At 41.7% G+C, this 101767-nt stretch overlaps 4 protein-coding genes across 10 annotated transcripts; 2 read left to right on the top strand and 2 right to left on the bottom strand.

Moving 5' to 3' along the window:
* The first annotated feature begins 10135 nt into the window (after positions 1 to 10135).
* Positions 10136 to 24876, top strand: bsk146 (brain specific kinase 146). The gene is made up of 5 exons (XM_085283721.1): positions 10136 to 10354; positions 18279 to 18529; positions 19202 to 19404; positions 19528 to 19719; positions 19801 to 24876. Exons 2-5 carry the CDS (start codon positions 18358 to 18360, stop codon positions 20572 to 20574), a joined length of 1341 nt encoding a protein of 446 aa, XP_085139847.1. The 5' UTR covers positions 10136 to 10354; positions 18279 to 18357; the 3' UTR covers positions 20575 to 24876.
* A 2822-nt stretch (positions 24877 to 27698) lies between these two features.
* LOC146567979 (uncharacterized) lies at positions 27699 to 38574 on the bottom strand. Of its 4 annotated transcripts, XM_085283720.1 has the most exons (7): positions 38393 to 38574; positions 36707 to 37302; positions 34598 to 36673; positions 32805 to 32898; positions 31600 to 31649; positions 31412 to 31475; positions 27699 to 29988 (listed from the first exon to the last, which is right to left on the bottom strand). In XM_085283720.1, exons 2-6 carry the CDS (start codon positions 37295 to 37297, stop codon positions 31413 to 31415), a joined length of 2874 nt encoding a protein of 957 aa, XP_085139846.1. In that variant the 5' UTR covers positions 37298 to 37302; positions 38393 to 38574; the 3' UTR covers positions 27699 to 29988; position 31412. The 4 variants fall into 4 exon arrangements, with proteins under 4 accessions (XP_085139846.1, XP_085139843.1, XP_085139845.1 ...); XM_085283717.1 differs by having other exon boundaries at positions 34598 to 37302; XM_085283719.1 differs by having other exon boundaries at positions 27699 to 29985; positions 34598 to 37302.
* Positions 38575 to 41123: 2549 nt separating this feature from the next.
* Positions 41124 to 86516, bottom strand: mpripb (myosin phosphatase Rho interacting protein b). Of its 3 annotated transcripts, none has more exons than XM_085283713.1 (24): positions 85478 to 86516; positions 78744 to 78821; positions 78492 to 78557; positions 68685 to 68836; positions 68492 to 68576; positions 68225 to 68396; positions 67477 to 67921; positions 64301 to 64427; positions 63095 to 63199; positions 58736 to 58792; positions 58297 to 58365; positions 58124 to 58213; positions 56929 to 57038; positions 56209 to 56764; positions 55147 to 55284; positions 51042 to 53618; positions 48086 to 48233; positions 47845 to 47962; positions 46118 to 46277; positions 45880 to 45993; positions 45637 to 45723; positions 45382 to 45544; positions 45204 to 45289; positions 41124 to 42085 (listed from the first exon to the last, which is right to left on the bottom strand). In XM_085283713.1, exons 1-24 carry the CDS (start codon positions 85598 to 85600, stop codon positions 42014 to 42016), a joined length of 5898 nt encoding a protein of 1965 aa, XP_085139839.1. In that variant the 5' UTR covers positions 85601 to 86516; the 3' UTR covers positions 41124 to 42013. The 3 variants fall into 3 exon arrangements, with proteins under 3 accessions (XP_085139839.1, XP_085139840.1, XP_085139841.1); XM_085283714.1 differs by having other exon boundaries at positions 53559 to 53618; positions 85478 to 86507; XM_085283715.1 differs by lacking the exon at positions 51042 to 53618 and having other exon boundaries at positions 85478 to 86506.
* Positions 86517 to 86879: 363 nt separating this feature from the next.
* dhrs7cb (dehydrogenase/reductase (SDR family) member 7Cb) lies at positions 86880 to 93435 on the top strand. 2 transcript variants are annotated; one of them, XM_085283712.1, is made up of 7 exons: positions 86880 to 87115; positions 89127 to 89283; positions 89368 to 89480; positions 90249 to 90459; positions 90550 to 90642; positions 90971 to 91132; positions 91252 to 93434. In XM_085283712.1, exons 2-7 carry the CDS (start codon positions 89130 to 89132, stop codon positions 91458 to 91460), a joined length of 942 nt encoding a protein of 313 aa, XP_085139838.1. In that variant the 5' UTR covers positions 86880 to 87115; positions 89127 to 89129; the 3' UTR covers positions 91461 to 93434. The 2 variants fall into 2 exon arrangements, with proteins under 2 accessions (XP_085139838.1, XP_085139837.1); XM_085283711.1 differs by lacking the exon at positions 86880 to 87115 and adding an exon at positions 87635 to 89035 and having other exon boundaries at positions 91252 to 93435.
* Positions 93436 to 101767: the final 8332 nt, after the last annotated feature.

Below are 101767 nucleotides of genomic sequence, written 5' to 3'. Positions count from 1 at the left end.
TAAAGTAATATGGCTGCCTCTACCTAAGCCAGTTCTGGTTTTGAGCTCACCTCTCAAATTCATTCTGATATAGTTAGAAGTCTGACTAAGCCCTGATATTCTGTCTAGTTCAACCATTACTGCAAAGGGAAGCTAATGAAATCCCCGCCTGCTAAGGTGGTCTTTGGACCCCCTCTTTGACAACCACACCCTGTGTAGCTTCTGTAGGACAGTAATATCTCCAAAGCAGGACACTTATTAGGCATGTGAGGAGTGCTAGTGGAGAGATCAGAAACAGCCTGGGGAAACGGCACCTCCCTATTTTCATCTCATGATGCAACCTTATGGTAACCAGAGGGCTGTTTCCTGCAAAGAATCAGTCACGGGGAGCACTGAGGCACAAAATGTACAAAATAAATCAATAGCAGGGGGTTATTCCTGTAAAGGAGCAAAGGGGTCCTGAAATGATTTGTCTACAATCCTTTGCAGCATTTTACATTCTGTTGGAGGGCCAATAAAGTATTTTGAGTGTTGTCATTATATCGTGCAGCACAGAGCTGAATATTGTGCTGATGTTTTGTGATATGAGGCCACAGGCATGAGTCAAAAAGGAGATGACTAGCAGGTGATGTTTGTTTTCGTAAACAACACATTGATATTAGAAGTGGGACTCTTCTTGCACTGCATAGCTGCCCCCCTCTGTACTGGACTCATGCTGCATTCATGTGTAGCTTGTAAACTCAACATTCAGTTGTTTTTATGGTTGCTGTTGTAAGCTAAAGCATGGGGCATACTGCCACTTGGATCTCAGCAAAATACCATTTAGATCTGTATCAGACTCCAGACTTGTTTTTAAAGATAGAATCCATAAGACAAATAATACTGTCACGGTTTAAGTTATATTCTTTGATTTATTGTTTTTCATGGGTTTGGTTTTCTTTATTGTTTTCTACTTGTGTTACTTTTATAGTTTCTAGTTCACTGTATCTTCCCTCTGTTCCACGTTTACTTACTCTCGTCTCCGTGTGTTACAGGAAAAATGATTCTATGTTTCTTTACCTTCTTTTAAATGTGCAAGCATGCCCTTTTGTCTATGGTTAGATTAGTTTAGAATTATCTTTTTAGACTTTCTCAGCAAAGACATACTGTTTTGGGACATATTGTTTTAGATTGTTTTATCTCTCACAGCTTTCTCCCAGCTCTCTGCTGACGAGACTAGCGCCACATATGGAGTTGTTTATTTTATCTGTTTTGTATTTTTCTTATCCTGTTCTCACTGTCTTTCCTATAAAAAGTGCCCAGCCTCTGTACACGTGTGAGTTGTTCTTAGCAGCTCACCCGTGTACACGTTTGATAAAGAAAGTAACTTTGTCTCATTGTGTCTTTATTTCTCCTGGGTCTTTTACAGAGTTTTCCCCCAACACCGTGTTTCATGTTCCCTTTGTTCCCCTTATCAGTCACGTCTCCACTTCACAGTGTCTAGTCTGCGTCTTTGTGAAGGTTTCATGTTTCCTGTTTTATTTTGATAGTTCCTTGTCCTGTATTCAGTGCATTCAGGTTTGTTTCCTCCCTGTCTTGTTATGTCAGATTAGACCTAGCTGTGTTTCCCTCCTGTTTCCCATTCCCTCGTTACTCCCTTGTGTGTTTAAGCCCTGTGTTGTCCTCTGTCCGTTGTTGCATTGTACCATCCCATGTGCTGTAAGTTTCGCTGTGCTTCTGGTTTCTATCATTCTTAGTTCTGTGCGCCTTATTTTCTAGTGATTCTAGTTTCCATGTTCAGGGTTTTGGTTTGTTTTTTGTAAAGTTACTTTATGGAGGATTTTTCTCAGCGAGTAAAGCTGCTGCTTTAAGTTTACGTTCCGTGTACGAGTCCTGCATTTGGGTCCATCCTGCCTGCCACACATGACAAATACTAAGCGGAGTTTTCTTTTATAATTTGCTGTCCACATGATGAAATTAGTCTTGGAATGAAATGCTACACATGGATAGCCACCACCATAGTAATAGCAACATATGGACCTTGGAAATTGATCACTCGAGAACAAAACAAGTATTTGCAGAATCACTAAAAGCTGAAGCTGCAATGGCCAGAACTAGATAGCATTATGAATTTGGTAATAAGACTGGCAAACTACAGCAGATATTTAGAAAACCCAAAAGATATAAATCTGGAATTTAAAAACTAATATCAAGCCTTATATGAGACCGACTATGATAGTGACAGTACTGAAATAAAACAATTTCTAAGTGAATTACCTCTGCCAAAGATTAGCACAACAGATAAACACATATTGGAGAAAGAAACATCAGAGGACGAGTTTCTTCTCGCTGTTAAATTGTTACAAAACAAAAAAGCCCCAGGCCCTGATAGATTTCCGACTGAATACTTCAAGACTTAACAAAAATCTACTAACCCCTCTCACAAACACGATCAAGAATACTTTTCAAAAGGCGGCACTCCCTCGGTCTTTAGTGCCTGCAACAATAATATGACTTCCCAAACCTGGGAAGGATTAACAGAGGTAATTTTAGGCCCCTCAACCTCCTCGAGTCAGACTATAAGGTATTGCCTAATTTTTATAGCATTTCAAATAGAAAAAGTTATTTCTAAAATTATTCAAGCAGACCAAACAGATTTTGTTAAAAACAGGCAAGCAGCTGATAATGTTCGGAGGCTGTTTCATATAATTGAAACTTCTAAAATGAGAGCTTCCCTTGGTGATATTATCCATGGATGCTGAGCAGGCGTTCGACAGAACTGAACCTAGCTCTCTTTTTGAGACTAAGGGTCATGAATTTTGGGGACTCCTTTATTAGATCTGTTAAAAAGCTTTTCAATGGTCCCAGATCCTGGATTTTGACTAATGGAGTTCTGTCGGACGCCTTCACATTGTCCCGTGGTTGTAGGCACGGATGTCCAAGCTCGCCTGCCTTGTTTTACATAGTTACAGAGCCATTAAAGGTGGGATTTATTTTCATCTTTAAGGCTAATATCTTATAATTAGCATCACATAACTGTGTTTTATACTTTATTGCACACAGTTAAACATTGTAGAGTAGTATTAGAAGTAGGTGGCTATACTATAGTTTAGTATAGTAGTACAGTAGAGGAGCCCCCTTCTCTAAGGAATTTGAGGAGTGAAGGCACCAGAAGGTAAACATAGTCGTAACTGTCTGCCTTTCTCTTAATGCAGGTCTGACAGGAGGGTAAGAGGTGGTTGCCATGGTGATGGTTAAAGAGGCATCTCCAAATAAGGAGATGCCAAGAAAGTTGCGGAAGAAGAAACGTGAGCCAACATCAGACCTAAGCCCACCCTAAACTGTTTTGACCAATCACCTTAGTATCCTGTTTATCACACAAAATGAAAAGTGTTTACTTCCTAGGCGTGGCAGCCTTTGTCTCTGAGCCAGAGAGAGGAGGTCCATGGTGCCATGTAAAACTAGTTTGAAATTCTAACCGTTTTGTTTATAAATTGGGAAAACTTATAATAGGAGCATATTTGTCTTCTCTCTCATAAAAAACCCTACATTAGTCATTGCTATTTGTTCAAAATTCTCCATTACAGGCTTAAAAATAGGCACGAGGAGCATAAACTGGACTTTATGCAGATGATCTATTAGTATTTATAGCTCAACTGAACAATTCCTTTCCATTTTTTTCTTGCACGCCTCAAATCATACAGTGCAGTTTCGGGCTCTAAAATTAATTACACTAAGAGTGAAGCATTTCCAATTAACATGACAGAACAGATCAGATACTGCCTGGGTAGTTTCAAATACCTCGGTATAACTGCTTGTTCCTCACTTGACAGAATCTACCAAGAGAATTATATGTCATTAATTCATAAATCTAAAGCAGAGCTGCAGAGGTGGCTGGATTTTCTTCTCTCCTTAATTGGTAGAGTTAACACAATTAAAATGAGTCTTTTACCTAAATGTATCCACATGTACTTTCACTGTATTCCCTTAAAGGTACCAGCCTAATTTTTTAAAGAATTAAAAAGGGCAATATTTTTATTCTTATGGCGAAAAAGGTATGTGACCAGACTTCCCCTGTGGTGTGATTATTTACATCTTTGTTTTAGACTGAAAATAATTCCACGGGGAAGCTTTCAGTTAGAAAAATGTAATAAGAAAGCAATGCTTTAAGTCCCTACAAATATTGATCAGAACAGCTCACAACCCGGGGCTCTGATCTAAGAACTGGGTTAAGGGTTTCACTAGTCAGCTGCTAAGTTCCATTCATTTTCTTCCGCTTATGTGGGGCCGGGTCGCGGGGGCAGCAGCCCAAGCAGAGAAGCCCAGACCTCCCTCTCCCCAGCCATCTCCTCCAGCTTGTCCGGGGGAATACCAAAGCGTTCCCAGGATATAATCTCTCCAGCGTTCCTGGGTCTGTCCCGGGGCCTCCTCCCCGTGGGGCATGCCCGGAAATGTCACCCAGGAGGCGCCCAGGGGGCATCCTTGTCAGGTGCCTGAACCACCTCAGCTGGCTCCTTTCGATGTGGAGGACCAGCTGCTCTACTCTGAGCCCCTCCCGAATGGCTGAACTTCTCACCCTATCTCTAAGAGAGAGGCCAGCCACACTTTTCTGAAGCCCATTTCCGCTGCTTGTATCAGCGATCTCGTTCTTTCGGTCACTACCCACAGCTCGTGGCCATAGTTGAGAACAGGGAGGTAGATCAACCAGTAAACTGAGAGCTTCGCTTTTACACTCAGCTCTCTCTTCACCACAACACTCGCTCCCTTCTCCCGTCACTCGTGAACAAGACCCAGAGATACTTAAACTCCTCCACTCGGGGCAGGAACTCGTCCCCAACCCAGAGTGGGCACTCCACCCTTTTCCAACTGAGGACCATGGCCTCAGATTTGGAGGTGCTAATTCTCATTCCCACCGCTTCACACTAGGCTGTGAAACGTTCCAAGGCGAGCTGGAGGCCATCACCCGAAGAAGCCAACAGAACCACATCATCTGCAAAAAGCAGAGATGAAATCCTGAGACCACCGCTCACCACTAGGTTCGACTAACGGACGAACACTCCTCTCCAGCACCCTGGCATAGACTTTCCTAGGGAGGCTGAGGAGTGTGATTCCCCTGTAGTTGGAAAACACCCTTTCTTAAAGATGGGGAACACCACCCCGGCCTGCCAGTCCAGGGTTACTGCCCCTGATCTCCACGCAACATTGTAGAGACGTGTCAACCAAGACGGCCCTACAACATCCAGAGCCTTCAGGAACTCGGGGTGGACCTCGTCCTCCCCAGGGGCTCTGCCACCAAGGGGTTGTTTAACTGCCTCGGTGACCTCGCCCCCAGAGATTGGTGGGTCATCCCCTTCGTCCCCAGACTCTGCTTCCACCACGGAAGACGTGCCAGTAGCTGCTAAGTTAAATGATAAAAAGTTGTTAACACTTTACTTTTGGACACACAGAAGTCGCCTTTTAAGTCTCACAATGGAAACAAGCCTTTCTGTTTTTCTATCTGGGCAGTATCCTTTGAAGGCATTTCATACATTTTCACTGCTATGCAGATGATGCCCAGCTATATCCATGAAGCCAGATAACACAATTAATTAAACTGCAGGAATGAGACACTAAAGACCTGGATGACCTATAATTTCCTGGATCTACACTACCAGTCAAAAGTTGCACACACCTTCTCATTTAAGTTTTTCTTTATTTTCATGACTATTTACATTGTATATTTTCACTAAAGGCATCAAAACCACGAACGAACACATATGGAATAATGCAGAATTTTATATTTTAGACTCTTGAAAATAGCTGCTCTTTGCTTTGATTACTGCTTTGCACACCTTTGACATTCTCTCAATGAGCTTCATGAGGTCGTCACCTAAAATGGTTTTCCATTAGTCCTGAAGGAGTTCCCAGAGATGCTGAGGACTTGTTGGCCCTTTTGCCTTCTCTCTTCACCCCAAACCATCTCGACTGGGTTTAGGTCAGGTGACTCTGGAGGCCAGGCCATCTTGCACACCACAGTTGTGAATAAATCCCCAACAGCGTCACCACCAAAGCACCCCCACACCATCACACCTCCTCCTCCATGCTTCACAGTGGGAACCATGGATGTAGAGACCACCCGGTCACCTTTTCTGTGTCGCACAAAGACACGGCGAGTGGAACCGATGATCTCAAATTTGGATTCATCAGACCAAAGCACAGATTTCCACTGGTCTAATCTCCATTCCTTATGTTTCTTGGCCCAAACAAATCTGTTCGCTTGTTGCTTTTCCTTAGCAACAAGCAGTAGTGGTTTCTTAGCAGCTATATGACCATAAAGATCTGATTCATGCAGTCTCCTCTGAACAGTTGATGTAAAGATGTGTCTGCTACTGGAACTCTGTGTGGCATTTATCTGGTCGCTGACTTGCAATTTCTGAGGTTGGTGACTCGGATGAGTCGGATCAACAGCAGAGGTGACTCGTGGTCTTCCTTTCCTGGGGATGTCTTTATGTGAGCCAGTTTTTTGTGCACTAAAATCCCCCACAGTCCCGCGATGCATTGTCCTACAAAGCCAAGGCGAATGTTCCTCGTGTTTGAAAACAGCTGAGCAATTTCACTTCAGAGCAGGGACCACGGCAACCTGGTCCCAGGAGGACAAGAAGAAGCCTCCCATCTCCGTCTCGTCCCTCCACCAGGCTCGTCCATTCACAGCTCAGCTTGTGCTCCACCCTCGAGCTGTGCACCTCTGCCCTGCTGTCGATCACATGCGTTATTTCCCACTGTCGCCATTTCTGCTGTCAGGACTGGGTCGGCATCCTCACACGAGCCGTCTCACCTGACAATCGGGCGACAGGTCCTTCCTTCACACGCTTGGCTTCCACGCAGTCCTTCCTTTTCATATCTGGGCCTACCCTCTTCTTTATCATCAGGAAAGCTAAGGCTGCCTATAGGAGGAGGATTGAAGATCACTTTGCTGACAACGACCCCAAAAAAATGTGGCAGGGGATCAATCACATTACCAACTACAGAAGCAATAACCAGGCAACATCTGATGCCTCACTGGCTGAGGATCTAAACCGTTTCTTCGCCCGCTTTGAGACGACCAAGCCCTCAGCTGCCACACCACTTCCACCCGCCCCCAGCACTGGCACACTAACACTTAGGGAGCACCAAGTGAGGTGTGTTCTAAGGTCAGTGAATCCCAGGAAGGCGGCAGGTCCTGATGGAATACATGGAAAGGTTCTCAGAGCATGTGCTGACGAACTGACCGGAGTCTTCACTAAAATCTTCAACCTTTCCTTGTCATCAAACACCGTCCCGCCCTGCCTCAAAACCTCCACCATCATCCCCATCGCCAAGAAGACAGCTGTGGCCAGCCCAAATGACTACAGGCCTGTTGCACTTACGCCTGTAGTGATGAAGTGCTTTGAGAGACTGGTCTGTCAGCACATCAGGGCCGGTCTGCCTCCCACTCTGGACCCCCACCAATTTGCCTACAGGACAAATCGTTCCACCGAGGACGCCATCACCATAGCGCTCCACACTGCGCTGAGTCACCTGGAGCACCGAGGAAGCTATGTGAGAATGCTCTTTCTGGACTTCAGCTCAGCATTCAATCATATCATCCCGGAGATCCTGGTCCAGAAACTGTCTCACCTGGGACTCTCCACCCCCATCTGCCTCTGGATCAAGGACTTCCTGACAAATAGACCACAGTCTGTCAGACTCGGCCCCCACCGGTCCAGCACCATCACACTCAGCACCGGGTCTCCACAAGGATGTGTTTTGAGTCCCCTCCTGTTTACGCTCTACACATCCGACTGCTCCCCTACCCATCTCTCAAACACCATCATAAAGTTCGCGGATGACACCACAGTGGACTCATCTCAAGGGGGGATGAGTCGGACTACAGAGATGAGGTCAACAGACTGACTGAGTGGTGTTCAGTTAACAACCTCCAACTGAACACCACGAAAACTAAAGAACTTATCTTGGACTTCAGGAAGGGCAGAGCAGACCCGGCCCCACTTTACATTCACGGGAGCTGTGTGGAGAGGGTACACTCCATGAGGTTTCTGGGCGTGCAGATATCTGATGACCTCTCCTGGACTGCAAATACTACGGCGGTGGTTAAAAAGGCCCAGCAGCGTCTCCACTTTCTGAGAGTGCTCAGGAGGAACAACCTGGAGGAGAGGCTGCTGGTGACATTTTACAGAGCCACCATAGAGAGCATCCTAACGTACGGCATAACAACATGGTATGCAGGTTGCTCAGCTGCGGACAGGAAAGTACTGCAGAGGGTCATCAACACAGCCCAGAAGATCACTGGCTGCTCTCTGCCCAGCCTGGAGGTCACTGCAAACTCTCGGTACCTCAGCAGAGCTGGCAATATCATCAAGGACCACTCTCACCCCAGCAACCAACTGTTTGAACTATTACCGTCAGGCCGACGGTACAGGTCACATAAAACCAGGACAAACAGATTCAGGGATAGCTTCTTTCCCAGAGCTATCACCGTAGTAAATAAGCACAAAAACAATTGAACCTATTCCATACCGTCACTGTCATTATATTATGCTGCTATTCATACTGTCATTATATTAATGCTGCTATCCTGTATATATTGTACATACTATTGTTTGAGTACTTACGATTGTTGTTTTTTTTTTGTACTTTTTATATTTTACATTTATATTTATTATTGAAACTTGCACCAAGGGAGTGGCACTCCAATTTCGTTGTACTCTGTACAATGACAATAAAGGCTATTCTATTCTATTCTATTCTATTCTATTCTATCAAGTCCATTTGACAGCTAGTAGGCCGCAGTGGATTAAAAAAAATATCATACAAAACACTAAAAATGTCCAATATAATCCAAAAAAGATCTACGCTCACAAATAATACCAGTTATAAAAGACAAATACAAATTTCCATTGTGTGATACACACTATCTCTAAAATTAGAAACATTCTGTCTCCAAGTGATTTAAATGTAACAATTTTACAATCTTTCTCCTCACATACAAAGTCTTGAATAACCAGGCCCATCTTTACCTCACAGTAACATATCACCCCAGAAGAGCAATTCACTCTCAGACTGCTCCCTTACCTTTGGTTCCTAGGGTATTTAAAAGTAGAATGGGAGGCAGAGCCTTCTGCTCTCAGGCCCCACTTCTGTGAAACCAGCTCCCAGTTTGGATTCAGGAGACAGGAACCCTCTCACCCTCGCCCTACTTTTAAGATTAGGCTTAAATTTTCCATTTTGATAAAGCTTACAGTTATGGATGGATCAGGTGACCTTGAATCCTCCCTTAGTTACACATCAATAGCTCTATGCTGCTGGAGGTTTCTCATGACACACTGAATGTTTCTTTTTCACCCTTTTTACACTCGCTATGTGTTTATACATCACGCTATATTTAATTGTTAGTTTTTATTAATCTCTAGCTCTCTTGTGTCTTTTGTCCTTTCTTCTTCCTTCCACCAGAACCAGGTCGTCCCGCCCTGAGCCTGGTTCTGGTGGAGGTTGCTTCCTGTTAAAAGTGAGTTTTTCCTTCCCATTGTCACCAAGTGCTTATTCATAGGGGGTTGTGTGGGGCCACTCTCGGTACACCAGCTTCCGCTCACAGTCCAAAGACACATATGGGTTTGGGATAAAGTGTGAATTGTTGTCTGTCTTTATTTGTGGGTGCACCCTGCCTCTCGGCCGTGATAGCTGGGACAGACCACTCCATTGATTTATGTGTTTATTCTTGGCACAAAAGCCTTAATATATCTTTGTACTAACCAACACTGCCTCAAATGACATTGCCTAAAGACATTTTATAAAAACATACACAGCAAAGTCTGTTTACATAAACGTTTACGAGTCAGAATCAGAATGCTTTATTAATCCCAGAGAAAATTATGTAAAAGCAAATATAATAATAATATAACAATAATGTTTTTTTTTAGCTATTATTAAAAATAGCCAATATCCAGTTCAAGCTATCTGTTGGTAACATATTTATTTATTTGACTGTATTTGGAAGAATGTGGATTTCCCATCATCCCTGAATGTACCATAGTCTGTATGGAGACAGCGAGCAGCGGCGGCTCCCAGCGGAGCAGCGCTGCGATTGGCCGGGCCAGCGAGGAGGGGGAGGGCTTTGTCTCTCCTCCCCTGCCTCTGCTCTCCTCCCATCCTAGAGGACAGAGCGATGCGGAGACAATAGGACGCAGAGCCGGAGGAGGCTGCAGGATGCTCGACACCACATCCACCGACGCTGCTCGGAGGCTTCTCGCTGGACACCGATATCAGACGTTTCTCTGGGCTCACCTGGTCTTAGTATGTGCTCTCATACTGTGTGTTTACCAGTAGCAGCCTGGGCCGACAGGGCGGACTTCACAGTCTCCATATGGGTATCAACTGAAAGGTGAGTAGCGAATTAAACCCGGGCTGACCGTTTATCCTCACCTGCACCCTGACCGACCAGGCTCCGTTACTGTGTGTGCCGCTATGATGTGTGCATGCAGTGCATCATTAGGCCAATGCCATACAGCAGCGTTCACACTGAAAACAAAACTGTGATTTCTTCTCTATGTTGTATGTACATTTTCTAATGTCATTGATCTCTAGCAAGCAACAATATCATTGATTGTAAGCATTTTAGGTTGTTTACAGTATCGGATTGTGTAGTGGAATTTGTATTATTGATCACAACACAACATCTAAAAGCCCTCCCTCACCCCCACTATGCATCCCGTGTTTTTGCAGGAGGAGGAAGGGGTGGAGGAGGGGGGTTGGCAGTCAGGTATCTGCAGGAGCTAATGCATGTCTGTTCCTTTCCGCTATCTAAGCTCTGTTACACTAAAGTGACAGTGGTTGTCCCTTCAGTGAGTGCTGTCTGAGCACACACACTGCAGGTGACGATGCAGACCTGCTGAAAGCTGAAGCCTTTAGTGATTGGAGGATGATACAAGACCAGAATGTTTACATTCTGACTGGTCTACCTGCTGTCTATGTTTGCTGGATTATACTGGGCAATTTTGGGGACTTGCTTAGAAAAATGAAGGGTTACGCCCTATAGCCAATCTATACAAGCCGATCTAAGCCATTATTTTGGATAAATCATGTAATCAATGCCTCAATGCTCATCCACAGTGCCTATATATTGTGTTGATGAGATGCCAGCTGAACTTGAACTAGGGGCCGGGTGGAGAGCTGAGTGAGCACATACCTTTAAGTAGACCGAATAACCCAGATGAGGAGGTGATGGGAAGGAGTTTAAATAATGATTCTAAAGAACAGGGACTGGGTTGACTGGCTTGAAGATGCGGGTAGGACGACTGATGGATAAGACTGGTGAATTTGAATTAGTTGAAGATGGAAAATAACCAGTATTACCATAAGGATTTTGAGAGGATAGATCTTCCTTATTCAATTTTGATTAAAAAATCCAATTACCAAGTTAAATTTTGTTTGCTAAATATGAAGATGAAGCCCTGAATATAGCCTAGTTAGCATAAATACTAATTAAGCTAGTTGTTGCTGCCGTCTGTTTTACGCACCAATGATATTGGTGAGGTTTTTCAGTCAAATTCATCGCATCTGCTCTGTTAAGAGTTTTCAGTGATCTCCTGTTTATTGTTGATGCTAGTTAATGCTGTACGTATATTACTGGATCTTACCACTGTGTTTGATACAGTGGACTACAACATCTTGAACACTCATTGTGTTGTTATTTGTGGGATGGCTTTGAACTGTTTTAAGTCTTATTTGAGTTGTAGGTGGTTTTCCATTAGCATTGGCAGTTATTCTTCTAAAACTACCCCCTTAACCAGTGGTGTACCTCAAGGTTCCACTTCAGTTGTACACACACCTTTTGGGTTTATTTTTTTTTTAAAAACCCATCATGTTTCTTACTACTTTTTTGCAGATGAAACCCAGATTTACCTCCCTCTTAAACCCGTCTCTCAACCCTGTGATGGTAAAACTGAAATTTTAGTGATTCCTGTGGCGAATAAGCAGCCAGTTACATTTTTCACTATCCCTTTAGATCTTGAGACTCATTTCTTAAACCTCAGGTTTAAAGTCTGAGTGTTATCTTTGATTCATCTCCTTAATTAGACAGATCACAGCAGTTGTTATAGCCAGCTTTCTCAAATTAAGATATTAAATATAGTTAAAAACTTCTTTCTTTTCATGATCTAGATTGGATTACTACAAGTTATTATATGTTGGGTTGAGCAAAACACTTAAAACATGTCTGCAGCTGGTTCAGACTGCAGCTGCTAGACTCCTGAAAGATACACGGAAGCTTCACCCGTTCTTAAACTATTACACTGGTTTCCTCGGAAGTACAGGATTCATTTTAAAATATTGTTGCTTGCGTGTAAGTGTTTACACGGGCTCGCCTACGTTAACTATCAAATCCTTTAGTTGTCCTATGCCTCTCACTTAGGTCTGTCGATCAGCACCTTCTAGTAATTCAGAATTCCCAACTGGCTCGTACAGGCGACAGAGCTTTCTTGTCCCCCAAACTCCAAAAATAACCAGCAACATATATTTTTTTAAATTTCTCCAAGTGCATCTCTTTTACTTTTAGTATTTCAATTTGTATTATTTACTGTTCTTTTTGATCCCTTTTAAAAATATTATTATTATTTATTTATTTTATTAGTAAAATTTGCTTGATTTTGATTTCAGGCCTTTAAAACGTTCTAAATAAAATCTGTAAAATCAAACTAAGGTGTAAATATCTACTGCTGAGGAGCTGTAATATAAGTAGGTACTAGAGATTTTGGCAACCACATTCTGTTTTTGTTCACTTTCCACACACACACACACACACACACACACACACACACACACACACACACACACACACACACACACACACACACACACACTGACTGGTGTTTTGCTGCTGGCCTCCCTCTGCTCCCTGCCAGTGCACATTTACACACAGTCACTTTGATTATGTGCGTGTGCAGCAGTCAGCAGCTTTTTTTCAATAAATAGAAGACAAATCAAACGTGTCCAGAACATTTAAAGGCTAAATATTTTTGTTGCTGCAGTTTCTCACGTGGAAGGCAGGAATGTGTTTCTTTGCAGCACATCTATCAGGAGAATAGAAACAGTCACTGAAATGCAAAAAAATTAAGCTGTTATTGTTGGAGGGCAGCGCGGCTGCATCAGTGGGGGTGGACGTGGCTGTGATCGTTGCCTTGGCTCGTCGAATGTGCTCCGGCTCGGCCCGCTGGTTGCATAAGCAGTCTGGGATTTAGTCAGCTGCGGCCCCTGGTCGCTGCTCTGTTTCCACAGAGTGTTAAACCTGGTGGCACAGAGGGTCAGTGTTGAGCGAGTGGGGAGGGCTGGGGGGATGTGGTCAGCTGAAAGGAACATGCTGTATTTTGTGTCTGTTCCCAGAACGTTGAATTTTGCAGGCTGTCGGAGAGAACAGTCTGCAGGAAAGGAGGACTAACACAAGCATCAATCTGTCAACTGACTTTTTAGGTTTAGCATAAAACTGTCCCAAACTAGAGACCAGACAATCTGAATTTACCATGACTCAGGTTAGCATCTTCACATTGTATAAAAAGAACCAGAAATATTCCTTTCACAATAATACACTGGACTCAGCGTGTGGTTCTTATTTGTGCTTGTCGAATAATTTATTAAATATTAAACAATTATAGCAATTGTTGACGATTAATTCGCTTTGAGATGAATAGATCAATGATATGCTTTGGGGAAAATGAACAATGTGTATAATAATGTGTAGTGGAGCGAATGTTGAAGATGATTACAACAAATAATTAATATGTGAAAGGCTTATTTCAACCTTAGATAACTTTGTATAAACTTACAGTATGTGGTATGCAGTTGCCCCTAACTTAATACATCTGTTTATGTATTTATACTCCTAAACACCAAAAAGTACAACAACAGTGGTGTGAGACAGAGGCTGCCATTCTCCTTCACCTCATCCTGAAAAGTTTCCCAGCATTATTTGAACGTGAGCTGCAGGGAAAATACCAAATTTGAACCCTTTTGATCATCTCATTTTACCCATCCAGCTGCTCTGCAGTTGTTCCTACCAGCGATGCAAAGCACTTGCGACACGCAGCTGCTTTTGCATCGAGTTGTTTCTATTGTTAAAGGTGAGCCTATGTGATGCACTCACGCAGTGGGACTGCAGACTTCCCCTCCACACGGAGAGCCGACATTTATCCTGGCCTGATGACTCACTGAGCTACACGAGTCTTACTGCTTCTATAAAAATACAGATGCAGTTTTAGCTGTGGTAAACGAAAGCACACGCATACAGCAGCAGGCCAAAAAACACACAGGTCTATAGAAGCTGGAAAAGGAAAAAAAGACCTGAAAACAGTGTGTTAGATAAAGGCAGAGTGTGATGAATGCTGGGATTGTCTGGTCTACACACACACGCACACACCATCTTGATGTGAATATTAAATATATAAAGATGCAGAATCTTCTGAACTTTGAGACTGTAGCTTGACCTACATCACAGACTTTTTTTTGCACATACTAGCTGGAAAAACTTAAGCTCTAGATCTGCTAATAAGAGCTGTGGGAACAGTTTGAAGATCACTGCTGCAACTAACCACACAAGCTGCTGTACCTTGTCAAAATTTTCCTTTTACTTTGATTTTATGAAACCAGTTTATTCTCAAAGCTGAAATTCGCTCCGTGCTCTCTCCTGGTTGTGTACACCTAATGAAATCGGGCTGGAAGTTTGGCTCCATTAAACGAATTGGTCGAGCACAGTGGAAGTGCGTTAATCCGGTTATGCTTAAAATGATTAGGGACTCAATCTAGTCAAGATCATCAGACCTAAGGCAGAAATCAATTCAGTATTAATATTGCTTTCCAGGGCGTCCTGAGTAAAGAGGTACGAAATAAGTTAAATCACATTAGCCAGTCGTTAAAGGTCTGCAGACTGTGCTGGACAACTGAACCAGTACAATGGCATTAATAGATACGGGTTCAGGAGATGATTACTGGGCCTTTTTGTCAGCCTGGGTCATATGTGCTATCTTCACAGCCACTGTAATTCCCATTTTTCTGAAGATACACTTGGTGCCAAATAGTGTGCATGTTTCCTCCTTTTTTGCAACATGTTTACTGCGTCCACAACTTTAGTTTTTTATCCATTTAGATAAAAATTTGATTCACCCATTAACTCACCATGCATGTCTGTGGGGGGAAACCAAAAAGCTCCAGAAAAGTCCAAGCTGCCCCGTGGAGTTGAACCCAGAAACGTCTTGCTGTGACGCGATGGTACAAACCACCACAGCACGTCTTTTTGCATGTTTAAATCTAGTTTGGTTTTATTCAAACAGTGGCACTTTATATTATAAAGGATAGAACTACAACAATGTGAGAAATACAATCCCTTTCCATCTTTGTGGTAGCTGTTAGCATCTTTAGGACTCATTAGCGCTTGCTAACTGGTGCTAATTAGCTCTAAGCATTGCAGAGTGTCAATATCTGTGGCTTATCTGGGTTCCTCATCTACAGAGAGATAACACTGTTAGCAACACTTAAATCACTATATCACTATTTACTCATAACTGTAATTCTTGTTGTAAAATAATTAATTAGTTATTGGAAAATCAGTTTAAACTGTTTATTCAGTTATTTAGCGCTTTTTGATGGAGCTAAATGGAAAAAAAATGGAAAAGTTCAAATTTACTGCCCCAGTTTTCACTCAAAACAGCTAGCTTGGTTGAATTTGCAGCTTTAAGTAGTTATTATTGACTGAATATACATTGTACGTTTATGAATGTTATCGTGATAACATACCAGAGCCAAACGCACACTCAGAAAAAGAACGAGGCACAATCCTGCAGTGCTACAGTAAGCACTTCTGATCCCCGGCAGAAACAAACGGTCTCTTCTGTTTACAACTCCCTCCTGTGCATGTGTGTTTTTATCACATGCACCCAAGAGCTTTTATTTAGAGGAGAGAGAGAGATACAGTACATCCTCTCTGCACTGCCATTTATCACCCAAACTGACTCATCTCTCCTCACCTGCTGCCGTCAGCCTCTCTTCCTGTCCGCTTCACACGCAAAAAAGATTACACTCCCACAGAGAACGCAGAGGTCTGTGGAGGGGCGACGGGGTACTTACAGTTTTTTCTGATTGCTTAAGCACATTTATTGTAACTATTGGCTAATTTTGCAAAACTCTTCACACAAATAAGAAAACCTGTCACCCAATAATCAAAACATTGTAGTTCTCTTGCAAAAGCAAACACAGCTAGATTAACTCTTCACACCTTCGTAAAAATGGTGTTTCCGTATCAAACAGTACACACAAGCCATCATCTACTAAGCACACAATGCGCCAACTGCACACTGATGGTATGAATACAAAACACATCTGGCTTTTGCTTCCTCTGTGCACAAGGTAGGCTATGTCAGTTTGAGCTCATACTTCTGTCATAGATCCATAAGCATAGAGGAATCCAAACTTCAAGTACTGGTGTTTATTCACACACATCAAAACAAACACAAGTGTTTATTTCCAAGTATAGGATTATTTGCAATCGCCATAATGACTATATGGGTTACTTGGTCTGCAGTGAACATGCTTCCTCTGCCCCAGCATCTGGTCATCTAGCAATTCTGTAAAGTAACAATTTCCGTATTTTTACATCAATGGTATTGGTGTGTTTCTCATTGGCATATGGCAGTGCTACAAATCTTTGTGCGAAGTGACTATACTAACCGATTCTCATTTCAAGATGTCCTTATGGTACTTGCTACAGTGTAGCGGCTCGAGTTAGGCTGGACCCGTTGGCCAGCTACCCTCAGGGTCATTCCACGGTTGATTACATGGTCCACTATTGTAGCTCTGATGTCATCAGCAATTCTATTTCTTACTCTTCCTACCCTTCCTCTCCCCCCTCCTCATCTTCCTCTCCCCCCTCCTCGTCAACCTCTTGCTCCTCCTTGTCCTTGTCGTCCTCTTCATCCTACTTCTTCACCTCCACGTCCTCTTCCTCGGCCTCCTCTACTTCTCACTCTTTCTGCTCCCTCCATTGTACTCCGCACACAGCTTACCTGTATTATAGTGCTTAGGCTGATTGCAAAGTGAACGAATTATCTAAGAAAGTTTTCACATGTGAAAGTGTGCCAGACAGTTGGCAAATTAGTGTTAATGATAGCCATACATGTGTATACTTTTGCTAGGAGTGTGTTGGAAATTTGGTAATTGAGTGTTGTGCAGTGAATTGTGCCTACAGTTTTGCAAAGTGTGTGTTACAAAATTGCAAACTGAGTGCAAAGCAGTTTTTGTGCTTTTAGTTTTGCAAACTCAGTGAGTGGTTTTGCTATAAGTCTGAATAGTTTTAGAGATTGTGCTACAGGAATCACAGTTAGGGTTTAAGCATTCAGAAAAAACTGTAAAGTAGCACATTGCTGCGTGTGTGTGTGTTTGATCACATAGTTGGCAACTTAACGTTGTGATGCATACAACTGAATGTTACTTTCTGCATCTAAAACCAGACTGTGCAATGAAATGTTATCCATCTGTGGATGTGTGCGGAGAATATGAGATATGTGAAGTACATGGAATGGCAGGCGAGTGTGTTGATGATGAGGAGGCTGCTGTAGATATAAAGCCAATCCAAGTGTCTGCTCATATAGAGTGGCTGCTTTCCAGCACCTCGGGTTGTGTAACGAGTGTGTGTGTGTGTGTGTGTGTGTGTGTGTGTGTGTGTGTGTGTGTGTGTGTGTGTGTGTGTGTGTGCGCGCGCTCCTATAGTTCCTCCACATTCGCCTGGATCAGTGAGGGTCAGTGCTTGGCAGGTCCAGCCGCTCAGGAAGAGAAAAAAGGGAAGCAATCACTAAGAATAATCACACTGCAGCAGGAATTGGATTTGCTAGAAAGGACTGTTATTGGCTGCCTGTGTGTGTGTGTGTGTGTGTGTGTGTGTGTGTGTGTGTGTGTGTGTGTGTGTGTGTGTGTGTGTGTGTGACTCAGCTCACAGCTCAGCTCTGGTATCCCCCTTGGCGAGTAGCATTTAGAATTACTTAAGCCTTCACTGCAGATAATTAGCATTTTCAGCGGCTATCACACTGCAGATCAGAGCAGCACGCTGTGAGCTCCGGTGTCGACAGCGTGCTGTGCATTGCCGACCTTGGAATGCAACACAAACATCACATATCACATGCTCCTGTTTTGGTCCCACAAGAGGACGAGAGCCTGTTTTTCTCTTCGTGTGCCCGTCCTATCACAGCCAACTTGTTGTACTTGAAATGAGGAAGAGTAGAAGGATGAAGCAGTTTTCAAAATGTTTCTCCTCTCTTCTTTCTGTACAGTGACACCAGCTGTTAGCTGCTATTGCTGCTCCTGTCCTACCCGAGTCAGTTTTTTTTGCACCCTGAAGCAGTCTGCACCATGACCTCCTCTCCGCTGGTTTCTCGAGCCAACATGGACATCCTGGATGAGCTGCAGCTGATTGCTGCCCAAAATTTGGAGAGACTAGAGGTCAACAAGTACTACGAGGTGATCAGAGAGCTGGGCAAGGGAACCTATGGCAAGGTGGATCTGGTCATTCACAAGATCAGAGGTAAGGGACCACCACAGAGTACATGACGTCTTAAGTGATTGCGCTGTCACCTTTTTGTTTTGGTCTCTGCACCTTAAGTGTAATTTTGCTTTTGGCTCCTAATGAGATGTCCCTTTGTTTAGACAGAAGTGTTAATAGTTAGATTAGTGGATGGAATGCTAAATTGCAAGCTTGGTTAAATAACTGCATTCATAAATGTACAGACAGAAACCTCCTTAGTGAAAAGTTACAGACTAATAATTAAAATAGCAGAAATCTCAAGCACGGTCTTCTTGGATAGACGACAACACCCCCAACTGGTCATGGCAGATGGCTGCGCCTCCCTGAGCCTAATTCTGCTGGAGGTTTCTTCCTGTTAAAAGGGAGTTTTTCCTTTCCACTGTCACCAATTGCTTGCTTGAAGGGGGTCATCTGATTTCGGGGGTTTTCTCTGTCTTTACCTAACAATATAAAGCGTCTTAAGGCCCCTGTTGCTGTGATTTAGTGACATAAATAACGCTGAATTGAATTCAAAGAGTTTCAGTTCACTCCAATCAGCACAGGGGTTTAACTTTAAGCCTCAACAAAATCTAAATAAGTGAGTAATTTAAAATAATACCTCAGTAAAGTCGTGATGCAAAAACTGGGTTTTTTGTGCATCTGTAAAAAAAACATCTGTATTTTTCCCAAAAGGTACAAAAATGGCACTGAAGTTCCTGAAGAAGAAGACAACCAAGCTGAAGTCTTTTCTACGGGAGTACAGCATCTCCCTGTACCTGTCTCCGTGCCCCTTCATCATCAACATGTTTGGCATCGCCTTCGAGACCGACGAGTACTACGTGTTTGCACAGGAGTACGCCGTGGCGGGAGACCTCTTCGATATAATTCCTCCACAGGTGCTGATTCGCAGATAACGATAGTAATACAGATGATTACTGATCCACAGTCAGAAGAAAGTTGGCTTAAAACTGTAAAATCCCCTGAATAAAATAGTGCTTTTCCTTTCTTTGGCCCTCAAGGTCGGTCTTCCTGAAACAGTAGCAAAGCGCTGTGTACACCAGGTAGCCATCGCTCTGGACTACCTGCACTGTAAGAAGCTGGTCCATCGGGACATTAAGCCTGAAAACATCCTCATCTTTGACCGAGAGTGCCGCAAGGTCAAGCTCTCTGACTTCGGAATGACTCGCCGGGCTGGCTCACCAGTGAAAAGAGTGAGTAGTGTTTGAGTTTTGTACGCTTTTATATTCGCACGTTTCCTCCAGTGACTGTAACCTGTTGGGTTTTCCCTCCAGGTGAGCGGCACCATCCCCTACACAGCTCCGGAGCTCTGCGATGTGTCCCGCCACGAGGGCTTCTGCGTGGACTACAGCACTGACGTCTGGGCCTTCGGTGTGCTGCTGTTCTGCATGCTGACTGGTAACTTCCCTTGGGAGAAGGCTCTGCCCTCTGACTCTTTCTACCAGGAGTTCATCCGTTGGCAGAGGAGGAGGACGAACACGGTGCCGTCGCAGTGGAGGCGCTTCACCGAGCAGGCCCTTCGCATGTTCCGCCGCCTGCTATCGGTGGAGCAGGACCGCCGCTGCTCCGTCAAAGAAGTGTTCGGGTACTTCAGCCACTCCTGGATGTTAGACGCGGAGAACGATAACAACAACGGCAACATGGTTGCTGGAGGTGGCGGCGAAAGAGTTAGTGGCGGAGGCGGCGGAGGCGGCGGCGGCGGAGGAGGTGGAGGAGGAGTCCGTGGGGAGGTGGACGGCACAATCTCGTCATCATCGTCCGGGGAAGAAGACGAGGAGCATCTCGTGGAGAGGATGAAGCAGCAGACTCTGTCACCTCGCTCCCCAGTGTCGCCCCTCTCTCCCATGTTGCCAGTGGCGGTGAAGAGGGGGAGCGGAGGCAGCGGGGCCAAAGGAGGGATGATGGAACCCGGCGGGGGCCACCATTTCGTGTCCGTCTCCACCAACAGCTCCGTGTCATCCACCAACAGCTACGATCGAATGCCCCGAGAAAACGGCTCACCTGGCGGCCGCATGCTAGTGCCGACACCCATAGAAATCTGCGTCTGAGCATGTCAGGGCTCACCGGCACACACTTTTATACCTCTCATCCAACCACGTAGATGTTCATGCATGGGAAAAGAAACAAAGCGATAACAAAGCACTAACACGTCTCCTGTTTTAAACATTGTGGGAAAGGAAGAGCGCAGACACACACGCGCCGGAGGACTTCCGAGGACGTCTTTGTAGAACGCACACATTCCTCATGATTGGTCGAATGTCCTGTTTTAACACTTGGAATTCAAGGACACGTTCAAAATGCAAGTGTAGAAAAATGAAGAAAAAAACGCTACATTAGAGATTTCACCACTAAATCGATCTGACAAGAAGACCAAAATATATTCCTTAAAGCAATACTTGCAGCAAAAAAAATGAATTAAAATAACATAAAAAGATAAAAAAGTCAGCAGGAGTTGGGCAGAACTCCTCGTGATCTCTTCAACACTGATAAGAAGTTTTTTTTAAGAAGCCAAGGGACAAAAGATTCGTGTTTTTGACCGAAACAGAGCTCAAGCTAACACCTTACAAGATAAAAAGACTGACTGAGCCGTGGTTTCAGTGTTTTACTTGTAACAAGAATATGAAAGTGTGAATGTGTCCGTGTGCGTCGCCGTGCGTTTGAATCTAAAACAAGTAGTTTAATATTTCTTTGAGAATTTTATTATTTATTTGAATCTTTAAAAAAAGAAGAAAAAAAAAAGACTACACAATCTATTTTTTCTATTTTTTTGTAAGGTAGCTCTCTTTGTTTCCCATTCGACTCAGCATTGTGATATGGTGTTGAGGTATAGCTGTGTAACAGGTGTGGTATGCTGCTGTACATACTGAATACTTGCGCATTATGTGAGATGATCTACAGCTTTCCTTCATCTCAGACTAGATGGAGCGAATGCGTGCGATGTCTCTGCTCTTCACCATGAACATATCTACTTCACAGTTGGAAGACTTTTTTCTACTCACTCCTGAAATTCCGTTTGTATGATGTTCCTTTGAAGCGTTTTTTCCAAAAGAGAACAAGAAAAAGATCTGTCTGCTTTGCTCACGTTTTCATCCAGACCTTCACTTAAAAATGTGTTTTCTTTTAAACTTTGTCTGAAAAAGAAAAATGATCTGTTCCAATTAAGTGCAGGGGGAAAAAAGCAAACACTCAAGAGTCACTTTTTATAAACTGCATGACGAGTAATTCAAACTTCGAATCTGAACTGGCTTTAGGAGGGAAAAAAAAGGTAAAATGTTGTGATGTGATTTTTTTTTGCAGTAGCACAATTTCTTGCATCATGTCCCAGAGTGAATATTGCTGTTATGACCTCTTGAGACATCCTAGGGCTAAAAGAAAAAAAATCTGAATATACTTACTTAGTTTCTATCCAGTGTGATGTATTTGTAATGCTATTAATGTTGTGTGCTCATCTCACCACCTTCAGGAACTAAAAAAAAGCTAAGCATGAAGACAGAGCGAGAGATTTGAATTTGAATCAAATGTAGGGACTTAAATGTTTTGCTTTTGGATTTAAAAAACAACAACAAAACTAATCCATTCCTTTTTGACTTCATGAATATCAATTGAATTATTTTTCTTTGGGGGGGTGGATCATGCGTAGTGTGTGAATGGATGTTCTCTGTGTTGCTTTTCAGACATAAACTGCATGAAACTGTATGTGCTAAAGCCCTCTTGTGAAAAACTGCTCAGTGTTTATCCCGTCACAGGCTGTAGCACTCTATAGTTGTAGTTAGTGTACCGGTGACAAACAACACGTCAGTAGCCTCAGCTCGGATCTGACAGAGGACCAGCTCAGCCCCTCCGCATGATGCGTTGGATCAGCGAGAGAGTAAATAACTGCATCTTGTGACAATCTCTGACCTCATCGGCAGCCTCCTGATTCAGAACAAAGGACGATCCTGATGCGGACACTGCTCCCCATCTGTCAACTTCAAGCAGCGCTGTGCTGTGCGGAGTAAACCGTGCGAGCCCAAGCACATCCCACACTGGCATGACCGTATGAAGCCACATTACCTCATCGCGTCATTGTTCCTTTGCAGCGTTCACTCCGAAACCATCTTTCAACATTCGCGCTCTTCCCAAATAAACGTGACGTGCTTGAAGCACCCATGGCAACGTGCAACGATAAGCAACGTGAGGATTCTTGTAAATAGAGACACGTGGGAGGTTTTATTGACAATTCTTGTTACGTAAAAAAGAGCCGACACCAAACCAGTCTCCCAGTAGTGTAGACATTATTATTGATTGGTTTGTGAATTTGTGTTTTCAGCGTCACCACTTTGCTCTTGCTTGGAAAGCAGATGTGTCAAGCCAGAGGTGGATCTGACTATGAAGCCATGTTATGCGTTTTGTCAGTCACAAGTCACTGGCCAATGAGCATGGCCTCCATAATTCGCTTTTCTGACAAAAATTTGCAAAGTGAAACGAATGATGTTTTTTTCCATTTACCACACATGGCTGGAATTCCTATTTTAGCCACAGGGATCATCGCCTGGTGGTCAGTATAAACAGTTTGGGTTTAAAGCACCTCTTTAATGGTTTCACTTTTCAGACATGGACACCATGGCCACCTTTAATACTATTTCTGTAAAAGGGCCAGTACGTAGGGCTCGGTGATATTAAATGATAAGACTGCAGATTGCCAGCAGCTCAATACAACTTCTGGTGGCTTTCACCTCATTTCAAACACAAAAAATGGCCCTAATAGAGCCTTTGTTTCTTTGGCACATTCTGGGCTACACAGGCTCTCGTGCTGCTCTACAATATTTCATTTTCCTTTAAGCTAAGTTTAGATTTGCTATAACTAAAGGGGACCTATTCTGCTCCTTTCAAAGTAATTTTTATTTATTTTAAACTGAAACGAGCTACTTTAGCTCCTCCCCTCTAAGACAACTTTCTTCTGATTGGCTGCCGATTGTAAACAGAAGGTTTGAATAGCAGACAGGTGGGATGACAGTGTCTGCAGCTAAAGCTATGTTCCTGGGATGACTGTATTGAGTATATCACCTCCCTCTCGTGACATCATATTGATCCAAGGGTAGCTATCAGAACCTGAGTGTTTAAAACAAGTTTTAAGGTAGTTTTCAGCTCACAGGCATTATACATCCAAAGACCTCACTATCTAAGCATCATTAATATGAGTATCTAACACTGTAACAGTATGTTTATGACAAAGACATGAAAATGAATAAAAGGTTCCCTTTACTTTTATGCTATGTAGGCAGTTGAGTTTTGAAAATTGTGTTTAGCAAACAGGATCCGGGATTTTTTTCATCTGTGTCAAACAACCCCTGAATTCAGTGTTTTTAAGCTGTCTTAGTTTGGTGTCATTCAGCTTGATTTTTCTGAATTATTCTCTTGCATTAGTAAAGAGATCAACATTAGCTTATCATACCCCTAATGTAAGAATAGCCTGATGTTGCTTTTTACACAAGTAAAATTTTAATTATGTCGCGTATTTTGAAATTGAAATATTCAATTTTCTTCTTTAGCCTTGCTTCTTTTTTCCAAGCATGGAACCATCCGTAGCTAAATTAGCTAGCTAACATTTTGATAGTGGAGACAGAGCTATTGGTAAAGTCAGATGTTTTAGCATCGTCTTGCCAACATTCTTTAAAACAGAAAATTTGACTTTTTATCACGTTGTCTTATAAAACATTATACCCAAACCTCCAGTCTAACCTAACAATCCAAAGTAACTGCTGTTGTTAGTTATAGACAATTAGCCAACAGGATGTTATTTCTAATGAATGAATGATGATCAGTTGCAGTCCCTGTTTTATGAGTTAGCAAGCAAAACACAGAATATCAAAATACCAAAAAGTAAATCTTTATTTTGAAAGACACGCCCCGTACTGCTGTAGTTTCCTATCAGAATAATTTTAAGATAGTAAATGATTCACTAGAACTTGTGGTACAAGCACTGTGCTCAGATGAAATACCAGTGCAGTATACAGTACGCTGCAGACGAGGACACATCCGTTCACAAGCTGGGAGAGAAGATGAGTGACACAAAACTAGAAAGTGAGATGTGCATTTGTCATACGCCACCTTCCCCTTGATCCCTCCCAGCGTCTGAGTCAGCCACCGCTGCCTCCTCATCCTATTCATATTGTGACGTGCTGTAATGGCGTTCCAGTGTCTTTCTGTCCGGTGACATAGCTGTATTTCAAAGCATCATGGTTTTTGTGGAGTTTTAGTGAGTAGATGACCACAGCACTAGAACTTGTACCCGGTTCTGTCTTTGCAATACAACTGTCTTCCTGTAAGCTGAGATTTAGTCAATAAAATAAGAATTCTTGTTCGAGTGATATTTGCATTTTTCTTGTTTTTCCCCTCCCAAGAGTTCTTTGTTATGCAATTGAATTTCATACAGGTGAAATTATGTAATCGCATTTACACAAGGGAATCTTTAGGGGCACATAATACCGTAAAGAATGTGGACAAATTTTATAACCAAGAAGAAATAAGTAACTTCAACACTCCATGGTAACCTGTGAATAGGCACTTGGTGATGGTGGGGGAAAAGAACTTCCTTTTAGCAGGAAGAGACCTCTGGCAGGAAAGGTTTAATTTTAAATTTTAATATGGGGGCTCAGGTTAATGATGTTCATATAGTGCACTGAAATTTATAAATGAATAAAACAAGAATAGTAGATAAATTACTTCTAGTATTGTATGAGTTGAAACCACAAAATATTTTGAATAAAGGTATATGCTGCTAGTAAAGTATTTTGGATATATGTTACAATGTTTCCATAGAAACGTAAATGCTGAGTACAGTGTCCAAGTATAATTCAGAAGAATAATTTCAGATTTTAGTTAATGCACCAGTTTTAAGGCGAACCCTTTAATTATCAACCGCGAGGCAAAGGTTCAATCATGTTTACCAGGATTTTTCAAAGTAAGTTAAAAAAAAATTATTTGCACCAAAGCAGATAAGAGGAGAATCATGCACAGAATTGTTTCTGCCATTTAATATGACGATCGTTAAGACATGATGGTGAATTATGCCTCTGTATATCAGGAGGAGGACTTTAAATTCAATTCTGGATTCAGGGAGCTGACACAGTAACTAACTTCTAATATTTAAGCCTAACGAGGCCATAGACGCCTGATAGTATGCAGCTAATGATGAATTAGCTTGTGACCTTCAATTTTTTACTAAAAATCACAGTAAAGAGCGTTTGTTTTATAGTTTAGCAAAAAGTTGCTTTAACCTGTCGTACCCCAGTGCAGTCGAAGAACACTTGTTGTATATAAATGACTTTTTTGCATTTTTCCTGTACATACAGCAAACATTTAAACTGATACAACATAAAGAAAATTAGCAGGCCCTTTACTTCTTATTCACTAAGTGGAAATGAACATAATGACGTTGGAAAAGAACAGCTGTGTAACCACAGTGGGTGACAGCTGAATTTAGTTGCCTCAGTTTCACAGTTGTGCATGCTGGGGCACTGCCGTGGGTTACTCAGACACTAACCGTGTACTTTATTTTCATTTTTGATAATTGTTGTTCTTTTCCCGCCCCTCTAGGACATTGTAACTAATCAATTTTCTTGAAAATATCAAACCACTCTGATCCCAGCAAATACTTGGAATCAGACTGATACTGATACACCATTCTTTATTCAGTTATTAGTTGTTATTAATATCTGGCTCTCTTCCACAGCGTGCTTTTGCCCTGTCTTCCTTTCTCCCCCCAGCCGGTCAACCGCAGATGGCCGCCCCTCTCTGAGCCTGGTGCTGCCGGAGGTTTCTTCCTGTTAAAAAGGAGTTTTTCCTTCTCACTGGTGCCAAAGTTCTTGCTCATAGAGGGTCATATGATTGTTGGGGTTTTCTCTGTTTTCTTTGTATTACTGAAGCCTTAAAATATAAAGCACCTTGAGGCGACTGTTGTTGTGATTTGGCACTGTATAAATAAAATTGAATTGAAACTGAATAGAATGGACTTCAAAGGAAAAATGAAATAAAAAGTCAAAAGGCAGTCAAACAAGAAAACAGAGTTAAGAGAATGGCAAACTGCATTGTAGCCCTTCTTTTACACTTTGTTTTATAATAATAATGGATTGCATTTATATAGCGCTTTTACAATTCCACTATTCATTCACTCTCACATCCACACACTGGTGGAGGCTACAGTTGTAGTCACAGGGGCAGACTGACAGAAGCGAGGCTGCCATATCGCACCGTCGGCCCCTCTGGCCATCACCAGTAGGTGAAGTGTCTCGCCCAAAGACACAACGACGAGACTGTCCAAGCCGGGGCTCGAACCGGCAACCTTCCGATTACAAGACGAACTGCCAACTCTTGAGCCACGATCGCGCTTTTAAATAGTAGATTTACTCATGCATGAGTTCCACCTGTCTTTGTGTTTTTGCTAAGTGTTTGTGAGCTGTTACATTCTCATAAAGACAAAGCAGGTGAAATATGGTTATGAATTAAACAGCAAATGCATTGCTAACTAGATATTTCACATAACAGCTGTTAATGTCAAACTTAATATCATGAATTAATAAGGGAGCTTTTCTGTTGCATGAACTTTGGCGCCCTCTGCATCCCAGTAAAATTACTGGTTATTACCAGTAAGGCTTTCAGTAGTTTTGGATCAGTGTGATTTTATAAAATGTCCTTTTGAACAACCAAGACAAAGTGGATTAAGTAAGGGCCCTGTCAAAGCTGGATAATTGTTATTCAGATTACATCTTTTAAACGACTGCGCCCAGAGCAGCATCTACGGTTTTATCCAGTTACTGGAGGTGTCCCAGGTTTAAATGCTTTCATCCCTTCCTTCTCTTTTAGGGGTGTGTGGTTGTTTTATGTATTGCATTCAACAAAAATCTGTAGATGGCTGCAGGTTTATGCTGCTGTCCCTTGTCTGCTTTCTTCCCAACCATATAAATAAAAAGACAAAAATGTCTCAACTTTGGAAAAACTGAGCCAAACTGGACATCACCTCAGTATGCAGGATGAAGGGATAAATGCTATAACTATATATCAATTTCACATTTATTTTTATCATAATATATAATTTCATATTAGTCATTCTGATGCTTTGCAGTATTCTAATATGTCTATATTATGAGATAAAAACTTTACTCAAGATAAAGATAAAAAATTCTTTCAGAAAAACAGTGAACAAAATATTTATTCTTAAACAATTACATGACCTCTGGTGCTCCAACAAATGGACAAGACAATACAAAAAAAGTTACCATAAAAATAAGACGATGACAAAAGTGTGACAGTGAAGCAGTCCATGTCCTAAAACAAAACACCGCATCACTGACGGACACATGGAGGCGGCGTTGGAATGTGACGAGTAGTGTGTAACCAGGACAGAAAAAAGGCGTTACATCTGAGGAGATGAGCACTTCCTGCTACATGTGTCATTGCTCCAGTCAATGTGGGGTTGACACAACAGAAGAAAACAAACATAAAAACCCATTCGAATATCTGAGATTCAGCCCTGAGATTAACACACATACAACATAGTTTTAAAAAATCCAAGCATTTTGCAAGACTGTAATAATAAAACATTCTCCAAAATCTCTATTTGGTACAAGTGCTTGAAACTGGAAAACGAAAAACAAAGAACTACAGGCTCAGTGACACACCTGCTTACTTAAAAATGGTTGATTAAAACATTTATTATTTCACTGCAACAAAATATAAAAACGGCAAAACAGAAAGATGGCACAAATGGAACAGACATGGTGTTTTCAGGGTAGGGAGATGTGTGTGTTTGTATCCTGCTGCTGCTGGTGAGACACTAAGCAGACGAAGCCTTCAGCTGCCTCTGTGTGGATGTCTGTTGACATCGAGTAATGGCTTAATGGGCCTCACACAGCACAGCGCTGCTCCTAATGGCGCTAAGGAGAAGTACACAGACTTTAACACCAAAACTGATCACAAAGACTTTTTCTTCTAAAACAAAAAACAGAGTCTGACGTCCTCAACAGGTACGCTGGGTTTGAGCCAGTCCCACAGAGTAGGTGAGCACCTGTGCAGTCAGAGGGTTTTACTAGGAGGCGGCCCAGCACGTATCTGGTATTACTAACAACAGAGTCTGCTGCATAAAAGTGCATGCAAGCTGCCCTCAGGAACACCGTGTGCAGTACATCCACGGATTTGTTGTTGGACCACAAGCTAGTGAAGGAACACTGAGTCCATGTAGCGCTGGTAAGTCAGATAAGGCTTCTTCAAAAGCAGCATGTAGGCCCAAGTAAAGACATCAGGAACCTTAATACTAGCGCGGCCATTCCTATTCAATTTAAGACTGATGGAACACCAGAGTAACTGTTGCCCCTCCTTGTTGGGTCTGAAGTCAAGTGAGCAGCTGAGTGGTCCTGTAGTCTAAGGGGGCTGGTTTGTTGAGATGATGAAAGGGAAATCTAACACAGGATTCCCTTTCCTTAAGGAGTGGAAGAAAATTAATTGTTTAATAATTTATAAACCCCTAACACAGCTCCTAACAATTCAGACTGAAGTTTGTAAAGATCCAAACTGATTTAAAGATCGTACAGGCAGAAATTCTCTCAGGCCGAGGTGGGAGGCAGGCAGTTGGATCTGACTATTTTAAGTTGACAAGGTGACCAATGAGCCTCAAAAGCCAGATATAAGAGCCTGAAGCCAACAACGTTTGGAGGCAGTGGTCAGCTGAAGACAGTAATACTGCAGCTGGAGCAGAGGGCCAAAGTGCTTCCTGTGAAAATACATTCAAATACATGCACGCTTTGCGGCTCGCTCAGTAACACCTGCTGGGTGAATCTGCACGGGAAACAGAAACCATAATGATCCAACAAGGTGTTGCATTAAATCTGGAACCCTGTTGTGTTGACGATAATCAGGTACCTTTACTCTGGGAGGGTACTACCTTGAACCACCAGCCCCTTCTTTCTGTCTCCATGACTGGCTGTTTAATTCAACATCAAAACTGCTTTAGCAATAACTTAAAAAAAACAAAACACAACACTCAATCCAACCTCTTTGACAATTGCTAAAGAAACCAATACAAGAATAAATAACCCAAATATAATCAAATACTTAGAAAATCTTTAAAAAAAATTAAATATCTTTGATTGTTATTCATATTTAATTCAGAAGAAGAAGAAAAAAGAAACCAAAACATCCCATATAAATAACTACACAAATAACAAATTCAGCATGTTACTTCAAGAACGGTTCTCGTCAGTCCGCGGGTGGTGTTGGCTGATAAGTACTGTCAGACTGGACTGAGGGAGGTGACCGGGGTCCTCCAGTCCCAGTGCCTGGTGGGGGTTAACAGTGCAGTTGAAGGACAGAGGGTGAAGTTAAGGTTTGCGGGTGCTAGCTGTCAGTCAGAACAACCCTGGTCCAGTGTCGCCATGGTTACCAGCGAGGTGGTGGGAAGGCCTGCGAAAATGCTGCAGGTGAATCTTCTAACAGGAGAAAAACAAAAACAAAAAAACCCCTCTCAATGCATTTCATAGAGAGCAAAAAAAGTAGCAGCAGCTGCCACTACATGAGTCATCACACCAGGGTTCGGGATCCTAACCACCAGTAGCTCGAGTGATAAGAGCAGGTCGATTTGTCTCAATGTTTCTCATTTGTTTCCCATTTCCCTTAGTAAAAACTTAACCGTGCTTTGTTAAAGTAAACCCTCCGATCTAATAAAACTAGCTTATATGTTTTTAACAAATACACTATATTGCCTAAAGTAATCACTCATCTGCCTTCACATGCATATAAACTTGAGCGAACACTATTCTTAATCCATAGTGACTAATATGATGCAGGCCCACCCTTTGTAGCTGTAATAGCTTCTGTTCTTCTGGGAAGGCTTTCCACAAGTTTTAGGAGTGTTTATGGGAATTTTTGACCAGTCTTCCAGAAACACATTTGTGAGGTCAGACACTGATGTTGGATGAGAAGGCCTAGCTAGCTCAGTCTCTGCTCCAATTTATCTCAAAGGTGCTCTGTCGGGCTGAGGCAGGATTCTGTGCAAGCCAGTCAAGTTATCCACACCAAACTCTCTCGTCCATGTCGTTATGGGCTTTTCTTTATGTACTGGTGCACAGTCATGTTAAAATTGGAGCGGGTCATCTCCAAACTGTTGGGACCATGAAAGTGGCCAAAATGTTCCTTTTACTGGAACTAAGGGGCCGAGTCCAACTCATACCTCACACCATAATGCCCCCTCTACCAGACTTTACACTTAGCACAGTGTAGTCACACAAGTACCATTCTCCTGGCAACCACCAAACCCAGACTCGTCCATCGAATTGCTCAACGGAGAAGTGTGATTCGCTGCTCCAGAGAACATGTCTCCACTGCTCTGGAGTCCAGTGTCAACATGCTTTACACCCATGCATCCAACACTTTGCATTGTGGTTGATGATGTAGCTGCTCAGCCATGGAAACCCTTTCCATTAAGTTCTGTACACACTGTTCTTGAGCTAACCTGAGTTGCTGTCTTTCCCATTCACTTCCAGATTGTTATAATATCATGAACAGTTAATGGAAACAGTTAAATGAAATCACTCATTTCTGGCTGCATTTCGATGTTCTAGAGGTAACAGCACGTCTACATATGATTTGATTGTGGCTGAGGTTAAACTAAAACCATGCTCAATACTGTTTTTCAGGAAGTTGATGCCTCGTGCAAATCGGTACTGTGGGTTTAGAAAACGAGCTAAATTAAAATTAGCTTGTGTACTTTTGCCGCTCAGCAGATACTCCAAACCAAGATAACCACTATACTGGCTCACAGCTTTAAAAATACAAAAAACGCTCTCTTGTTGCCCGATATATTTCAACTGTCAGTGGTTTGATCAGCAGAAAGCAGAAAAAGTATTTACTGACCTCACGAGGTTTCTGTCCCCTTTCGTCCCATCTGCTCCCTGGAGGGGCCTTTGAATGTCTTGTTCTAAGAAGACATCACAAATCCAGAGGTTACGTTTTTAAATGATCACAAGCCAAATCTTCAATAAGAGCAAACATACATTTTAAAAGCGCACACAAATACAGTTTTAAAGAGCACTGCTGCTCACCTTGTGCTTCTTACACTTCATGGAGAAGTTTTCTTCAATGAGTACACAGTCTGCAGAACAAGAACAGAACAGGAGTTGGCAACGATGCACTGATTCATCTGCAAGGCTCAAACGCCCCCACGTGCAAGTTCAGCCTGAGCGGAAGTGATAAGAGCCAACAGCCCTTCACAAAGGAGCTATTTTCAGAACAGTGCACATGCGTGCACGCACACACTGAGCACAAAGCAACAGTCGTGGGTGTATGTGTTCAACTTTAACTTTGTACCTGTTAAAGTTTAATTTGAGACTTCAGATGTGGAGCAAAAAAAGTAAATAAGAAAGAGTAAAAACAGTAGTCAGAGGGGCAGATGGCATACATAAATCTAAAGTTACTCCATCAAAGTGTGGGTGGTGGCAAAAATTCCAATCACCAGAGGAAAACCTGCAGGGCTGCGTGCTACTGTAAGTAAATTCAACACTCAAGATAAGCCTGAAAAAATAGACTGTATATAAAAGATGAACCTGGCCACCAAGCCCTAAAACATACTTTGCTTTTTTGACTATTAGAGAAAAAAATGCTGTATTTAAGAAAACTTGGAACTACCAGTTAAGACTATAAAACACTCCGTAAAAGGTTTACGGATGTCACCTAGAGCCAGGGCCGTTTTCCCGCGGACTTCTACACAACTGAAAGCATTTTTCCCCAAACACAGGCGCCAGCAGAAAGAATCCAAGTTTGAGGCACTTCTGCATTGGCCAGAGTCAAATATGCACAAGGAGATTACTTCAGATTGTATCACTTCCCCTGCATTATCTCATTTTTATTTTGTGACAAAAGTCAAAGGAGCCTGGCTGATTGGGACCCACACCCATTTTCACACCTTGGCTCAGGTGATTAGAGGATCATCAGGGGGTCCTTTTGTCCCTCTGTGTGGGGGGGGGGGGGGGGGGGGGGGGGGGGGAGATACTCCCACTGGGTTTAAATCTGGGACTCTCCGCCATTTGACCTTAGAACTGAAGAAGCTTCTCGGATGAGAGGTGAAACGTCTTCAAGCAACTTAAAGGAGTCCAGACGCTTTTCTTTGCAAGCTCCTTTGACTACGATGACCTGGATGACTGAGAACCTTCACAGAGAACCTTTACATGCAGTCTACAACTTAAGCATGCATGCAAATTTTAAAATTGCACAAGACTGGCATGATAAGAGTTTTTGCTCTGCTGCGTACCTGACTCCAGAGCACACCTGTAGTGGTACTTGTTGGGGCAGCCTTTGAAGAAACAGCCCAGCGTAGCACCTGGGTCATTGCACGCTGAACACGTCTGAAAAAACAGCAGATGAGGTTAAGAGAAGACATCGTGCACACTTCTGCAAGCTGTGATTTCCATTTTTACTACATGGGACAGGATATATAGCACTAAGGTAATTACTATATAGTTTTAATTAAAACACTGCCTTCAGCAGCAGTCGTCATAATGTACAATGGCTGATGTAAACAGTGAGGCTCTTTAACAGTCTTTCAAAATAAAGCGAAACCGAAAGGCTGCATTTACCACCAATCTGACATCGGTCTGACTCATGATGGTTTAAGATGGTTAACACCTTATCACCTTGGGAGAAATTGAAAGAACGCTGCCTTGGTGTACCCTTCATACAGGAGACACTTTGACTTTAAGATGCCAATGTTGATCTTCAGTCGTATCAGGCATCAAACTAAAAGTCCCCGAGGCATGCTCAAGCTAAAATATACTATCACCTCTATTAATTTCTATGCATAACTCCTACTCCGGTGGCTGCAGGGACATGCTGGCACTAGCTGCTCCTCCAGCTGCAGTGTCTCAAGTGTATGTGTAGAACAATGGATGAACACAAGCTAGCTCAGGTTATCTTGAGCTGTATGACCTCAACCAACAGTCAAAAGTTTGCCGTGACACATTTTGCAGGGACTGTTTTATGAAACACACATTTGATATCATCATATAAATATCGAAGGCCTTAAGTTATGCAAGATTTCTACTAATGACTTAAAAAGAGATCAATGTTTAATTTAATGATCTTATCTTAAAAAGAGGCAAATGAAACATTGGGGGAATTCTGGACTAGGTCATCTGAACTACATGCTGAATAAGGATAGTTTCAGAAACTAGAACCTTTAAATCAACTTTCGGTCATTTTCGCCTTTTCTCACAAGGTTTCTAACTGGTTATATCAAATAGGTTATAAAGAGCTAAATTAGAACCTAACTCTGACTGCACAGTGCTTGTAATTATATGGTTGTAAAGCCACTGGCACCATTTTTCTCCTTAAGAATAACGGCCTTGGAGGACCCATGTTGGAACCGGGAGTGGCGTCACTCTCGAGGTTACCAAGTCTTGGTAGCAAAGTTGGAAAATCCGGATTTCATTTGCTCCTCAGCAAGGGGGAGCGTATATATTTATTACTAATACATCACTAACAACACTCCCTATGCTTGGATTTCAGTACTTAAAAACACTGCTGCAGCACGTTCACAGACAGAACCGGGTCAGTGCATATGACTATTTTAGCCAGTAGAAAATATACAACAGTAGCTACACAGACTACAGTTAGTGAGACTGCTCCAGGTTTCCGAGTTGGAAGCCTGAGTTCAGGGAGGTGTTCCAGGTGAGAAATCCTGACTGGCTATTTGCAAATTTTGACTTTTGGCCTCAAAAGAGAATGCACTGTACCCATCTTACTGTGTAGATGGTTAAAACTTTGCCAAAAAGTAAAGAGATCTCCCCAAAAATAGTGTCTCACTGTCGTTTTCCCTGCACCAATAATTTCCAGTGTTTTTCTAACTGAGCTAATAAGCTAATTATTCACATTTCCTCTTGCAGTGATTTGAAAGCATTTAAAATATATAACTCTCTTACAGGCACAGAAAACAAGCCACCTGCAGTACATTAACATCACAATGCTGCTTTCATTTCCAGCTTCATTATATCAGCTATGAGTCCATGTGCTATTGTGCAACACTCCAAATTTAAAGTGCAGATTTACCGTCTCCTGGCCTACTTTGACAGCCTCCTCCAGGCCGTACACTTTGCCCTTCACAAGGAACACGCCTGCAGACCAGATGCCGCAGTCTTCATGAAGCCAGTATTCACAAGGTTGGAGAAGCAACATAGGGGGGCTATACCAGTCCTCCACATTCGCAGAGCTAGCATCTGACCGCACTCGTTTAGCTGCAGGGCTGCCTGTGCTGATGGTGCTGATGTTCCATCGGTGGTTCTCTATTAGGCCCCTCTTCTTCAGCTGAGCTCCAGGCCTCAGGGCCCGCACAGCGGGCACAGCGGCACACTTCCTCCCCCTTCCTCTCATGCTGCAAGATGAAGAGTCCGAATCACTGTAGTCATCCTCTTTGAGGCCTAAAGTGCTGGCTGGTTTTTTGGTGCTCGGCTGGTAACCTTCAGGGAAGTAAGGGCCGTGAAGGTCCCCCAAGTCCATGGCGTTGGCTGACTGCCCACACAGGCAGCAGATAAGAGGGCGCTGATCCTGACCGTGAGTGGACACCCGGCCCAGCTGCAGACAGGAAGTGCTGGGTACGACTGCAGAAATGAAGCCGCTGGTATTAGCCTGCTGCTGCGAGCCCTTCTTGTGCTGCGCCCTTACCTCCTCTGGGTAATTGACGACAGTACACAGCGACGGAGAGGACTGCTGACGCTCCACGTGGATAAACGGAGAGAAACTGTCTGGCCTCATATCCCTTTTATCCTCCTTGTAGTTGACATACTTGAGCTTGATCTCAGGCTCTTTTGGGGAAAACATGGACGAAGACTGACCCGCTTTATGTTTCTTTCGCCTTCTTTTGGGAGTGCGAGCAGCCTTCGTCTTGGCAGTGGGCGACGCTTTGCTAGCAGGAGATCTGCTGTTGGCTTTGCCTTGGTTTTTCTTTGGAGATTTTGATGGTGGTGAAAATCTTGCCACCTGGATTTCCACTGAGGGGTCTGGCTGAGGAAGCAGTTCAGGCTCCTCCTTTGAGTTATTATGTAGAGCAAACTGAGGACTTGACTGTGGGGAGGTTTTCCTCTTTGACTTCACAGGGCTAGTTTCGGGTGGGTGCACAGGTTGGGAAACATTCACCGGTTCAGTCTTTGAACTCTCTCTCCGCGCAGCAGACCGGGGGCTTTTTGGAGGTGCGCTGCGCCGCGACTTTTTAGAATTACCGATCATTTCTGAATCAGAGGTAGAGTCTTTGCAGCTGTCAGTATTCAGGTTATTTGATTTGCCTCTTTTCAGAGGAGTTACTGCTTTCTGTTTCACTGGTTTCGCTGAGGCAGACACTTTTACTCGGCTTCTCCTTTTACCTGCTAACACAGAGTCTTTCTTCTTAGAAATAGATATAGTGGAATCGCTAGATGTTGACTGGGAAGCATTAACTTTGTTACTAGTGCGTATGCATCCTGATACTTTATACCTGCTTGAATTTATATTCATAACTATGGCCTCTAGCCGTGTCCCTCTGCTGGAACGTATTGGCAGCTTCTTTTCTTTCAAACTTCTCTCTAGTGCCTTTGCATTCCCGTTCATGTGAGGAATAACAGTCTTGTGATTGTTTTCAGGAACTTCCGCTGCACAAACATCATCTGTCAAGTCGATCAAAGGCTCCAGCGCAGCCTTTCGTCTACTGCCCGGCTGTTTATTTTCATCACTTGAATCCAACCTTGTGGTGCCATCGCTGATGCCAGAGCTTGGCTGAATGGCCCCTTCTGTATTCAAGCTATCACACGAGACCCCCTCAGTTGTCTCAAGATAAGAGTTGTCGCCGCTGGGTGAGCTCGAGGCCTGAGGCAGCACAAATACATCTTCCACATCGTCCAGTGAGGTAGCAGAGGGGGAAACAGGGTCCTCCAGAGGACTTATATACTCCCTGCTCAGTGAACAAAGGTCTCTGGCACCCGCACTGTCTGAGGCAACCACCTGCTCTGGTGTCTTAGACATGAGAAAGAGCACCTCAGCGCCTGCTTTCTCCTCGTCCTTCTCTGTGACAGGGGTGACAGTCTCTGGAGAGGATTCGGCACATGCTCCTGAACAGTTATCCAGATGTGGGCTGTCATCACCAGCAAGGCTGTGATTCTCTGTGCCTTGCAGCGGCTTTTCAACATCCACGTCACCGAAAGTGACTCCACTGTTACACTCATGAGAGTCCTGTGTTCTGTCCACATTGTTCTCCAGTCCCCCTTGAGCCTGAGACAATGACTGAAAAAGTTCCGTCTGTGTGGCGAGGTCCTCGGGCCCCTCAACCTGCGCCAAGTAATGCTGGTTCACTGCATAGCCGGTCTCCCCGAGCCCTTTATCTGTGTCACAAGGAGGGTGGAGGGAGAACTTGCTGATAGGCGACACACTGTACAGAGGCGAGTGTTGAGATAGGGTGTCTTGAAAAGACAAGACGTGAGACCGGCTCACGTATGAAAGGGTGACTGTAGTGCGCGAGAAGGCATTGTCTGGCTGAATTTGATCCCCTGATTGGTGTGCGATGTCTGAGGAGCTGGTCTCTGAGAATCCCTGTAATCCAGGGTTGCTGTTCCCAGAGTTTGGGAACCAGCCGGGGCTCTTGACCATCGACAAGCCATCAAAAGCCGTCGTGGAGTTGAGGACACATTCTTCCCCTTTCCTGGCCAGGTCGATCACAGTGGGGATGCAGGAAGTAGAGAGCTCTTGAGGCTGTAGATCATCTATGCTCCCTGGTGGCTGCTCCATAACAACTGCAGTAGAAAAATGAAGAAGATATTCATGTTAGCTTATAAATGGTGGTATACAGAGATCAGTTTCTGGGTTTATTTCACCACTACACAGGATAACCAGAGTGGCTTTCCTAAGACCAAATACTCTTTCCCCCCAAAAGCTCCAAATCACAGTTTTACTTTTTACCATTACATTGAGTTGACACTTTGTTACACTGTTATTCAACACACTCAAAAGTAAGCTTATTTCATTTGAAGCAAAGAACTGAACCACAACCCCGTACAAATGAAGTCATGCTATTAAAATTAGCTTGGAAACTGACGTGTGCTTGATTTTCATTAACGCTGGAGAATATGGCAAGGGTTAACTGACAATTTACGCTTTGGCTTATTTCCAAATTGTCTTAATAGTATTAAATGTTCTGAATAAAAAGTTGTTACGTTTACCCAATAATCTCTGTCCGAACGCTGGACTGACTTTTTAACTACTAGAACTAACAGGTCGAGCTTGCTAACCACACTTAGCTTAGCCACAGCTAACGCTAGCTAGGCCCGGCTCCGGTAACATTCTCTAACTGCATTAAAGATTTGAGAACTTTAAGGGCTTTTTAGTTGAAGACTGGAAACCGTATCATACAAAACGTGATTTATCAACTTCTACTTATCGACAACAGCCACTGTTCATTTCGGCGAGGTCCACTGCCCGCAAAGTGTGATTATTCCGATAAATTGACAACTTTTATAGCTCAGTGACAGACACCGTGGGTTACATCCTACTGCGGCTCTTACTAACTTTAGTGCGAAAACAGCAGCCAATGAGATTTAAAGATGTTTTATTTTGTTTAAAATTGTGGCCTTTGCTTTATTAAATGAGTTCCGAATTGAAGAGTAGATCTTAAAGATTTAGAGAAAGACATCCTGTTCGCTAGTAGAGGTCCAAACAACACGTAAACCAAGGTATTATCAAATTACGGGTTACTTTTCATGGAGTTTGGCGAGACGTTCTCTCAATTAAAGAGAACAGCAAGCATCGGGGCAAGGCCCGGCTGGATGAAACAAAGACAGAGCGGAGGTAATGCGCTGTGCTGTTCTGCTGCTGATCAAAACTTACCCGGACGGGAGAAATCGCAGCTTTTTTAAACGTCCAGTTAAGAATCCCTCCCGCCCCACATCTCCTTCAGCAACACATCTATTCTAATGAACCCCAGTAAAAATTACAAAGTGAGAAAGCCCTAATTTAAATAAAGATCCACACACTTTCCAGGAACACACTACTCTGATAGCAGCACTGTCAAGTTGTACATAATCTAAGGCTTCCGGGCACTCCTTTCACAATAAAGTAATTACCAGTAGGTTTAGTGCTATAAAATTTTAACATGTCAATAAAAAGCAAAGTCCAAATACAAAAAAGGTTTCGCGAAATGAAACTCAGTATCTATTCCAGATAAATTAATTTGCCAGTTATCCAGCGGTTGCCTGCAAGCTGTCAAAGCTTCAGAACTTGACCTTGAAGTAGGCTAGCCTACTTCAAGGTCAAGTTCTGCTGCTAGTCACTGATGATGAAAAGTTTTTTGTGTTTTCTTTTTATTCAGCATTGCCGTCATCTGATATCGGGTGCCCTGACAAGTCAAACCGAGCAATGAAACAGTTGTCACTTGGCTAAGGAACAGAAAGGCATTATGGGAGACGAGTGGTGTGATCTAATAGAAAGTACTAATCAGTGCCTTACTTTTGAGTGTTTTATGATCTTTCGTTGCTACTGATAGCAGTATTAAAGAAAGGCCAACAACAACAACTACTACTAATAATAATAGTTCAGTTTCATTATATTAGCATCAAGTCACTACACTTGAGGTGCTTCATATTGTGAGGTACTACTAATAATAACAATAACACAGAGAAAATCCCAATAATCACACGACCCCATATGAGCAAGCACTTGGCGAAGGTGGGAAGGAAAAACTCCCGTTTAACAGGAAGTAACCTCTGACAGAAGAGGCTCAGGGAGGGGACCCATGCCACACCGTGAGCCATTGGAAGTGAGGTGAGGGAGACAGGACAAAACACAAGTTGTGGAAGAGAGCCAGAGATGAATAATAAATAATGATGAAATCCAAAGTGGTAACACACTTTAGGTTCAATAGCACAGTGGTAAGACTGAGATAAGGAAGTATTCCATCAATTAGTATACCACTAACATACACATAATGCATACTGTACAACAAAAGTTACATTAAAATCACTTGGTGATGTGAATAACAGTTGTTACAATGTAATGTGTGACCGTCCAGCAAGACGGTCATGGGAGTCTGTGTGGAGTTTGCATGTTCTCTCTGGGTTCCTCCTACAGTTCAAAGACATGCATGAGGTTAGGTTACTTGGTGATCCTAAGTGGCAGTAGGTATGACTGGTTGTTGCCTTCACAAAGTATGTACTGTACTATGCAGTATGCAAAACATATGCAGTATGGCATGTACTACTTCATCATAACATCACACTTTAAACTTTGAACCTGTTTCTGTACAGGTTTTCTATAGTTGAAAATAGCTTAGCGTGCCTTAGATCTGAGTTATTTTTAATGGCCTCAAAGCAACCTGTTAATGCAGCAGAGAAATGAAAACCACAGGACTGTTCATAGGCAAGTAACAAAATTAGTTCATATACTACTGTCTAATGAATTGTTTTGCTAAAGCACAATAAACAGCTGATGACCATTATGAAGAAGGTCGTAAACAATGGCAAGAAAATAGTTTTTCAGAAATTTAAAACAGGCCTTTGTAAACATGTTCCCGGGTTTATTCAATTCCATTTTAATTATATAAGGCCAGATCACAACAGTCACCTCAACACATCTAATTATAAGTCTCATTTTGGGTTATACTAAATAAATTACTACGTCCATTTGTTAAACCATGGTCAGTAATAGAATATGCTCATTGTCACCAAAACCTTTTCACTCCAGCCTCAAAGGAATGTCACAGCAATTACTGCGTATGACTATAGCCAGACCCTTTGACACCAAGGGACAACCTTTGGAGCTGAGAAATGAAGCCAGTGTGGAAGTACAAAAAAATAGTTCTTCTACTGTAATTTTTTTGCACTTCCACTCGTTCACATAGGGTCATGTTCAATTTGGTCAACTTTGCAGAATGAAATATGTTTAGAGTTTGGTACAAAAAAAAGGGGGGTTTTGGTTTCTGTGAATAGTTTTTAAGATGAATAATGATACTGAAAATGTTAGCAGACACTTTTATTCCAAAAAATAGATTCCCTAATATTTGTTATGTGTGGAGTTGTTTATTTTCTCATTTACATTCTGCTCAAATCAACTGGTTGTTGTGTTTGTTTCATTCAAAACATGTTACAGGGGACGTTGCAGCATGCCTTCTCATGGAAAAACTATGCGTCATTAGCACTAATTAAATGGTTGTAGTGTTTCTCACGTTTTTCATGTGTCTGGAGTCATACATACAAATCAGCAAATAGCTAATATTAGGAGAGAAATCCGTATCCAAATCTGGGATGTGGTGTCTTGCTGAAAGGTGAACTTCAGTCCTTCGTCGTGACTCATTTTTGCTGTAGAGAAGCGACTTCTTACCATGATCCTACCACCACTGCGATTGTAGTAGTCAGAAGATATGTACAGCTTTGTATTTACCAGATATTCTTAATGGGGGTGGGTGTCAGTTTTAAAGTTTTATTTGATTGTGCTTTGCCCGACCCTCTTTGACTTTAAGCGTTACAATAAAATAAGTTGTGTTCAGTGTTTGTTGAGAATATTTATCCCCATAAAAAACACACCCCGAGTTCAAATGTGGTTCAAAACTTCAAAACACACAGAAAAGGGTGCAAAAATATTTATTGCTAATAAACCTGTAGTCAGTTGGTGTATATTTGCTTTATATTTACAATAATAGAGTACAGAGGAATGGGAATGTGAAAGAAAAATCCCAACCACTTAAATAAATACAAAGGGACTGCCACTGAACAAGACTACAAACATAAACCAACTCCAGCAACTCCTATACAGTTGGACCAATGATTGCAGTGAGAGAAAAAAAAATCTATATAAACTTTCATATATATTTAAATTATAGTCAGTGAATCTTGTCCTGATGCATTCAGCTGTCGCGCACTGATTTTATCTGCTTTTTTTCCCCAAGACTGCAGAAACATCTTTGATGTTAATTTCAAAGTAACCCAAAGCAGCAACATGGGTGAGCACTTTTTTTCTAATGCAGACAAGCACTTTTGTTCTATAGCTTGTTTACTGAGCAACACTTCCATCTGTGCTGGAATGATAACGGAGAGGAGGAGCGTTAACGTGCAGACTGAACGCCAGACTCATTCCTACGGTTTTGTTATGCAAGTATTACTCGTCATTATGTAGTTGTAGTTTAGCCATTTAACATCACATTTATGCTTTTGGCTAGCAACAGTCTAGAGAGTTAAAACAGTAGCTTACACAGTCATAGTTCTAGTGTATGCATGAAAAATGCTCATTTAAAAACAGTATTTACAGTAAGGAAAAAAAATACAAAAAAGTCACAGTTAACTGAAGTGCATGGAATGCAAACTAAACATGAAATTCAAACTTCATAGCATGTTTTTAATAATAAATGATCTGTGTTTGGTGACCAGTGTGTAGTTGTTACTAAATAAGTCATTACAGAGCTAAAATATAGTGGGCTTCTAAACATGCAGCAAGGTAGGGGGACGTGACGTGTCACTGTCAGAACTCCTTAGTGTCTTTATTTTCAAACAGGTGGAGTCTCTGCTCCGCTGTCAGCCCTTCCTTCAGACTCTGGTGGGATGAAGAGAGAAAAAGCAGATGCTAAATAAGTTTATGATGAACCCAACTCTGGACACGTGTGCTGTTTCTGAGCAAGCAGTGTTTCTCCCAGTGTAAACCTGATGTCACCCAGTGAGTTATCCCTCTCAAATAGTGTTAACACACCACACTACAACTGATAGCAAACCCTTCTTTAGCATGTGTGCTATGGAGTCCCAAAACTGATAAAAGGTTGCATAAAATGGGTTTAACTCAACTGTTTTACGTCAACACTTTTCCTTCACCTCGAAGTTTCTCCATTATAACTTATACATATTAGAGATGGCACGATACCACTTTTTTATGTCCGATACCGATACCGATATCATAAATTTGGATATCTGCCGATACCGATATGAATCCGATATAGTGTTTTTTAATCAACAAAACTGTTTTTTAAAATATCTTGCTGCATTTTGCAAGTCTGCAAGTTCATACTCAAGTTTAAAACAACAACTACACTAAAGCTATTCTGTTATACCTGTATACAAAAAAAATATTTCATAGTTCAGCAATACTGATCAATCTAATAAACTTAGACCTACACCATCCTCCCTATTCTGGTATTTTAAAGAGTACTTAGCGTAAATATTAAGCAACCTAACTAATAGGGTTCCAACTCCCAGCAACAACAAAAAGAAATAAATAAAAAATAGGGAACCACCCCTCACGCTCCACCTCATGATGCTTAATCGACGTAATCAACCTTAATTTGATGCAGTGTGAAAAAAAATGCACAGAAATCAATTATTTTTCAAGAAATATTAAATAGATTCAACATCTTTCTTCAACAAAATTGCAGACTGCACAGATGGTACCTTCCCAAAGTAAAAAGTACTATAGCTTACTAGGGTATATATTAGACTTAATAGTCACTATATACAGTAATTGACTTCTATTCATTTTACATCAAATTAAAACTTTGGGTGTCAGATAATTATTTATTAAAAGCTCGACATTTTAAATGAGAATAAGAAAGAAAAGTATGTCTTTGTGCCCCCTTTTCCCTGTTCATGCCCTATCGGCCCCCCTGGCTAAACTTTGCTAGATCCGCCCCTGCACAGTTACCAGCGTCAGCTACGTAGAAAAAGATCCTGGTGTAGAAAGAAATATTAAATAAATTCTAACAACAGCTGATCAAGCTTAAACGTTCTGCTGTTGTTCAGCCGCTGGTTTCCTCTTTCTGGTGCAAAGTGGGCCAAAAACAAACAAGAGACACGGACTCGCTACAGAAAAGCCGATCAGCTGATCATTTAAGCAGTTTCACGATTGAAGTAGCAGCCGGAGAGCGAGAGGCAGTCGCTTGTTAAGCTTAACGTGGGAATGCTTTACAAACATTCAGAGATGGACTTACACACTTGCTTTACTTCTCTCGGGGATAACTTTGTCTGAGATGAAATGCCAGGTTGCTAGCGAAGCTCCACATGCTATCCAGACCACCGACAGGTCCGGCATGCCACAGCTGCTCTATCACGTGATGCATACTGCTCCGACTGCTAACGTTCTGAGGTGAGTTACGGCGTGTTGCAAGTTTTGCCAGGTGCTTTCGTGATATTTAATGGATCGGATTACATTTTTTATTTTTCTCCGATATCCGATCCAGTAATTTAGGTCAGTATCGGACCGATACCGATACGTAATATCGGATCGGTCCATCTCTAATACATATAAGTTCTTTTAATGTTCAGCTAATTGCACATATTCAAAAGCAGACTCCAAACCTCTTTGTTCTCACTGTTAACTTGCATTTTATTTTGCTCTTTTCACTGTAAATCATATGTTGCTTTTTAAGCTTTTACTTTGTGCACATTGAATTAAAAGTATAACAAAATGTGCAATAAATAAAATGACCATTGTGATTGAAGTTCATATCTTGGCCAACATTTTATATTTGATTTTACATTTACCTTTGTCATAAAGTCACTCAAACTGAAAAAGCATTTTCCAAGCTACGCAGCTTCACATCAAAGCACTGTGGCAGTTAGCAAGGCTGTGACCTCTTTACTTCCTCCCTTATTCATTCACAACTTCCCTTCATAGAGATCGTGCTGGTTAGTCGCCAACCGCATCTTTGAACTGGGAACTGATGCATTGGTGCATTAATAAAATGTGTTTAACCAACAAGAACAACAAAATATTGAGTCGACTAGATGCAGACACTTCTAGTATTATTTTACTGTGAACATTAAACTATTACTAAGACAAAAACTCTCATGTTAACAAGTCTATTTAAAGATATTCAAGCAAAATTACTTTTTGATTTTATTGAGAAAGTGAAGATGAAGGAAAAGTTTTTCCACGTTGTTCTTGTCATTTTAATCATTCACCTGCCTAACAGTGCTGATTAATTAAGAGTTCAGGTGCATCTTGACTTGTCTGACAAACAGCTTTTTATTAGGTTTGGGACTTCATTGTTTAGCACTGTGTAAGTAACCCCCTCATACAATACAGTTCATGGCTGATAAAGTGAAAGGACCCACATATTAGTAATCAAGCCCAGTGATAAGTCACATACACAGTCACTCTACCAAACCTGACATTCATTCTTCACCACCATGCAAGTGTGGAGTATTTGTGCATACTAATGTGCAGAATCTGATCTTTTGAGTGGCTTGAGAGGTGGAGGACAGGAGGGTGTGCTTATCCACCCATGGGTGCGTCTGGTTTGGTTTACCTAAAGGAGAAGGGGGAGGAAGCTTACACGTCGTCAGCAGCCCTAACTGTCCCAGGGCATGTCTCGACTCACAGACTGAAGACAGAAGGGGGAAAACACACAGGCAAGTGTGTGTAAGACTACTGCGGTGTTTCATTTGCAATACAATGCCTACAATGCAGTTCTGATGGGAGTCACGACATGGATCAGGAAATTGCAGCCGGTTTGCATGCAATGCTGCATGCAACTTAGCAGGTGACCTGTAGGTGGCAGCAAGTCACTGGAAACAACTTCTCAGGCTTTTGAAGGCTGGAGTTAACCACTTTCAATATCTGCTGTTGCTTGAGCAATGATACAATGGGTGATAGAGTTCAATGAGAAAACCTGAATTAACACATCTGATAAAACTCTTTGCATGCCCCTTCACAGGACACTCACCTTTGACCTCATGGTGCGCTCTGAGCGTTTCGCTGCAGCAGCTGCCATCTTGAGGATGTCAGGGTTGCTTTTGGACTTCATGATATCTGGAGGAAAAAATGTGTCGGTCACAATAAGATAAGAGTCTGGGTGCGAGTCGATTCCAACATGAGGTGTGTTTTGCGGCGCGTTTTTGTACCATAGCCCCCTCGTTCCACCTCCTCCAGCGCCGGCTCCCCGAGCGCCTCATGAGCCAGCTGCAGCTGGTCTCTGAGCCGGCCCAGATCCCGCTCTGCTTTGGCCTTGACAATGCTCAGCTCTGTGTAAATGTCCTTGTACTTATCTGTTGCATATTTCTTATCCTGAAAGCACATTGTTTGGCAGTTCAGAGAAAGGATTTATCTTTAGATCTGTGATGAATTTATGAGGGGGAAAGAAAAAAACTGAAATGTACTCTTTGGGCTGCTTGCAGTTCATCTTTGAGGGAGTTGATTTCCTGCTTCAGGTACTGGACTTCAGACTCCTTCACTCGCAGCATAACCTGGAAAACAAGACGAGGAAAAAATTATGCTAAAAATATGAGCCAAGTCACCTTGAGGGTGGAAACATTTCCTGAGGAGAGGCTATTAAAACCTTACTAGCAGAGACTCGTTTTCATACGTTTCACATCCAGGAACTTATGCGACTTGAACCTTACTTCTAACTCGTAGAGCTCCTTCCCCTGTATTGTGGTATTTGTGTCTCCCACTCCATCCTCAGAGGTCATGGAGCGCATCTTAGTGATTTCTGCTGCCAGTCGATTGTTCAGCTCCTGAAAACATCCCACAGAAGCAAATCAGAAGACTCAGAATGACAGTGCACTTTCATGCCCACTGGGGCAGTTATAACACAGTTATTTGTGCGCTCAGGTGAGCAGTGTGCGTTTCTGTCGGCACCTGGTTGTGCGCGTTGAGCTCCTGGTTCTCTCTCTGACACTGCCTGAGGGCCTGTCGCTCTGCCTCCAGTGCCTGGGCCAGGTGGGCGTTTTCCAGGCACTTCTGGGAATACTGTTCCGACAACACCTCAATCTCCCGCTGGAAGGAACACAACTCCTCCCTGAAATACAATTCAACACCGTGCTGAGAGGAAAAAAATACTTCAGGAGTGAAAAAAACCTGAAGGTCAGGCAGTTCTTTAGCATCTGTTAGTTTGGGGTTAATGCTGAGTACTTTTATTTCAGAGCAAATAAACAGCAGCAAACTGTTCCCTGCAATAAAAAAAAAAAAAAAAAGAGCTTCTCCTTTTATCCGGCATCAGAGTGAAAATAGAGAATGTAAAAAAATCTAAGCCAGTTTAAATGCAGTGTGATTTATAGTCAACACCTGCACTTCCACACATGTTCCTGTGTGAAGCATCACAGGGTGTCAAGCTGCTGAACACAGTGCATGCATGCATGTCCCAACAAGTCAGCAGTGACACCTGCACAGTCAGCAGAAACCTATTAGTACAATTATCTTACACTCAGAGTCGAGCTACACGAACCATTACTTTTTTCAGTCAACTCTTAAATACATGTGGAACATTTGTACAGACAATTTTAACCTTGGGCTCAATTCCAACAGTTTTCTCCTTTTTAAGTCATCTTGCGGATTAATCTGAATTTTTCCTCCTGTCCAGTGGACTACTTAGTCAACAGGAATATTCTTTTATGTATCCATGACGAGCATGATTGTTGGGATTTTCTCTACATTAATGAATTATTAAGGTCTGTGCCTAACAATATAAAATGAACTGAATTTTATTTCTTCTACAAAAAAGCAGTCTAATGCTTTGATAGCTAGCAATAGGTGTTCAGCTCAGCTGAGATTTGAGTTGAGGACAGCTGTGGCCAGAACATAACTCACATAATATTCATCCTATAACCATTTGCATGGAAGGCTGCTTTCCTTCAATGTCAGGGACATAGACTCAAACCGTGCCAGCCAAAATCCACCACTGCATAACAGACTTCCACACCGTACGGAGTAATGGTTCAGTTTTTACCTAAAATTGTCTTTATAAGATATTTTAAGTATACAGCGGTCCCTCGTTTATCGCGGGAGTTAAGTTCTAAAAATAACCCGCGATAAGTGAAATCTGCGAAGTAGCCTACTTTATTTTTTACAGTTATTACAGATGTTTTAAGGCTGTAAAACCCCTCATTACACACTTTGTTCAGACAGGAATGAACATTTTTACACTTTTCTCTCTTGTTTAAACTCTCAAAGTTCAAACCTGCTAGAAAAATAAGACCAGTATTATAGAATGAAACCAAAGGCACCTGCAGGTGACGACGTTTCATCGACATTGTTGTGTTTGTTGGGGAGAAAACTTACAAACACGGTGCAGCACTTCAGAGTCACGCTGGTAGTGATCAAAGATTTATGTAAATTTGACAAGCTGAACGCGTTCTGTACTGTACAGGAGACACGGCACGAGATTGATTGACAGTGGTCTACAGCCAATCAGGACACAGAATACAATGCACTGTATCTTGTCAAACAACTACTTCACAGCATTTTTGACATGTCCCACCAGGCATGATCACTGGTTCAGCCAGCCTGATAGTTTGTCAGCCCTCATCAGCTGAGATGAGAGAGGGGTTACAAACACTTTGGTGCTTATGGGTATGAGAAGAACTCACTCATGCTGTCTGCGGATCTCCTCGATGTCTGCATTCTCCGTATTGCTGTTGGTTTTGCGAGCCTTTTCCAGCTCCTTCTCCAGCTCTGTACGGTGGGCGTTTTTCATTGCTTCAATAGCTGAGATAACAAACAAAAAGTTTCTTTTTAATCAAAACTTACTGTAACGCATTGTAAGCAAGTTATGATGAGCTAAAGATATAGTAGGAAAAAGATACAGTTGGTACGACTTTTTCTATTTACCTGCGATGGTGGCTGCCGTCTCCTCGGCCAGCAGCCTCTCCTTCTCCTCCTTCAGGTTCTCCAGCTCTCTCTGGTGTTTCTTCTGCAGCTCGTCGATCACTTTCTGGTGAGACTCCTCCATTGCAGCGAAACCTCTCTCACAGGTGGCCTGTGGCAAAAAGCGAGCACACTGCAGCTGTGAGTTTACAGGTCACCTGAACGTGGGACCAAAAGGTTCTCCTGATCAGGAGCTGAGCAGGAGGGAAAACCTCCTGGACCTTTATATATAATTATATGTCAGCAAAGATCATCAATTTAGTTATAGCAATTCACTTGCAAGCTTGAGCTTGTCAGCCATGAGCAAGTTGAGCCTGTGTGAGTACAAAAAGGATTAAAAGGAATGACAGGATACACAACGCACGTAAGAAAAGGGCAAAGACAATGAGAGAGATGTAAGAGAAAAAAAAGCTGCCATCTCCTGTCCACAGCACAATATCCGAGCTTCTGGAAATCCGGACTCCAAACAGCACTTGTATCCTACAGCTAACACACAAATCCTAATCTGCCTGGAGGCCAAATCTTTGGTGGAATGTGTGGTTAAGCTGACAATTATATAACTGGGTGTCTCAAACATTACATGTGTCATAGGACATCCCAATCAGCTTGCAAAACTGCCACTTCTGGATGGTGAGAATAAAGTGAGGGAGAATAATAATCCTCAATAAGAAGAGATTTCAATAGTCTTTGCACTTGCCCAACCTAAAACCTTGCCCTACTTCCGTCCTGCATTCGCTGCCACTAATCTGGGTGTTTGGTTGGTGGCTGTGCCCCGATCCAGGTCCTTCGGTTTGCCTGAAGTCAAAGAGACTATATGAGGAGCCAACACAAGTAAAACTCACTGGTGTGCTACAAAGCTGTGTGAATGATGAATTAAAATGTCATCTTCATAATGCAATCTTGCTACTATACTAGTCTGTATTGCTCTATCCAAACATACCTATTGTCATTGGGGCCGAGCAGCTCAGTTTTACTCTTGTCTGACCATATACAATGTTCTCCAGAGGCCATTTGGCTTCCAAATTTATAGCTGCAAATTTGAGTGGCGGTTGACGGCTTTGATTTTTGAACAGGGGCTTCTTTCTTTGTTAACTCCCTCCTAGTCCGTGGCCACATAAAGCTGGCTTCACTCTGGACAGTGACAGTTAGCGGTTTCCAGCTCATGGCAGACTTGAGCCTTGCTGGTTCCTGGGCTGGTCCTCAACTTTCTGGCCAATTTCGTATCACGTGATGGTGATTCTAGGTGTTACTGGTCAATCCAAAAAATACTGGCAAAGAGAAATTACCAGCTGCAGTCAATCATGATCGCTAATAAATAACTAACAGTAATAAGCCTTGGTGTTGTCAAGTTAAAAGATATATTAGAACCTTTGTGACCACTTCTTAAAGGTTTTAATGAATATATGTTTATATTTGAGCCTTTCAGAGAAAATCCAAAATGAATTTGAAATTGTTCACCCAATTCTTGTTTATAAAGTGAATAAAGATGTATGCTATACAATCATTCCAAAAGAATTCATTATTAATAACAACACTCATATCCACGATGAGTGTAAATAAACTTTTGACCAAAGCCGTATGTCCATTCCCTCTTTTAGACATACAAAATTATAACTAGGTCCCGTTTGCCCTGTTAAAGTTGAATTGTGTTTTTCTGCAACATCTACTGAATTCATGGTGTCACAGATTTCATTATCACAGAACGTACTGTAGCTGTGATCGACAATTACTACCTCAAAACTGAAACTTAGCAGACACAACCCCAAACACTCATTCATGTAAGCATATCAAATTAAACATCCCTGCATTAAGTGCTCAGAAACTGTGTTTAATAAACAGGTATGGCTGATTGTGTTAATGTATTTGTTTGTGCCTCTGATAGCAGGATGATTTATGGGGGATGGTTTTATTTACTTTTAGCTCTGGTAGTTTATAAATGGCAATGTGAGGCCTAACATAGGAACAAATAACCATTGGAAGCCTATCCTATCTGGATTCAGGAGTTTTTGGAAGCATACCTTTGCAAATTAGGGTATAATAATGGAATTTGTATTAAACCTTCTCCAATACAAATCCTACTGAAAAACTAGGAGCTGTTGTCCTTTATGTTCAAGAAAATATCAAATAATTTCAGATCAAGATATTTATTCAGTGACGTCTTGTCACTGAGGGCATTTTCCCCATTGCAGAGGTGTGCAGTTTTGGGCAGCTCTTGGAGCCGAATGGGAAACCCGCCCCCAACCCTGTATATGAGGACAAGCCTTTATTATCTTAGGAATGGCATTTAATTTTTCTGCTTGAGAAAATATTGGGTTTCATCACAAGTGCTGCCAATTAGCTGCTGACAAGTTCAAGAAAAAAAAGCTAGTACTCAGTCACAGTATGGAATAAACAGTAGAAACGGCAAAAGGAAAAGAATTAAAGTTAATATTAATCTGAAAACAGAAATGGTCTTTTTAAAATTCTTAACTCTAAAAGACTTCAAGGTGCTGCAAAGGATCAGTTATTTGCTTTGTAACTAAAACTGCCGAGATTAGATCAGTAAGCACACTCAACTACCAATAGAGGAACTCATTTCACAGAACAGTCGGGCACTGACAGATTTCTGAAGCCCAAATTCGAGAGAAGCCATCAGCTTCAAACTCCAAGTCAGAGTTTGAGGCTTCAGTCTTGTATTCATTAAGGTAACTTTGACGAAACATCAACAAAATGGGTTCCTCAATAAACAACTAAAGCAGCATCAGTGATAACATAAACCTGCAGCAGGTTAGTTTTCATGCAACACAAAAGAAAATTGGTTTACGGAACAAAGAGCGAGAGAAGGGAGTAGATGTTGGGGAAGGGAGGGGGATCTGGGAATGCCACAAAGGAAAACAAGGCATCACAGATGGAGGATGGCAAGGACAAGGAGCACTTCCACCTTCAGGTTTTCCAGGTCTTTCTCGTATTTCAGCCGCAGAATGGTTACGTCGCCCTGCTCTTCGCGCCGTCTCATCTCTTCGGTCATGACTGAGACTTGGGTCACCAGCTCTTGGATGCGCTCTTTCAGGGTCAAGGCGTGATCCAAAGGTACGTTGTCATCTGCTTCATTCCTGCCTGCAGTTGCTAGATTCATCATGCTTCGCAGCTCTTCCATTTCCCGGTCAAACCTCTCCAGGAGACGACTCATCTCCCTCTCGTGCTGCTCCTTCAAGTTCTCCATACAGTTCGTCAGCGAGTCAATCTCTTTTACATTCTCTTCTGAACGGAGACGAAGTGTCTCGTTGGCTTTTGCTATTTCCTGCCTCAACTTATCAACTTCCTGCTCGTAGCCATCTTTGACTTCTCGTAGCTCTTTCCTGTGCTCGGCTATCATATCATGAAGCTCAATGGTTTTATCAACTGAATCAATGGATTCTCCTTCAATCTGAATCAGAGTTTGAGACCCTGGGGCAGCTTTCAAATACGCCTCAGATAGTTGACTTTGAAGATCTGCCAATTTGGACTGAAGCCCACTGGCAACTTCTCTTAATTTTGGACAATTTGGACAATTTACGCCAGGCATCTTTACTTCTTCCTCTTTTTTCTTTAGCCCTTTCTCATACTGGACATTGAGCCTAATAATCAAGTAAGATATGTATGCTTCTTTGAGAGATTCACGCAGATGTTCGGAAGATTGTGTTTGTTGGCCAAAGCTTGCTAATGCCAAAGAATGGAGTTTGTCATCTTTATCAAGCTTCAAACTGGAGGCAATCTGCTTAAATCTCTGCGACTTTTCCTCCAGAATTTCTTTTAACTGTTTAAGAATCAGAGCATTTGTTTCATTATCAAGCCAGCTATACATCGATCCCAAATCTGTCACTCTGTCACTTCCAACGTCTGCCTGCGAACAAATCCTCCTAATCAAGAGCATTAAGCTCTTCTCTGCCATCATCTGTTCTTCTACCCCTCTGTCACGGCTCTGTCCGTCTTCCTTTGATTTTGCTACAGTGGTGCCCAACAGTTGGCTCCAGAACTCTCCCTTTAACACGAATGACGCATCTTTTCCACTCGGGTAAAATGTCTCTTCCTCTGAAGAGGAAAATAAAGTGCTTTTTAATTCACCAAGCATACTCTCAACATCAACATCTACCTGTTCTAACATTTCCACAACCTGATTCATCGATGCAGACCTCATCTCAAACTCTTGTACTACTTTCATTAAAAGTCCTTTATCATCCACATGCTTCTCTTCTGCCTCAACAGATTCAGCATCCTTTTCATCTGTACTCATGCTCATTACCAACTTCTCTCTTAGCACCCTTATTTCATTTTCTGCTTCTTCTAGCTTCTCTCTGCTGACCTTCTCAATTTTCTGATTTAGTTCAACTAGTTGACTGTTCCTAGTTTCTAGTTCCATACAGCGCTGCTCTGTAGTCTGAAGGCTTGACTTGGTCTCAAATAACTTTGCTTCTGAGGCTTCAAGCAGCTCTTGGAGTTGCTCTTTCTCTGGGTTTAATTCGTCATCTTCATAATCTCCCTGGAAGCCCAGACCTTTCAGTGTGGCCTCTCTTAACTGTAGCTTCTTTTCAGTGTCTTTAAGGATGCTGCCAAGCTCCTCCAATGTAACGAGCGCTTCATGGAGCCTCAAGGACTTCTCATTCAACTCCCTCTCGTAATACTCCCTGTCTATGGCATTGGCTTGGTTTTCAGCCAGTTCAGCTTTTAGTCTTTTCAGCTCCTCCAAGACAAGGTGATGCTGTTTGCCACCTTGCTGGCTGATGAGTTCAGCTTTCAGTCTGTCTATCTCTCTGTCAGCCTCAGTCAGTTGATTTATTATCTCCTGACATCGCTGTTTCAATGCTCCATTTTCACTAGTTAAAAGTTCAATCCTCTGAGACAGCATCCCAATAGTTTCATCACTCGACTCTGAGTAGTTCTCAGTTTTGGACAGAAGACTGTAGGAGCCCTTTGGGCTTTCAAAACTTTGCTTGTGAACTTTCCCCACCATGTCCTCCATGGTTAGAAGACGAGCTTCATATTTGCGGATGCTCTCTCCAGCTCTAGCTAAACTCTTTTTTATGGTTTCATTTTCTAACTCCTGCTGGTGCTTCCAGGTCTCCAGCAGCTTCTGAAGTTGATGCTTCTCTGCTGTGTCTTGATTACAGCTATGTAATTTCAACACTTTCGCCAGCTCCTTTAGAGTCAGAGGATTGTCATGCGTTAAGTCCTCTAGTTCTTGAATAGCCTCTGTGGTGTCCTGGATTAAAAAGCTAACTGGTTTTTGGACAAGTTCAGGGGGAGGGCCTTCCAGGATGGATGTTTTGTGGGATTCAGAAAAGTAAGGGTCCTTGATGGGAAGGTGAGAAAGCGAGAGGCCAAGCTGTGCCTGCATATTGCGCTTTTTCAGCTCTTGCAGCTTCAGGAGCTCTTTGGTCTCCTGGTACTTCTTTGTTAAACTCTGCGCTTGAGAACTAACCAGTTCGGGCCTCTTCATCTGGGGCGTCACATCAGCCTCCAGACCCAAAGGTTGCTCCAGCTTGGAAAAGGGGACCAGACAGTTGGTTAACACACAGCAGGGGAGACACAAAGCTTGCTTATAATTTCCAGCGCTAACTACTAATTATTTCTCTTTAAATTATTATTATTAAATTAAAAAGTGACATTACATTAAGCATTCCCACATAACAATACCAAATTATGCAAATGAACAGATTCAAAACAAATCCAAAAATTTCTTTTGGTTTAAAGGTGTAAATTAAAAGCAACTGAAAGATTTAAATAGCTGGGGTTAGTTAATACCAATAGCATGCACATTTAATGGTTAAAGGTTACTTTAAGTGGTAAGTAATGCAATATTAGTTTCAGCTGAGTGGTTTATTCAAGGATAGAAAGGCATACCAGGTCCTACAAACACACATTTCACAGGTTTCACGTCCAAGTCTGAGAGGAGATAATGAAATGCATTATGCAGCTCAAATCTAATGCTTCAAACACCCTCCCAACTTTCTCAAAATAATTCACTGTCTAGAGTAAGAGCACTATACTTGAAATCTGCCAAAAACAAAATTATATATAATTTACATATATATGTATTTAAAACATCATTCAGCCTCACTCTGTAAGAACCCATCCATACATCAAAACACAGGCAAAGAAATCGACATCATACATTTATGTCAGTACACTTCTACATATAAAATTTGTTAAAAGAATAACAAATGGATGTCTTTATAGCAGTTAATAGAAGAATCTGATGTCCATGCAAATGAGTAGAATACAGGCCAAGAGGTTATTATTCCATGTCAAGACAAACATTTCAACAAGTGAAGCAATCGTGCCAGAGACTATGCAGGAAAATGTCACTCTAAACTCAAAGACAAAATTCTCTTCATGAATTCGGCAACAAACAACTGAAAAATGAATCAAAAAGAAAACAAGTTCTACTCAAGTTTCGCTTTTTCCATTTTCTATTGCTATAAATTGAATGATGAAGTCGAAATGCAAAAGAGAAAATTACAAGGAGAAAAAAAAAATGCCATCATTTCACTTCCGCTTTTCTAATTTTGATTTCATGTTCATCTTTTTGTATTGATTCTATGAGAAAAAACTCAAATACGGTAAATGTTTAAACACACTTCAACATTATTCTTATATTTGTGTCTGTTTATCACTTTTCACATGTAATTAACACTTACAGTGAAATAACACCTCTCCAGAAACTGCAAAACTACAGTCCTTTGGTCCAAAATCAAGAAAATTACTCAAATAACTCCTTGCATGAGTCCTGATAAAGTAAAAATCTACAACACAAAGCGAGCAGATTAACTAGTATAAGCCAATTTAGTAATGAAATCTTATCGTTTTCCACATGCAATGAAGTCATGCAAAGGCGTTTATCTGTAGCCACGTTGTAGCTTCGTCAGTTTGGTTGCGATTTTCTCTCGATAAAATACAACATGCAGAAAATGTTACGAAATGAAGTAGAAACCACTGCTCAGTTAAGAATGTACTGATCGAGTTTACAACAGGACTTCCCATAAGAGCAGAATAAAGGGACAACTCACCGGAGAGATGTAACCAGATCGGTCATCCTGCTCTCTCTCCAGAGCCATTCTCAGCTGGATCTCCAGCTCCTGTTTGTGCTTATTTGAGTCCAGGAGCTGCTTGTGACAGCTCTTCAACTGTGCCTTCAGGTCCTCAATCTGTAAAAACGGCAGGAAGAATATTAGAATATAAAATAAATATATATATATATATATATATATATCCTCTTCTGCTTATCCAATTCAGGGTCACAGGGGGGCTGGAGCCAATCCCAGCTGCCATAGAGTGAGAGGCAATTTTGAATCACCAATTATCATAACCTCACTAACTGCAGCAAACGCCCAGTTATTGGTGCTGTGGGAGAAGGCAGAGTACCCAGAGAGGAGGGAGGAGACCATGCCACCCCCCACAGAAAGGCCCTGACCATATGGTTATTTGAATAGGAGACTTAAAAACAACCTGAATAAATGCAAACACGCATTTTTACAATGATGACTTCATTTATTAAAGAAAAAGCTACGCAAATTTACTTGGCCCTATGTAGGAAAAGTGAATTCCCCCTAAACCTAATAACTGGTTGTGCTACCTGGGGCACCAAAAACTGCAACCAAGCATTTGCAAAAACTGCAATCAGTCTTTCACATCACTGGGGAAGAAATTTTGCCCACTCTCCTTCTTGTTTGAGGTCTTGCAAAAGCATCTCAATAGGATTTCAGTCTTTTTTGTTTTTGTTTTTAGAGCCCCACACCATCACACTACCACCACCGTGTTTGACTGTTGGTAAGATGCTGGCTTCATTGGATTCATCTTTCACTTGTTAAGCAAATACCTAAACTGTTACACTACAGAGTTATTATTCATGACTATGTTATACTGTATGCAGCAATCAATTCAATGGCAAGTTTAAATTTACTGAAGCTCTTAAACCGATTAAAACTAACCAAATAAAATCTAAAATGCATTTTCCCCCTGAAGCTTAAATACAGGCTTAGCTCTGTACTTGCTGACTGGATTCTTCACTTTGTATATTTGAATTTCACTCAAAACAACAGCAACAATCTAAATCAAACAAGGAAACATACCCCTTGCTTATAACTCTCCAGTAGCTGCTCCAGCTCTACAGTCTCTCTAGGTTGCACTGCGGTGGGAAGCGGCACCCTCCTTTCCTCCCGCATGGGCGTCTTCTCTACCTGTCGCCAGTGTTCTTCGATCACCTCCTCCACCATCTGCTGCCTCTCCAGAGATACGGGACCTAGCGAACCCGGAGGTTCGTCTCCCCTCTCATCGTCGGTCCTCCCTCCTTCTTTAACCGATGCAGGGTCTGAGCTTGTCACGTTCTCGTACCTCTTCCGTCTCTCCTCTCTTCTCCGACTGCGCTCGAGCTCCCCCATGTCTGCCTGGAGACTCTCGGCTTCCTGCGCCCGCTGTTGAGCCAGAGCCTGGGCTATGGGCCTGAACTCTGCCCAGTCAAATGTCTTAGAGCGGCCTTCTCGCCTGCGCTCGCGAGCTCGGCTCTTAATGACTCCAGAAGTGGCTTCTTTGTCTACAGATGAGGCCTCAGAAGAAGGAGAGTCCTGAGTGACATCTGGTCTGACGAGACCCTCTAAAGGAGAGAATGAGCCATGATCCTCGGTCGAGCTAAACGGCGAAAGAAAGCAAAGTAAGTTTCTGCTTTCCTGTTCTTTTTTCATCTCTAAACTTTGAAATCTATCTTTTAATGTATTAATATACATGAATATTACACGAAAGCATTGAGTTTCTTGATAACTGAGAAGCATGTTATAACTGTGACTTGTACCCACCTTGCCACATCAGGGGCAGTGGAGGGTCTGACATTCTTCATGACTGCCTGGATCCAGTTCCTACGTATGCCTGCTGTCATGGCAGACAGAGTGTGCACTCCTTCCTGCGTCTAAACATCAAAAAGCACAGTGAAGAACACACAGAGTGATGAGAAAGAGCGATATAGAGAAGAGATGTAGCAGCCAAAAAAATCCTGAATAGAAATCTCTCTTTATCGTAGCAGATTCATTAGCGCTTCTCTAGTAGCAAACCTGGAAAAGTAAGAAACCCCAAATAATCCCGCATCACTACAAATACAGTGATTTCTGTTTTTGTGCCTACAAACACAGCTGCAGCACGTTCATAGATGTCCAATGAACAACAGCAGTTCAGACTAAGTTATACACTTTCATTGTTTCGTTTTTACGTGCGCTGCTGCCATCGTTGATTGTTAAGTCAGAGTTGATGGAGCTGCCCCAACTTTCCAAGTTGGAAGCCTGACTTGAGGGGGCGTTCCAGTTAAAAAAAAATTCCAACCAGGAAGTTGGAAATTCTGACTTAAAGTTGAACGCACCACGTGGAGACATCAGCTCATGGAGCTGTGTGGTTGCGTATAAGGAGTACTAGCAAAAGTGCCTGCAGCACTTTCCAAAGCCTTCATTCAGTATTTAGTGGCGACTCAAGGAAAATTAATATAAAACAGAGAGATGTTAGTAATGTGCGTGTGAGACAATATTCAGGGAAAGTTTCTTGCAGATTGGAGGGTACATACACACTCTCTTACATTCTGAGTCACCAAGCAGTTTTTAAATTGGATCGGTGATTTTATGACTGCATTTATAGAATAAAGCAAACAGACAGCCTCACATTACTGTTCACACATAAGGGCTTAAGATGACCACTTGGTGGCCACTTTTTTTCAATGCCTTTGAAATAAAATAAAATGCATGAAATGAAAATGTTCTTCTTGTTTAAACTAAATACTGAGTGACAAAAAACACCCAGATGATGAGACAATATGACATTTTACTGTGGATATCGAGTGGAAAATCTGGCATTTACCCCAGAAGACGAGCAAAATTACATGTTAAGTATTGCTAATGGTTAAGTGCAACAAAATCTAGAATCAAACACACGAACTGTTACAATGTCATCACACTGAAAGATTTTTCCTTGAGCAGAAAGGTTTGAGACAAAACAAGCAAAGCCTCTTACATGAATCTGAAAGCCATAGTTTCGTTGAGCCTGGTATTCAGTTACATTGTAGCAGGTGGACAGGTCAATCTCACCATCCAGGTCAGAGGCCTGAGTTACACAGAAACAAAGACGCATTTTAAAGGTAGAAGGAAATAAAAACACAAGGTGTGAAAGAGAACAAATAAGCCCACCTCCTCTGCAATTGAATCCTTGTAGTATCTCAGGCTGTGATCAGTCAGCACAAACCAGTACTTCTTCCACTTGAGAAAAAAATTTACAGTTTAAAAACAGAGCTGTGTAATACAGCAAGGTAGCATAGCAAGTCACATATCGAGTGTCCACACAGTCCTATGTGTCAGTGTAGAGTTTGTCTCTTTATATATCTTATAAACAGTATTTTAAAGCTTCCTAGCACCACCCTCGTCTTTCAAGTCCATTGAAGATGGAACATCAAAGTGTGGCCACAGGTGTGTAAAGGCCATCGAACGCTACAGACAGACAGTGACTCAGGTTTTTGAACTCTTGATTTTTTTGAAGACTCCAGCAATCATTTTCATTTAGCTTTCAATGGTTAATACCATTTCCAGTTTCCTCTTTACGTTTCTCCTAATTAGCTAATAAAAATGGTACCTGGCCTTGCTCGTCAAGTTTCACCATCCAGCCTTTCTTGAAGTTCAGCAAGTCCGGCTAAAAAATACAGAAATAAATCGATAAAGAGAGGATACAGATTCTAAGAAAACGTCACAAAGCAACATGTTTTTCATTCATTGTTCTTTATTAATGTGTTGCAGCAGCAAACTACCATCACCCATCTTCATTTTAAAAGAAAGCATCAATAAGGACTTCAACTTTTCTCACAAACAGCGCCTAAATAAAACGAGACGTAATGCAGTGGCAGTGTGTCAAATTCAAGTTCAATACCTCACTGCTAGCATTCAAAAATCAGCAGCAGCTAAAACACATGCTCACTCAGTCGGCTGCAGGGAGAAGTTGACCCTGCCAGCGGATCAGACAAGGATGAGGATGTAAATGTGGACCGCTGACTGGGGCCAACTTCTGCCACATGTGTTGCAGGGCTGTGCTGCCCACAGAACCCAAGTGCTCAGCCTGACACACACACACACACAGACACGCACAGACACGCACACGTGAACAGTGACCACAGGAAGCAGTAGGAAGTTGTGACGGGCTCATACACACTCAGACATAGTCTCTTTTTTCCATCTTAGATCTAGCAGAATGAATTCACGCAGCATAACAAATTGCACACAGAGAGAGCAGGATGAGAAGAATAACCTGGAGAGCAGGGGGAGAGCAGGGGGCTGCGCCGCGCCCTGCAGCACGGGGGTTACAGCACCCTTGCACCACCACAACAAGGAACATTAGGAAAGAAATCACACATTGATAAAGTTTGTCAGAGGTCACAGTTGGTTTGTATCAGATATTCCATTTAAAGTCAATCTTATTTCCATCAGACTATGGCTGATGATCAATATAAAGTCAACAGAACTTGTTCCAACCTTATTTTACCAGAAAAAGGCCGATGATAATGGATTTAGCGCTACGTCGTGAGCAGCAGCACATGTGCTAATGTTGGGCCTGCTGTAGTTTTACAAACCAACACATTAGGAGCATGAGTGAAATAAACAACAACATGACAAAACCAAATGCTAACGCTCCCATCAAAGCAGCCCTCGGCTCAAAAGACGACAGTGTTGAAAAAAAGGTAAGTGGAATTCAGTAATGTGGAGAGATTTTACATATTTAAAGTCAGAAGAAGGATCTGAAACAGTGCTGTCCTTGCACAGTTGCCCGTTTACCTGCACAATAAACTGCAAGGACAGTTACTTTCTCCTGTAAAATGCTGCAGAAGGTTTTACAGGAGAAAGGTTGGATCTGAACAGCTGACTGAAGTCAGAGAAAGTTGATTCTGTTCATCTGAACGTACCATTATCTACTGGAGAAACATTTCACCACTCATCCAAGTGACTTCTTCAGTCTTCTGAAGAAACTTTATAGAAATTGTGATTTTAATCATAGACAGAAAGCAAAAAATTATTACATATTATGTTATATATTGATAGAATGAAAAAATATAAATAAAAAATCCGAACTGTGTATTAGACTGAGCCATACAGAAGAGGATTAGAGCCATTGGAAGAGGAGGGGGGGAGACCAAAATACAAATTGAGGACTTCTTTTGGACTTTTTTGAAATCTGACAATAATCTCAGAATTGTGGTTAAAAAAATAATAATAAAAAAATACTGGCCCTAATCCTCTCCCATAGTTCCAAGAGGCAAACTCTAGGGCTGAAAAATAAGTCTGCTTAAAAAATAAAAATAAAACTGCCAGTTCCTTTAAAGGTCACTTAAGATTTGCTCCAAAAACAGGTCAGTCCCCATAGACTCTCATTACATACACCATTTAGTTGGACTTTTGGGGTATTAAAAAAAAAAAAAAGATATTTTTATTTGGTAAGATTTAAAATTAGGGGCAGGGCTAGTTTGACTACTAGTGATGCTAGTACAGCAAGCGGACAGCTATGGGCTAAGCCTCATATGTTGCTTGGTATTAACTAGCTATGTCTATGTGTTGAACATCTGCAGTTTAGCTAAAAAAGACTGCTAGCTGACAACTGAGCGTGTCATGCTCTCATTGAACACTCATCCAAATAGGATACCCAAGATAAGTGTAGCCAAATGCTGACATTTAACCTCCAATGTGGGATCTAGAAACCAGCGGGTATCTTTACGGTGGCTTTGTGCTTCTTTTATTTACAGTGTACTCTAAATGCTCAGTTTCTGACATTTCCCCCCACTTAGATCTAAATGATGCCAAAGAAAGGGAGCATCCTTCATACGGTCACTTCAGGCATACAGTGCTGGTTGTGTGCTCCATCAACCTGTTATTCAAACCTACTGTTTGTGAAGGAATGAGCAGAAAGTTTTAGATAGTGGCTGGAACTGAGGGGCTTCACAAGACCCAGTAATAAAAATCAAAGAACTATTTTGAGCTGTGAGACTACTTGTAGTGCAAAAAGAGTAATATCAAGGTGGAAAAGAACAACAAACCCGTAACGCTCCACTTGCACCATCAGTGTTAATACCCCCACTAAATCTGTCTATAGAATGTTTTCTGTGGCATACTGTTGAGTGATGTCTGCTGAGAGTTTGCTCAATGTTTAATTCTCCTAACTGTGTTACCTAAGCGAATCACGCCTCTTAGGCTCGAACAACAACAAGCCAGCGATCTCTCTCTGCTCGGCTGAAGCCCTGGCACTGCGGCTGACCTCTGATCCTCCGGCTTAACAGAACAAGAGCAGCTTTGTTTACGAGGCCACAGACAGAACGCACTGACCTTTCAGTCCTGGAGCGTTCAGGTCTGAAAATTATTAGGACAAACTTTGAACCTGCTCCTTTATTCATCACCCTATTGAACCATATTCATTACTGGTTCACCGCGGCTTTTAGCAGCAGAATGGTGTGGCTTTAGCAGAGATTACAAAACAGTGAAATAAGACACTTTACTATTTATGGATTAAATATTAATATTAATATTCAACTCCCACTTCAGCCAAACAGTCCTGATAAACTTACTGTTTGCTACCTGCACAAGCGTCAAGCAAGCTTAAAACTACCTTTGCTAAGTTGTTGAAGACAAAACAAGAGTCAAAGTAATAAACTGGATTTAGACGCGATGTGTGGAAATGTGAAACTTCATGCGTACTCTTAGTTACTGTATATGACAGTTTTCATGTTGTTCTCCAGCTTAACTATATTTTAAGTAAATTAATAAATATCTTAACATATTTATTAATATCTAATCTTTATTTAGATATTGAATAATATCTTTAATATTAAAGTTGATTCATTTTTAGGCAAAGGTTTTCCCTAAAAATAATTCAAGATTAAAGAGGACTTATTGCTACCATTTCCTGCTCCATATTTTGTATTCATGGATTTGTAGCGTTTTATGATTCACAGTGTAAAACATAGATAAAGATTCATTTAATGAGCCTTGGTTCTTCCCCTCAGTTCACACTGACTGAAACAAGTAGTGCTTTTCCAGCAGTACCTACTCGGCAGGGGGTTCCAAGCAATCTGAGGTGATCCGAGAATGTGACGTTGTCAGACTGCTGACTGAACGGCTAGTCAGCAGCTTCATTCGATGAGTCATGAGAGCATCCCCTTCACGAAAATCTAAAACTGTCATTTTTGAAACCAGCAACTCGGAAAATGGAAGAAAAACAAACAACAACACGGGTGTCCCCGAGTCTGACAAAAAGCCACAGACCGAGCAACACATATACCATCGCATACAAATGACGTCGTGTGATGTTTGACCGGGTTGCTATAACTACTCCACTTAGTTAAGTGTTACTTGATGTAATGAAAAACAAGCTGTAATGAGTTGTGATGCGTCAGCTTGCGTTAAGCCAATCTGAAAAGGTACTCACAGGGTTTACTTGCGCTGACATGGTTAAGCTGTACATACTCTGATTTTACCATGTTTAACATGAGCATCCACCCACTGTCAAAGTATACGAGGAGGGAAAGTGTTTGTTTTTTTAAAGGAAACCTACCAGAGTCCCTATAAACGGGGCTCTTTTAGCCCAGTGAAACGTCCCTATGAGTGGCTTTAAATGTAAAGCCAACATTGTTCAATGAATATAAACAAATTTTTCAATCATCTTATTTATTCATTAAAAATCACAAACAGTTTTTTAGGTAACTAATGTGTGAGACAAGCGTATAACACAACAAACGAATAATGATGTAACGCGGGATGACGAACTAACAATTCCCATCAACATGCTGAGCAAACAACAGCAGCTGACTTCTTATCATCTCCGCTGCTGCAGTGACTCTTGCCAATTAGTGAGTAAGGCTGGAAAACAAACTGCTCACTTTGAGAGGTCAATTCTCCGACAGGAACACTTGGAGTTTTAGCATGATCGCAGACTTTACAAAAACAAGAGAACACTCACCGTCATGACTGACTCAGTGGTCCTCCGGTCCAACGACTTGGCTCTTCTCAGAGGGGGCAGGGTAGAGGGAAAGTCCAGACCCTGACCCACGTCTTGCCTCTGTTCCTAAACAACACACGCATATAAACACCCTTAAAGAAGCTCTCAGCAACTTCCAAGAAACTACTGTCACTACTGACACCCACAGCCATTTAGTGAACTACAGTCAGCATTCCCATGCTCAACATCAACAATACAAGTGATGAGTAATTTATAACACTTTGCACTGCATCCTTCACATAGAAAACAGTCCATAGTACAGACGAAAAAAGGAAGCATAGATGCATGTTTGAGTTTTCTGTGAGATTTGTGTAAATTGGCTCTACCAGAATGTTTGCATAATAGTGCAAGTAATAAGTAGCGGGCAAATGTTTTTATAGAAAACACACAGAACAGGCAAGAATCACTGACCCATTCTTTTGTAATCAGGTCTGTTTGAGTGGGTATTAATGAGCTGTGGAGAAATCTCATGACAAACACTACTTTGTTGAGCCCATGTGTTTTATGAGGCCGAATTCGGCACTGAATCAAAGAGGCTGAAAACAAAAATACACACTGTTAGCATGAGGCTAAATGCGTCAGCTGGAAATGTGTGCATTGTTTCAACGCAACAATAAGGAGAACAGAGCGTTTGTGTGCAGTAAGAGACACACAAGCAGTCTTGGCTGCTTTATTTGCGTACGTGTACGCAATATTTTTATGGTGAAACAGATCCAGGGCCAAGTGGTGTCCGAGTGGGGACTCTGTGTCGGGTCACTGTCTTGCTAAACTCAGGCCCGAGTTGCTCAAACTTAGCGCAAGGGGCTAGGGTGGGAAAGGAAAATGTAATCACCAGGGGAATCCCACCACAGAGTGGAAACTGGAAATGAATACAGCAACCCCTGCTGACCTCTGACCTACAAGCAAAACAAAGACAGGACAGAGAGAGGGAGAGGACGGAGGGAAGAGGGTGAGGATAAGGGAAAAGAAAGAGGAGGAGCGGTGGGATAGCAGCGGGGCAGAGGGGGAACCAAAACTTGTCCTGGTAGGGCCACTGCTGAGAACACATCTGGCTTTCCATGTGATGTTGTTGAAAATCACTGTTTACACATATTACCATATCTATTGTGAACTGCAGCACAATATTGGCACTGTTGGACTGAACACACCCACACTCACACACGTTACCTCTCTCTGGAAGCGTCTGTGTTCACTTCGGCCTTGTCTGACTCTGCTTCTCCCCGACTCCTCCACCTCCATTTTTTCTGGATTCTCCAACTCCAAGGCCTCCAACTTCTCGATAACACCGGAGCGACTGCAAACAAATGCACACTTTGGTTAAACATGTAAGGCATTCAGTTTCTATAAATCATCATGAATGGTAATGACACTGAAAGGCTCTCAACTGGCATGTTGACCTAACTTGTACTGTGTTAAAAAAAAAAACTGTTCAAGACGCTGGAATTGGGAATGAGTTAACTGGAAGAAAATTAGAGATTTTCTTCTACAGCAGCCTGACAAACATTTAGTCACTAATCAGATCAGTTGTCCTAGCTCTGGGATCATCTGCTTGTTTCTGTTCTTACAGTCTTGATGATCACAATGGACTTGTGCTGTTAAGACTGGTTGATTTACAGTACTGACTAACTCATAATAGAGTATAAATCTACAGGTCTGCTTAAAGCAACCTGTAGCATTATAGTACAAATGGATTCCTAATTCAAAAGTGCTGGGCCTCTCTGTGTGGAGACCACATGTTTGCAAAATTACCCCCCAAAAAAGCGTCATTCTCCAAATACTTAAAACCCTGGGAACTTTTTCCCTTTGGCACTGATCATCGGTGCCAGATACTGGAAGCAGAAACTTGCTTATATTTCTGACCCTGCAGTCAAACAGCAGGTAAAGTTGTTGATGCGTTTAGAAAGCTTTTGCTGCTGCAGGATTAAAGTCATTATGGGTTAATCTTCAGGTCTGTGACACTGTAGCAGCAGGTTTTTAAGTCACGCCTCCTAAGGGGAAATGAAAGCTTGCTCTGCCAGTGCTGTCAAGAAATGTTTCTTTGGGCGAAGGAAAAAAAAAATGCAAATACTTCAAATGTAAATGTAAAGAGTTGAGATGTTCCCAGTAAATAGTCATGGGTCTTTGATGTAGTGGACAGGCTGATCATCTGCAACAGATTACGCTAAAGAAACTCATTCACAGAACGATCTCTCAAGGGTAAAATGAGTGCTGGATCACAGATCTGAGAACAGCCTACGCTCGCTCAAGTCCATCTGCAACCTTCCTCAGTCTGTGACACACAACACCGCCTGCTCTGACACATTCCCACACAGGCCTTTTGTTCAATAACAGAAATCTGCATTACAGAGAGGAAGAGGGCAAGAAGCAGTGGGAAATATTATATTACTCTTTTGCTTAAATGCTGCCCTTATTTGGGGACACTTCTGCTACAGTCGCTGCCCTTAAAAGGGAATAAAGCAGAGGGGAGGAGGATGAGGACAGTGTGGAGGCCACCGTTTGCCCCAGTCAGGCTCACATGAAGTTGTCAGAAATACACATCAGATGAGGAACAGACAAGGACCAGGAGTGCACATGCACTTTCTGGCTAAGTGCTGTTGCTTCTGTTACTTCATTTCAGTTAGGAAAAAGAAAAGCACCACTTGGCACGTGCTGTCTTTTTAAAGGGAATTTCCTTGAACTTTAAAATATTATTCAAATTAAAACCAAATGACTGAATGTGAAACGGGGCGAAATGACAAAGGTTCATCTGTTAGACAGGCAGGCCTGGACCATGTAAGCCCATCATGCAAGGACAAAAGCTCGTGCCTTTTGATAAACCTGCACGAGGTAGCCAGTGTGAATGATGGAGACTCAAAACTAGCAGAAAACTAACACAGTAGTGCCATGCTGCCAACACTGGGCCATGCAGTCAGCTGTAGAAAACCCTTTATGATCCTTCCACAAGTTTACCTTGTTGCGACATCTACTTCTAGATGGATCTTGCTGACCAGAGGCTTTGCTTCGATCATCTCATCCTGAGCTGAACTAACAAACTCGGCAGTGAATAAGTATGAACTTTCAGGAAAGGGATTTCAGTCGTAACGGGATTTAATGACATTTCTCAGTCAGGGACCACATCTTCGAGTTGTTGTGTCTATTTTCCATCCTTGGCCCAACACTGCAATGTCAAAAAATATAAAGCTGGCTGCTGTTGCTATGCAGATGCCTGCTGTGTTAATGTGCCATTTACATAATGGCACATTAACATTGGTAAGTGTTGGAAAGCGGCTCCTAGGCTGCTCCCCTGGTTGCTGTACAGACAGATGTGTGTTCACTTGAACATGAACTGGTTCAGGACACTAATAATGTTCAAGGGCCACTTTCCTCCACCTCCTTTTCCCTTTGGGCCTGGCAGGCATGGAGCTATCTGAATGGCACAGGAAGCTGGCTCTGGGAGGAAAAAGATGACCCCGCTACCCCTGTAACAACCTCACCTACTAGGTTTGTTTGAAGTGTTGCCCTCACTGGTGTCTGTGTGTGCGAGAGAGACCTTTCACAAACATAACCAGTCGTGGAGAGTCAGATTGCTGAACGGAAAGTACAAAACCTGCACTGTGTGCTTTTTTAAAAGGAGGAAAAAGTTGAAAGGCAGGGGTGATTGTTAAGGAACACATTTTCCCATAAAAACACGGGTAAAAAACTGATGCTATCCAATATAACGCAGAGAGCTGAGATTCTAAGAAAGCATTCCACTGACCTGGTTCATCAGGTTTAATCAGATGCTGATTAAACTGCTAGTTCGCAGCAGGATCTTATCACCTTTGCTTATCAACATGCTACCTGCATGCTCACATGTAGTACTTTTTTCAATCAAGTCCATCTGAGCACAAAAAATACAACTAAGACAGAGCTAGAGTTCATAGTTTGTGTATTATATTTAAATGTCTGTGGACAAATGACAACGCTGTGTGACTTAACCTAATCGTGATCAACTCCCAGAGAGCTTTATTGACAGTCAGGGTGGCTATCGACCGTAGCTACAACCTAGAAGAGGTAGTGTAATTTATTTTCTGAGATATTGGGAAGATGAGACAAGATGGATCCAAAAGACGGCACAATAACTGTACAAGGCTGCACAATTCACCATTTCCACTGATCAGTCTGACTGAATTTGTGACAAAATCAGTCAGATTGCATTAACAGCTGTTTGCATACAAAGAGAGACGTCTTGCGAATATCTGTGAAATCAGATTATCATTAATGTAAAATGAAAACAGCTCAGCTTCCAAATGCTTCACTTGTTGCTGTTTTGCTGGATGATTTGTATAACATAAGAGAAAGTTTAGAAGTCAGTGAACACTGACCTCCTCTCGGGGCTGAAGACGGCCTCTCTCTCCTGCCTGTCTGGGCTCCTGAACCGGCTCCTCTTCTCAGCCTTTCTAGCCTCAGCCTCCAACCGCCGAGACCGCGGCGTGTCGTGGTGGCTGTAGGAGTGACCGCTCCTCTGGGTGGCCGGGTGGCTGTCTGTGCTCGTCACCGTGCTGCCGCTGGCATCCGAGTCGAGAGAGCTGACTGAGCCGCTGATGTGAGAGCCGTTGGAGAGCAGGGAGCTGCCGGAGGGGAAGGGGTCGCTGGGAGCTGGTGAGAGGCAGCGCGGAATGCCTCCCAGGCTGGAGCAGGAGCCGGTCGGGGACAGCAGGTCGCTGGGAGGCTGGGGGGTGGAGCCGTGCAACGGCAGGCCGCCCCGGTCCACTTCATCACCGTTCACTGAGCCTGCATCAGAAGCCTGGGCCGCAGATGCAGAGTCCCCTACAGATGAGGAACAGAAGATGCCATGATGCCATATATTTATTTAAAATAAGATTAATTGAATACATTTGACTTAAAAAAACAAAAACCCATTTGATTAGACTCTCTACCTTGGAAACATGTATTTTTATGTCATTTTAAATTGCTTTAATTTCTTCTTCAATAATAAACAACCCATTATCTAGAAAACAACTGGCTGGGTAAAGCCTAATGAAAAACTTAAATGTGGTGTCTTTTTCACTTGGTTACATCCTTTTTGAATATCACCTTTGACCTTATTTATAATGTGTTATTTCTCCTTACCTGTAGGGGGCAGTGGTGATCCTGAAGGTAGCTCAGCAGCAGTCCAGACTGCTGCCCCTTCAGCCTCCCTCTGGTTCAGTTCTTCCTGCCAGATGATGGAGCTTGAATCTGGAACTTTTTCCGCTTCTGGGATACCAGACCCAGTTACTGCTACCTTGGCTGGACCCGGCTCCTGGATGTGAACGCACAATGAAGTCAAAAATGACGGCCTAAAGAAGGTGGCGCATGATCCTGACCTTTGAACGTTTGTGTTGTGAGGAGGATTACCTGGGAGGTGGCAGGCTCAACTTTGCGTTTCTTCTTCTGGTTCTGTTTGTTGGTTCGGGGGTAGACAATCAGCTGTTCACTCCACCTGCAGGTGTGTGCGTGCACAAACACACATGCCCAAAGATTTCTGAATATCAGACATCAGCATCCAACCCTGTGACAACCCATCAGTAATCATATCTGGACAAATTACCCATTGATGATCTCCTTATTCTCTCCTCTGATGTAGTACTCCTGGTCAGGTGTGATGATGCACAGTGAGTTCTTCTGGCCCGTCTTGGGCTCTGCATCAATGACGTCTGTACACAGGTTCATGTTGACTGTGCCCTGAGGGAGCGTGCTTGGCTAGAAAAGACACAATATGAAAAAATGAGCAGAGACGTATCCAAATATTTGGATATTTATACACTGTGTAGGTAATCCAGTTTTCACTTTGGAGATATGGGTAACTGTTTTACTTTTTTTTTTTTTTTTTTGCATGTGACATGTGAAAGATCTCTACTATCTCCCTCATGGCCAATCATTATGTTTAACATGCATGTATGGTACTCAGCACAGACCTACAAATTAGCCTCCATATTTGCTTGTGCTTGTGCGTCACATAGCTAAGCGGAGGGAAGTGTTAGGTTAGAGACCTAAGACCTGTTCATTTTAAAAACAGAGCGAGAACAAATGTGTGGTATGCTCGCCCAGCTAAATACTCATATCACGTTCCAAAGGAAAACATGCTTCAGATCTCTCTGTCATACTGTACGAACCCTCGGCTGCTATCGCCACGTCACTATGGTAACGAGTTGAGTCCTCTGTTATAGCACACTGAGTGAAAAGTGAAGGTAACAGCATGCTCAGTGAAGAACAGAGCTGTTTGTAGCATGGAGACTGATAGCTTTCAGCGTCATGGTTGATCCACAAAGCACAAACCACAGTCAAAGCTCTGACTAGGGCCATATTATACTGTTCACAGTAATACCGGTATAACGTTTGTGTTGTTTGTGTTGTCGGGCAACGATAAGAAAATGAAATATCGCGATAGAATATGGGTAAAACGCGCATGCGCAGTGCCTTTGTTTACATACGCACATGGCGGCGACGCAGAACGAGAAGGGCGAAAGCGGATCGTTGAATGAAACAGATGAATCAGAATTGGTTTGTAAAAATGCTGCAACTTCAGTGGTGTGGAACTGGTTTGGCTTTCGTCCATCAGATACACAACAAAGCACTATTTTTGGTAGAGCATGCTAGCGGGCCGTCGTTATTACCGTGTTGTTTGGAAAATACGGCACACTTAAAATCAATCCTTTGATTTTTCTGAAAGTCGACAGTGCCCCTTATAATCCTGTGTGCCTTATGTATGAATTCTGGTTGTGTTTACCGACCTCGAAACGATTTTATGTACACGGCGCTCGAAACTCTGTCAAATGTTTTTGCTAAGCTACGAACCCGCACCGCTTGATGGATTGTCGGAGCATTATGGCTATCGTAGGCAGGAGCCTGGCGGAGCGATACGTAATGTGCTTCAACATAATATTACCGTATCGTGTGTGTATAACCTCTTTTTAAGTTTTGTGGATATTATACATGGTTATGCTGAGGATATGTCGGCCAATTTCCACTGGAAATGCCTTTTGGTTAAACTGTCAGCGAGGAATTTGCATTTGCACAGTTAAATTTTTATATAACTTTAATTCACATTAAACAGCTGCTTGTTTAAGTGAAAATACATTGATGGGTTTTTGGTTTTTTTGCATTAATAAAGTTGTGGAGTTGTAAAGTATTTTGTCTAGTGTCAATTATATTGTCAGTTATATTGTTATTGCAAATTTTCAAATGTATATCGTGATAAATATTTTTGGTCATATCGCCCTGCCCTAGCTCTGACGTCACTTCCCTGTATGTTTTGTGTGGTCCGACTGCCATTTGAACCTGTACAGTCTCGTTAATGTCGAGAAAACCCTCCAAACTTCCTCTCCGACCTTCTCAGAATCCTGCCGCTCTGTTATCAGCCTTTGCTGCACTGTGCCTGCTACAGATGTAAAACAGGTGCTGGGTCTTTTTCCAGCTCCTTTTAAGGCCACTGAACACAGATCCAGCTTTATTAAGATCTATCTGTAAAGCCCTAGGGCCTGCCAAATATGGCAATTACATGGCGTCGTACCTCAGAACTGAGACGCTGTGGAAGAATTTCCTCTAGTAGAAAGAAAAATGATCATGTGTGAAAATAAGGACCAAATGGCTGACAACTATGTGCAAGCCCACAGGGTTGCAAGACTAATGCCACATTAATAAATCGAACGATATTTGCTGTGATCAGAGAAGCTGAAGCCCAGCAGCGCTTTAAGAAGTGGAAAACAATTCTGAGTCGGTGTACTCTAGTAATCTCTTCTCAGCATCAGTACTTTCTGACTCAACTTTTCTACGAAACAAACAACTAAGCTCAGGAAACCTATCCCAGCTGTCTTAGGGCGAGAGGCAGGGTACACCCTGGACAGGCCAGTCTGTCACAGGGCTAACACAGAGAGACAACCATTCACGCCCACATTCGTACCTATGAGCAATTTTGTGTTTCCAATTAACCTATCACCACTAACTGCATGCCTTTGGACTGTGGGAGGAAGCCGAAGTACCCGGGGAACCCACGCAAACACGGGAAGAACATGCAAACTCTGCACAGAAAGACCCAGAAACGCCAGATTCTCAGATTAAAGCTCACAAAACCATTTCAACAACAACCAAACAGCAAATGAGAGCAGGTACACGGATAGTTTTAAGAATGAATGTTTTATCTCTGCTTTAAGGCTGAGGAACAGAAATATTGTCCCTTTAATGGGTGGAGACTTATGGGTCTGCACCAAAAAGAACACGGTCTTTCTGGTGCAGCACAAGACACGAAACACATAAATGTAATGTTGCTCAGTTTGAACATTTTTACTCATTCAGCATGCAATTATTGACATTTATGGCCTTTATACTGCCAGGTCACTGAGTTTCATACTCGTCCTATACACCTGTGGCCATTAAAGTGATTCAAACACCTGATTTTAATGATCTGAATGAAGGAATGAAACATAAAAAAAATGCTCCACCCACACACCCAATAGTAACTAGGCCACAACCTAGTAGCTGAGGCCTAGCAGACTCTGATCAGCTCTAGCAGCCTGCATCTCTGCTATATTTTAATGTTATAAAATTTGGGAGTTTAGCATGGAAAACTCCTGGATTTTACCCTCTGTTGGATCCAGCCTCAATCAGCGCTATTTTATGCAATGAAATCATCTCTCTTTGCCCAAACACATCCAAACTGTTTACTACATACGTAAGTGCACCACACCGCAAACATAACTACGCTTCTTGCCGAAGCATGACTAGGAATCATCAGCAGCATGTCTGCAGGAAAAAAATGTTTGATGGGTGCGACGGAGTACTTCATATTAGAAGTTAGTGATTTGTTGGTGTGATACGCATGTAGTAACCTGTTATGCAGGAAACTTTGTGTTGTGTTGGGAAAAAAGAGAACATTTTATAAAATAGCGCTGATTGCATCATGCGAAGATCTGCTTTGCACGACTCGCTACACCCGGCCTGGTGAGGTAAAGCTGGAGTGTGAACTCCAGCTTGTCGGTCTGGTGACTCAAACAGGGTCTCCTCTATACAGATCTCATTCATAAAGTGCTTTACAAACCCGAACATTACAGATAACAGCTGGATTTTCCCGTTTGAGTGCAGCTAGCCAAAATCCGTAGAGCCACTTACGTCTAAAGAGACAGTGAAAGTGGACAGTATATCCTCAGCTTTAACATAAAACTCATTGCTGCAGCCTGGGGCAGCACAAAAGTGATCCATTTAAACTGATTTTTAGTTATAGTCTCCTTATCTTCCTCTGAGTTATCAATTCTTTCACTGGTTAGCTAACATAAGCTAATGTCTATTTGCTGCAACCAACTAAACCACATGACAACATCAGTTCAGTACTGACAGCAGATGGCACTAAACATGCTTTTGAAACTTTAACATTAAGCACTTATTTCTTAAATCCAGCTTCACAGACAGAGTTGATGATGATGTAAATTAGCCTTTGTGTTAGCCCTGCGACAGACTGGCGATCTGTCCAGGGTGTACCCCGCCTCTCGCCCTTTGACAGCTGGGGTAGGCTCCAGCACCCCCCGCGACCATGAAAAGGATAAGCAGAAGCGAATGGATGGATGGATGTTTAGTGCTTCATGTCCTCCTTAAGAGGCTCAAAATTAGACGATGACTCCTGAAGGTTTTCCTGCCTGCTAGAAAATCCCTTGAAAATTCTGAAATACAGTGGCCTTACTGTTTTCCTATGCAAATACTGACTGTAAAATATTTTATTGAACAAAGTCCTCAGCAGCCTTACTATTTTTAATGTGTTCAGCATGTGGACTTTTAGGAAAAGCAAACTTGTTAAAACTGGATTTCTTGTAATATATTTACTGGTGTTTGATCCAGTAAGTAAGATTGATTTCGCTGTTCACTGTGCCCGAAGGTGGCTTTACTGTATTTTGTTGCTGCTAGGTGGAGCATGAACTACTGCAGTCCAGCTGATGCTGACAGCATAAAGGCAACTTGTTGCTTAGAAACTGCCCTCGGCTACTGGCACCAAAACAAAGGAGATGTATCTGCCAAGGCTACTATTCAAAAACAAATGAATTGTCCTGGGTTTGATTTTTACAAAACCAGGCCAATTCCATATCCTCCAATTGTGTCCGTCTTCCATGTGGTGACTAATTTTAGCTTGGCTATGGGGTATTATTAAAAGAAACGACTTTCTCATACAGTCCTCTCGAGATCTCTGACTGACACGACACAAGAAACAACAACACAGAGAAAACGGCACTCAAACAATACAACCCACACGAGACTGACAATTAAAATGCTTCATGCTAAGAAAATGGACTTTTAGGTAAAATCTGTATTTAAAAAAAAACATTTTATGTTACAGCCCCAGCCCAACAGTAAACTTTCCAGAAAACTGTTAAAACGGCATGAAAAAATAAGTGGGCCAGCTGTAGAATTGAGTGGAGTACACCCACTCCATAAATGATAAATCCTCCAGGAGGCTTTTTACAGGCAGAGCCAAAGGCAAATCCGCCACAGCAGGCTCTGGAGAGAGACTGCTGTTTTATGTGCTGCTTGTTCCTCGATACAGTTCCCCATCATCAAAACCTTTAACACAGAGAAGCCTAAATGTTAAAACAACCATGAACTGATTGAGATGTGCTAGAGTGGGTTATTCTAGCAGCACTGGTGACAGAAATCCCAGTTTCCCTTTCTAAAACATGATGTAAAACAGAAGCAGCTCTGGATTAAAGCGGTCACCTCCTGACCTCTTCTTCAGCGTGTTCTCATGGTCATTGACCTTTTAACCTAAAAGCTTTCAGGGTGGTCCCACTCTGTGTTAGATCTTCATGAAAAATGTCTCCCTTTCCATTCATTTACTTGTTTAAGAGTGACGTTCAAGTATGGGAAGCATTATGATGGGCCAGCATCAGCGGAGCAGGGTGCTTACTGTGGCAGGCTGTGTGTGAGGAATGTCTGGGTCTGGGGCATATCTGACGTTTCCTCTGTGGGTTTTTTTTCCCTTTTTTTTTTTTTTTTTTTAGGGGCTAGTGCTCCTTTTCTCTTTCTCTGTATGGTCCCGGAGCTGCAAGTACACTGCAGTTCACCAAATAAGGGCATTAAAGGAGGAATGCTGCATTAGACAGAAAAGCATCTTTCCCTCTTTTCATGGAGAAAATAGTTCAGCATTAAGGGTGTACTGCTTCAGATAGACCGCTGCCTAGATGGCGAAAAATATCAGACGACGTCATTGCTCCAAGTTAAACGATCTTGGGATTCAAGGAAACCCATCATTTTCCCTCTTCCTTTATCTTATGTACAGTATATACACTGTTCCAGTGGCAGACGCTCATATTAAACGCAGCCAAAGAGTTAAGTCCAATTAATCCTTTTAATCCCTGAGATTTCAGTGAAAGGGGATACTCTTAGTGGCCGTCTCCAACACGCAGTTCTGGCAGTGAGCACAGAAACCTGCCTGTGTTACCTGTTGTTTGTGTGGAGAAGCCAATCAGAACAAAGCTTGCTTATATGTGGGTGTCTGTAAAGCAAGAGGAACTAAACAGTCGAGCAGAGCATGATTTCTGAATATTAAAATAGCCAGAACATTAAAAAAAACTATATATTTTGTTACTAATTCTTGTCTAAAATATTAATTAACATTAGTTATTATTATTCTGCCCTTGAAGGGAAGGAGTGTGTAATCGATTCTGTCTGTTTGCTAGCAGTCTAGTGTCCGCAGTTTTCTAGATATCATTTTCATATTTTGTGTGACGGTAGATACCAATAAGAGCTAGTCCTGATTTTATCAGTGTGAACAGTGGGTCAAGGTCACGCCGAACGTGAAAAATCAGCAGAACCTTAAGAGATAATATACTAGGCCTGGGAGGACATGAATACCTAGGTTGGCTTAGTATTTGACCTTGACCTTCATTGTCAGCGCCCAAAGTTCACCTTGAAAAAATTTCAAGAAACCATATTGAGTAATATATCATACGAAAGGGCACGGAGAGCACACTTTACGCTCTACGACATCATAATGACAGCATAACGACAGCATAACAGGATGTCATCATATTGTACTAAAAACAAAACATGAAAGGTTAGTCTATCCTTTGCCCTTTGGGGTGAGTTTCACTCTGCGTGGTCTTGTTTTTTGTTCTTTTTTTTTAATTTTACCGGCGTGTGGTAGGATTTTAGTCAGGTTTCCAGTCACTCCAAATGTTTACTTGTCCTTCCCAACTAAACAGCTTGTTTCAGACATTGGAGGAACTGTGGCAATTCCAAGGATTTTTTTCTAGTCATACTGCTGAGCTCTACAGTGACGGAGAGAGACAGCGCTGTATTCTATAGTCTTTACGCACATGTTCAGCACTTTGGCTAGTGGCTGCTGTTTGAAGTGCTTTATAAATACATTTGGCTTGGCTTTGCAAGTGTGTGTGTCAAAAATCTGTCTTGTCTGTTTAGCAGAGAAGCAGCAACAAGGAAGAATAAAGAAGAGGAAGGGTTAGCATTCTGCATTCTGCTGCTCAAATGCAACAAGTGGTCTACAGTTTAGAAAGTATTATTTATAGTCGAGAATGCCATATAGTACCCTGTGACTACACAGTGCAAATTATTGGTCAATAGTTTTACAAAATGTAAAACCTTACACAGCATCTCCACCTGACTGAATGAGTGTGAAGCATAATTATAATCAAAACTATTGTTTTAGTCTTAGTCAGTAAAAAGAAACAAACACTGAACCCTTCTGAAGCATCTTGATAGCAAAGCTATAAAATAAGGTTCCAAATGTGTCGTTTTCCCTTCATGCGACAATAAAAGTGTAGAGAATGCCATCAAAACAGTTAAAGACAAAGAGCGAGTAGGAGTGGCTCATCTAAATCTCTGATACAACAAGGCCAGAGAAAGTCAGAGAAACAGGAATAAATGTCAACCTCAATCACATCATTTCAACCCTCCATTGGTGGCTTGAGCTACTCTGTAAACAACCATGAGCCTGATGAGTTTGAAAACAGTAACGGTTGTCATAAGCTCCGAGGGCTTGGAGAGTTCCTATCTTCAGGGGTCTAGAGCACAAAGCGGCCACTTCCCTGACCCACTTTTCCTGCCTTGTGGAGCAGATGAAAAGACCAAAAGACAATGAGGCAGACAGTTTTGGAATCCCTGTTACAATGAGAGGAAAACAACTGCACACCAGCCTGGGTGTCGCTGGAAACACATTACACAGTGGAAACGTGCACACGCACGCTCACAAGCACCACATTTCCTCCCATTGTCATCACTGGCAACAGAAAAGAGATTCACCATGTGCTGATGTAAAGTCAGCTCATCTCCCTCCCCCTCACTGTCCTGCTCACTCACAAAAAGAAAGATGAAAGGCAAAGGTAAACACTCGTGTGACCTATGATTTCTACAGGATACATGAGAAAGTCACTCTCTGTGTTTCCGGCAGGCTGGTTGGTAGTGTGCGGCCCCCAGTGTTTACTCACAAGCAGCCTAATCTCCAGCCTGATCGGCTGGTATGGGTTTGGTCACCCGTGTCGCATTCCCCTGGCGCTACACTAGCACAAGGCGCAGGCTCAGAGCGGGCAGGAGACACTTCCCAGCCTTTTACTCTCTATAGCTTGGAAAAAAGCTATAGAGAGTAAATGTTTAACTCAAAGTCTCCACAACATTAAACATGCACCTTTACTTATTTCAATGAAATGATTCAGTTCTATTCGCTCCTCTGTGAACTAGTGAGGAAAGTTTCTAATGCGGTTTGAGATTTTCAGCACTGCTAAGTGTTTTTAATCAACCTTCAGTATCAAGACCACATTCCCAGACAGAACTGAGAACACGCTACAAACAATAAAACACTAAATGTTTCTGCTGCACAGCAGAAGCAAGCGAAGCAAGCAAACTTCCTAGGAGAACGTCTAAAATTGGAAATGTGGGAGTCAGAAATCATTAAGCCACATCACATGATTTTAGTAGCTGCATTACTTTTGACTACGCAGCAACAAACCATATGAAGTGCTTACTAACTGCATGCTTTATCCACAACATGCATCAGAGTCATTATACACACACAAGCAAGCATGGGGTCTAAACTGAGCACAATTTATTGGATGAAGTGAAAAACCATCCATACAAATATTGACTGATTGATTTAAGAATCTTTTAGAGTTTTCCATTGTTCCTGTAAATGATTAGAACTCTTTCTGCTTGCATTTAAATGTTTCACGCTTTAACATTTCTCAACTGCTAACCAATAACAAGTTGCCTTTGCAGCTGTGTTAAAATCAGCTGGTCTGTGGGTAGCTTATGTTTGTTGTATGCACTGCTGTTGCTTTTTGCTTCGTGGTGCAATTATAATATATAATTCCTCCAAGTTTCTAAGTAAAAAACAAAGTTGTTTTTTTTAGCTTGGTGAGGGGAAACAGTTTTAAAAACGTTCCCCTACAGCCACCATCTGTGCTTTTATGCTGCTTCCCCCCCACCTGTTTCCTCATCAACGTGAGCTCCACTCTTACTCTCCATCCTGTTCAAGCCAACTTTTCACCTTACTGTTATCCCGGTCAGGTTGCATACCCCAAAATCTTTTACGCTGTGCAGCCAAATACCCAGGTAAACTGACAAACACAATACCAAATTTGGCTCAAGTGCCTTTATTTTAGCCAGTCTTGTAGCTTAGTAGAGGAGAAGCACAGTTTTTCATTTTCTGTGGCATCAAACACTGTGCACAACATCTGAATAACTGTTATACTGAATCTCGGGTCTGTCTAGACAGTTTATGGTTGATTTCAGTAACATAATCACTGTTGCCAGCCGCAGCTTCCCACACAGTTGCAGCAGAGACAGTGTCATCCACAAATGCCAACAAAGTCATCTTCTAGCTAGCACATCACCTTCACATCTGCACCACTTTCTACATAGCTCACGTCGGTCTTTATAAACTTTTTTATGTCCTGACATATAATCAGGTTAAATGTCACATGTCTCTTAAGTATACTGATATAGGAGGGTTGTTTTTAACCATATTGCAAAGCCTTAATGAGCAGTTTCCAAAACATCTGTATAGACATCACACAAGAGTATAATCAAGTAAGATCAACAGTTATTGTAGGAAATGCTCCTCTAAAGAAAGAGAGTGACAGTGTTAGTGAAAGCCCTGATGGGTCGAGTGAAACTCAGTGAAAACTGATTCAGCAGCAAAGCCTCAGTCACAGCAAGCTGACTTTTTCAGTGTCTTTTGAAGTAGGAATCACACATACCAAGAAATTGCACTACCCCTAAACTGTACAACTACAACACGCAGACATGGACACCTGCTATGCCCTGAACTTTAAGATCTAAAACAATTTTGATTTTCACCTTCACAGCCTGGCTTCCACGCCCATACAGAACGGAATGCAGAAAAAAAACATCCTTTACTCACCGATTCGTCCAGGGCAAAGCGCAGACAGCCATGTTCGTACAGCACAAAAAATCTCCGTTGCCATTTCTGTGAGAAGAAATTAGGTATTAGTGGCTAGCCTCAATTGTATCGACTTAGAGGCATCATACTCAGTACTCCTCTTTCAGGGCATTTCTGGTAACTGGAAGTAGATATGCAAGCATTAATGTCCATACAGTACATTGTACGAACATTTTATAGAGCAACATGCAGGACTACAACAAATGCCCTTACCCGAGATCTCTGCATAGGATTGTCAAAGTCAGTTCCTTCAGGAGCCAAGCACAGCCATCCACCATAAATAGGTTTGGCCTGTAAAAAGAAAGAGGAAGAAAAAAAACAAAACAGCAATTAAGGTAATCATTAAAACTGGAAAAGAGTGGGAAATAAAGGCGATGGGAAGGAGAAGGAGAAGGTTTTTTGGGGTTTTTTGGATGTTGCCTCTCTTCATGCATTGCATTTTATACACAAAACCGCTTTGCGTGTCTTTTAATGTAATCAGCTCAATATGATGACATGCTTCAGTGCCTCTTTAAACCCATGTGACCACAGTAGATGAGATTCATATGACAAACTGACTGATGGCGTGTTTGACTGAAAAGTACCTCAATGAAAAAGATGGACAGAACTTCCATATAAACACCAAATGTGATCGCAGTTTTTTGTCTGCTAGTAGCAACAACTAAACTGAGATGAAGCTGGATGTGAAGCCAGCTTTATCACCTGTCGTTTTATGCATTTGAATACTGAAAAAAATTATTTGTGTATCGTGTATGTAAAGCCCAACTAAGGATAAGGGTTGGGAATTCGCATCAGCTACAATCTGATGAAACACCTGGCGACGCATAGCGGTTTTTTTAAAAGCCGAGAAATGCGCCGTATTTGATAGCTTGCTGCGAGACCTCACACTGTGCACATCTACTGCGGGTGTGGTGCCTGTTATCGGACCCGGAGTTTGCAACATCCCCTAAAAACCCGAAGAGGAGAGTCCTGGCCCCTAGCCCTGCCGGTGTAGCAGAAATGATGACGGATGATGACGGCAGCAGCAGCCGTTCTTCTCTGTGTGAGTAGCTTCATGTTGTTCGTGTGTAATTTACGTTGAGTAGGCTAACCACGTTATTACATTAATGCATGTAAGGTGAACTAGCAAACATCATCATAGCTACATGCGGCTGTCTTCTTGTTTGATGGCAGATACTCCCTTCACCCTGGCCAAAAAGGCTAAAATGACCAAAGAAAAAGTGGAAAACAATTAAACATGAGAGGTTTTTGGACAAAGTTTGTGTTTTTTCCAGTGTTTAAGCACTGCTTCCAGCCAAGAATGATACCATATATGCCCCATAGCTGCAGAAAAGACTAACATTGTTATCTTTTTACCAAAAAACAAAACAAAACAGCTGAACATGAGTTTTTGGCCCAATTTTGTGTTCTCCATTCTTTAAGCACCGGTTTGAGCACCGTTTAAGCACCGGCACCGTTTCAAAAGTACCGGTTTGGCACCGGTATCGGATAAAACCTAAACGATACCCATCCCTACTTGTGTATATTGGGTGCAACCAACAAGTTGTGGAACAACATTAAACTTATTATCAACGACACCACTAGCTGCATTCCTCAGAATTTCATCATCAGAAGAATTTGGTTCATTCTAGTTGGCTCGGAGTCTGCCACTATGATTTCAGTACAAAAAATTTAAATGATTTAATATGCTGCAACTATTAGCTTTCTACGTGTAATACTATTTTCATGTTGACTAAAAAGGCATGGAGCGTGAACTGTAGCAGATTTAGTTCACCCAGAGAAAAGGTGCGGCTCTTACACCCCTCCATCCTGCATTGGCTGAAGAGCAGATCAAGACCATCTCTGGTTCGCCACACTCCGGGCCAAAAGTGACATCATAAATGCTGGCTCAAGCGCAGCAATGACAAGCATAAACTCTGTGTCACACGGTCTCTGTGCTTTACACGTTATTCATTAACAAGCGTCTCGCATACAAGCACTCACTCTCCCACCTCCTCAAAAGAACCCAACCTAAAAAGATTTTTCTGGAAAGTAAATGCATCCAACTGCTAGTGTGTTATTCCAATTCTCCTCCATGTCACTGCATGCCTACCATAAATCCATACGTGCCTCGTTCAACTTGCCTTGGCATGCCACTTAGTGGAGTTTTGGTGGGCTGAACCCAGTATAAAGGATATTTAGCATGGGTAGGTGTGATACAGGTCAAATCTGGGGTCAAGAGCTCAGATCTTCATACAGTTAGACACTCCTAATGTGGTTCTATTCATTCACGTGACCAGCGTTGATTTGTTTGCACATACAGACATGTACACAAGGAGATCGCAAAATTCTTGTCATGCAACAACACGGATGTGGAAAGTGTAAACATTGCATTCGTAGCAGTGCATTGAGGGTTTAAGGCACAGCTATGGTCACGAAGCATGCCTCCCATGGAGTACTTGTCACTACCCCCTTAGACTGCAGTGGTTGTCCAGATACTACATGAGGATAGGAACTTCAGTTTATCTTTGGACTGGTGACAACACAGGGAATCCAGCTCTCACCTACAGAATAAAACCCACGTGGTAGCCGTCTGCAGCTGTAAATCCAGCTTAACTTAGGCTTTAGTCTCTGTGATCACTTACTTTTAACACACAACAGAGGTGCTGACATCTTTTCCTGCTGTGCAACTATTCATTCTGTTCTCTGCTCAGAACTGCTGTCTAACAGGACCTAAAAGTACTTCCTGGACAAACCTTTAATCATTTCTATAATTGTGCCACCGCTTGGCAGCATAAACATAATTATATCACTGACTGCACAGTGTTGTGTGATGAGTTTCACTGACATGCAAAATGAGCAATCACTGACACAGATGACAGAATGTTGGCTTCACCATCACTGTTGCACAAAGGTACATGGGTTATCGTTAAAAAGCTCTCTAAATGTTTCTTCGAGCACTGCTTCCCCACAGAAGACACCATATATATATATATATATATATATATATATACATGTTATATTTTAACAAAGCAAAAAGGCTTCGACTGCATATCACAGTACTGATTTGATTTTTTCTGATTAGGGTGTTGAGAAAAATAAATAAAAAAAACATAAGAGAGATGCATTGGTGGTTGCCAACTAGTTTTAGTTCGTTTATTTTAGTCTAAAGCTAGACAAACAGACTCCAAACTCCACAAAGTCTGACGACAGGGATTAAAAAAAATGGATGAGAGGAAAACATATCATTGCCATTTGAGCGTCCTTTTTAGGTTATTGAGACAGCTAACAGCTAACAGTAGTTTACATTTACTTAAAGCTTGTAACTTTCAGGGCTCAACATATTGCATTGGTCCAATGGCCTGGAGCAAGTTAAATAAAACAAAAAGAAAAAAGTCAATTCACTTTATTTTATTATTATTTTTGCTTCATTCTTAACACAGCAACAGCATAATTTAAAGACGAGGAAAAGTAAAAATTTACAAAGCAGTAACCATTGTTAAAAAATGAAAACTTTTTCCTGGTGCTGATACCGGGCACAGGTCAACTTAAGCCTGGCCTGACAAACAGGTGGAAATCATGGTTTATCCACCAAAAGACCCAGGAACTGTCATTTTACAGTAACTGTTATTCAGGAAGTACCCCACTTTCCCAGTTCGTCGAACAGAATCAAGATTAAGCAAACACACCCTCCACATGCCATCCTTTGCAATACAGGACAATTGGACTTTGTCAGTCATCGCTCAGAAAATCTCGTGGTCTGCTCCGACGTAATTTCGAGAAATGTTTGCAGCGGCTGGTTTTGAGGAATGCCAAGTAACAGAAGCTACCAAAATGCATATCATACTCTAATGATCGGCACATCCTGTTCTCTAAAAGCTGCTGCAGCTTTAGAGAACACTAAGCATCTTGCTGAATTTGAACTGAGGCAGTGTGTCCTCCAACTGAAATGCAGATAGAGGAATCGAGTGGTAGTTCTAACTGATACTCTGAGAAGTACGTTTATTGCTGTTTTCACTGTCCCAGCTTGTTGGTGACAAAAACAAATGCAGCTGGGTGCGACACCAGGGGACCCATGTGAAAGCCATCCCACTATCACAGCAGTGATCCTCCACACAAAAGACTGGAACAGAACTGACAGGCACAGAGCCGTGGATATGATCTCTAGCCCGTTGGGTGTGTAGTGCAGCCTGCAGTCAGTAACTGCGTTGGAACATTTGGTACATGTTAAACCTATAGGCTGGCTCATAAGCTCAAATAGTGGGATGTTGAGCAGCTGCCAGTGGGGAGCTCTACTCTATTTCCCAACCCCGCACTTCCTTTCTCTCCCTGTGACTCCTGCTCCCACTCCTCAAGTCCCAACACATCCCAGCTCGTCTTTCTCCGGGTCTCCCACGTGTGTGTAAACCTTCGCCTGACTGCATGCTCCATCACTGTCTTGCCTCCCACCAACTCTCCCTGAAAACACGATCAGTTTTCTCCAATGGGAAGAGACCGCCAGCTCCAGTCTGCGAGCACAAAGTCACAGATTGAATGCTGTGACAAAAGACGGGGACCTTGTCGGGGCACACAAACTCCTTTGGTGCATGCCGACTGTAACAAAAGAATTTGAGGCAAACTCCTCCCCCAACCCACCTTTTATTCCAACAGCGCTGAACCGAGTGATTGTTTATACTGGACACTATCCTTCAGACATTCGGCTCTCATCTCTTTGCATAACTTTTCAATGCGGGCTGCGTGTTTCAAAGCTGAATCTGCAATCTTCAGCTGCTTTTGAGCTCTGAATAACTTTATTTAATTTAGGACTGAAATTCACTTAGCCAAATCAGCTGGTCACGGTGTTTTAACAGCATCACGCAGCTTTAGTGGAGCCTCCTTTTCTCTGGGTTGTTGAGTTCATCCCCTCAGTCTCTGCCTGGATCAGTGTCTCAACACTGGGAACAATTTTATAACTCCTAACCCTCATCTTGGACCTGCTGAACAAGACTCAGAAGTTTAACACTGATTAAATGGTGTTACATAACACAGCTTTAGGCCAGTAATGACCTGGTGTCTGGTGCGGAGGGCTAACTGGTTGTAAGACTGTCCAGAAAGCATCCTCACAAACCTTACTAATGCAACTGAGCTCTCTGTAAACTGTTTGAATAGCTGAGACATTGTCCCAGTCGCTTATGGGCGACTGGGACAACAGAGATGAGCAAAGACTGATTTCTAGAATGCCAGAGAAGTAAGACTCTCTGGTTCCTGTGGGAGAGAGTGCGGGCCAGGTCACAGGGAGATTAAAGGAAGTGATGTAACCATTACTCAAACCATCCAGACTTGGGGGTGTAAGAGTTAACATCCAAAAAACTCTTTTAAAAAAAAGAAAACAAGTGCATGCCCCCCACACACTCGCACAGAAGATGCTGACGTTGCTGTTACAGCTCTTAAGCCACGTTCACGGGCCCATCTGGGCCTCATCATCTGGGATCAATTACAGGATACAACAGAGACTAAACTGATCTGAGCGCGAGGGACTGAAAAAACTCGCTCATGACATGATCTCAACTGAATGCAGCCTCACTTCACAATCCCATTCAATGATACCCATGTGGGGCTGTGAAGCTGTAATGTTTAAGTATCGTACAAGCAACAAGTGAATATAGGAGTTGTTTTTTGTTGTTGTTGATTTTTTGGCATTTCTGTAGTTTTATTCCACTGTGGTGTGAACTGTATCATTGTTTCCACAGGACGTTAATCTAGGTAGTGGGTTCACCACAGTGGACCCAAAGAGAAGAGAGAGAAAAAAATAAATGTAAAATGCTTCTGTTCACTTCTGTCCACTATGATTCTCTTCTTGTGAAAATTAAGAGCTTGTTTTAACTAAACCTAACAATCAGTCCTCAAACACATCCTGGTCCTGGAACGTGACAAATGCAGAACTTGCACTTCACTAAGGCTGAGCCATCGGTCAAATGCTTGGTTAACCTGAGATTTCGACTTCCAAAGATGATAAATCTGCGTAATCAGGACAGAACTACATTTTTGGGGCTTTTATGATTTTCAAGAGGCATGCAGCCAAGGCTTGGTGAGACTGGCTAAATTGGCAAATACACCAATTATTTTCTTAACTTACTTCCTTTTCATTTGAATTGGGCTGTACTTGAAGTTTAAGGTCATCGCAGTTGAATAAATGCTTTACTAATGTTTACCACAAAGGCGGTAAATGTTAAAAGTACAATCACTGACCAAAATAATTGTGATTATGGTTTTTGAAATAACTGAGCAACACTACTGCTCACAACCACCGTGGAAAAGAGGTGTTAGTCCCAGTGTAGGCACCGATTCTCCAAGTCTCTGGTCAAACACAATTTTTCCAATACACATTCCTTCAAATAGTCTTTTAATAAAGGTCATGGCTGTCTAACACTTTTTTTCCCTAATTTTTTCATTTCAGAGATGTACTCGAGATAGCACAAATGAAGCATTTTCATACTCATACTATTCTTGTAACAGTGAAAATAAAAATCTATTCAGTGACTCCTGGCGCCCCTCGGATAGGTGACCGTTAAAAAAAATCTTTTTTTCCCCTTTAGATTTTCACCTGTCTGTATATTAAGGAAGTAAAGAAATCCTAAGAGTTCTTATGATTCAGCCAAAATAAACCTCCTTGACTTTCTCTACGCAGACACTGCAATGCTGTCTCGCAAGTCTTTCGGAGACTGGTTGCATCACAAGCCAAGAAAACTGTTTCTTTATTGACGTGATCGTTAATCAGCTCGACTCATCAAGAGGGCTGTGCCAACCTTTTGTCGTTTAAATAACACATAACAGCTTTATAGCAACAAGCCTGTCACCGCCAACCTCAATTCTTCAAAGCTTGATTAGCGACCAGTAAAATCTCTCTTTTAAAAATTTTTTTTTAGTTATTTTAACACTTTGACAGAAAAAGCTTTTAAATCATTAAGCCTTCTGATCTTTTTTCTTACCTGGGTCAAATCCTGGTCTGTCAGTAGGTGCAGCTCCCGGGGTTTGAAGCAGTTCTGACATTTACTTTTGTTGAAGAAGTTTGCTTGGAATTTCCTACAGGGATTTTCTTTAGCGGTAGACATTATATTTCACCTCTTAATAATTATAATATTTTAAAAAATGAATAATTTCCGTGGGGAAACGCAGAAGGTGGAATCTCGCTGTTTTCTTGTGCGTCTCTTCTTATCCTAACTTGAAAAAAGCCCCAGCACACCGATGCATTGTCAAGCTAAAAAAAAAGAAAGACCAAACCAAGAGTTTAACAGTTCTGGGACGACGTTCAAAGCTTCTTTTATCGCTTTAGCTGTATCCAATTGCTGCCTCCCAATAAATAATTAGCTGCCATCAAGCCAGCCTTCTCATCCTTCAGTGATGAATGCCTTTCAGTCCATGGCCTGCAACCACAAAGCGTAGCGGCAAGAAGGTGGCTAATATCCTGTTAGCTTTCCAATGGGTATCCAGATCAATAACGTGATGGTGTGAGCCGCAAAAGCAACATTTGTACACAGTTATGGCCTTCGAGCTCCGGGAAAACAGTGTCATTTAAGTAACAACGCACTCCCATATGAAAGACTCAATCCAAAAGGCGGCTCACAGTCAGGAGGCTACTATCCCGTTCGCAGCACTCAGTCCATGCGAAGTTCATCCAGTGCTCCTTGCTAAGCTAGCCCAGTTAGCTCGCACACAGATAGGCTAGCTAATGAAATCCTTCCCTTGCTGGCGTATTCAACTTTTTAAAGAAAAAGACTCGATCAAAAAAATCAAAAAGCTTCATGTGCTTTCCTCCCAGGTGGGAACACAGTATGCAGGGCGAGCACCTCTTGGGCAGTCACAGATGCCAAAACGAGTACTTAGGGCTTGGTTCCATAACTAGCCTGGTTAGCAGCACTGGGTTTATTTTCTTCTTTCCCAACGGAGCAAGGGGGGAGAAGACAGAAGAGAGAGCGCAAATACACACAAGCGCCTGGAATTCTACGTGCTCTCGCGATAACTGCTCACTGCCGCCACCCACCGAAAGAAGACAGTAAATGAAACGTTTTAGTTATACTTGGGGGCGCAGGCATAGTCAAAATAGAATTAATACCACTATTAATACCACTTTAAAACAAATGAGAAAACCCCGTTTTCTTTTCTTGATTTGTGTAAATTGTGTACAAATTTTGCCAGCTCAACACAACAACAACACACAGTTCAAAATATGTATTGATAGATGTTTTTGTTTTCCCCTATTTGAAAAAATTGACAACAGAATAATATATAATTTGGGAAAATGTGTTTCCTCGAAACAGCAGTACAATGCAAACTCTCTGAAGACCAAGTGCAAGTCACACTCACTTATCGTCCATCCCCTCAGGCTGGCAACAAGGAAACATGCCTTAGATGCTGCGCGCCACATATGTGTGTATTAATGGCTGACTCAAGCAGAGGCTATTATAAGCAGTAGGTTCCAGTGGACAGCAGCAAGTCAGACACACAGAGAACAGAGCTGTGTGAATGGACAAGGGACACTGAGGGAGGAGAAAGGCCTCGGTTACCTAACTAAACCCTGAAAACATCAACGGCCAGTCTTGCTGAAGGATTAGCTCCTGGTCAGCGCTGTAAGTGAACCAATAATAACACAGATTATAGGTTTGTGCATGCCTGTTGTGTGGTTGCTATAGATATGCACTTCACAAGCTGACTTAACCTCCAATTGTGTGTCAGTCCAAACATGGGGCTAAGCTGGGAATTGGATCTCTGGATCATCAGTTTTAATATGGCTTAGGGGTTTCCTTAATGTGTTTTCCTCAAGTAAAGCAGGAAAAGTAAGGTTATTTAATTTATTTATAAATTATATTACATTATAAATGTGAGGCTCCCTGGCTGCCCCCCTTAGGGTATCCTATGACACTATCCTGGAGGTGACATAGTGCAAGAAAATTCTGTGGCGGCATCATGGCCAGAATATATTTAGCTGTTCTCCATAAACTCACTTTACATGGCAAGTGTGTAGCAAGGCCTCCAAATGCAATCTGTTACCCCAGGACAGTTAACACAGTTATAACAGAAGAACACATTCAAAGCAAATGTGCCTACTATATTGGTCTCAAAGTGTCTTTCAATATAGGGAAGGTACAAGTCAAGTCAAGTCAAGTTTATTTATAGAGCACATTTAAAAACAACCAAGGCTGACCAAAGTGCTGTACAGTAAATACAGATAAAAATACAATAGAACACAATTTCGTAATAACACCTCGCTGATAAAAATAAAATAAAAATATATAAAACAAATAAATTAAACCTTTCTAAAAGCCAATGAAAAGAGGTGAGTTTTAAGAGCGGTTTTAAAAGTTTCTAGGCTTTTGGAGAGTCTGACGTGAGGAGGTAAACTGTTCCACAGTCTGGGTGCAGCCACAGCAAACGCCCTCTCTCCCTTTGTCTTTAATTTATACCTGGGAACATCTAAAAGCATCAGGTCGGCTGACCTCAAAGATCTCCTGGGGCGATAAGTACTAAGGAGTTCTGACAGGTAAGAAGGTGCAGTGCCATTTAAAACCTTAAAAGCCAGCAATAAGATTTTAAAATCAATCCTAAAGGCAACTGGGAGCCAGTGGAGAGAGCAGAGAACCGGAGTGATGTGGTCTCTTTTTTTTGAACCGGTCAACAGGCGAGCGGCAGCGTTCTGCACCAGTTGAAGGCGATGTAGACAGGAACGATCTAGGCCAGCATAGAGGGAATTGCAGTAGTCTAGCCGTGAAGTAATAAAAGCATGGACCACTCTTTCTAGATCGTTCCTGCAAAGGTAAGACTTGACTTTGGCTAAAATCCGCAAATGATAAAAAGATCCCTTAACTACAGAGCTAATTTGTTTATCAAGTTTAAAAGCATTGTCAAAAATAACACCAAGACTCTTAATGGAAGAAGTGCAATCGGAGGTTAGGGGTCCCAAAAAGTCAAGAGAGAAGTTGGGATCTTTAGGAAGCCCAAACACAATGACTTCAGTTTTGCTTTCATTAAGGTGTAAGAAGTTAAGAGTCATCCAAGTCTTAATGTCAGACAAGCAGGAGAGTAGCGGCTGCAAAGAAATTTGTCATTATAGGGTATATACTGATCTGCTTTTCAGCTACAGTTTAGAAGAGACTGCTAACACCACCCTCACATGTGTGCAAAATTATAAGTTGGATCAACAGCTGATTATCTCAGCTTAGTACTAAGACTGGAAGCAGGGTGAAACAGCAAGCTTAGCCCGTCTAAAGGTAGAAATTTAACCTACAAATACGAATGTACAACATTTCTATTTAACATATTAGTTTGTATGTAAAATAACAACAGCAAAATAAATAAATAAAATGAAATAAAATAAAGAGAAAAGAAAATATATGTGGTTTTTCACTTAGTTACTCCAGATATGCTGTTAGGCTTTAACTATTTTTTCAGTGTTTATGGATAATGGTTATCACATTTACGTAACATGTGAAAAATTTCCAGTTGGAGATCAGGAGGGGGTACTGGGAAGGTTTCATCAGAAAGGACATCTGGTATATTTTGAAACCATATATTATACGATATTATATTATAGTTTTTATGAGTACTCTCCCCACACTGACCGGTCTTTTTTCTCTGCTACAGAACATGGGCCTCCCCTCGGTGATAGTGCTGCCCCTGCTGATCGTTGTGGCAGCAGGCATGTACTACATCTACAATGAGATTTTGCACTTCATGTCCAAGTCCTTAGTACGAAACAAAGTGGTGGTGATCACTGATGCTGTGTCTGGGGTGGGGACCGGTAAGGGATCCAACTTGTGTTTTTATTTTTTAATTTTACTTTGATCTGAACTCAACATTTAATGAACATAATCTTCTTTTCCAGAGTGTGCCCGTCTCTTCCACAAGGGTGGGGCCAGACTGATCCTTTGTGGGACTGGCTGGGATAAGCTGGAGTCTCTGTATGACTCTTTGACAACTGATGCTGACCCCAGAGAGGTGAGGAATTTATCAGTTAACTTTTAATATGGCTGTTTCAGTAAAATTAATGTCTGTTATTATGTGCAGGAAGCTTTTGCAATAAGGTGATAACCCTTAGCACACAGCAAAGCCTTCTCCTACTATACCAAAACAAATTACCAAAATAACTGACAGGAATTGACATGTGACACCAACTTGGCTTTTCAAGTTTTACAGTTTTCTTAATTAGCAGAATATCAGGTTTTGTCCTTGTCTTTACCGTAATCCTGCTCACTCACCACCTCACAGGTCACCACTTCCTCTGGAGAACACAATAGCAGGATATCATGTCAGACAGCAAGTAGTGCACCACATGCCTTCTATGTACAAGCCCAAGCACATGGATGTTTATGGGATGAAATCTAGTATATGTATGACACAAAGCTGAAACCTTTCTGCTTAGAGTTATGGTTGCTATCCTTGGAATATCCTTTCTTTTATTAAGGACTGTGTTCTTGATCTTTGAAGACAGAATGGTGACAGAATTACTCAAAAAGCTCAGTTAACCCTCATAACCTCTTTCTAATGCTTTTTAATTTGATATGAAGCCAAGAATAGAATACTAAATTTTGTTAAGTGAAAATGGAGCTAAAAGAAAATCTTAACGCTAATATGAAGCTCGTGATTAGCTTAGCTTAGTAGCCTGTAAACCTCCAAGCAGGAGGAAAACAGCTTCAGTCTATCTAAACATAGCTGTCCATCAGTTACACACGTGTTCAAATTAAACTAACCCTTGTTTATCGACAGACATTTGCCCCAAAGTTGGTAATTCTGGACTTCAGTGATATGGACAGTATGGAGGACGTGATTGCTGAGGTGGTTGAATGTTATGGTTGTGTGGACGTGCTGATCTGCAATAGCAGTATGAAGCTGAAGGCGCCGGTTCAGAGTATCTCCTTGGAACAGGACAGAAATATCATGGATGTTAACTACTTCGGCCCAAGCACTCTAGCCAAAGGTGGGGTTGGCATTCTTAGAAATCCAGTAGCATTTCTTTGAGTTTGTTATTATTAAGATCTTATGAATGATATTTTTAAAAATGCGGCAGGTGTTCTTCCAATGATGATTTCAAGACGATCAGGCCACATTGTGCTGGTCAACAGCATCCAGGGCAGACTGGCTGTTCCATTCAGAAGTTCATGTGAGTTCCCGGCAAAGGTCACTACAACTCTTTAGAAGTACACTTAGCACTGAATAAAAACAAGAGCAGTGAGCAAGATCTTTGCAAGTAATACATTTTTACTTTTTATATGTGATTCCATTTTAAATCATCTTTACCTAATTATTTAAACATATATGGAATTGCTAGTTAATGGTTAGGTATGCCTAGGTACAACCTATGGCGTCAAAGGACAAAACAGGCAACAATTGAACAAAGTATGCTGTATGGTATGTGTGGATTTCTTCCGTGCTTGCCACACTTCTTTTGTGAGTGTATCATTATGCGTGTTTGTGTTCATACCTGTCAGATGCCGCGTCTAAGCATGCGGCGCAGGCTTTCTTTGACTGTCTGCGAGCTGAAGTGGAAGAGTATGGAATAATTGTCAGCACCATCAGTCATACCTTCATCAATGCTTCTGAACCGCCGCCTGTAGAGGAACCTGTTCCCAAACCAAACCCCGTAGCTGAATGTGAGTAAAACAGTAGCAATGAAGCATTAAGGTGACTGAATGGTTCATGGAATGAATGCATGAAATGTTCCTGTTATTGTGGTGCATAGGCAAAACTAAACAAATCTGTCCTCTCGCAGTTATTGCCAGACAGCTCACCCACGGTGTGCGCCCGTCGGTCCTGGCCAATGAAATAATGCAAACCGTGAACAGGAAGAGGAAGGAGGTTCTGCTGGTCCACCCCATCCCCAGGGTGGCTCTCCATCTGCGCTCCCTCTTCCCCCCCTTCCTCTTCGCTGTGCTGGCTGCTGGAGTGAAAGAGTCAGTGTTGGCTGAGCAGATGCAGTAGAAGAAAGGCTAGTGTGTGCGAGAAAGAGATGAGCAGTAAAGCTCACTTATTTTTTTGGGGGGGGGGGGGATATGCCAATTAAGTAAATGTATTAAGGACTATATCCTGAGGATTCCAGATGGGTTTGTAATAATAATGCTGAACAGATTGTTAATAATGACCAGTAAAGCACCTTAAGATGCAACGATAGAGGCCTTAAAGGTGCTTTTTGGAATTACCCTCTGCAGAAATGAATGACTATCACCAGGGGGCAGTGTTTTACCTGTGGCTGTATAGAGATACGTGCTGCTGTTTAACCTTTTAAAGTATGAACCTTGAAACAATTACCAGAAAATTCTCGTTTTTGGGGGGGAAATGGAGTTTTTATTGGAGCTCCTGACATATAAGTTTTAATTTGTATCATATTTGCTACATACAACATTTTTTTGTCATAATTTATTGCTTAAAAACATATTGTGCAATTTATTGTTTAAGTTTTTCAGAGGAGTGGTGTCATCACACTGATGATGAAGAAGTTTAAAAAACTCACAAAACCTCTTGTACTAAATATGATACCTTAGGAGCTAAAGGGTTAACTTGTAATATTTCTTTTTTCTGCCACTTTAATTCTTTGTCCTATAAATAATGGCTACATTAACTTACTGCACCATCTAGTGGTACAACTGATCTTACACAAAAGTACTACAAGCCCCTTCAGTTTCAAATGATAATGCTCAACACAACTCATCAATCCATTTTTGTTTTTAACTTTCTGAAAAATAGGACTTTCTAAATGAATGAATTCATAATAGTTGCTTTTAGACACAGGATGTTTTTGCCCATTTGTGGCAGAGGAAACAAGGTGTGAACCCATTAATCTCATAAAGCTTGAAAGGCTAACATGATAGCATTTAATTAGAAAGCCAACAAGCTGATTTTTGATAAGATATAGTCTCTCTCGCATCTCCACCAGCAAGCATCCAGCTCTTTGTCTTCACTGCTCAACAGCTTGTGATGAAAATGAAATTATATCAAATCAAATCACTGACCTGGGATGACCTCAAATGTTCCTCATTTATTGTAATTATACGGGTTGTGCTTTTTCACCGTATCTTATGTTGCCTGCCTGTTTATTCCTCTTAATTTAGACATTAAATTTCATGTATAGATTAGATTAGAGTGAAACTGTACTGATGCCTGCAGGGAAATGGATCTGATTAAGTGCAAGTCAAGCAGGAAGCGCTTTTGATGATTACAAAACCAAGAGAAAATGGAATAATTGCAATAAATATTAGTCTTAGCTCACCATGTTTCCTGTCTTGTATCTTGCACATTGGCTATCTCATCCTATTAGCAGATAAGCCCTTCTCCAGAAATGAGTCTTCCCATAAGAAAATATAATGCATGATGGTGGTGTTCATGAGCTACACACACAAAATTCATGAAATGATAGAAGAGTAAAGCGATTTTCATCATATAACCTATTTCATTTTATTATTTTTCTTTTTCATGCAGTCATGGTAACAGGTAATTACACTGATCATTAATATATCTTTAGAAAATGCCACCAGACCGTATTCTCATGGAAGGGCTGGTCCTTGGGCCTGACTTTTGTTTCCTTCTTTCAGGTCCTAATTCAGTGCTCCTCCCATTTCCTAAAGGAAATGAGTTCACTTTGTTGGGAGTCTAAATAAACTGTTTTCCTCCCAACATCTCTCTCTCTTTCTCTCTCTTTCTCTCTTTTTTGAGGTGCTATCAGTACAAGTGGACTTAGTTGAATTATTATTTTGTCGATCTCTCTGCTTGTTGTGTTGTGAATGAACTGGGAATAATAAATGGGAGCTGATATACACTTTTTGGTAAAATATTATCATGTTTATAGCTACAAATCAAATCTGGGAGACTCCGCGTTGCTGCAAGAAAGATGTGCATCCAAGAAGAACTGAGCGGGTTATTAATGCATTATATGGGTCTAAGGATGATTGTTGCCAGTTAGCTTTTTGATTCATGATATATAGAAGTGGTCTGGACCCACAAGCCCATAATGCCGATTCTGCTAACTTCAATACACAGACCTGCCAGAACCTAACAGTAAGTAATGTTTTGTGTTCTTCTGCACACTGTTCAGGTCAGGTTTACATGGAGTAATAGTTTGATGTAAAGTGGCTGTAAATTTAAGAGTAACTTTATATGTTCTTCAGTTCAGTCTGTCATTTGATTACTTTGACACCCCCCTCCAAAAAATCTTTAATTCCTGGACTTTGTTTAAATATTACCTTTAAAATTCTTGTTATTACTGATATTTTGTTCCTAATTATTTGTACCTGCTTGGTATTCTTTCTTATTTGAATTTAATGTGAACTGGTGTTGTGCTGCTGGAATCATAATTTCCCTGAGGGACCCTCCCCAAAGGATTAATAAAGTTCTATTCTATTCTATTCTATTCTATTCTATTCTATTCTATTCTATTCTATTCGTCTTTGAAAATGCACATCTGACACCTGGCCCCTTCAACAATGTCTTTACAACATAACTATAACATTTACTTATGAGTCATGGAAGCATTACGTTATATGAGAAAGATGCGTAAGTGGGCACATGTATGTAAAAGTCAAACTATAAATGAATGTATTTCCCTGTGCATCCTCCAGGTGGCAGCAGCTCATAGTTATTATGAAACCACCACATGACTGGCGATGAGCCTCCTTTCATAGTTCTTATCCAAGGGAAAAATCGCCCCAGCATTTATTCTGATGAAATATTAACTCCCTCTGTTAATTTCTGACTTATGAAATGTATAATGTATAATAAATAGACACAAATTCATAAGCTGTGACCTATTTTTCATCAATTTTGTTTTTTGTCACGTCTCACTATGCCACCTCTCCTCCACTGTTGCAACAACTGTTTTTGCTGTGCAATAGAAAATAAGAAAACCAAAACCAAACAAAAAATCCCACAAAAAACAAGAAACCATATGAATTCCAGTTTGTTAATAACACTGGTTATTCCCTTTAAAAACTGCTGCATGACAAAGACCTTTTTCATGATGTTTACACAGATGTCTTACGTCTAATTACATGCCGCTCTTGGATTTATTGCTCTCATCACTTCAGGGCTGCAGGACACGAGCTGCTAGAATGCTTTGGGATCAATATTCACCCATGTGCTTGGAACATTTGGCACATTATATCAGAGACAACACGTCATACAGGATGTCCAGTTCTTCTTGTTACAACCGTGACGTTAATGAGGAGTAAATCCAGCAGATCTGGTCGAAGCAATGTGTGTGTGGGAGGAAGGGAGAGAATATGTGCACCAAGTCCAGCTGGTATGCGTGAGTCTGTCCTCCAGGTCACTCTCCTCTGGGGAGTTCCACATTTTTTTGTCTCCGGGGCCTCCGGACAGGAATGCCCCTTCAGTGTTCACATGAATAAATGCAGCCCTGACACATTTCCACATGTCACACAGGAAGGATTTCTTTAAGGCACTCAGCTGGAGTCACCAAATTGGCATTTGGATCAGACACATTTACATACGTCACATATGTCATGTATGTTGCATTGAGTGCAAAAGAGGCCAGCTCTTACATATGAATAATTGTTTAACAAGAGTTTCCTGGGAAGACTGCGAGCACGCTGCATTATATCAGCCATAAAATTGTCACATTCATTTCTGCTTAAAGGTTGCTCAAATGGAAAAGCATCAAGGTGCACGGGGCTATCTGTGAATGATCTAAGCCTAATAGTTTCTCTCAATCATCTGTCTGGGCTGGGTGAGCAATATGTTGATAAGACCCAAACAACACGGCGGGGATGATTGACCTGAAGCGATATTCAGAGAGATGCATCCTGTATGCAAGCCATGACTTATATATGAGAATCACCTCACAATGACGTCTGCTGCTCAGAAATGCTCTTTCCATGAGCGGGGTGATCACCCTTATCAATTTTTTAAAGCCCGGGTTATTGACACTGTCCTGACTTATGGAGGTTATGCAGAGGCCATGGTAATGATTCCCTAAGCTTTCACATACAACACCAGAGGGGCTGGCTCTTACTCTAAAATATTGGATGATAGCAGATTTTACTGGGCCATTGAGCATTACTGTAATGTCTTCTTTGTCCATCTGGATATTTATATTCTCCTCTGTGACATGCAAAACAAGACATATTGCAGAAAAAGGGTCAAAAATGACCAGTGAGCGTGCATGCTTTTCAATATCGATTCAGTATTATTATTTACAGGATGCTGAACGGATTTTCCTCAGCTGAAGTAAAAGCTGCACAAAGAAGACTCAGACACCACAATCAACTAGCTTTTTATTTGGCTTTGCATTTACTTGGATAGTTTTAATCTTTCATTAATGACGAACTTTACAAATAATGGCGTAAGTCCAGCTGTGACAGCCATACATCAATTAGTGTAACATACATCTGCACAAAAAGCTGTTAATGAATTGCTAGTTTGCAGCATCAGTTCTTTGCAAGCACTCATTTCTCCTAAACACCCCTGGAGTTGACCCACCACCAAGAGAAGATATTAGCTCTTAAGGGAATGTGAACAGCCATCAGTCTGAATAGATTATCTATAGGAGGCAGTTAATGTTAATATGGTATAATAGAGTGGCAACACTACTACCACAAATGTGCAGGTGTCATAGGCGTGTATACTGGAAGTAGATTGTCAAAAATCCATCCGCTTATCCTTTTCAGGGTTGCTGGAGCCTATCGCAGCTGTCTTAGAGGCAGGGGTACACCCTGGACAGGTTGCCAGTCTGTCGCAGGGCTAACACATAGACAACCAATTTAGAGTTTCCAATTAACTTATTTTCCCACTAAGTGCATGTCTTTGGGAGGAAGCCAGAGCTCCCGGAGAGAACCCACACAAACTCCACACAGAAAGATCCCAGCCTGATGGTGGAATTGAACTCAGGACCTTCTTGCTATGAGGCAACAGTGCTAACCACCGTGTTATCAAAAACAACAAAAAGCAATTATGACAGTCAGCTCACACAGAGGCTATTTTGAGCAGATGTATATAGTGAAGTTTGGCATGTGACATCACGTCCAACAACTTATGTTGTTTAAAGGAAATTATCGCTGCTGTTTCTTTCCTCACAGTGCCTATATTCTGCTGTTGGGTGCAGCAATCACCCCCAACTATTTATCTGATACAGCAGCATCAAATAAATAGTAGGGAGATAAATAGTTGTATTAGCTATAAGTAATTAGAATTTTTAAAGTCACCAGTATCTATTTCAAACATTTGATCATTTTACATTTTTTATATTTATAGTTTTATTTTCACTACTCTCCTCATATCCATCTCATCCTTTTCCTCTTCACCTAAAACCCTCTCTCCTGAAGTTTGGATTTTAACTAATCCTACAGAAAGACGATTATTTATTCTTGATATTCTCACAATTCGTTATTGACAGCAGATAAGAAATATTCTACCCACTGTGGACAGCTGACAAGAGCGGCAAAACAAGATAACATTATAAGCTAACAGAATGCCAGCTAATTTTAGACTGCAGTGTCCTAAAGGGCCAAGTTACTTTCAGGAAATCATATTTATTTATTTGTATATCTACTAATCTAATAATGTAATAAAATAATCCTCATGTAAAAAAAATAAGTAATTCAAATACTGGTTAAGTATTTGAATTGTGAAAATCTATTGTGAAAATCTATTGTAATCAAAAGATAGACTGCTAAGCTAGCGTAGTTAGGCTTTGGGTAGCTAAGAAAGACTAGAACGAAAACTGGGGGGAAAATCTACTCTTTGATTTATTCAATATAATAAACTCCTCTATAAAGATAAAGAGATAAGCATTCAAACAGATGTTTACATTTTGTCAAACAAGAAAAAAAATAGTAAAATAGCTTTAGCTACACTTTTGAAGTCTCAGCAATAACTAGCTAAGCTAATGTGCAGATGCTACATTTAGGTTTAGAAACAGTAGCTGGTGAAAATCTTTGTAAAATGGATTTTTACAGCCTACTTAAAACATGTTTTAACTAACTGCAAACAACTAATTATGTAATCTGTTTGTTCCAAACATTTTAGATAAAAAAATAACAGCTGTATAGCCAGATGATTCAGAATATAACATAATGTGTTGATTTATAATTATTTAATTTTTTTTGTCACTTTGTTTTGTTCATACATGCAGTTGCCATTAGGCCTATTATAATTCAGGGGCATTTGCAGGACTTTTTTTTTTTTTTTACATTGGCTGGTACCAAGAGAGAAACATTAACATATTAGGGGCCAACAAGAAATGAGAAATAATTACAGAGTGCAACACATTTTACTGCACAAGAGTTTAAACTTTAATCTGTATTCGTTTCAAGTGTGTTTACAATGCAGGTTTTGGTTTAAGTACTCCATAATGCATCGAAGCAACAAAAACGACTATTTTTTCAAAAGACAGTGAAAAGCAGTAGGACAATTAAAACTACAACGCAGGGTGGCAATTTCAGAATATAAATACACTAAATAGCATCTGCTGAAAAATAAATAAAGCTACACCTATAACCTTCAAAGACTTCAAAGAAAAGATGAATTTACCAACCAACTAACAAACTCTATTTATTGTTTAAACCTGATTGAGCTCTAATAAACATCTGTTTGTGTAATATTTGGTTCCAAATGGAGAATTAAATTCACACAAAGGGGAAGACTTTGGACAGAAGCAACCAGTCATCCTAAGCAAACTACACAGGATTAAACTATTCTTTCAAGGCATTATCACAGCATCACGTCATGTTGATAAGGGATTTCTTTAGTCATAGAAGTCTTCCTAATCCCTCAGTCTTGTTTGGTTTAAAGATTACACATATTTAATCTTAAAGCGAAAGTTTGCCTTAATCTCCCATAAATCCCAGCAAGCGCTACTTCCCACATATCCGTGCACTTCAGAAACAAGTTTCTCACAGACGCAGGGTTTTTTGCAAGAATACGGCCAAGCTGCTAGTTACAGATTAGGGATTTTTAATGTTTAATCCTTCGATTTTCTTGCTTTTGAGACAGAAAAGTATTATAATGTTTCTCATGACCCTCAAATCAAGAGGGAGCGCAGATATAATTATGTTACCAGAGAGATTTGAATCAGCATTACAGCTGGCCAGGCGAAAGCCTTCAGTCCTAATCCAGAGTCTTTGTTCTGAAAATAGATTTGGGTTAATTTGACAAGTGCAGAGTTTATGGTTTCTTTTTAAAGTTTAATTGTGACCATCGGTAACAGTTCTCTTAACGATCCCACTCAAAACTAACTGAAGATGTTAATAAAGTTCGAGTGTCTCTATTGATTGTCTGTCTATTATCAGTCAATGTATTGGGTAGTAACTCAATGTTCAATGTCAGGCGCTGCCACTGCCTTGGCTTTATTGCTGTCCTTGTAAATAATCTACTCTTTTCGATTGCACGGACAAAAAAATGGACTGTGTTTGTAACCTAAGCCCGTTAGTCTTTATCAGTGTGCAGGGCTCATGAAAAAAGTATTTGAAAAGGTGCTACAGGGGTAAGATTAGAGTAGGAATGGCTGTCTCAAGACTGAAGAGTTCATGCAAGACTGTAAATTAAAAGTTTGAGGAATTTGAAATGAAAAATTTCTTACATATAACAAAGAATTCTTTGAGATTCTATTTCTACTTTTGAACAGATTACTGTTCATGGAAATGATGCAGGAATAACGCTCCTAATTCTAGGCAATCAGAATGTAATTTCTGTCATGATGAGAGGGTAGGGACTTTAAATGTAGGGAATTTGGCTGATAAAAGGTGAGAGCTGGTTGATATGATGAGAAGACGCTGAGATTTTTGTTGGAAGTGACCAGTAGGGACAAGTAACAGAGGTAAGACTGAGAGGGTTTGTGTGCAGAGGAGGGATTGTGGATGCAATGGACAAAGGATGTTGAATAGAGAGCTGCCAGGCAGGAGGAAAAGAAGAAGACCTCAGGGAGTAATCATGGATGTAGTGAGAGAGGACATGCAGAGGGTTGGTGTGGCAGAAGAGGATGTTAGGGATAGGCTGAGATGGAGACAGATGATCCTCTGTGGCGAACCCTCAAAGGACAAGCCAAAAGAAGCGTTGGCGTCTTAGGCCTGTGAATAGGGTCTGAGGTGATAACTGGTTTCTGCAAAAATATCCCTTGTACGGTGGTTCAATTCAATTTCACATCAACAGTCACATAAAGGTGCGTATATTATAAGGATGAGACAAAAGGCACAGTTTTAGAGATCCAGACATTAATAACAGCGTATGGTTAACTGCAGAGTACAAACACAGTGAAGAATCCTCCAGCAGCCTAGACCTATTGCTCCATAACTAAGGGAGGATTCAGGGTCACCTGATCCAGCCTAATGCTTCATCAAAAATAACAGTTTTAAGCCTAATCTTAAAAAGAGAGAGGGGGTGTCTGTTTTCTACAAGCAAACTGAAAACTGGTTTCACAGAAGAGGGTGTTTTATTATCCTAGGAACCACAAGTAGGCCCACAGAGAGTGAAGTGCTCTTTTAGGGTGATATGGTTATATGAGGTCTTTAAGAACAGATGGCGTCTGATTATTCAAGACCTTATATGAAGGATTTTACATTTGTTTCTGGATTCAATCAAGAGAAGCCAATATGGGAGAAATATGCTGTCTTATTCTAGTATTTTGCAGTATTTTGGACTATATGAAGGCGTTTTTAGGACAGCCTGTTAATGAATTACAATAGTCCAACCTAGAAATAATAAATGCAGGAAATAGTTTGTCAGCATCACTTTGAGATACTGAAGTTTAAAAACAGGGGTGCCTCTAGAAATAAATATAATTTAACGCACTGCACAAGTAAAGATTTCACCAAAGCTGCAGTCTGCAACATGATACCAGCATTTATGCACCTCGGCCAACTTGCTGAGCGGCAGCGTATTGGGTTCTGATGAGCCATCCATCTTTGTGCATATTGTATGAGAGCTATGGGAATCTAAATGCAACAATATTGACACTGTGCAATTAGAGTGGGGTCATTAGGGCTGCTTGCTGTTCACAGGGAGAAAAGCAAGAGCTGCATCACAGGAATCCTGTCAGGATGGGAGATGGAAAACACAAACACACACCAAAAAACTTGGACACACACACACACACACACAAACAAACAGTCCTAACTCTACCCGCCCCCACCATCACACACACACATGCACCCTCACCCGCTTGTCCGCTCGTCATCTAAATTAGAGCAGGGTGATGATGGGAGGAGGTGGTGGCTAATGAAACAGAAGGGGCATCGGGCAAGCAGGACTTCTAAAGTCTGTCATCTCTGGATGCTTTGACCCCGGCTCAGCGCTTCATCTTTCCAGCCTCACTGGGCCACCAAAATCTGACCCAGCAAGACATGGAGAGAGCCACAAGCTTTTCAAAGGACCTGATTGGAGAGAGCGGGAGAAAAACAAAAGCTTGTGTGCGTGCTGCAGCGTAGCGATCACTATCCAGAGGATTATATCTTTGTTCCTCTTGAATCACTTACAATAACCCTACATAAGCTATGTTAGAGGAGAAGACACACTTGTGCACACACATCCTTACTTTAATTTCAACATGTGGTGTTCGGTCTCAAGCTCTACATGCACTTTAATCCCCCTTTAGTCTGTTGTCATGTGTGCTGTTTTCACATGGTAATCATTTACTATGAAAATCACTCCTTTTCATCAAACACTTAGAAGCCTAGCATACAGCTATCAGCTATAGCTTAATATATATATAAAATACATTTATTAAAAAGGGGAAATCCCTTACAGAGACCTAAACATTTTTATAACAGGCTGAAAGTAAAGCTGGCCATTTTAACTTGAGAATTCATAGAGATTCACTCACTTTTGGTGTCGGCCTCAAGGGATCATCCAAGGACTGCAGTTTTTGGGATTTTGCAGTTTCAATTTTTACTATAAAATTAATCCTTCCGCCAGCCTAGTGCAATGCTAGAGCTTAATATTAGCAGTAAAGCAAAATAACATTGTATAACAAGTCGTTACCCCCGTGTTGTTTGAACAGATGAGGACAGGGCTTTATGGCATTGACATATTTGTATTGCCTTTAGCCACATTACATTCCCTCACTGGTCTTTGTTTAAACTTTTCTGGTCTCTTTTTCATTTCCCTTTGCTTTGGTGTTAGCAGAAACTGACAGCCTAAACAGGCCTAAAGGATGGTCAGTCTAGGGGTTGAAAAGAAAGACACTGACAGAAAGAGGGGGACCGGAGTGAAAATAGGGATAATGTGGGAGAAAGAGTGAAGGCATGCATGGATGCAGACAAAAACAGCAGGAAAAATCCTAATTGTCT

The sequence above is a fragment of the Mchenga conophoros genome, linkage group LG8 (genome assembly GCF_057382185.1).
Source record: "Mchenga conophoros isolate Kocher_MC1m ecotype Shallow Benthic linkage group LG8, M_conophoros_male_GT1.1, whole genome shotgun sequence".
In the NCBI taxonomy this organism is placed as follows: Eukaryota; Metazoa; Chordata; class Actinopteri; order Cichliformes; family Cichlidae; genus Mchenga; species Mchenga conophoros.
The sequence above is the reverse complement of the archived record's forward strand: the minus strand, read 5'-3'. Positions and strand labels throughout refer to the sequence as shown.

Bases quoted from the DNA above. Each gene is read 5' to 3' on its own strand.
- bsk146 (XM_085283721.1), top strand. From the start codon at position 18,358: ATGACCTCCTCTCCGCTGGTTTCTCGAGCCAACATGGACATCCTGGAT. The intron at 18,530-19,201 runs GTAAGGGACCAC...TTTTCCCAAAAG, and splicing joins GGTCATTCACAAGATCAGAG to GTACAAAAATGGCACTGAAG. The intron at 19,720-19,800 runs GTGAGTAGTGTT...TTTTCCCTCCAG, and splicing joins CTGGCTCACCAGTGAAAAGA to GTGAGCGGCACCATCCCCTA.
- LOC146567979 (XM_085283717.1), bottom strand. From the start codon at position 37,297: ATGGAGCAGCCACCAGGGAGCATAGATGATCTACAGCCTCAAGAGCTC. The intron at 32,899-34,597 runs GTAAATCTGCAC...CTGTTTTTTCAG, and splicing joins TCAAAGTAGGCCAGGAGACG to ACGTGTTCAGCGTGCAATGA. The intron at 31,476-31,599 runs GTGAGCAGCAGT...ATGTCTTCTTAG, and splicing joins TGAAGTGTAAGAAGCACAAG to AACAAGACATTCAAAGGCCC.
- mpripb (XM_085283713.1), bottom strand. From the start codon at position 85,600: ATGTCTACCGCTAAAGAAAATCCCTGTAGGAAATTCCAAGCAAACTTC. The intron at 45,994-46,117 runs GTGCCGACAGAA...GGATGTTTTCAG, and splicing joins AGCTCAACGCGCACAACCAG to GAGCTGAACAATCGACTGGC. The intron at 45,290-45,381 runs GTACAAAAACGC...TTTTTCCTCCAG, and splicing joins GGTGGAACGAGGGGGCTATG to ATATCATGAAGTCCAAAAGC.
- dhrs7cb (XM_085283711.1), top strand. From the start codon at position 88,940: ATGGATAATGGTTATCACATTTACGTAACATGTGAAAAATTTCCAGTT. The intron at 89,036-89,126 runs GTATATTTTGAA...TCTCTGCTACAG, and splicing joins TTCATCAGAAAGGACATCTG to AACATGGGCCTCCCCTCGGT. The intron at 90,460-90,549 runs GTGGGGTTGGCA...AAAATGCGGCAG, and splicing joins CCCAAGCACTCTAGCCAAAG to GTGTTCTTCCAATGATGATT.